Source organism: Eumetopias jubatus, unplaced genomic scaffold, assembly GCF_037043125.1.
Source record: "Eumetopias jubatus isolate StellerSeaLion01/CBP00866 unplaced genomic scaffold, mEumJub1_p1.0 scaffold_6, whole genome shotgun sequence".
NCBI lineage: Eukaryota > Metazoa > Chordata > Mammalia > Carnivora > Otariidae > Eumetopias > Eumetopias jubatus.
In genome coordinates this window covers 118,545,214-118,684,961 of record NW_028274812.1, presented here as the reverse complement: position 1 = coordinate 118,684,961, position 139,748 = coordinate 118,545,214, and the positions used below count along the sequence as shown (strand labels likewise).

The window sequence follows — 139,748 nt, the reverse complement described above, 5'->3', positions numbered from 1 at the left end:
CTGTAGGGTATCAGTCGTAGTAACAGCAAAGCTTCCTTAGCAGCTTTGAAACTATGAGTATTGAACCAGAATAGGAGAGGAGGAACATGGCAGATACTTCATGGTGGCTACAGCTGATGTTTACACATACACATACTGCCTCTTGTGGGCTCATCTAAAAACACCAAGGGAGGGAAATTTCTGCCAGACTGGCTGACATAGGTTGAGACCTATGGTGGTCTGCTGCACTGGTGACCCCTAAAGGATGCCTCCCAATATTCACAACATTGTGTGGTCCCCTCTCCTTGAATCTGTGCTGGCCCTGTCACATGATGTGACCAATAAGGTACAGTGGATGTGACTATGACCCAGTTCTGAGCCTAAGCCTAAAGAAACCTTGGTAGTTTCCTTTTTTCCTCTCTTGGGAACTTTGAGTCTCTAGATAAGAAGTCTGGCTACTATGCTGGAGTGACTGTGTGGAAAGGCTGCACAGAGAGGGAGGGACCCTGAGATTTCACAATAAAGAACTGAGGAAGCCAGCAACAATGAGAATTGAGGCCTCAGATGTATGACCCCACTTGAGCAATTTCATCCCCTGGCCACTCAAGCCCTCCAAGCTGAGGCTCAAAGCATGTGAGTGAAGAAGCCCTCATGGACATTCCAGTCCCAGCAGACATCACATGAATCAGAAACAAGCTATGACCTGCCAGAATTCCTGACCCACTGCATTGTGAGAAACAATAAAACAATTACTATTTTAAGACACCAAGTTTTGGTGCAGTTTGTTATGCATCAATAGATAACCAAACTGAACCAGAACTCTGGGTTCTTGGTGTTTGAGGGACTTCCTCTACTCACCAAGGAGTTCTGATGACATTTAGACTGTGTTCAAAAAGAGCTAAACATGCAGGGCAGCTAAAAGCATAGACTGGTCTGGAAGAAAATATGCATTTTAGAATTTTTTAAAATCTCTAAAACAATGTGAACCTATGCATTGTTTTCTTTACTTACTGTTAGGCTTCAAAAGCCTAACAAGAGTGGGAAATATCCCAAACATTACCGCCAGATTGGGTAGCTTTTTGACCCATCCCAGTATGAGCTCCCTCTAATACAAGGCAAGGGAGCTAGGACCTTCCTCTCCATTTGTGATATTTTTTAACAGTGGCTTCAATCTGATGCCTTTAGTTTAAAGCCAGGTTAAGTAAACTCACTTTCATACTTGTTTTAAAAATAAACTCTTACAAGAAAGAAAATGCTCATTTTTATAGAATCCTCCCCATGTGGTACTGGCACATTCTCTCAAGAGGTACCTTAATATAAGGAAAGGATGATGAGGTTAGAAATCATAGGGGATAGGGTTTGAATCCCACCTCTTTCATGTTTTAGCTGTGAGGCTTTGGAGATGTTATTCAACTTCTTTCAGTCTGTTCTCTCATCATTAAAAAGTGAGAATGCTAATATCTACTTTGAAGGATGCTTTGAGAATAAAATGAGGTAATGTATATGAAAGTACATAACATACTGCTGGGCATATGGTTAAGACTCAGAAATATCTTGACTTCATTTTGTTACATTTAGAGGTTACTGGATCCAGGATTATGGCTTAAGGAAGTTGAAAGAGGAGCCAGAGGGCTAGACAGCTCAGTGGCAGTTTGGTTGGGTCACCATTACTGCCTTCTCTTCTTTCTATTGCCATTGACATAGATCCTAGAGATAAAAGATCTTCAAAATATTAACCAATTATCCTATCTTTCCTGTAACCCCTGTCCCTAGTCTTATCACAGAAGACAAGGGTTCTGGTTTTATCTCAAGAAAAGAATGATAATAGTTAACATCAATTATAAATTAGTCAAATTTTTTGCCTTGGGGTTTTAAAAGCCAGACTTCTGCCATAAGAACAGTTTTGAAAGAATAATTGGAGGGGTGCCTGGGTGGCACAGTCTGTTAAGCGTCTGCCTTTGGCTCAGGTCATGATCTCAAGGTCTTGGGATCTAGCCCTGTGTCTGGCTCCCTGCTCAGCAGGGAGTCTGCTTCGTCCTCTCCTTCTGCCCCTCCTCCCTGCTTATGTGCTCTCTCTTTCTCAAATAAATAAATAAAATCTTAAAAAAAGAAAGAATAATTGGAGAGTTGATTTTTCTCAACATTGTCACACATAAGCAAACACACACACTGACACATATGATCATGTCCACACTCAAAGAGCTGGACAAAACTTCACTGGACTTCAGAGTAGGGAAGTCAAGTAGAGCAGGGAACTGGAATGAGTTTCCCACTTTTGGCTTAGATCCTTAGAAACTATTAATGTGTTTTTCTCTTTGCCCTTAGCAATGAAATGACCTTCTCCTTATTTGGTTATGGCATCAATCTGCTTGTGAGGAGGTTCAGATTGTTTTAGAAGGAATACTGAGAGAGGAAAAGAGGGGCATCTGGGTGGCTCCGTCGGTTAGGCATCCAGCTCTTGATTTCAGCTCAGGTCATGATCTCAGGGTTTTGGGATCGAGCCCCATGTGTCTTGGGCTCTGTGCTCATCAGGGACCCTGCCTCTTCCCTCGCTCTATCTCTCTAAGATAAACAAATACATCTTTTTTAAAAAGAAAGGAAAAGAGGGGCACCTGGGTGGCTCAGTTTGTTAAGTGTCTGACTCTTGGTTTTGGCCCAGGTCATGATCTCATGGTCATGGGATTGAGCCCTACATTGGGCTCAGCGCTCAGTGTGGAGTCTGCGTCAGATTCTTTCTCCCTCTCCCTCTGACCCTCCCTGCTTCTTAAAAAAGAAAAGAAAAGAAAAAACTAATATGCATTGAAATTCAAAATAGGATTTTTCAGCAAGACAATAGGTTTGAAAACTGGACTCTGTGAGAGACAAATAATTTTCTATATTCACTTAGTTCCTATTTAAGATCAAGATCCAAACCTAGATTCAAATTTCTACCAAAGGAGGGGCTAATTTTGTCTATTGTCTTTGATTTCCTCATCTACCCATGATGATGATGACCACACCTACATCAAAGGATTGTTTCCAAAAAGGAACTTCTGTCTTCTGAAGTGGCAACTAGAGTCAGGAAGCCAAGGATATATGAAAGGAAAAAAGAGAAGCCTGCCATTTCCTGTCTTGGACATTGAAGAAGATAGCTGGGAGGTGAGAGTGAGATAAGAATCAAAAAGTTTAACTTAGAATTGGGAAGAATTGGGAAAATGGCTTCAGAAATATCCAGAAAATAGAAGAAATCATTGAAATTGGCACAAACTGGTGCCCAATTTAATAAGTGGGCAAAGCAGGGTGAACTGTCAGAGAGATAAGGTCTAGTTTGTACTTCCAGCCCTTCCCCAGTGACGAGTATTCGGTTGAGAGCCATGGGCCTGTCATGGGGCCATGGTGTGGCAGGAAGATGGCAAACGGGAATGGAAGCATGTAGTTTGGATTGCTTGGGTCAGGGGCTGGATGGGGGACAGAAGTTCAAGGGGTCCCCTGGGCTTTGCAGAGCTACGGGAGGTTAAGTCAGCTAGAGAGTACCAATGAAATCAGACCTAAACAAGAGAGATGTGACTTTAGCCAAAGGCCAGCAGGGTGAACATGACCATGGCCCATAAAGCAGAGAAACCACAGGACTCACTGAGAGCATGAGGATCCCAGTTCTTCTCTCATACCCTTCTTGAGGATATCACTTAAGCTTCATCTCTCTTTCCATGCACCCCCAACAGCTACTTGGCAAGAAGCCTGAGAGGATGGAAGGCCTCTGAGAGATCTGAGATTCTGAGCATTTTCACCTATAGAGACTAAAAAGTATCTGGACAGCCTGTTTATTCTATGGTATTGCACTGAAACAACTCCAGCTTTTAATGCTACCCAGTAGGTGAAGTCTGTAAGAAAGACCACATTACTTACAGATAAACTATTTCTCCACATCTCTGAGTTCTGGTGTAAGATCATTGATTCTATTAAATGGCTTAGATATTGGTGGAGTCCTCAGAATGGCCTGCAATAGTCAGTTTTTGCTGTGCAACAAACTGCTCCAAGATCTCAATGGTTTACAACAGAAACGATCTATTTTCATGCTTTTGGTAGTAGAAATTGACTATGGTTTGGCTTTTCCAAGCTGGGCTTAACAGGGAGTGGTAGAACTTCAGGCTCCTGGTTATGTTCAGTTATTTAATCTGGGACCCAAGCTGAAGGGGCAGTGGATATCTGGAATTTGCTTTTCTCTTGACACATCACAGGGGTGTAAGAGGCCAAGTCAAATCATAAAAGCACATTTTTAAAAAAGATTTTGTTTATTTATTTGTCAGAGAGGGAGAGAGAGCACAAACAGGGGGAGCGGCAGGCAGAGGGAGAAGCAGGCTCCCCACTGAGCAAGGAGCCTGATGCGAGACTCGATTCCAGGACCCTGGGATCATGACCTGAGCCAAAGGCAGATGCTTAACTAACTTAGCCACCCAGTCATCCCAACACAAAAGCACGTTTAAAGTATCTACTTTTATCATGTCTTATGACATTCTATTGGCCCAAGAAAGTCACATAGCAAAGGGCATGAGTGTATACTTAAATAAAGAGGAAGGAAAGAATGGGGAATAACAGTGTAAACCACCACAGGACCACTGTCCCCTGCCCATTCCTCACCCCTTCCCCAAACAGCAATATTCCCAAATTGATTTAGGAAGTTTAGGAGCAAAGTTTCCCCTGTGCGAAGAGTATCAGTGGAACATCACAGAGGATCCAAAAAGCCAGCATACCAAGCATGATGGAGGATGAGGAAAGCCTAGGTCTTGGATGATATAGTTGAAGGTCTTTAGCAGACACCTACTTCTAGATCTTTTTGTAATATGAAACAATTTAATGTCTTTATTGTTAGCTGAGTTTTCTGTTTATTGCAGCTGAGTGCATCCAAACTGATACTGGACTCTTATTAGCCCTATTTCTCCATGACGCCTAGAGAAGTACGTGCTGGAGATTGGATTTGAACCCAAGCTTTGTCTAAAGAGCACATGCTTTTACTTTACTATGATACCTTGCCTTTCAAGTCTTGTGTGAGTCTGAAATCTCTAACATACATGTCAGCTGACTCAAAGGATAATGCAGTTAAATGCCTCCATGGTGAAAAAGCAGAAAGTCTGGGCACAGCAGTAAAAAATACCAACATGGCTTTGGCCATACAATTCAGAGAAGAGTCAGGACCAGGCATCAGAGGCTACTCAGATGGAGGACTAGTCCTGGGGTTTCCCTGGGTTTTATGCAAGGAGAGATGTTATGTGATGGTGACCCCATGCAACGACTTAATCAACCTACACACTTAAAACAAGCCTTCTCAAGCACCTGCTCCCTTCACCCCCCTGTTCTTCTTTGAAACGATGAAAAGGAAATTTGGTAAATAGCAGGCCTAAACCATCAATCTTCAAATCTATTCTATAGATCAAGATTTCTGGGTCACACGGAAATAGCTGCCTAGGTAGATACTGGACACTGACCAACAATTATATCCCACACAGGAGGTGTTCAGGCAGGTTTACTGAATGAATGAACAAACCACAATCTAGGATCAGAGCATGATGATTCTCACTGCAAGTCTAGAGGTCTGTTGGTCAGTGTATTTAGAGTAACTGGAGCTCAAAGGGCTAACTAAGCTAGTCAAAGTCATATGAGACAGATCAGCCTGGATACCCAGGATATCATGTCTTCCCAGTGAGTAGATTTCTCATACCTCTGTCCAAGGCACTTCCTAGTACTGACATATAAATGCAGAATAAACATGATAGTCACTGAGCATGAGTCAGATGGGTGAGGACATGGTGAGTGAGGTTTCCCTAGCTCCCCACAGAAGACAGTGAGCCATCTCTGCCTTGAGAGGATTTGGGAATTTTGAAAGTGTAATCTAATTTCTCAGGTTTGGATGCAATTTTGTCACACAGTGAAATATATATATATATATAAATTTAAACTGATATTTTGAAGGACTCCTCCTCCTAGTAAGAGAAATCTACCCCTGTCCAATCCCCAATGTCTTGTCTGTGAGAGTATCTCCCCATGACCCTACATAGCACTTGGCTCTCAAGTGGCATGATGAATGCCCAGGGTTGTGTTTTTTGTTTGTTTGTTTGTTTGTTATTTGTCAGAGAGAGAGAGAGAGTATAGCAGGGGGAACAGCAGACAGAGGGAGAAGCAGGCTCCTGCTGAACAAGGAGCCCAATGTGGGACTCAATCCCAGGACCCCAAGATCATGACCCAAGCCAAAGGTAGACGCTTAACCAACTGAGCCACCCAGGCGCCCCGAATGCCCAGGGTTTTGACAGACCTCCAGTGATGATGGGGTCCTTGGTGCTGACACATCTGTGCTATCACTATCTTTTTATACTGGGCTTCTGCACAGAGAGTCCGGGATGGGTCATCCGCCTCCATCCACAGACCTCTACTTCCACAGCTGGGGCTGTATGGTCTTTCTTAGTTCTTATCTTTTACTTGCTCTGGAGCAGAAGGCCTTCATAGGGAGCTCAAATTTGCCCATATCTAAGGATAACTTGACTCATGTCCCATTTTGAGGCTATTTCTTTTATTCATTCACATAACTAGTCAACAAATATTGAGGCCAACTTTGTGCCATCAGTGTGCTAACAACTGGAGTAGGGGACCCGTGGGTGGCTCAGTCGTTAAGCATCAGCCTTCGGCTCAGGTCATGATCCCAGGGTCCTGGGATGGAGCCCCACATCGGGCTCCCTGCTCCTCCCTCTCACACTCCCCCTGCTTGTGTTCCCTCTCTCGCTGTGTCTCTGTCAAATAAATAAATAAAATCTTAAAAAAAAACCAACAACTGGAGTAGTGGTTAACAAAAAATTAGGTCCCTGCCTTCATGCAGCTTGTGGCCCAGCTGAAAATATTAACATTTATTAAGACATTACAATGAAATATGAAGTGAGTTATGATAGAGGAAATAAAATGTGCTATGAGAAGTATGGAACAGGGAGAGCTAATCTAGGGTGATACAGTAAAGAGCTTCCTAAGGATGAGAACTGAAGGATGAGTGGAAATTAGCCCAGTAAAAAAGTGGGGGGCCTTAAAAAACATTTTTTTTAAATTAGGGGCACCTGGTTGGCTCAGTCAGTAGAGCATGTAACTCTTGATCTCCAGGTCATGAGCATAAGCCCCACCTTGGGCATAGAGCTTACTTAAAAAAAAATTAAAGAGTGGGGGGCTGAGGGGTTCACTGTTTGGTGTAAATTGTTTCTGATGGTAGAAAAAAATGCTCCAGAGGTGCCTGGGTGGCTCAGTCAGTGAAGCATCTGCCTTCGGCTCAGGTCATGATCCCAGGGTCCTGGGATGGAGCCCTGCATTGGGCTCCCTGCTAGATGGGGAGCCTGCTTCTCCCTCTGCCCCTCACCTGGCTCATGCTCTCTCTCAAATAAATAATAAAATCTTAAAAAAGAAAAAGAAAAAGTGTCCCATGAAACTGCTATTTGGATACAGAATTATAACCAACATTAAAACAAAAACAACATACACTTCTCCAGAGGAGAGAAAGAGTATATGAGTATATTTTCAAACTATTTTATAATACTTAATATAACTTGGTTAACAACATTAGACAAAGACAGTCTAAAACAGAAGAACTATAGACTAATCTCAGTGACAAACACAGTTGGGAAAATCCTAAACAAGACTTTCATAAATCAGGGCACCTGGGTGGCTCAATCGGTTAAGTGTCTGCCTTTGGCTCAGGTCGCAATCCCAGGGTCCTGGGATCGAGCCCCACATTGGGCTCCCTGCTCCGAGGGGAAGCCTGCTTTTCCTTCTCCCTCTGTCCCTCCCCCTGCTCATGCTCTCTATCTCTCTCAAATAAGTAAAATCTTTTTAAAAAGGAAAAGATTTTCATAAATCTAACCAAGCTGTGTGTGTATGTGTGTATGTGTGTGTGTGTGTGTGCGCGTATGTATGCACGTGTGTGCATGGTGTGTGTGCGTGTATGTGTGCGTGCATGTGTGTGTGCGTGTGTGTCTATGTGCGTGTATGTGTGTGTGTGCGTGTGTGTGTGTGTGTGTGTGTGTACTACTAATCTGACAATAAAAAAGGTGGGGGAAACCCATAAATAATTATTGTATTGTTTATAGGGATTTTATTGTCTACTAGAAAACCCAACACATTATTAGAATTGATTAATAAGCAAAATAATTGGTTTTCTTTAAATGAGCAGCAGATAGTAAGAAAATATAATTTTATAAAAGCCCTTTTATAATTACAATAAAGATTTTAAGATAACTAGGAATAAATTGAAAAAAATGTTCAAGAAATTTCTGAGAAAAACTATAGCGTTTTATTGAAAGGTGCTAAAGAAGACCTAAATAAACAGAGAGACGCACCATGTTTATGGATGAGAAGATTTAATGTTACAATGGTGTCAACTGTCCCCAGATTAATCTGTAAATCTAATGCAATTCTAATAAAAATCCTTACTAACAGTTTTTCTGGATTTCACGAGCTGATTCTAAAATTTATATGGATGAATAAAGGGCCAAGAACAACTAAGATAAGTTTGAAGATTTGTCTTACCATCTATCAAGAATTACAGAAATTATTTAGTAATTAAGACAGTCTGGTATTGATACAGGGATAAACTCAGAGCAGTGGAGCAGAATAGAAAACTTAAAGATGATAATTATGCATAGATACGGATAATCATGCATATATACTGACACAGGTACGCTGTCCTTGTTCTGTGGATAGAATTGGGTATTCGGTAAATTGCACTGAGACAATTGGTTATCCATATGAAAAATAAAATAAAACTAGGTTTCTTCCTCATTCCATACAGAAAAAGGAAGCCCAGCTGGATTAAATTCCTAAATGTGAAAAGCAAAACTTTTAAGCTTTCAGAGAAAAATATAGGACATTACATTATTGGGATAAAATAGAATTTCTGAAGTAAAATACTTGAAAAACACAAGCCCAAAAGGAAAAGGTTGATAAATTTGTCTGTGTTAAAATTGAAATCTTCTGGGGCACCTGGCTGGCTCAGTTGGAAGAGCATGCAACTCCTGATTTGGGGGTCATAAGTTTGAGCCTCATGTAGGGTGTAGAGATTACTTAAAATTAAATCTTTTGGGGCGCCTAGGTGGCTCAGTCATTAAGCGTCTGCCTCCGGCTCAGGTCATGATCCCAGGGTCCTGGGATGGAGCCCCGCATCGGGCTCCCTGCTCTGAGGGAAGCCTGCTTCTCCCTCTCCCACTCCCCCTGTTTGTGTTCCCTCTCTCTCTACAAAATAAATAAATAAAATCTTTAAAAAATAAAATAAAATAAAAAAAAAATCTTTAAAAATAAGTAAATAAATAGGGTGGCCTTTGGCTCAGGTCATGATCCTGGGGTCCTGGGATCGAGCCCCGCATCGGGCTCCCTGCTTGGGGCGAGTCTGCTTCTCCCTCTGCCTGCTGCTCCCCCTGTTGTGTTCTCTCTCTCTGTCAAATAAAATAAAATAAAATAAAATAAAATAAAATAAAATAAAATAAAATAAAATAAAATAAAAGTCATTATAAATTAACAACAAAGCATTTATTACCCCTGAGAAGGGATAACAGAGTAGCCAAACAATAGGATTATGAGGGAGACTTTTTATTGGTTACTTTTTTTTTAAAGATTTTATTTATTTATTTGACAGAGAGCACGAGAGAGCACAAGCAGGGGGAGCAGCACAGAGAGAGAGAGAGAAGCAGGCTCCCCGATGAACAGGGAGCCTTGCAAGGGGCTCAATCCCAGGACTCTGGGATCATGACCCGAGCTGAAGGCAGACGCTTAACCAACTGAGCCACCCAGGCGCCCCATGGTTACCTTTTTTTTTAAAAGGTAAAATTCACATAGCATACAGTTAACCATTTTAAAATGTACAGTTAGAGGTATTTAGCATATTCACAATGTTATGTAACCATTACCTTTCTCTAGTTTCCAAAGCTTTTTCATCACCCCATAAAACCACTCCATATCCATTAAGTAATCACTCCACATTCCCCGTGACTTCATCCCCTGGTAACCTCTAATCTGCTTTCTATCTCTGTAGAGTTGCCTATTTGCCTATAGACTGTATGTATCTTATGAAAAGGAATCACACATAGGCCCCTGGGTGGCTCAGCAGGGTTTGACTTTGGCTCAGGTCATGATCTCAGCGGGGTGTCTGCTTGTCCCTCTCCCTCTGCCTCCCCCCTGCTCATGCACGTGCTCTCTCTCTCTCCCAAATAAATACATAAAATCTTAAAAAAAAAAAAAAAAGGAACCATACAGGGGCACCTGGATGGCTCAGTCGGTTAAGCCTCCCACTCTTGGTTTTGGCTCAGGTCATGATCTCAGGGTCTTGAGATCGCCCAGCATTGAGATCCCTGCTCACTGGGAAGTCAGCTTCCCTTCTCTCTCTCCCTCTGCTCCTCCCCCTGCTCATGCTCTCTCTCTCTCTCTCTAAGATAAATAAATAAATCTTAAAAAAAAAAAAGGAATCACACAATACATGATCTTTTGTGTCTGGCTTCTTACATTTAGCATAATGTTTTCGGAGTTCATCAAAGTAGCATGTATCAGTACTACATTCCTTTTTATGGCTGAATCCTTACTATTCCATTCTATGTATATATCGTAATTTGTTTATCCATTCATCAGTTGATGGACACTTGGGCTGTTTCTACCTTTTGACTACTATAGTGCTGCTATAAACATTCTTGTACAATTTTCTATGTGGACATATGCTTTTATTTCTCAGGTAAAATTGCTGTTGCATACACAAAACTGGACCCTACTTAAAGTGGTAAGGACAAAGTCTAGTCCGCAGGATACTGTTGCAGTAAGGAAAAGAGGCCAGCATGAACGAATCTCAATTCTGATTTGGACAGAGGTAACGGGGCATTTAAAAGGGAGAATGAGGGAACAGGGAGGAGAGGTGAGTGGCGACTTTGTAGAGTGGAAGTGAAGAATTACAAAAAGCAGGAAGTGGGGTGGTTGGTCCACGTGACATCCATTTGGATTTATTAACTGGTGCTGATCCAAGTTAGGCTCCTACCCTCCCACAGAGGCTAGGAGGCAGGGGCATACCTTCAGGCATTGGCTGGAACAAACAGTAAGTTCTTTGGCAACCTTGAGTTTTCTCAGGCAGGCACTTTAAGCGGGGCAAGGGTCATCCTCGGATGTGGCTTTGAGCTGTTAGAAACGATGCTGGTATTTAAGTCTTTATAGGGCTAGATGGAAAGGGCTCAGAGGAACCTGGCTGGAGTTTGGTCAGTCATATGGTAATTCTGTATTTAACTTTTGAAAGAACCCTGGTTATCTTTGTGTGCCTTTTGAAATACAGGTGAATATATTGCTATTCCAAAAATTAAAGTAATAACAAAAGGCATGTTATAGGAGACATCATATGTAGGCATATAACTAAGAATTACTATCCAGAATTTATGGAGAATCTCCTCAAATCAATATGAAAAAGACAATAAACTCAACAGAAAAAGTGAAAATAGTACAAAAGACAACGCCTCAAAGAAGAAACAAAAACTGCCAATTAAAGTAACAATGAGATAACATTTTACATCCATCAATTTAGCAAAGATGAGTCTGGTATAGCAAATGTTGGTGCCCCTGTGGGGCAATAGGGACCCCCTTTTCTTTTTAAGATTTTATTTATTTATTTGAGAGAAAGAGAGAGAGCAGGAGAGAGAGAGAGCACATGCGGGGTTGGGGGAGTGGGAGAGGGAGAAGCCGGCTTCCCGCTGAGCAGGGAGCCTGACATGGGGCTCGATCCTAGGACCCTGGGATCATGACCTGAGCGGAAGGCAGACTTAACCGACTGACTCACCCAGGAGCCCCGCAGTTTTGAGGAATTTAAAAAAGCTTTGTAGCTGGGTTTGCCCTGGAGAAGTCTGGCCATATGGACATGGGCAGCACACTGGACCGTTTAAGCCATAGTGACAGAAAAACATATGTAAGGTCTGGTCTCCCGGGCAACAGCCCCTCCCTCCCGCGCCCCTTCTGTCTCCTCACAGGAAATAGGCCCCTGCTCGCCCACTACCCGAGATCCGCGAGCAACGAGCCCACGAGCTCTGCCATCCCATTAGGAGGAAAGCTGCTGTTCAGTCCATGAAGACGTGTGCCGCAAGAGTAGGAGACACTCCCAAAGAGTTTCAGTGCCCATTTGGACGTCCACAATCAGAGATCGCAGCAGGGGTGGCATCCTGGAAAGCTACTGAGCCTTGGTCTTTTCATCCAGTATATGCAAGATACTGGCGACATTATCATCAGGCGATGGCCCGGATGCGAAGCCACCATAGTGCCCACAGGAAGGCCGTGGAATCGTATTTCAGTTGCCAGTGGTCCTTCCCTCCCGCAGCTCTTCCCCAGAGCTCTTACACTAACAAGGCCAAATCTCCTCGGCCCTCTCGTGACCATCTCGCGGCTTCCACGGACTCGCACTGCGGTTCTGCACATTCCAGAAGGTCTGGGCAGCATCCACCAGCCCGCCCAAGAGAACGCCGAGCTCGGCCCGCCACGGAGGAGGCGGAGTCCGAGTCAGACCGCGGCATGGATTGCGACCTGAGCAACCTGGGGATCACGGAGGGGCGGCGCCAGTACTTCGCCGAGACCGAGAGGCACAGGGAAGCGCGCCGGCGGCAGCAGCAGCTGGACGCCCAGCGCCTGGACGACAACGTGAACGCCCACCACGACCTGTACCACAGCACCCGCCGCTCGGTGGAGCCCCCGTCCGAGAGGCCTGGCGAGCGGCGCGAGGCCGAGATGAAGCGCTTGTACGGGGACAGTGCCGCGAAGATCCAGGCCATAGAGGCCGCCGTGCAGCTGAGCTTCGACAAGCACTGTGACAGGAAGCAGCCCAAGTACTGGCCGGTCGTTCCGCTCAAGTTCTGAGCCCGCGGCGCAGGGTACCCAGCCATCACCCCCTTCCTCCTGGATTCACTCAATCTCTCCTGTGCATTTTCTCAGGGAAATTTCTCTTATACTGAGAAATAAGCATGTCACCAAAGTCCCAGGGGGCCCATCTCAGGGCTGGATATAATACATTGGCCGCTTGAAGTCGGCAAGACATGTACTGTTGCCAACATGAAAGATTTTCTTTTGACCTAAAATGATAATTTCATATATATTATGCTTGGTTTTGATGTCACTAATAATGTTCAGTTCATTAAAGTCCTCACAGGAAAAAATAAAACATGTAAGGACTTCTCTCTCTCTCTCTTTTTTTAAGATTTTATTTTTAAGTAATCTCTACACCCACCCTGGGGCTTGAACTCACAATCCCAAGATCGACAGTCATTTAATCTACTAACTGAGCCAGCCAGGTACCTCTTTAAAGGCCTTCTTTATTAAAGAAAATATAATGGGCACCTGACTGGCTCAGCTGGTGTAGCTAGCTACTGCTTGATGTCGGCGTCGTGAGTTGGGTGTAGCGATTACTTAAAAATAAAGTCTTAAAAAAGAAAATATAAGATCAGATATGAACTTTTCTTTGAAGAATGGAAGCCTGTTTTTAATTAGCGAAGGGCTCACTAACTTGATTTGGAAAACTTCAAAAAGCTAAATACAAATCTCAAAGTGAATGCACTTTTACATTGCACTTACTGCAAGAATCTATCCTTTAGATAAAGGGAAGAGAATGCATACTACTGTACATGCTGTGATGAGGATGTCACATCCATGATCTCTTAGTTCTTGTCATTGCCTCTCTATCTGCTCATCTATCTGCACTCCTCACCAGGTGAGAACTTCCAAAAAGGCAGGGACTGGGGCACCTGGGTGCCTCAGTTGGTTAAGCGTCTGCCTTCAGCTCTGGTCATGATCCTGGGGTCCTGGGATTGAGCCCTGAGTTGGGCTCTCCTCTCCCTCAGCCCTTCCCCCTGCTCATGCTCGCGCTCGCTCTCTCTCTCAAATAAAGAAATAAAATCTTAAAAAACAAACAAAAAGGCAGGGACCATGTCTGTCCTGTCTCCGCTGTGTGCCCAGCATCCAGCACAGTGTGGCACGTGCACAGCTGTGCCCCTGGCTCCGTGCTGCAACTGGCCTGCAATAAAGTCTTCTTTTTTTGTGTTTTAATGGCTGTGTCGACAGCTTTCTTCTTGGTCACTTGTTTTATACTTATTAGATAAACCAAAAGAACTGTTCAGTTTGTTATATGAACATGTGTAGAGGCATATATGACTGAAATTAACCATCTAACAATAGAAAATGTCTATGTTCAGAGTGCATCAACACTTCGGGATTCTGAGCTATTTTCTAGAATGGAAAACTGACTTAGCATCTCCATCTCCAGCGGATGCATGTTGTTCCCTGTGATAATTAAGGAGTGTGATGGTCCTCCCAAGTCCATAGTACATGTTTGCCCCAAGTGCCGGCTGCAATTTTCTGGTCCTCAGTTCCAACCCTGGCTAAGCTAACACAGCATCTCCTTGGTGACTACTGGTTCTTCTCATATTCTTAGATTCTGAACAATCTCTAGAAGTTCTTGCCCTGCTTGGTTGTCATTCATATACCAAGGAGGTTCATAGGTCTTCCTTTGATGAGATTTTCCAAAGACTACTCCTTTATTTCGATGTCTAGTGAGGACAGTGTGTGTGTGCTCTTCTGTCTGTTCTTCATTTTGTCAAAGAAGCTTTCTGGTCTGTGAGTGTCCAAAAAACAATAGAAATTGTCTCTACAAATTTATACATCTGTAAACTACAGCAGCCTATCGCATTTATTATGGAAGCGTTTTGAATAACTCGATAAGAGATTCCCAGTTTTGTTGCTCTCAGAATAAGAGCACTGTGTGTTGTCGCCCCAAATGGATCATCAACCACAACCGTTGATATCAGCATCCTTCAGAATATTATCTGCTTCTTGTGCCACTTCTTCTCTAGGAGCGAGAATCAATTTTCTTCCATAAAACTCTTCTAGGACTTCCTTCCCTACTAGATACACTTGAGTGCAGTGTCTTACAACTTCCAGACCCTTGGATGTTGATGTTCTTGGCATCACCCAGGCCCAAGTTGACCAGGTAATGCATTTCAAAGTCCAGGGGGAGGGAGACCACTTACTGCTGCCTTTCTGAAGAAGCAGTTACTGATCAGAGTGCTTCTTACACTGAATTTGCATCCTGCATAAAAATGAAGCAAGATATTATTAAGTGTAGTGACACTTTTTTATTTCTTTTATGACTAATTTTTTCTGAGGCGCACTGACCAAAGAAAGAAAGATGGTTTCTTAGACCTACTTTAAAGGGTGTATCTTCCCTGGACTTTTGACATTGCTTTTCAGAGCGATAATGAACCTTACTCAGGGAGAGGCTGTCTCCCGGGAGGCATATCTGTGCAGATGGAGGGAGTGGTGGTGGTGAGTGATGCCTCCTTGGCAACTGGGACTGGAGACTGGAGAGGAAAGTCTTCCCCTCTCAAGACAGGGACCACATGCATTCACCCCCTTTTTATTTAACACCTTTCAATTCCCATCAAAGAAATGACATTAAAAATAGAAAGCCACAATTCCTTCTTCTAGCCCAATCTCTAGCCTACTTACATGACCAGTTATTTCCCAGTCTGGATATGAAAATTTCCATTATGAGAAATTCCAGGACGTTCATTCGATATGGTTTGTAGTAGTGGAATTTTGTGATCTGGACACATGGTGAAAAAGAACATTCCTGTAGCAGTTTGAGATGGAGCCTTGATGGTGCCTGGCCTCTGAAAGTGCCCTCAGGCCCAGTGTCACGGGGGCATTCTCATCCCCCATATTGCTTCCCTTGCTATTCCAAATCTGTGCTGTTAGCTGTGTTTGGATAGTCTGGAAGAGCAGGGAGAAGAAGAGATGGCAAAAGAGAATCCAGCCATCTGTTTGTAGTTAATGTCAGGAGCTCTCTTATCTGAGAACTGGAAAGTCACTGGGGGAATAATTACCACATGGACTAAAATCTCTATTAGTCCTTGAGTAAAATAATGCAAACAGGAATTTTCCAATGTTCCCCATCCAATCTTTGTGTCTTCAAAAACATCGCAACGGATATCATGGGGGGCGGGGCAAGGTTTAATCCTCCATCTCGGGGTAACTAGGTATCATAACCATGTAACATGACATTTGAAAATAGTGAAAAGTTTTGCATTTTGATTACTTTTCCCTACTCTTTTTCCCAAACACAATTCTGAATGTAGTATATATGCAAGGGGGTGGACTATTCATGTACCTTACATCCTACATGCTTTCCTTTGTGGAGGATCCAGAAGCAGTGATGTGTTTTTGAAAGCAAATGTGCGATAATACCATTTTTTTTTTTTACTTGAATAACTCACAAGGAGGGAAACTCTAGATTTGGAATCTAACCTGGCAAGATAATATGCAGATATGATTATAATTAAATCGGCAAGGTCTCCAACAGGGGGCTATCAATATAAGGTTGATGTGCAAGTGTAACTTCATATAACAAATATAATTTTAACTTGAACCATAACAAATAGTCTGACAAATGCAATTTCCTATAATAAAAAAAAAGCCTTAAATTTTAGGTTATAATTTCTGGAGTTAGAAGTAGCCTATCACAAAGGCTACCTGATTTTATCCCACTTTTATTTATTTATTTATTACGTATTTATTTTTATTTTATTTTATTTAAATTAAATTAATTAACATATAGTGTATCATTAGTTTCAGAAGTAGTGTTCAGTTATTCATCAGTTGCGTATAACACCCAATGCTCATTACATCACGTGCCCTCCTTCATGTCCCTCACCCCCCACTTCTCCAGCAACCCTCAGTTTGTTTCCTATTGTTAAGAGTCTCTTAGGGTTTGTCTCCCTCTCTGATTTCATCTTATTTTATTTTCCCCTCCTTTCCCCTATGATCCTCTCTTTTGTTTCTTAAATTCCACATTTATCCCACTTTTTAAAATGAAATGGAAAAAAAACAAATAAAAAATAAAATAATAGTTACTCTTTGACTAGAGACAGAGCATGCCTAAAACTAATTTCAAAAAAGCTTCTTCCTGGGTGCCTGGGTGGCTCAGTTGGTTAAGCAACTGCCTTCGGCTCAGGTCATGATCCTGGAGTCCCAGGATTGAGTCCCGCATCGGGCTCCCTGCTCAGCGAGGGGCCTACTTCTCCCTCTAACCCTCCCCGCTCTCATGTACTCTCTCTCTCTCATTCGCACTCTCTCAAAATAAATAAATAAATCTTAAAAAAAAAAAAAAGCTTCTTCCCCTTGGCCAGATGTTGGTCTGTTGTAACCTGGAGTCTACCTTGATACCTACTGTCTGTATGTATGTCTGTACCTGTCCTTAAGCTGCACTGAAAGACCTCATGTACACGAAGTTCTTTTCTTGCAACACTTCCCATTAGATATCACTGTCACTTGTAACTGATTTGAACCAAGGTTGAATTACAGTCTTTTAAAATTTATAATTTATTTTTATGCCACACCTGTTACTGTAGAGTCTTCAAATGGTATGGCCCTGTGTTTAAGGTCTGTCTCTTCAATTGACTCTAAGTTCCCTGAGGGCGGTGCTAGATCTGTTTGGGCCCAAACAGCACACATAGAAGATGCACGGTCCCAGTACGTATACTGTATGTAATATATACATGTTATTAGAAGTATATGTAAATGATATTTGCATCATGTAATATAGTTTTGTCATCTTCTATTTAATAATCATCCAGGTGGTGGGGCCTGGCTGGGAGGGGCCAGGGGCCCACCAGGGAGGTGCCTGGCTGGCTCAGTTGGTGGGGCATGTGACTCTTTTTTTTTTTTAAGTGTTTATTTATTTATTCGACAGAGAGAGACAGTGAGACAGAGAACACACGCAGGGGGGTGGGAGAGGGAGAAGCAGGCTTCCAGCTGAGCAGGGAGCCAGATACGGGGCTCGATCCCAGGACTCTGGGATCATGACCTGAGCCGAAGGCAGCCGCTTAACGACTGAGCCACTCAGGTGCCCCGGGGTTTTTTAATTTTTTAAAAATAGGTAGTTAAGGGGTCAAAACTATATAACTCTTGTAACTCATGTAACTCTTGATTTCAGGGTTGTGAATTCAAGCCTCACATTGGGTGTAGAGCCTACTTAAAATTAAAAAAGAAATTTAAAAAAAATAATCCACTGGTGGAAATTTTGTTTGTTGGCACACTTTATTTTTGTAAATTTTTGTGCGCATTTCCGATTATTTCCTTAAACTAAATTCTTAAATTAGAGTGTTACTTTAAGAGGTGTCAGTATTTTGGAGTTTCCTAAACTTCTAGGAAAGAAGTACCAATTTATACTCCCCGCAATTATGTATGGGGGTGCCATTTTGACACGTATTTCATTCATTTTCTTTTCATTCTTTTTATCTAATTGTGGAAGGTATTTGTATGGTACAAAATGTAAAAGTACTCTCCCCTGCCCTGGCACGCTTTGAATTGCCTGGTCTTCACTTCCTGCTCAGCCCAGACAATATGGACGTTTTTCTCCGACTCCAAATACTTCTTTCCTTGGAGGACAAAAGGCTGATAGCACACCTCAGACCTAATGGTAGTTATGTTCTTCTACCACGGGCTACTCAAATCTCTGTGCCTGAAGAAACACCCATAATTGTCACTTGTGGATTTGGGGCAAGTGGCCTGGAATATGGCTCCTCCTCCGCTGTGTTTTCAGGAGGTGAGTGTGTAAGGGTCCCTGGAGAGCTCCTCTGCACCCTTTCCCCGAGAGCCTATAGACAAGGCCCCGGGAGCCACCGCAGTGCTGGAATGCTCTGGGAAAAACTGGAGGCCTTCCTCTCCAGAATAAACCACAAAACCTACTCCTCCCCATGACTTCCTGTGGAAATGAGTGGGTCTCCCCCTCACAGAACTGGTAACTATCTATGCCTTGGTTGTGTTACCAAATAACACTCTGGGATAAAGGGAGAACAATTTTGGGGGAAATCAACCACCTCTGGCTGGGTCCTCTCAGACCCACAGAACTAGACCCATCCTTTGGGACCTCAGCTCCTGGCCTGTAACCACATCTCCACTCCTGTCAAGATGGAAGCTGCTCTTTCCACATGCTTACTTATCTCATTGCTCACAGCCGAGATGAGCTCTTCCTCTGGAAATCTTTCTTCAACTCCTCACTTCTGAGAAAGGTGATCTAACAGCACTTGTCTTCCTTTTGCCACACGGTAATATTTTATTGTCTGTCTCCCCTTCACTCCCAAACTGGAAGCTCTGAGAGGAAAGAGATTATGTTTGTCTTCATCAAAGCCTAGCACAGGCTATGACATGAGTGGGCACTTCAGAAATGTTGAATGAATTGTACTTGAAAACTGAAGGACCTATTAAAGCTTTTCATAATAGTTTTAAGAAATGAAATTCATCTTTTAAAGTGTACAAATCGGTGGTTTTTAGTATAGTCACAGAATTGTTCAATCATCACCCTACTCTGAGAACAAGGGGTCTGAGGATCAAGGTAGTGACAACCAATTTTGTGGGCGAAGGTAACAGAGGCAAAATACCTGCAAGGGTCAGGGCCCAAGTAACACACCTTCCAGGAGAGTGAACACAAGAATTTGCTAGGGTAGGATGGGGGGATGAGGGTTGACATCTTTTAGACAATCCAGGTAACTTTACTGTACACCTTTCCATCTGTGGAGAGGTTTGCAAGGGGCTGGGCAAGAAAAAAGGAGCCTGCCAGACAAGCCAGAAAGAGAAGCAGGGGGAGGAAGGGATGAGGGTTTCAGGAATGTGATTTCAAAGGTAAGAAATCCTCCCCAGCTTGCAGGAGGAAATCTCAGAGGAGGAGTAGAGGACTACCAAAGGCGGTTCCACTCAGCCTGCTCCTGAGATGAGCAGATGGGTGAGACTCTACCAAGACTAGGCATGGAGAACTCTTATTGTCCCCCTTGGCCCAACATCAAGGTCGTGGAGAGAACTGACATCTTTATAATATCAAGTCTTTCTCTGTAAGCACATAGTATGCCTTTCCATTAATTTATTTTTTAAAATTTTTAAGGATTTTATTTATTCGAAACACAGAGATAGAGAGAGAGAGAGAGAGAGAGACAGCATGAACAGGGGGAGGGGCAGGCTCCCCGCCAAGCCAGGAGCCCGATGTGGGCCTTGATCCCAGGACCCTGGGATCATGACCTGAATTGAAGGCAGACGCTTAACCATTTGAGCCACCCAGGCGCCCTCTTTCCATTAATTTAAATTTTCATCAATATCCTTCAATAAAGCTTTATCATTTTATCTACAAAGGCCTGCACACCTATTGTTAAATTTATTCTCAAGTACTTTATATTTTTGTTGCTATTGCAAATGGTATATTTTTATTAAAATGTTTATCACAACCTAACATAAAGTGCACACATCAAGTGTACACCTTGACTTTTATATATGTATATGTTGATGTAACCAAATGGCAAATATTTTTAAAGATTTATTTAGGGGCACCTGGGTGGCTCAGTCCGTTAAACATCTATCTTCAGCTCAGGTCATGATCCCAGGGTCCTGGGATCGAGCCCCACATCGGGCTCCCTGCAGGAGCCTGCTTCTCCCTCTCCCTCTGCCTCTCCCCCTGCTGTGCTCTCTATCAAATAAATAAAGTTTTTCATAAAATGTTTTAAAGTAAATCAAAAAGATTTACTTATTTGATAGAGAGAGAGAGAAGGCATGTGTGTGGGGAGGGGGGCAGAGGGAGAGGAAGAGAGAAAATCTCAAGCAGACTCCCCAGTGAGTGCAGAGCCCAACGCAGGGCTCGACCTTACAACCCTGAGATCATGACTTGAGCTGAAATCAAGTGTGGGGCGCTTGGGGCATCTGGGCGGCTCAGTCGTTGGGCGTCTGCCTTCTGCTTGGGTTGTGGTCCTGGGATCCTGGGATCGAGCCCCGTGTCCAGCTCCCTGCTCAGCGGGAGGCCTGCTTCTCCCTCTCCCACTCCCCCTGCTTGTGTTCCCTCTCTCGCTGTGTCTCTCTCTGTCACATAAATAAATAAAATCTTTAAAAGAAAAGAAAAAGAGTGGGACGATTAACTGATTGAGCCACCCAGGTGCCCCTCAAATGGCAAATATTTTTAAAAATTATGCTGACGATTGCTGATGATAGAAATGCAATAGGTTTTGTATATTGATTTTTGTTATATTGATTTTGTACCCAGCAACCTTGCTAAATTCACTTACCAATTCTATCTCAGTTTTCTTTTGGGGTTGCTACACACACAATAATTTCATCCACAAATACTGATATTCTTGTTTTTTTCCAATCCTTATATATTTGTTGCTGTTGTTTATTGGACTGGCTAAACTTCCATTATTGCACTGACTGCGGTTATTGAGAGCAAGCAGCCTTGGCTTGTTTCTCATCTTAAGAGAAATGCTTTCAACACTTCACCATTATTGTGATGTGTGCTGCAGGATTTTTGAGGATGTCCTTTATCAGGTTATAGGGTGTTCTTTAATATCAACAGATGAATATTTCGAGTAGTTTTTATGTATCAATTGACATGAATGAACTGTTTCCCCTTGAATGTACTGATGGGTCCATATTTCCCCTAGTCTAACATTCGTTTATAACTTTGAGAAATGTCTTTTGCTGTTATGTTTCTTCTCAGTTCTCCCTCTTTACCCATCCATTAAGTGTTGGTCTTCTTGTTTCCTCCCTCACTCCTCTTCTCTCTCTCTTCTTTTCAAGCTCCTGCTTTTTGTAAGTTTCCTAAGCTATCAAAGTTTGGGGGATGACCCCCAGTTTTCAGACTCTGTGTCTCCCCACAGTCTGCTCCCTCCCCAAGCAGGTTTGAATTCAAGTTAAAGCACTGGATTGGAAGATAGGTGGCTTGAGTTCCAATTCTGTCAATCTCCAAAAATGCACCAAGACAGATTTCCCCCTGCCTTTCAGTCTCATCAATAAAATCCCTGTCCCATCTCCAGGTTGGTTGGAAACTCCCACGAATAAATGGGTAGAACCACTCTGCAAATTACTCACAGGTAAGGGTTTGATGTCTTTGACACTAAGATTGTTGGAGGTAGTGTGAGGTAACATATAGTTTGGATTTCGAAGCTAAGAGAATCTAGATCCACTCCCAATCAGCAGTGTGACCTTGTGCTTGTTACTTAACCTTTCTAAACCTGCCTCCTTTGTCCAGCTTGCAGATAAAAGATGCAAAACGCTCGACACATAGTAAGAGTTCAGTGAATTTAGCGATTATTAAAAGAGATAATGCACATGCAGACAGCCTGAAAAGCATAAAATATTCCATAAATGTAAGCAGTATACCGTCCGTGGGTTCGAGGCCCCGTAGGCCCTAAGCCAGCTTCCCACCACCATTATCAGCGCCCAGGTACCTAGTAGGTAGGCTGATGAGGGGGACTGCAGAGAAAACTCCTCTGAGCCTCGAATCCCCACTGTCGGGCTTCCAGGAGCGCCAAGCTGTACCCAACATCCCTAAGTCTGGTGAAAAATGCCAAAATGACTGGGGAAGGGGCAGACGCGGCCACTCCCACATTCGCTGGAGGGCTCCTCCTACCACTTTGCCGGAGCTTTACCCGGAGTTCAACTCCGCGGAGAGGCGCCGCGCCACCAACCGCAATCACAACGATCCAGTCGGCGGTAAAGAGTGCGCTCCCTGCTGCAGTCGCTAGGTTGCGGGGCGGGGGGGGGGGGGGGGGGGGGGGCTCGTCGCGTCCCTGTTTGCGCACGCGTGATTACTTTCCTCCAGCGCTCCCGCCCCCATTCTAGCTACGTTCGTGCGGCGCGTTACAGGCATTTTCTGACGTAAGGCGCTGCAGCTAGGAGCCGAGCGGAAGTGCAGCGCGACGACGGCTACGGGAGGGGAGGGTGAGAGAGGTGGAAGTGGAGCCGGAAGTGTGACTGACTAGCCAGCCTCCCGGTCGCCAGCTAAGCAGGAAGGAGAAGGTGCCGGCCTGGCGGGGTGTGGCCTCGGGAGGCGGAGGGCGCTTCGATTGGCCCTCGGCTGTGGCGCCGGCGACGATTGGCCCTTGCTTGCGGAGGGAGGTGAGAACGGTGGCGGCGGTTGGAATTCAAAAGTGGCGGGTGTGGCACCGGGCTGGTAGCCCCCGGAGCCCGGAGGGCGCGTGCTTTGTGTCGCGAGCCGGCGAGAGAACGCGGGTCCCGGGGGTCCCGGGAACCCCGGCGCCGTGTCCTCTTCCATTGTGCTCCCCTGGCGCGTGTGGCAGGGAACTGGACATGGAGCCGCAGGTGAGTAGAAGCCGCGTTGGGTCTCCTGCCCACGATGCTGACGAGCCCCCGGATCCCGGCCGGCCTTGGTCGTGCCTGCTCGGAGGGTGAAAGTCCGTGCGTCCCCGCACAGTGGACAGGAGGGAGGGAGAGGGCGGGGAGCAGCCCCAGGAAGTCGGAGTGCATGTCTGCCTGCCCTCCCCCAATTTCAGGGAGTACCATACACCCTCACTTACATGTCTCCAGGATTTCCCATCTCGATTTCTCAGGCTTGTCTGACTCGTACCTATTTCTCCATTCCTACCGACGATTGCAGTGTGTGATCGAGAAGGGGGAGTTCTGAAATTCCGTCTACCGCTGGGGTAATGGTGCCTGAGGCCAAATTCCCGCTGATGATCTTTCCAGTTCTCTCTTGTTCCTGTCGCTTTGGAGTGCTGGAAGGGGATAAAGGAATTGGGGTAACCTGAACGGAAGGACTCCTCATTCTCTCTCCTCCAGGTTTTACAGAGATCTCTGCCTCCTGAGACTGGTTTGACTTAAGTTTCTTCTCTTATCAGCGCCCTGCTGCACCCCACAACCATCTGCAGCCTCCCCTCTCCAGTGGAGAGAGAGATGTGACAGCGAGAGTGTATTGACTTTTGGTGCCAGAAAAAGGCTCCTGTCTGGATCATCTGTTTACTAGTATTTCACATTCAAATTTACCCAAAACAAATTTCAACCTGAAGAGATGTTCTCTGTATCCTGTCAGCTAAAGAGCAGAGCAGTATGATTGTGACAGTGAAAAACAGTAGGCTTCATATTTATTGAGCACCTACTATGTACCAGGCACAGTTGTAGATAACTTGGGATGCAACAATAAACAAGACTAATCCCTGTCATCTCTATAGATGTCATTCTATGAGAAGCTGCCATTCTATGGGGAGATGGGAAATGTGTCATAAGTTATATAACTCTATTCTTTGTGCACATTTCTGCAGGCAGCAGGGAAAATAATGCCAACTCCTTTCTTTTTTCTTTTTTTTTTTTAATTTGTATAGAAGCCAGTGGTCTGGATATATCACAGTTTATTTAAGTATTCCCCCACCGGTGGACATCCAATTTCATTCCTTTAAAAATGTATTGAGTCCTGCCATGTAGCAGACATTATACTGGTTATAGAGTTGTGAACAAAACAGATATGTTCTTATGATGCTCACAATCTAAAGTAAGGAAAGACAATAAACCAATAAACTAAAATTTAAAAAATCTGGGCATCAAATTGTTCCAGAGTTTTCTCTATAGGGATACACTGTAAACATCCTTAAATATATCTCGTTGTATTTGGAATCTCTCCATGTTGTTTCTTAACAACTTCATATGGATCTGCAATGAGTTTTAAATAAAAAGTTTAATAAAAAAAAACAAAAGAATAAGGGCACCTGGGTGGCTCAGTCAGTTAAGCGGCCAACTCTTGGTTTTGGCTGGGGTCATGATCTCATGGATCATGAGATCAAGCCCCATTGTAGGGCTCTGCACTCAGCAGGGAGTCAGCTTGAAGATTCTCTCCCTCTGCCTCTCTCCCTACTCGAGTGCACTCTCTCTCTCAAAATACATTTTTAAAAAATATTTATTTATTTGACAGAGCACACAAGCAGGAGGTGGTGGAGCAGCAGAGGGAGAGAGAGAAGTAGGCTGAGCAGGGAGCTCAATGTGGGGCTGGATCCCAGGACTCCAGGATCATGACCTGAGCCAAAGGCGGACGCTCAACTGACTGAGTCACCCAGGCGCCCCTAATAAATTTTTTCAAAAAGGAAAAACCAGCCCCTCCTCCTGTTCTCCTGGTTGTTGGAACTGTGGCAGGCATCTTGGAATCAGCCTGGACTCCTCCATCTCCCTCACTGCCTGCCCTTTACCTCCCCTCACCAGGCCAGCTCCTAGTTAGATCAATACTTGGTTTCTAGTAATCCAGCCCCTCCTCTTCATTCCCACTGCCCGCCCTCTCTCAGATGGATTTCTACTTAGCCCTCAAGCTTCTAAAACAGCCCCTCTCGGCTGAGTTCCATGAAAATTAAGCTCTATGCATCTTATCTAATGAATTTAACTTCTCTCTTATGCATCTAGAATGGAGAATTGAGAAAGTGGATCATTTTTTGTAGAGTTTAATTCTTCTGTGGTACTCCAGTTTGGAAAGAATGCCCTATAAAGTTACCTCTGGGAGGGCAGGGATTTTATTCATTACTCTCACCCCAGCTTCTAGAACAGTGTCTGGGACAGAGCAGTCTTGCAACAAATCTTAGTGCAACAAATCCTTGTTGGATGAAGGAAGAAAGGAATGATGCATTCTTTCTGCCTGTCATACCCCTCATCTACCTCCATTCATTCTTCACCTTGTTTCACGTTGCTTCTTTGGTACAAATCTTGTCTTACTATTCTGACAAAATCATCATGGTCCCTCTTGCCTTCAGTAAACGCTAGACTCCTTATCATGGCATGCTGATTGCCACAATCCTTTCCCTTCATCTCCCTACTTTCCGTGCACACTCCGTGTGTCAGCTAAACAGAACAACTTGACATTCCTTGCATGCACCCCTCCTTGCTTTCTGCCTGGGATGTTCTTCCTTGGCCTAAGCCCCTTGGCTAACTCTTTCTCATCATCAAGGTTTTGCCTTAAAAGACATTTTAGAAGTGTTCTCTAACACTCTTCCCATCTGAACTACATGCTCATCCCCTCCTTGGGGCACTTTTTATGATAGCACTCAGTAAAGTTTTAATAATCTCTTTAAATGCTTCTCTTCCCCATTTTTTTTAAAGATTTTATTTATTCATGAGAGAGGGCGAGAGGGAGGGAGGGAGAGAGAGAGACAGAAAAGCAGAGGGAGAAGCAGGCTCCCAAGGAGCAGGGAGCCCAATGCGGGACTCGATCCCAGGACCCTGGGATCATGACCTGAGCCGAAGGCAGACGCTTAACCATCTGAGTCACCCAGGCGCCCCCCCCCCCATTTTTTCATGAGTATTTTGCAGGCAGGGATCACATCTATTACTCCCAAACCCAGATCATTTTCTGGCACATAACAAGCACTAAGTAAATATTGAATGAATGAAGGAAGGAAGGAAGCCAAAGGGCAGAGACACTGGCTTTGGAATTAAAAGTTAATTATAGTGAAGATCAGAAGTTGATCAATCTACATAGTGCTCTCTTGATGGTGGGATCAGAGTAGGGTTTGCATAGGAAGGACCTGGCTTTAGCACGGAGAAGTTCTGTGTCCTCAGAAACCCGTTAGTTCTGCGCAAACTAGAATGGTTGGTCACCCTAGACAGGAGTAGCCGTGGAGTGGACGTAATCTCCAGGCACCGAATTGAGGTGCTTAGGAGAGGATCTCTCTTTCACACTGCCCCCACCCCGCATCTGTACTTTGGTGGTCTCCAAACTGGGTCATGCTGCTTCTTAGTCTTCTCCATGCAAGTCTGCCTACTTACAACTCATTATTTTTTATAAATAGGCTCTTTTGTATATTTTTCACATGCCTGATCAGAAACTGTATCTGGTTTTCCACATACACAAAGCTAAAGTCTAAACTCCTTCTTAGCCTGGCATCAAAGTCCTACGGGTCACTATACTCTAGCAGTTAAACGCATGGCCTCCAGAACCAGACTGTCTAGATTGTAACTGCGGCTCTGCCTTTTACTCACTGATGACCTTAGACAAGCCATTGTACCTCTCAGTGCCTTCCTTTCCCTCATCTGCGAAATGAGGCTAATAATAGCACCTCCTCAGTGGGCTGCTGTAAGGATTAAGTTGATACAGAGGAAGCATTTAAAACAAAAAAATATTTTTAAGATTTTATTTATTTATTTGAGAGTGAGAGAGAGAGCCCAAGAGGGGGTAGAGTCAGAGGGAGAAGCAGACTCCCCGCTGAGCAGGGAGCCCGATGCGGGACTCGATCCCAGGACTCTGGGATCATGACCTGAGCCGAAGGCAGTCGCTCAACCAACTGAGCCACCCAGGTGCCCTTAAAACAAATTCTAAAATGTTACCCACTTGAGGCGACTGGGTGGCTCAGTCATTTGAGCATCACACTCTTGATTTCGGCTCAGGTCATGATCTCAGGGTCATGAGATCGAGCCCCACATGGTGCTTGGGCTGGGTGTGGAGCCTGTGTAAGATTCTCTCTCTCCCTCTCTAAAAAAAATTTGTTTTTTAAATAAGTAAAATATTACCTGCTCCTCCTATCTAGTCTTCAGCCTTATCTATCTTCCACTCTCTCTCTTATTTATGATTCTCCATTCTAGCTGAAAGAGCCTATTGGTTTCCCAGCCATATTATGTGTATGTTTGAGGTTTTGCCTTCTGAAGAAAGTATCCATTTCTCTGTGCTTGTTTAAGTACTACCCCTGGGATGCCTGGGTGGCTCAGCTGGTTGAGTGTCTGCCTTTGGCTCAGGTCAGGATCCGGGGGTCCTGGGATCGAGCTTGGTATCAGGCTCCTTGCTTAGCGGGGAGCCTGCTTCTCCCTCTCCCTCTGCCTGCCACTTCCCCTCTCTTGTGCATGCTCTCTCTGTCAAATAAATAAAGAAAATCTTAAAAAAAAAAAGTACTACCCTTAAACTTTGCTGAAGTTCAGCATCTGTCCAGCTTTTCCCTTAGAGCTTTGTCCCACTTTTGCATTATGTCCCACTCCTCTCTGTGCCTTTTGGCTGGCACATCATCTGTGGGCCCCGGTTTGTGCACAAGAGGTACTCAATCAGTGCTTGGTGGTGGTTGAGAGGCTAGGGGAATAAGAAGGGGAGTTCTTGGGACATTTGCGCTCCAGGGTCTGTCTGAAGGGTCTCTCTTTTCCCAGCAGAGGTCCCCCTTGTTGGAAGTGAGGGGGAACGTAGAGCTGAAGAGGCCCCTGGTCAAGGCTCCTTCTCGGCTGCCTCTCCCGGGAACCAGATTTAAGAGGAGGCCTGACCAGATGGAGGATGCCTTAGAGCCTGAGAAGGTAAGCTGGGTTTGGAAAAGCTTTGCGTGTGTGTGTGTGTGTGTGTGTGTGTGTGTGTGCGCGCGCGCGCGTGTGTGTGTGTGCGCGCGCGCGTGTGTGTGTGTGTGTGTGTGTGTGTGTGTGTAAGAGAGAGAGAGTGCATCTAAGCCAATCAGAGAGAGTAAATGTACCCCATTCTTGTCTGTCTCCAGAAAAGGACGCGAGGACTGGACACAGTGACCAAAATGGCCACGTCCCACCCCAGAGCACCAGCCCTCACTGCAAGACCACAGATGCAAGGCCAGACCACAGGTGGGTTCTAGCAGTGGGCAGAAACCAGGGGAATAGAAGTCCAGTGCTCTTCAACTCACTTATTTCTTGTCTTTCAATTTTAGCTTATTTTGAATAGGTAATAGGTTTCACTTGTTTTAAAATTCCAAAGGCACAAGCGGTGCCTGGGTGGCTCGGTGGATTAAGCATCTGACTCTTCATTTTGCCTCAAGTCATGATCTCAGGATCATGAGATCCAGCCCCGAGTCAGGCTCCACTATGGGCGTGGAGCCTGCTTGGGATTCTTTCTCTCCCTCTCCCTCTCCCCACCCCCTCCAAATTCCAAAGGCATAAAAGTCATTTTACAGAGGAAAGTCTCCCTCCTACCCCTGTCCCCTAGCCACCCAGTTCCCCTCCCCAGGGGAGTTCTGTGGGCGTTCTGTCCCTTCCAGGGCATTCTGTGGGCGTTCAAGCACATCTGGACATGTTCTCCAACATTTTTTTTTTTTTTTATATAGATGGTAGCGCTCTTGACACATGGCTCTGCCCCCTGCTCTTTTTGCTTATCTTGGTCCAACTTATTTCTTGGTGTCTTGAGTAATTTCTGGTCCTGGGAAGGATATCTTTAGAACTGGCCAGATTTCAGGGAAGAGGGAAGTTATCTTATTTCTAATCCTCAGAAAAAGCAATGACTCTGCGCCTGGCCCAGCCAGAGTTCATGCCACCCTGAGATTGATTGTGCTACTTTTTCCTCTCCCATCTCCCGACAGCTCCAAAAGTTCCCAAGAAGACAGGACCCCGATGTTCCACAGCTATTGCCACAGGTAATAGTGCTTCAGAGCTGGGGCTGAGGAGAGATTTGGGGGTATGTGTAAAAGAAGATGATGGAGGTGGAAAGACATTGGTGCTGTGGTTTCTTATGTTAACTCCGGATTCTCTAGTGTTGAAGAATCAGAAACCAGGCCCTGCCGTTCCTGCCCAGAAGCCTGCAGGTAGATGCCAAGCGTAACCATTGGGTGAGAGGCTGGGATAGGGAAGAGAGGAGGTGGTGAGTACCCCCAAAAAAATCCATTTGGTTCCCTCCCTGTCTGGAGGGGAGAGAGATGTAGCAGTGGGTGTGGAGGCCTTAAAGGCTAGGAGGGACGAAAGATAGAAAGCCACGACCTCCCTGACCTTTGTCCTTTCCGTGTCCATCTTAGCGGCTGCCCCTCCCCTGCTGGGAGGGAAGAAACCCACCAAACGTCCGGCCTGGGACTTAAAGGGTCAGTTATGTGACCTGAATGCCCAGCTGCAGTGCTTCCGTGAGAGGACTCAGACATTGAACCAGGAGAACCAACAACTGCAGGACCAACTCCAGGAGGCCCAGCAACAGGCCCGGGCCCTGGGGGCAGAGTGCAGGACACTGGAAGGGGAGTTGGCCAGGGTACAGGCCCAGGCTGAGCAGAGCCAGCAGGAGTTGGGGAACCTCAGGGCCCATGTCCTGGAGCTGGAAGAGCAGTTGGGCACACAGGAGGGCTTGGTGCAAGAGCTCCAGAAAGAACGATTGGGATTGCAGGAGGAGCGAAGGGGACTGGCCACCCGGCTGGAGGAGCAGGAGGTAAGGGCCACCTTCTCACCAAATGCCACCCCTCCTTTCTGGGTTACCCTGAGGACTCTCTGGGCTTGGGAGTCCCTGGCCGCCTCTCTCCAGCAGTACCCCTCTGTCCTTCTCCACCCCTGCCCACTCCTGACTGCGTCTTGCTTTCTGCCCCCCTTCCCCCTACCCTGACTGCTCTCATAGCCCCCCACCCCACCCCGGATCTGTGTCTCCCGTCGTCCTCCATCTTCTCTGTCTCTTTCTTCCCTGGTCAGAAATCCCCGTGGCGTTCTCTCTTCTTCTCATGTCCGTTTGACTCCGTGGTGAGCACCAACTAGATGGTATTACTTGCAGTTTCTCAAATGATTCAGTCTTCTCTTCAGGGCATTTTGCACATGCACTTCCCTCTTTGTGGAACGTTCTTTCTGTTCTCCGTCTTTTCCTTGGTTTATTCTGATACTTTTGGGTGTCGGCTTAGCTATCATTGTCCTTGTGCGCCTTTTGGCTGTTCCCAGAGCACTCCCTCATCTGGTACCATGACTCTTATTTTCTTACCTCTTTCCTTAGCAGACTGTGAAGTCCTCGGGGACAGGGACCACCCTCCCTCCACCCCCCACCTCGTCATGACTTGTCCTTATTCTTCCACTGGGCCTCACCCTCTGTGTCCATTCCGTTCCGAACAGAGGAGGCTGCAGGCCTCAGAAGCAGCTCTGTCAGGCAGCCAAGCGGAGGTGGCATCTCTGCGTCAGGAGGCTGCAGCGCAGGCGGCCGCACTGGTGGAGCAAGGAGAACGTCTGCATGGGCTAGAGATGGAGCGCCGGCGACTCCACAACCAGCTACAGGAACTCAAAGGCAATATCCGTGTGTTCTGCCGGGTCCGCCCTGTCCTTGCAGGGGAGCCCACACCGTCCCCAGGCTTCCTCCTGTTTCCCTCTGGCCCCGGCGGGCCCTCCGATCCTCCAACCCGCCTCAGTGTCTCCCGGTCTGACGATCGTCGTGGGACGCTGAGTGGGGCGCCAGCCCCCACCACCCGCCACGACTTCTCCTTCGACCGGGTGTTCCCACCAGGGAGTGGACAGGACCAAGTGTTTGAGGAGATTGCCATGCTTGTCCAGTCAGCCCTGGATGGCTACCCAGTATGCATCTTTGCCTACGGCCAGACAGGCAGTGGCAAGACCTTCACCATGGAGGGTGGGCCTGGGGGAGACCCCCAGGTGGAGGGCCTGATCCCCCGGGCCCTGCGGCACCTCTTCTCTGTGGCCCAGGAGCTGGGCGGCCAGGGCTGGACCTACAGCTTTGTGGCAAGCTACGTAGAGATCTATAATGAGACTGTCCGAGACCTGCTGGCCACGGGGACCCGGAAGGGCCAGGGCGGTGAGTGTGAGATTCGCCGGGCAGGGCCGGGGAGTGAGGAGCTTACTGTCACCAATGCCCGCTATGTTCCTGTGTCCTGTGAGAAAGAGGTAAGCACCAAGGGGCACTGGGCCTGGAGAATGGGGAGGAGCGGGCAGGGTGGCACAAGATGTAGGTGGACGGAGGAGGGACCAGGAGAGAGCGGAAGGATGGGGGAAGGGTAGGTTGCGTCTGTGGGTCGCCATGTCAGTTTTGGCCGGGGGTGGGGGACAGCTGGGGGGACTGTAAGGTAGATCTGTCTGCCTTAGGGAGCGAGGGGGTGGAGTGACGCATATGCCGAGGGCTTCCTGGCCCCTGCCCGCTGCATCTCAGGTCCCGTTTCCGACTACTCCCCTTGCTCAGCTCGCTCCAGCCATGCTGGCCTCCTGGCTGTTCCCCAGCCAGCTTGTCACATTCTCGATTCAGGGCCTTTGCCTGAATGTTCCTCTCCTCGAATGGCTTGCTCCCTCGCTGCCTTCAGAGTTGAAGGCACTGAAGCCGTCCCTGGCCATCCTGTCTCAAATTGCAGCCCTCACCCTACCTTCACGCGCTCCTCATGGTTCTGTTCTAGTTTCCCCCTCAGCACTCTCGGGCCGTAGCTGTGCATTTTACTTAGTCATTCTGTCTCTTCACTGGCTAGAAAGAAATCTTCGAGAGGGCAGGCACTGACTCTGGGTCATTGCTCCCGACGTGGCTGCGTGCTGAGCCCCTCCCTGCCCACTCTTGCCCCTTGCTCCTCCTGTCCCCAGGTGGAGGCCCTGCTCCACGTGGCCCGCCAGAACCGGGCGGTGGCCCGCACGTCACAGAACGAGCGCTCATCACGCAGTCACAGCGTGTTCCAGCTCCAGATCTCTGGGGAGCACGCTGGGCGGGGCCTGCAGTGTGGGGCCCCCCTCAGCCTTGTGGACCTGGCTGGGAGCGAGCGGCTGGACCCTGGCTTAGCCCTTGGCCCTGGGGAACGGGAACGCCTTCGGGAAACACAAGCCATTAACAGCAGCCTGTCTACCCTGGGGCTGGTCATCATGGCCCTGAGCAATAAGGTGGGAATGGGGATGGGGGCCGGTGGGACCTGGGGTGGGTTGAGGCTGCTCACGCTGAACCCTGTCCTGTCCTAACCACCTGTCTCCCTCAACCGTGCAGGAGTCCCACGTTCCTTACCGGAACAGCAAGCTCACCTACCTGCTGCAGAACTCTCTGGGTGGCAGCGCTAAGATGTGAGTGAAAGCGACAGACAGACAGGAGGGGTTGAATGGAGACTGTGAGGCTGGGGTCAGGGGCGGGAAAGGGGCAACAGTGGGAACCTGGTGCAGGCTCCACCCAGACACTGATGCTGGGGTTTGGCCCCCTCTCCTCTCTCCACAGGCTCATGTTCGTGAACATTTCCCCCCTAGAAGAGAACGTCTCTGAGTCCCTCAACTCTCTACGCTTTGCCTCCAAGGTGCAGTTACCACCAAGCCCAGGCCCTGTCAGGACCCCTGGGTGATTGTAGGCTTCTCCATTCTGACCCTTTAGGGTCCCCTTCAGTCCTTTAGGCCAAGGGCACATTCATCTGGAAAGGATTTGCATTTGCCGGGCATCTGGGGCACTATCTCTCTGGATCCATTTTTAGCTATTGGGTCTTGGGGTTTTTTAATTTTTTTTTTTTTTTAAGATTTTATTTATTTATTTGACAGAGAGAGACACAGCGAGAGAGGGAACACAAGCAGGGCGAGTGGGAGAGGGAAAAGCAGGCTTCCCGCTGAGCAGGGAGCCCGATGCGGGGCTCATTCCCAGGACCCTGGGATCATGACCTGGGCTGAAGGCAGACGCTTAACAACTGAGCCACTCAGGTGCCCTGGGGTTTTTTAATTTTTTAAAAATAGGTAGTTAAGGGGTCAAAACTATATAAAAGCTATACACAACAAATGAAGTTTTACCACCGCCCCTGTGCACCCCATTCTCCCCACCAGCCCTGGTAGAGGTAATCATTTTTAACATTTAGCATTTTACTTACCCTTTCAGTGTTTCTTCTTGCAAATATAAGCAATATGCTTGTGCTTATTCCTTTCCTTCTTATATAGAAGACATCTCTCTTTTCATATATATATGTATGTTGTTCTGTACTTTGTTCTGCTTAACAAGATATCCCTAAGATTACTCCCCCCCCCCCCCAGCCCCCAGCACACAGAGATCATCCCATTATTTTTATGTCTGCATGGGACTCTGCTGTGTGGCCGCACCAAAGTTTATCCACCAGTTCCCTCTGCTGGACACTTGGATTGTTTCCACCCTTGTTTCTATTACAAACAAGAGCATGTTGGCTAACCTTGTAGCAAGATATATGTCATTTTGTGTTTGTTTAGTCATATCTAACTATGTAGGGAGAGATTCCTGGCATTGGGATTGCCAGATCAAAGGAGACTTAGATGCAGGCGCCTGGGTGGCTCAGTCGGTTAAGCGTCCGACTCTTGATACCGGTTCATGTCATGATCTCAGGGTCGTGAGGTCAAGTCCCACGTCGCGTGGAACCCACTTCAGATTCTTTCTCTCCCTCCCCCTCTGCCCCCCTGCCCCATGTGCGCACACGCTCTCTCTCTCAAAAAAAAAAAAAAAAAAAAAAAGAGAGACTTACATGGTTTTCAGACCATTCCAAGTAGTGTGAAGTCAGGCTCCAAAAGCCACTTAAACATTAAGGGAAGGCCATGCCATGAATTCTCTAGGAGATTTATGCTCTTTCCGCTAAAGTTTTAGGGGCTTATTAGATTTGAATCAGGCTTATATTTCTTGACAAGAAAACTTAGATGGTACAGTATACTTTCTGTTGCATCAGGAGCACCTAATATCCAGTTGTTTTACTTTTAATGAAATAAAAATCAATCATGGAATTTGGGTGTTAACATTTGAAAACTCCCTATTGACCTAGTGATTTCACTTAGTGATTTTATCGAACAGTGATCGTACCTAGATCATTATTTCATTAGAGAGTTTAATTTTCTCAGTCACTTTACATTTGTTAGTCTTGTCTCTTCTATAAAGAACTTCCCTTTGCCATGTATTTGGTTACTCTGAAATCCAGTCTATATAGGAAAGGCAGAGTCCCCAGAGTTCCCAGGGTCCTGGGAACGAGCCCCACATTGGGCTCCCTGCTCAGCGAGAACCCTGCTTTTCCCTCTCCCACTTTATCAGTTTTCAGTATTAGAAGTTGGTATCTTGGCAACTTCCAAAGGTGACCAAGTGGGTTTTTATCTGGGTGGGTGTCATCTTACAGATGCTTATGGATTTGATACATACCCTTTGTAGTCATTTTTTCTGATGCTCAAATTGCCCCATCTTTGGCCAGTGGGTGCTCCTTTTGGCTTCTGTGTCCTTTAGACAGGAACCAGTAGTTTTTATTCTAGATTCATCTTGTACATATCCTTCCTAAACTTGGCATCATTTATTTTCCAAGGAGCCTTGGTTCTTAAATGAGTGTTGTTCATGTTTTATCTAATTTATTAACCAGTAAATGGTGGGAGGGCTTGGGGTCTCTGGGCCACGGTATTGCTGAAAATGGACGTTCCATCTCTCTCTGCTCCTGTGTGTGGCTTCCATCCCTTCTCAGTCAGGCCTCTTCACCTCCTCCAGACCTGGTGTGGTTAGTGGGCATAGACCTAACCTTAACTGAGACCAGCCTAAACCCTCCTTCAGAGCCCTTGTTTCAGTATTTTCTTTCCTTTTTTTTTTTTTTTAAAGATTTTATTTATTTATTTGACAGAGAGAGACACAGGGAGAGAGGGAACACAAGCAGGGGGAGTGGGAGAGGGAGAAGCAGGCTTCCCCAGGAGCAGGGAGTTGGATGCGGGGCTAGATCCCAGGACCCTGGGATCATGACCTGAGCTGAAGGCAGACGCTTAACGACTGAGCCACCCAGGCGCCCCTGTTTCAATATTTTCTGAGGGCAGCCCCAATATTGGGGGTGGGAGGCAATCCAGAAAAACAGAGAAAACTGTTATTTTGGTTACTTAGAAAACGTTTTTCTCCTGTCTAAACCCTCTGCCCGCAGGTGAACCAGTGTGTTATTGGTACGGCCCAGGCCAACAGGAAATGAAGACAGATCCAGATCTGTGTGTTGGGGGGGGGGGGGCGGCTGAGGGATGCTTTATTGGGGGGGAGGGGCGCTGTGTGACCTGGGTCTATCAAATAAAGAACAGTTTTTTGGGTTTTTTTCTTTAAATAAAGGTTTTATTAGCGATGGGCCATATCTGTAAAAATGGGAGCCGCGGATCTGCAAAGTAATTGTGTTTTGCAGAGCAAGGGCGTCACCTGTCTCCCTATCAGGCCATCACCTCGAGCCTAGGTGGCCTAAGCCTCCCATACCACCCCCTTCCCCGTTGTCCGCCTCTAGAAGATGTGCCCACCAGCCAACCACCGTCACTAGTTTGCCGCAGGCCACCCAGCCCCGTTCGGGAACGCTCCTCCGGCGGATGTGGGAGGGAGGAGCGGGTGTGGGAGGGTGGGAACCCGAGCCCAGGGGCGGGGCCGGCGCGCCCTCCCACAAACTGCTGGCTCTTCCTCCCGCCCTTTCCCTGCCTTGCCGTTCGAACCGCCAGGGCCGGCCCGCCCGCTGCCCATTGGCTGGCTCTCCGCGGCGTTACCGCCTCGCTACTAGCTCTCCGGGCCAGTGCACCCGCCCTGGAAGCGCTGGGCGGGACGCACGCCCGCTGACTCGCTCGCGCCAACCGCTAACGGCCACCGCCCCACAAAGGAGGGGCTCAATCCTCCCAGGTGCCGCGCGCGGGAGGGGTCACGCGTGCGCAGAAGCGCGGCGGCGGTGGGGGGGGTACTTGCCACGGGGAGGGCGGGGCCGGGGGCAAAGGCGGGAGGAGGGCGTGGCGGGGGCGATGGGAAGGGTGAATGGAGGGCGGGGTCGTGAACTGGGGCCGGGAGGCGGGACTTAGAGTGACCATGGAGGTTGGGGGGGCAGTTAACGGATGTGGCATGGGGCGGAGGCCAGGCTGGAGGCCGGCTGCCGGGAAGGGGGGGGATTCCCTCCTGCCCCGAGGGCGGGTCTCCCTCCGAGGAAGGGGCTGCGGGGATTCCCTCTCCCTCCGGGTCTTGACTTAACACCCGCCCCAGCCGCGGAGAAGCCACCTCTCGCTCGGCGCCCTCCAGGCCCTTTGGAGGTGAGGGAGGTGGGGTGAGGTGGTGCCCGCCCCCCCCACCGGCTCCTCCTTCCCCCCAGTCCTCCCCTCCCACCACCCTCCCCCCGAGCCGGTTTGTCCCTCCCCTCCCCTCCCCTCCTTCCCCCCGCCGCCTCCTCCTGCCGCTGCCGCTGCTTTGGCTGCTGCGTCATACGCCCCAGAGCTGCCGGGACGGAGGGGCTGGGCCTGGGGACCCCCCGGCCCTTGCCTGCCCGCCCTCCGACGCCCAGACGTGCCCTCCCCGCGCGGGGGGTTCGCCTCGGTCTCCCACGTCTGCCTCTGCCCGGCTCCCGGCGGCCCCAGCTGTCACTGGTAAGGAGGCGGCGGGAGGCGCCCGTGGGGGGGGCAGGGAGCCGGGGGTCGGCGCGCAGGGCGCGGGCGGGAGAGCCTCGCCGCCCAGGCATCGGTTCGGGCTGGGCCGACTCAAGTCCCCTCTCGGACTCACCGTCATGGGGAGTAGAGACCGGGACTGGGACACGCCCCCCTCCCCGAGCACTCAGGGAAGTTATCTAACCCGGGGGCAGGGAGCCCCGTATTTGAGGGTGACCTGACATAACCTGGCGTCAGGATGATTGTTCTGAATGAGACACGCGGGCCCGGGGAGGCAGCCGTTTCTATTCTGGAAAACATTTCCAGAAAAGCTCCCAAAACACAGAGCACCCCAATTGTGATACCTCTAAACACGAGAAGGTGACAGCAGAAACTGAATGGTAACCTTTGCTTCTGCAACCATCATTTCTCCTAAAATCTCAAGGCCAGGATATAGTATCCCAGGGGAGCTCTGGAAGCTGGGAAACTAGAGAACTAGATTGGGGGGGGTGGGGGGTGTTAGGGAGAGGAGAGCCAGTCGCTAGAGTTGGAAAAGCTGGAGTCAAGAAGCTTGGGAGGGGTGCTGTGTGATTTCCTATCCAGGTGTCTCGGATTTGGAGACTGGGAGCACAGCTGCTTGAATCCTTGAGGCAAAGAAAAATGGGGAGTTTCTCAACATTCATAATCTTCTCCCATCCCACTTCTGGCTAGGCCCCCCCCAGGATGCAATGGCACAGCCCCCCCGGCTGAGCCGCTCTGGTGCCCCCCCACTTTGGGACCCAGCCTCCCCTGCTCCCACCTCAGGCCCCAGGCCTCGACTTTGGGAGGGTCAAGATGTGCTGGCCAGGTGGACGGATGGGCTGCTATACTTGGGGACCATCAAGAAGGTAAGACATTTGATCTCTGACCTTTTGCGTTTTCCCCATTCTCCTTATGTAGTTCTGATTCCTGTTTCATCCCCTGTGCTCATCCATTCCAGGTGGACAGTGCTCGGGAGGTGTGTCTGGTCCAGTTTGAGGATGATTCCCAGTTTCTGGTTCTATGGAAAGACATCAGCCCCGGTGAGACCCTAGAGGCCCAAGTGTGTGCATGCCATGGAAAGCAGAAACCTGGCGTGGGGGATGGGAAGGGGCCTTAAGCATAGGCCCTGTAACACTGTGTTCCCTCATAGCTGCCCTCCCCGGGGAGGAACTTCTCTGCTGTGTCTGTCGATCTGAGACTGTGGTCCCTGGGAACCGGCTGGTCAGCTGTGAGAAGTGTCGCCACGGTGAGAGGGCAGGACACCTGAATGGTCCACCTTGCCCTGAGCCTTCTAGGCTGCCTCTCAACTCTTCCCTCCACCACTGGTCCTTATGCCACCTGTCCTGAGTCCCCAAGCCACTGCTCCGGCCAGTTTCAACTCTGTAATCTCACTCCCTTCCAGCACAGGGAGAAACAGCCATGAAATGTGGAGGTGTGAGCTTTGTAGACAGAGGGTGGTTCAGATACACCCTTTTCTAACCGTAAGGCCTTGGGCAAATCCCCAAACCCCTAGGAGCCTGTCCCCTCACCTGTAAAATAAGGGTAATTCACCCACTACAGCTGGATCATGGTAAAGGATGAAGTGAGGTGGCCGAGACTCCTCCTATCCCAGTTGCTAGCACACACAGGTATGCAGTGCAGTAAGTGGCCTACCGTCAATATTATTGTTATTCAGCTTACCACCAGGACTGCCACGTTCCAAGGGCCCCAGCCCCTGGAGAAGGAGAGGGCACATCCTGGGTCTGCCGCCAGTGCGTCTTCGCCATTGCCACCAAGGTAAGTCACTTTCCTGTGGGAACCTCCCATCCATAGCTTCTCCCAAGCCTTTCCGCACCCCCCCCACCCCTCTGAGGCAGCCTGCCTGTTCCCTTTCTGCAGAGGGGGGGTGCACTGAAGAAGGGCCCCTATGCCCGGGCCATGCTGGGCATGAAGCTGTCACTGCCATATGGACTAAAGGGGCTAGACTGGGATGCTGGACATCTGAGCAACCGGCAGCAGAGCTACTGTTACTGTGGTGGCCCCGGGGAGTGAGTAACGGGGGAGGGGGGGGGGGCGGAGGGCGGTTGGGAATGAGTGATGGAGTGGGGTGGGAGGAATTCCAGGGAGTGGAGGAGAAAGGACGAGGGGAGTGCTGAAGAGGACAGAAGTAGGTGGTGAGTAGGGTGTGGGGCCGTTCAGGTGGGGGCAGGGTCTGGGGGTCACGAGTCCTGTGCTGCTCCTCAGGTGGAACCTGAAGATGCTGCAGTGCCGGAGCTGCCTGCAGTGGTTCCATGAGGCCTGCACCCAGTGTCTGAGCAAGCCCCTCCTCTACGGGGACAGGTGAGACCGGAGCCCTCCAGCTCCGCTCCGCTCACTCAGCGGAGCCGTGCCCCACGATGCCTCAGCTCCATTCTCTCCCCAGCCTCTGAAGCTTGCCTCCCCTGTGCGCCCTGTCCTTGTTTGTGAGTCCTCCGTAGCCTGGTATTGTTTTCTTGTGTAAGGTGTGTTCTCTCCCTCCCTTTTGCCCACTTCCAGGTTCTATGAGTTCGAATGCTGTGTGTGTCGGGGGGGCCCTGAGAAGGTCAGGAGGCTACAGCTTCGCTGGTGAGCTAGCATGACCTCAGCGTAGGTCCTTTCTCAGCACCCCCAGGATTTCACCCTATGTGCCCCAATCTCCCACCTTGGGACTCTAGGTTTTTGCAAGGCTGCCACCACCTTGATAACTCAATATTTCTCCAGGGTGGACGTGGCCCATCTTGTCCTCTATCACCTCAGCGTTTGCTGTAAGAAAAAATACTTTGATTTTGACCGTGAGATCCTCCCCTTCACCTCTGAGAATTGGGACAGTTTGCTTCTCGGGGAGGTAAGGGGTGGTGAAGCTTTGGGGGTGAGGGTGGAACAGAGGAGTATAAAGAATGGGGGAAGGGAGAGGGACCACTGTTCCCCTGATCTCCTTTTCTTTCCCCTTCCCCAGCTCTCAGACACTCCCAAGGGAGAACGTTCTTCCAAACTCCTCTCTGCTCTCAACAGCCACAAGGACCGGTGAGTTGGAGGGAGGCTCAGAAAGAGATGCGGCTATGGAAGCCTGGGAGGAAAGGGGCTGCAGCCCACCTGGAAGTTCATCTCTGAAAAGGATAGAGTAATGGCATCAGAGGGGCCCTTTATTACTGCACTGACCCTGTATCATTTCTCTCCTCACCCCAGTTTCATTTCAGGGAGGGAGATTAAGAAGAGGAAATGCTTGTTTGGTCTCCATGCTCGGATCCCTCCCCCTGTGGAGCCCCTTACTGGAGATGGAGCCCCCACCAGGTCACTGGTCCAGGGAGGATGGGGAAATTCTCAGGGTATTAATGGGGGAGGCATATGTATGGAGATGGGGAGGTCTTTGGGGTGTCCGGGAGGGGGCTGGGGGGATAAGGAGGCCTCTTACAGCTTCCCTTCAGGGCAGGGCCCTGGGGGAGGGGTCTCACGTCCCCTGGGGAAGCGCCGGAGGCCGGAGCCAGAGCCCCTGAGGAGGAGGCAGAAGGGGAAAATGGAGGAGCTGGGGCCACCCTCAGCAGTGCGCAATCAGCCCGAGCCCCAGGAGCAAAGGGAGCGGGCTCGTCTGCAGAGGGCACTGCAGGTACAGGGGCAGGGGGAACCCCGTGGAGCTAAATGGTGGTGTGGGAAGGAATCAAGGATTATCTCTCAGTCCTTTGCTCCTTCTTCTAGGCCTCAGTGTCTCCATCACCCCCCAGCCCTAACCAGAGTTACCAGGGCAGCAGCGGCTACAACTTCCGGCCCACAGACGCCCGCTGCCTGCCCAGGTCAGTGCTCCTTCACCCTCCAGTTATGTACCCCTAGAATCTCTCCTCCAATTGTCTACATCCTCTGGACTTTCTTACCCAGAATTATTTTCCATCTCCCCCCCTTGGCTACCCACTTCTTATCCTAGAGAGACTTCCAGAACCAGTGTCTGATCCCTAGTATTCTGGGGATGGGGATTCCTTGGGGCTGTTTGAGCTCTATTCTTCTCCGTGGGAGAGGGTCCTAGTTCCCTGCTTCAGGTCCTGACTTTCCCCCTCCCCAACCCCAGCAGTCCCATCCGGATGTTCGCTTCCTTCCACCCCTCTGCCAGCACCGCAGGGACCTCTGGGGATGGTGAACCCCCAGACAGGTGAGATTCTTCTCCTTTACCTGTGCTACCCCTCTTCACATCTGTGCTCTTAAGTGCCTCGGTCTCTAACCTGATTTCTTTGTGCCTCTGATCCACATGTGAGCTCCATTTTTAGTCAGTCCTTATCTGCATCTGGACTCACAATTGCCTTCTCTCCCTAGGTCACCCCTGGAACTTCACATTGGTTTCCCCACAGACATCCCTAAAAGTGCCCCCCACTCGATGACTGCCTCATCTTCCTCAGTCCCAGCCCCCTCCCCAGGTCTTCCTAGACGCTCAGCACCCCCTTCTTCCCTGTGCCGCAGTTTGTCTCCTGGGACTGGGGGAGGAGTCCGAGGTGGGGTTGGCTACCTGTCCCGAGGGGACCCTGTCCGGGTCCTTGCTCGCAGAGTACGGCCTGATGGTTCTGTGCAGTACCTGGTTGAGTGGGGAGGTGGGGGCATCTTCTGAACAGCCTGCCTCTGCCTACCTCCCCATTCACACACACCGGCACTTTCATACCCTGACCTCTGACCTCACCTACAGCTGGGATGTACCTGGGGAGGTAGGGGGGTAGTTCTCCCTACTCCCCAGGCTGGAATCCAGGTGGGGGGTTGGGGAAGAGGCTCTCTTCTCTACTCCCTTCCTGATTCCTGACCCTTCCCCCATCCCTCTTCCCATTTCCTTTGATGTTATTTTGTTACAGCTTTTTAAATATTTTTTAAAATTATTTAACCCCTGGGGATGGAAACTGAGGAGGGGGGGAATGATAAAGGATCCCAGACTCTGTATGATTGAAATAAAGGTAAATAAACAAATCTAGCAGCCCTGGGTCATTCTGGAAGATGAGAACACAGGGACTGGCAGCAATTCCACTCTTCCCAACCAAAATTCACATACATGACAAGGAAAAAGGCAAAAGGCAGAGAAAACCAAGGATAGGATTTATTTGGGGCCCGGTCATCACCTGGAAGTCAAAGGGCATGGAAGTATACAAGGGGAACATGGCAGAGAAACGGGGCTCATCACGGTAGGACTGTGCTGGAGTCGGAAACTGACTCTGTAACCTGGTGCACCCAATGCAGGTATGGGGCGTTCCCCTGCTCCACAGGCAATGCAATCACCTCAGCCACTTCGTAAGGGTGCACAGAACTGTGAAAATATGGGGGATCACTCAAAGATCTACCTTAAATGAGCCGACCACCCCCCTCAGACTGCCCAGCAAGTGCCACCCTCACTGCTACCCACGTCAGAGTTCTCACCGAACAAAATCTGTCAAAGCTGGAACCATGGAACTTCGGGTTTTAATCATCTAAGAGGCAAAGACAAACATGACTGAATCAAGGAGTGGGGTTGATTTCAGGATCTCAGAAGAGGGAACGGGGTCAGGGAATTGAGGTTTCATTGGACGGGGAAATGTTTCTCACCATCAGCACCTCATTGTCCTCCTCAATCTTTCCTTTCCACTCATAGCTGAAAAGGTCAGGGAGAAAGTGTTGAAGGAGCAAAGATTGCCCTCAAGGAAAAGCACTGCCAATCAGCCCCTAGAGTTAGGCTAACCCCCCAACTCCTATGACTCACATGGATGTAATCTGAGGGATGAGGTTAACGCAGGCTGCCAGGCGCTTCTCCACCACAGCCCTGAAGGTGAAGAGAAAGCCCCATTCAGAACGCCCCATGACCCGGATTTTTTGCACTGGCTGCCCAGAGACAAGGTTCCAAAGCCGGGGGTCAGGCAGGAAGCTGCGGGAGTGCACTCTTCTCTCCCACCCCCACCTCTCTCCCGTCATGATCCTCCTTCCTCGCTCCACACTGAGGTCCCCACCTGGCGATCTCCTTGGCGACCTTCTCGTTGGGGCAGGTGACAAAGGCTGCAGAGACCGAGCCGGGAACATAGCCGGAGCTCGAGGCAGGCGAGGGCTGGGACGGGGGGCTTCCTGAAGCCATGGACAGCAGAGCTCGGGGTAGCAAGAGAAGGCGGGAGGCCACGGGCAACAGCGCCGGCATCCAAAGGAGCGACAGAAGCAGAGCGGCCTGAGAGCACGAAATGAATAGGGTGTTACCCAACAAATAGCCGAGGAAATTGCATCTCGGGAACACTTCACTTGGATAGACAGGCTCTGCCCTCCCTCTCCTGCACCCCGAAGGAAAAGGTCCCTGAAGCTGAGAGAGAAACTTGGGAAAGTAAGGCAGACTCGGTTTTCACTCCCTCCTCAGAAGCCAATCCCTAGGATTTTGAGCGCGGGCGGTGGTCGAGGCTTCGAGGACCGGAAGGGGCGGGGCCGGTCACTCACCCCTCCGCCGAGCAGGATTGCGGGAACCTGCTCCCCCCTCATGCAGCCTATGCTGGTAGAGGATGGTTGAATATCAAAAACCGCACGTAATGCAGAGACGGGACCCCAAACCCAGAAAGGGCGGCCTCTTCTTACCTGGGCAGCACCCACGTGATAAGAAAACAGCATACACCACGTGACCATAGAAGCCGGACCCGGACCTCCAGAGCCAGCCAATCCTGGCCCTCACGTGGCCCAGTTTGCCCCGCCTCCTGTCGGGGGAGGAGCGAAAGGGAATTTGGCCAATCGACAGCCGGATCTGCAGACGTGCACGGAAATGGCACGCTCGTTTCCGTGTAAACCGGAAACGGCCGATTGCAGGCTTGAGAGCCGCAGCGGCGTTCCGCTGTCACGTGAGGGGGCCGGTGTCCCTCAGGCGGCTGTACCTCAATGAGCTGCGCGAAGAGGCCAATCCCAGGCCAGCACCGCAGGCCACGTGACGAGAGAGCTGGTGCTAGAAAGGGGGGATGGAGACCCCGCCGACTCGATGCGTCAGCTTGTGGAGTGGGGAATCATCTTTAAACCCCAGAATGTGCCCAGTTGCAGCCCCTACACTGTTCCCGAGGCCTTAAGGAGTGAGAGGGTCTGAGAAGATTGAACCTTAGGGGGTAAAGAGAGCGCCCCCTGCCTCTTTGGTTAGGACTGACATATGCCTAGGTTGGGTAATGAACAACGATAATCTGAGAAGCCCGCTGTCCCTGAGCAGGGAATAGTGATTAGGCAGGGATGGGGCACGGCAAGACGATGGCTAGGTGGGAAAAGATGCATTTTAAGAGGACAGTGAGACCCTGTACATGGGATAGAGGGTGATGAAAATGGGGCTGAGGGCAATTCAGCCTTAATTGAAACCCCAAAGCTCAAGACAGACTGGTGGTGAATGGGGGCGGGGAGCGAGCTTTAGGTTGGGGATATGGAGACACCAGGAAGTAGTGATGGTGCTTTTGTCCCTTACCCGCCCCCCCCCCCCCCATTTAACTCTCCCGGACTGGTATACCTCTGAGTCTTGGGTCTCCTTGCCTTAACCCATCCCCCTAGGAGCCAAGACCTGTCCTACATAACTTCCCTGGGGCCCAAGCACATCCAGTGACCCAAAAATGGAGAGAGGGGCCAATGAGAGGAGAGAGGTGGGAGGAGGCAGCAGAGAAAAGGCTCTTGCCACTCCCCCTACCCAGTATTCCCCCTTTTTTAAAGGTTTGGGGGTCTCCGGAGTCTGCGTGACTGGGCGTTTATCAGAGTTCTCTCATACCTGTGTCTCTGGGGATGGGGTCTCCCTGAGATCTGTCTTTGGGTTTGGAGTTCGTTTCTGAGCTAGATCTCTGCAGGGCCTTTCAGTATTTGCAGTGGGATATTTCTCGGGACCGAGTTTCCATTTTGTTTTGGGAGTTTCTGTGTTTCCAGGACCTCATCACTCTGTGAGGTCTTTCAAACTCTTCTTTATGAGTTTGGGGTCTCTGCATTCTACATCTCTGAGCTACATGAGTGTCTCTCCCTGTCCCTCTCCCTTCTCCCCATCCTCAATCCCCAGGTCTGGAGTTTATCTCTTGAATTATCATTCTCTGAGTCTGCAGTTTCTTTTCTCTGAGATATAAGTCTGGGGTCTGGTATCTCTGGATAGGAGTCCTCTAATTCTAGGTCTGGGTTTTTTCTGAATCTGGATCTCATCTTTTTCTTTAACTCCAGGTCTCTGATCTTGGTTCCTGAAATCATCTGATTCTGGAGTCTAAGATTTCTGTGGCTGTGGAGAACCTTTTTTGAAACTGGACACTCACATTTTGACCTCTGACCCTTCTCTCAATGGGGGATCTGGGGTCTTTTTTTCTCTGAGATTGGGGTCTCTGTTCCTCTAGATTTTGGGTTTGTGCCTCAGATTACCCCCCCCCCGCCCCCGGGGTGGGCAGCAAGGTATCTTTCTCTGTGGGTCTGGGGTCTCTCAGTCTCAGGATCTGAGGTCTACATCTTTAGAACTGCACTCTCAGTCTGGTGTGTTTTTGAGTCAGGGGTCTCTCTCCCTGGTTCTCACTGAGTAGGGGTGGGGGCTGCAGATTCTCTCTCTCCTCCTCCTCCTGCTCTCTCCTCTCTCGCTCGCTCCCCCGCCCCCCCCCCTCTCTCTCTCCCGGCTGCCGCTGCTGCCGTTGGCTCCTATTCTCCTCCTCCTCCTCCTCTCTCCTCCTCTCTGCTCCTCTCTGCTCCTCTCTCCTCCTCTCTCCTCCTCCTCCTCCTCCACCTCCTCCTCCTTCTCCCCCTCTCTCTCCCCCTCTTTCTCTCTTCTCTTTCTCCCCCGTCCCCCCCGCCCCTCCCCCCCAGGCCTGATGAGCAGGTCTCGCGCCTCCATCCATCGGGGGAGCATCCCCGCGATGTCCTATGCCCCCTTCAGAGGTACGGTGGGGAGGGGAGGGGGGGAGGGCCAGTTGGGGGGGGGCAAGAGGGGGAGGGGCAGGGGCGGGGGGGGGGGGAAGCAGAGCCGGGGCCAGGGAGGGGAGCAGCTGAAATGGAGGGAGAGAGAGGAGGACCGGGAAGGCAGGGATGGGAGCAACGGGGAAGGAGGGATTGGAGGCCAGAGGATAAGGGTAGATAGGGCCCGGAGGGGACAGGAAACAGGCTATGAAGGGGGCTGAGGGGAACATGATGAAGGGGAAAGAGATTGCCAGAAAGGGTGGGAAGATAGAGGGATAGGGTTGGGGGAAGAGCTGCAGAAATAATTTGGAGGTGGGAGCTGAGAGATGAGGAAAATATTAAGGAAACAGAAGGAAGTCTTAGGAGAGGGGCTGGGGGGGGAAATGAAAACATAGGGGTGAAAAGAGAAGCAAAGAAGATGGGGGTAGAATACGGTGAAGGGGCTCAGAGAATGGTAGGGGGTTGGAAAAGAGAGGAGGATGGAGGGAGAGAAGAAGGGGCCAGATGGAGAGAGAGGGAGGCAGTGGGGGGTGGGGGGAATGGAGGGTCCAGATGGAGGGAAGAGAGGAGAGAGGGAATGGGCTGGGGGAGGAGAGACCAGGGCAGGGGGAGGGCCAAATTATGTGTGTGTTTATTGAGGGGGGAGGGGGCAAGAGAAGTAAGATTGAGTGATGGAAGTAGAGGGCAGGTTAGGACCCTGCCCCAGACTCTGACCCTCCTTAAGGCCTTTGACCAGTGAAATGTAACCCCAGGGGTCCTATCCGCCTCTTCACTTCACCACTTTTTATCCCCCTCCCCCACCTCCAATCCCTATTACCATTCCCCCTCCCTCCTCTGGTGTCCATCACCTATATCTTTCCCCCCATATGGTGTCCGTTCCTTATATGAGTCCCCCTTCTGTCCTTCCCTTATATCAGTCCTTTCTCTGGTCCATTCTCTCTCCCTCTCTTCTATCTGGTAGCTCCCTTATATTTCTACCACCTCTTCAGCTGTCCTTCATGACCCACTTGTCTTAGTACCCCGTTAGGTGCACCTCATTTCCTCTGCCCCGTGTCCACTTGGGCTCTTCTGGTATATTCCCTTGTCTTTAGGGATTTACTCTCATTTCTGCCTTCTTTTCTCTTGATCCATCCCTATGATTTGTCCCCCAGCCCATCCTCTATCTCTACCCCATTCCCCGGCTGGCTTGTCCCTGCAAGTCTGTGCCTACCCACTTTCCCCTAATACCTCAGCTCTTACCACCCATTCCTCTTTTCTTGTCTCCTCTACTTCCTGGGGTGTTGGAGATTTGGGTGCAAAGATGCAGGTTTTGATGGCTGGAACAGGACCTAGAAGACGTCCCCATCTGAGCCCTGTGGGACTTATCCTAGTAAAATTTTCCCTTTTCTCAGCTGTGTTACTCTGTCTCTTGCATCTGCCTCCCAGAATCATCCTTACTTAAGTCTAGACAATATGTGTGTGTGGAGTGTGTGTTTTCAGAGTTGCTTCTAAGCTAAGTTCCCTGTGGCCTTCCCTGCTCCCAGGAGGAAGGTATCCCCTGAACTCTAACCTGCCTCCCTGGGGCTGCAGCCTGAACCAACCCCTCCCAGAATGATTAGATGTATCAACAGATTTCTCCTCTGGGAGTCCTCAGAGTCTGAGCGCAGTGGGCATGTTGCCTGCAGTGTGTGCAGGCTCAGAGCCTAAGGACTGGTGATCTCTGTAGCTAGAGGGTCTCGGACAGAATCTCTGGAATGGCATTGCGATAGTGAGTCTCAGAGGATTGGGGTTTCTAAATATCTATTCTAGGGGTTCATCTCTGACTCTGATCTGCAGGTTGGGTAAATTTGAAGAATATGTTTGTAGACAGAAAGGGGTAGATTTTTCAAAAGTTCCTACTCAGGGTATTCAGTTAGAATGAAGCTTAACGACCAGTTCTTTTCCTGAACTATACCAATGATTATTTTGTAAAGGTGACAGAATTTGATTTTGCTTCCTCTAAATTGTTTCTCACTGTGATACCTTAAACCTGTTTTCTATCACTTTGATGTCACCAATTTGATTTCTTTCTTACTTCCACAGTGCCTGTTCCCTGTGTCCCTTTGATGGTGTGTGGCATTGGGATTTAAAGGAGAGACAGGGGGCGCCTGGGTGGCTCAGTCGGTTAAGCAGCTGCCTTCGGCTCAGGTCATGATCCCAGAGTCCTGGGATCGAGCCCCACATCAGGCTCCCTGCTCAGTGGAGAGCCTGCTTCTCCCTCTCCCTCCGCCTGCCTCTCTGCCTACTTGTGCTCTCTCTCTCTCTGTCAAATAAATAAATAAAATCTTAAAAAAATAAGTAAATAAAGGAGAGACAGTTTACAGGGATGGGGCGAGGGAAGAACAGCTAAGTCGGGTAAGATGCCCCTGCGGGCATCTCCAAGCACGGGCAACGCTTAGTCTACTGTTTGTCCCCATCCCCAGCTTGAGCTTTCAGAGGCCCCCTTCTCTGTCCCAGGCCTGGATCTTCCATTCTTCCTTCCCCTCTTTCTTCCTCAAGCTCCTCACTGTACCTTGGAGAGGTTTCTCACCTGTGGAGTTGTCTTCCATCCTGTCCATGGAGACTAGGTAAAGAGAGGGGGCAGTAGCGAATCTTTGATCTCTGGGCATGGAGTGGGAGAAGAGATCAGTTCAGTCTCTGTTCATTCAAACAAAGGCATATTTCCTACCTCCTCACTCTCCAGCCCTTCCCATAGCCAGCTGTTGACAAGACATATCCTCCCCCTACCACCAGAAGAACCATTTCCCCAGATTTGAGCAGGGTTGGGCTAGAGGAGGAGGGAGCTGAGAATAGAGGAGAGGCAGGAGGAGAGGCCCTCTCCGGTCTCTGACTTTGTGAACAGGTAAGCTCTGTCATGTCCTCTCTTTTCCAGATGTTTAGCTCTCAGCATTTCATGCTCAAATGTTCCTATACCCCCTGGCCCCATCCTTTCCCACGGCTCTGTAGCTTTTTCCTCTCACTCTCTTACAGCTGGGGGAGCCACCTTCCCTCCAAGTGCTTGACTTCTGCAGTTATTTGAATGCCCTCCCTCTTCCCAGTCCCCTGCCACCACCATCTCTGTGTACTTCTCTTCTGCCAGTTCTGCTGCGCCCTCCGTCTTTTCATTTTTTGGATATGGATGGAGAGCACCGCCACTTTTCTCTGCCTCTGAATGTGTACCCTCTCTGTCATGATATAATCCCCCTCCCTGAACCACTCCTCTGTATTTCTTTCCTGCAGTCTACAGAGCCCCCATGTGATGTGATTTCCCCTCCCCTCTTTCCTCCCAGATATACAGGCTTATCTTCCGTTCCTTTAATTAAGTTACCATGTGCCTCATCCCCATCTGTAATCTCCAAGGTGGGTGGGGTCTCATTCTCCCACTCTGTGGACTCTCTTCTTGCCATTTTGGGCCTCTGTCTCCTAAGTGCATAGAACCTCCCTTACCATTTCTGTGTGTCTCTGTCCCCCAGATGTACGGGGACCCCCTATGCACCGAACCCAATACGTTCATTCCCCATATGATCGTCCTGGTTGGAACCCACGGTTCTGCATCATCTCGGGGAACCAGCTTCTCATGCTGGATGAGGACGAGGTGAGCCGAGTGGGAAGGCTGGGGAGAGACCTCTGGGTAGCACGGGAGAACGTGGAGAGAAAGATGAGGAGAATCCTCATTAGTGAAGTGGTGAGAGACACAGAGAAGGCAAAGAAGAGGGAAACATTTGCAAGCGGTCTGAGGAGGGTGGTCATTGAGATTTGGACTGGGGTGTGCAAAAGGGCAAGCATCCTCTCACCTTGGCCAGGGGATGTTCCTGTGCAGTGTTGGAGAGGAGATGTGGTTCTGAAGAGTTGGGGGTGGCTCCTGTTGTGGCCCTGCCCATATTGTGGGATAGGTTAGGATGGGAAAGGGAAACTGAAGGGCTTGGAGAAGGGGTGGCAAGAAATGGGCATTGCTTTGGAGGGATCACCTCCTAAGTGGTCCTCGGGAACTCTCTCCTGTTCTTCCCCCATCTCAGCAAGACCCATCACTCACCACGCCCAGGCCTGACTCTATCACGTGAGGAGTGGGAACTGAGGGAAACCGGGACCAGGAGGGGGCCGGAGGGTACTAGGAGAGATGACAGAAGTCAGTGGATCTTGGTGTGGATGGTGGTGAAGACTGGGAAGGTGCCCAACCAAGGTCAGGGTTTAGAGAGACCAGGAGGGCTTTCACCAGGGACATCAATCAGGAAAGAATATAAGGGGGGAGATGCCTGGGCAATGAGGGGAACTGGGAGCAGGGGACATTTTCTAGAGAAGTAGCAGTGGGAGAGGGATAGGGACTAGCCAGAGTGTGGGACGTGGGGGCCATGCTGGCTCATTAGAGCCAAGGGAGTATGGGTTCTGACTGGGCACTGGGTCAGCAGTGGAGGACCCATCAGAGGAAACAGAGGGTGCAGATATGAAAGGTGGGTGCCCAGAGGTGTGATTCAGGGAGTTGGGGGTGATTTGGGGGACCAGCTTTAGAGAGTGATAGGTAGCCTTGGAGCCCAGTGAAGTGGTGAGAGGCGCTCCTGCCGCTGTTGGGGAGGATGTGGTGAGGCAGGGCTAGAACTGGTTGGGGTTAACCAGGGTTTGGAGGGACCTGAGGGGCAAGGGAGAGTGTGCAAGGGCTGGCTAGAGCTTCCAGGTCACAGAATGAAGTCCAGGTGTCTAGGGGGGGACGTGGTGACTTTAAAGGAAGAGGCGGTCCAGGAGTCCAAGTTTTAGGCCTTGGGGGGTATTTGAGTGATTCACTAGTGGTCTTGACCAGGTTGTAGGGGGTCTGTAGGATCAGTTGGGGGAACTGGAACCAATAAGAGTGGGGACTGTTGTGAGGATTGAGAGGGTGGGATAACGAAGGAATGACAGAGCTGGGCACAAGGCCAGGGGACCAGTGGCCAGCAAGCTAAGGGGCAACCTGAGCGGAGGGGCCGGAGTCTGGAGGGGGAAGCCTGTGGGGGTGGGACGGGTAGGTGAGCAGTGAGTGTGTAGGGCCACAGGGGGTTGGAAGTAGGTGGGTTGTGGACCTGGAGCTAGGGTTGGAAGTAGGTGGGTTGTGGACCTGGAGCTAGGGACTAGCAAAGTGGGGTGGTTCTTGGAGGGGTGAAGATTGGAGGCTTGGAGCTGGGAATGAGGCTCAGGGAGAGGGAATGGCTCAAGAGAAGGAGGCACGTGAAAGAGGTTGAGTGGGGGGGCAAGGGAAGGAGATGAAGGGTGGGGGGAGGTGACCAGGCCCTTTGAGGGGGGCGGGGAGGTTGAGTCCCAGTCTGGCCGAAAGCCGGGCCGTGGGAGGGAGACAAGCTGTAGATCCTGATTATAAATGCAGCTTCTGCTACCCCCGTGACAGGCACGGAGGGAGGGAAGGTGGTGAGGGAGGTGGGAGGTTGGGAGGAAAGCGGGGAGAATGGAGGAACTGAAGGTCAAGGGGAAAGGGGATTACCAGAGTAGCAGACTCCTGCGGGGTTGCCGGAAGAGCTGAGTCGGGTTTGGGAGAATTTCCCGGAGGGTGTTTCAAAAGAAATGGAGGGAGGAAAAAGGAGGGTGGGACGGGAGGGAAAGGAGGGAGAGAGACTTGAAGAGAGAGGGGAAAGAGAAACCGACTCATCCCAAGACACTTGAAGAGTGTGCAGGAGTAGGGGCCGAAGGTGGGCAGGCCCGGTGGAGAGGGAGGTTCATCCTTCCTTGGTGGGGGGGAGGGAAAGAGGAGGGACGGCCTGGGCCAGTGAGGTCTGACACACCCCCGCATCCCCTAGATACACCCCCTTCTGATCCGGGACCGGAGGAGCGAGTCCAGTCGCAACAAACTGCTGAGACGCACGGTCTCCGTGCCGGTGGAGGGGCGGCCCCACGGCGAGCATGGTACGGCGGCCGAGCAGGCTCTCGTGCCCCGGACAGTGGCGGGGACAGGGCTGAAGGTGGCCGGGGCTGCAGGGGAGGGGGGAAGTCGGGGAAATGAGGGAGCTGTCAGGGGGTGGGAGGAGGAGGAGACACAGTCTTTCATCCTGCGAGTGGGAGCCTGGAAGGAGAAGGCGCCCTCCTCTGGGATCTGGAGCGGGACTGGGGCTGTGGGTGAGAGGCCCCAGTGGTCTTTGCTCTGTTTCGCTCCCTTTTTCCTCTCCAGCAGCGAAGTTTGCCTGTTTTCCTGGTGCTTGTAAAAATAGTCTCCTTAGATCTTTAGCTTCCTGTCCGAGCGTTCCTGCCCCTGCCCCTCTCCCAGCCCTTGGTCTGGGATCGTGGAGAGAATGACCTAGTTCCTGCCCTCCCCCCAGACCTCTGCCCCACCCCCACGCTCCTGATTCTTCTTCCAGACCTTCTGGCCTGTGGGCCCTCCCTCTTCTTGCCCCCTTTTCTCTTCAGCTGCTTCTATTTTCTGCAATTCTGTCACCCCCTTTCTCTTTCCTCTCCGATTTCTCTTATTTTCCCCACCCCTCTTGATTCCTCTGTCGTTCCCCTTTGCTCCCGGTGGAACATCATCAGACCCCCCCCCCATCATCTCCTTTCTGTCTGTCTGTAGAGCTATCTGCTCAGTCTGTCTCTCCAACTCTCTCCCTCTCTCCATCTGTCTCTTCCCCTCCCTCCCTCTTTCTGCCCCCCCTCCACCCCCCTCTTTAGTCATTTAAAAAAAGATTTTTGTCTTCCTGAGAAGTTCGCTTAAAAGGTTTCCATGGGAACAGTGAGGGGAGATGAAGGCAGAGAACAGAGATCTGCAGCCAAGGTGCAGAGAGACGCCCTCAGCCCCCAGAAACCCCCTTGTCACTGCCCCCTACCACTGCATTCCCCTTCCAAGAGTAGGGATCCAGTTCCTCCATCCCCCAACCCCTAGTTACCCCTTTCTTCCACCAGCAGACCCTTCCCTCAGGTATCCAGGCTCCCAGTTTCTCTTCCTCCAAGAGATCCAGTGGCCTGTCTCCATCCCTTAGCTCCCTATATATGGTCCTCTTCTGATAGGCCCAGGTCTCACTGCCCTTGGGGGCCAGCTCTGGGACCCTGGGTGGGTGGGTGGGCAGGGATGTGTGTCATTGTCATGGAAACCTCTGACCATGGGGGTGTGTGGATAGCACATTTCTGTGAGGCAAAGCCAGGTGGTGGTGGTGGTGGTGGTGGTGGTGGTGGTGGTGGTGGTGGTAGTGGTGTGTACAGAGAATGTGTGTGATGTCTGTCACATCTGTGTGTGTGTGTGTGTGTGTGTGTCATGTCCGTGTCTGGGAAAGATTTGTGTGTGTGCACATGTGCATACCTGTGTGTCCAGGCCAGAATGGTCACATGCTCACGGAGCATGTTTATCATATGTAGGATGGTTGATACCTCTGCCCACATAATCCCCATCTTTCTCCTTATCCTGAGTCCTCAGGGTCTGGGGTCTCTGGTGTGGGTCTCCGTTGTGTTTTGGGTGGGGGCATCCCTGTGTGTTTGGAGTTGGGGATGGTATATGGAGGTTGTTGTGTTGGGGGTTCAATAGGGGTTGGAAGAAGGTCCTGGAGTATATCTAGTTGGGGGGAGGATCTAGTGAAAGAGTTGATAGCTGGTGAACGTTTGGGGTTTTCAGGGGGACATGGAATGTGTAAAGGGCATGGAGAATATGCAGGGACATAGGGATCTTTAGGGGCTTGGGGGCCTGGGTCCGCGAAGGTGTGTGCTGAAGCTGTGGACGCTGGAGCCCAGGAGAGGTCGCCGGACCTTTGAGGGGCATTGGAATCCAGGGCTCCTCCTCTGCTGGGTGGAGCCGCCGCCCCTCGTTCCCTCCGCGGTTTTGGTGGGGGGTCCTGCTCGGGAGGGGATGGTGGGAGGCCCGGTTGGTTTTGGGGGTCCCCTCGCCCCCCTCCCCCGTCTCTCTCGCGCTGTCTCCGGGCGACGGGGCTCGTGACAGAGGCGGCCACGGCAGCAGCGGTCGCCTAGCAACGGCGGCGGGGCCCGGGCAACGGCGGCAGCGGCGGGAGCGGCGGCGGAGGGAGCCGTTCCCGCGGCCGTCACCGCGCGGCCGTCCCGGCCGTCCTGGGCCCCGCCGCCGCCCCCAACGCGCCGGGCGGCGCGAGCCGGGCCGCGCCGCCCCCTCTCCCGCCGCACCCCGCCCCTCCCCCGCGCAGGGGCGGGGCCCCTCCCCCACCGGGGACACCCCCGACCCCCCCCAGGGGGCGGTGCGAGGTAAGGGCGGGGCCGGGCGGACGAAGAGCGCGCGTGGGGGCGGGGGCGCGCGTGTGCGTGGGCGCGGAGAGGGGGGTGGGGAAGCCGCGGCGGCGGCGGCGGCGGCAGCTGCTCCCTCCGCATGTTCTCGCTGCATCTTCCGAGTGGGGGGAGTTATGGTAACTGGAGGGGGGCAGCGGAGGTGGGGGATCGGGGACAGGCCTACGGGGGGCCAGGGTCGCGAGCACGCGGGGGAGGCCGGTGAGGGGTGGTCTCGGAGACCCTTGGTGGAGACGGCAGCCTGTGTGTCCGTGTGTGTGTTCGTGTCCATGCTCGTGTCCCCCGTGTGTCGATGCTATGTGTACTCGGGGCCCAGTTACTCATGCACCGTGTGCAAGCCTGTCCTGTCTCATCGTGCCTCTGTCCGGTTCCTGCCTAGGAGGCCGCTGGGCCGGCCACTGGCCATACTGGTACATGTCACCTCTGACCCTGAGCTTGCATGTCCCTGGCTGGGGCTCACCTCCAGTCAGTCTCCTGTGTGTAGGGATGTGTGGCAGGATGAGCAAGATTTTCTCTGTCCCTGGTGGCAGGTGTGTGTCTTTGCATGTGTTCCATCATTGGCCTGGGTATCTGTGTCAATCCCAGCACGGGTGTCCAGGGCGTGTCTGGATGTGGGTGGTGTGCAAGTGGGGGAAGGAAGTGAGAGTGTGTGAGTGGGCTTCTTGGAATCCTGCTATGTGTGAAACACCTTTGGGCTGGGCAGGTGTGAGCCCTTGGTCTGTCTGGGAGTGGGGACAGAAAAGGTGTAAAGGAAAGGAGTGGAGAGAAAGTGGAAAAGTGGGGAGAAAGGAGGTGAAGAGGAATGAGGGAGGTTTGGCTAGGAGAAAAGGAATAGCTGGAGAATGGGAATGTAGGAGATATTTGAGCCAGAATAAGGAGAAAAGAGAATAAGAGAGCTTAAGATGGGGAACTGGTTGGAGATGGAGGGAGACAGGGTCTGGGAGCTGGGGAGGAGGGGTGGGGAGAGCAGAGAGGCCCGTTAGTAAAGCTATCTGAGAGAAGTAAGGGGCAAGATGAGAGAGGGCATCAGTTCATGTAGGCTGTATAGGCTCAGGCTTAGTTGGATGAGGGATAGCCACTCAGGCATGGAGGCTGGCTCATGGTGAGGCCTGTCACCACAGGGACTGTCATGAGAGCTTCCTGTCCCCAGCACAGAGTTTTGCCCCCCATTTCTCTGCTCTCTCCAACTCTGTTCCTCATCCTGCTCTGGCAACCTCCCTCCTTGGCTCCCCTCAAGAGCTGCCAGCTGGGTATGAAAAGGAAGAAGGGCCAAAGGGAAGGTTAGGGATTTGGCGGATTGGAGGGCAGGGGGAGATTCTGTGGGTGATGGCAAGATTAGAGGGGTTGGAGAGGCGGGAGTCCAAGCCTTTGCGGTTTGTGTGTGAGAGTGCAATTGTGTGTGTACATGGGGTGTGTACATGTGTGGGTGTGTGCACAATGCCTGTGTTACGGGTGCGTGTAGGTGGCCGTTATGTGTGTGCATGCGTGTGTACATCGTGCAGGGATGGGACACGGAGACCCACGATTGCAGTGTACGCTGACCAGGTTTGCTGTGTGTGTACACGGGTATATGCCGTGTTTTCTGTACGTGCCACTGCATGCAGCTTTCATAACAGAATGTCCTGTATTTCTGTCACTCTCTTTTCTCTATGTGTTTTTCTTTTTTGTGGTAGTGAAAGTCTCTGTAAGCATTTGTGTATGTGGCCTCCATGTACGTGTGACTTACGTGTGAGTTCATGGATCTTAGTTCCTGGTAACACGTGTAAGGTTATATTACTTCCAAGAGCCAAGTAAACCAGTTAGCAAATTTGTTCTCTTTCTGCCAATTCTTTAGTTCCAAAGCAAAATTTTAGTGGATTTAAAGTTAGTCTTTGTGCCTTTATTAGAGGAGCTTGCAATTGAAAGTAGTGCCTGAGTTTGGTTCTTTGGAACGAGAGTGAGGCAACCATACCTAAGAAATGCAGAGACTAAGAAAAAAATATCCTGACCCCTTAGATGCATTGTTGAATGTGTCCTAGAAGGGTAATTGATGCATTTGCTCCTCGTTTTTTCCTCTTTGGGAGAGCAATCATGGATGCCTGCGTCGGAGTCAGACAAGGACTGAGGGAGAAGAAGGTTGTCCTGAGATGGAGTGGATGTGGTCATACTTCCCATGTGAATGAATGATGTTTGTGCTTTTGAGGTACCAGGGTACCTTGCTGTGGTTGGCATCACAGTATACTCAAGCATCTATCTTGAGGTTAAACCGACTTCCTGTGTGTGTGTGTGTGTGTGTGTGTGTGTGTGTGTTAGGGTTAAACGTCCATTTCTGTAATGTGCTGCCCACATGATTGCCCAAGGGACTGGGGCCACACGTCTACACCAGCAGCTCTCATGTGGGTGTCTGGGTCGAAATGTGTACTCCCCTGTTGCAGTGTTCACATATGTTTAAGCATGTATCCCATGGAGTATGTGGGCCTCAAGGTCTCAGAATGTGGATCTGTGGCACCCCCGTGCTCACAGTTGTCTGTATGTCTCATAAGCACCTAGATCCCTATTTTTTGTATTGTGGTTATATACACGTACCCCCACAGTTCAGTGTATGTTTCTGTGCTCTACACATTGTTTCCAAGGGTCTGGCAAGGGTCCCTCTGTCATGGGGTCCACATTTTTGTGGGCAGACCTTCTAACACCTGGGTTTTAGAGGCAAAGGGAAGCTGGAGACTGATTCTAGGGCACGTTGCTGGTGATTTGCAATTCTGGAAGCAGACAGTGAAAATGTAGCTGTGGTCCTCCCTTGTTCTGGAACCTAGAGAGTTAACAGGCAGCTCTTCCGGTCCCCCCCCCCACAGCCTGTAGCTTCTTGTTGCCGTGGAGATGGTAGCCCCGCCCCTGATGCAGCACCTGCCCCCCCATTGGCTGCAGTGGTGACTGTGGGGCTGAGGGGGGAGCCCAGGCCTGGGCAGCCATTCTGGAGCTGGAGCCGGAGCTTGGCATCCCCCCACTTTCATTCTCCTCTAGCCCCTTGGCCCCTCTAAATTCCCCGGCAGCAGAGCCTCAGCTTCCCTCCTCGAGCTGCCACCCCTCTGGACTCTTGGCAGTCTGAGCTTCATCCGCATTCTCTTCCCCTCCTCCTCCTCTCCCTGCCCTCACTTGGGAGTCCCCTGAACCTCCACTGCTCATCCTCCCCACTCCCTGCCCACTCCCCCACTCCCCTGCATTCTTTTATTTTCCTCTCCCTCCTCCTTCCTTTCTGAGTCCCTGCCACTGCAGTGCACGTGGAACCGGCCCCTTTTCCCCTCCCCCCCCATCTGCCCCTTCCTTGGATTTTCTGTCCCCAGGCTTCTTCTCCTGCCACTCCTCACAGGTCCCTTCTAAGACTTCCCCCTCCAGACCAGGGAGGGGGTCATGGGAGGCAGCCCTGGCTCTTCAGACGGTCAGGGGTTCCAGGAGAGGGGAGCAGGTGGAAGATGTGCCCAGCTGAGGGGAGAGGAAAGCCTGCCTATGGGCAATGACCTTTAACCCAACTTTCCCCCCCAGCTAGCCCCTTCCTGGGGGGGTGGGCACCAAGGACCTAGCTTCCGTGGATCTTTGGTGTCCTTTAATCACCAGGGTTTTACTGACCCTCTCAGCCATGCCCTTCTGCTGACTGCCAGTCCCAGTCATGGGCCTAAGGCCTCCCACCCCGTCCCCCTCGGGGGGCTCCGGCTCGGGTTCTTTACCCCCTCCTTCCCGCCGCCAGCCTCTCAGCCGCCGCTGCTCTTCCTGCTGCTTTCCGGGGGGTAGGTGAGGCTGGAGCTGAGGGGCAGAGGGAGGTGGGCGAATGGGCTGGGGTCAGAAGTGGACACCTGGGCTAACAGCGACCCCTCCCAACCTCCCTTCTGGCTCTTTTCCCCTCTCCAGAATACCACTTGGGTCGCTCGAGGAGGAAGAGCGTCCCAGGGGGGAAGCAGTACAGCATGGAGGCCGCCCCCGCTGCGCCCTTCCGGCCCTCGGTGAGTGAAGGGTTAGGCCAGATGTGGCTCAGCTGGGCCCCCTCCCCTCCAGCCCCAGCTGGAGCCCCAGCATTCTGAGAAAGGGGGCAGGAGGGAGAGAGAGAGAGAGAGAGAGAGAGAGAGAGAGAAAGAGAGCGCGCACTTGCCTCTCCCCACCTCTTTGGTTTCCCCCTCCTTGGCTCTGTCCCCCTGCTTCTCAGACCAGCCCTCCCACCTTCTCTGAGCTGGGGTGTGTGTGTGTGTGTGTGTGTGTGTGTGTGTGTGTGTGTGCGCCCGCTAGCACCCTTTGGGAGCAAAGGAAGACAAATTGGTAGCAGGACTCCAATCTCCATTTCCTCACCTCTAGAGACTTCCCTTTTCCCCCATCCCACTTTCATCCAGGGACTCTTTACCAGCTGAGGGCTGAGTAGGTAGAACTTACCCTGCCCCAACCCACCCATATCCCCATCTCCCCCAACCCCAGCAAGGCTTCCTGAGCCGGAGGTTAAAAAGCTCCATCAAACGCACGAAGTCACAACCCAAACTTGACCGGACCAGCAGCTTTCGCCAGATCCTGCCTCGCTTCCGAAGTGCTGACCATGACAGGTACAGGGGCTGGGGTGGGTGGGGTGAGTTGGATGCAATATACGGCAATATAGGGGGTTCTTGGGTGAGATTAGAGGGAAGGGGGTTATCTGGGTGCAGAGAGTGAAGGCCCTGGATTGGCTGAGGGATGTTTTGGGCCAGGGGACAGAATGGAGAAGAGGCAGCAGCAGGAGAGGGGCAGGGTGCAGGGAGAGGACAAGCAGAGAGGCAGGAAGGGAAATGAAGGTGAGGCCAAGGAGGGACTCTTCTGGCCAACAGAAGGATGGGCTCCAGCCCAGGACTGAAGGAAATGTACAGGACAGAGAAGGAGTAGAGGAGCCTGGAGGGAACATTGAAGGAATCCAGGGCAGGGGACAGTGGGCTGGTAGGAGCGGGAGCAGTGTGACCTAGGGAGAAGGGGTGAGAGGGGATGGCAGCAGGTTGGAGTGGGGCTGGGGCTGGCAGATCCCACTGGAGGAGGGAAGGGGAGGCTGGGACAGGTATACAGGTTGGCAGAACAGGGAGGGGAAGCTCTAGGGTTAATCATGGACTGAAGTATGAGGAAGAAGCCCTCCGAGAATTTCGGAGGGTACTGTCTCTGAGGCTGGCGTTGCAGGAGATCCGATATTTGCTTCTCTTGTCTGCTTCTTGGGGTCCCTCTTTGGGTTTCCCCTCACGTAGTCACTCCCCGGGGAGAACCCTGTCCTTCCTTTTCCCCCATGTCTGGCCGCCCCCAGGATTGGGCAGGTAGGGAGGTTGGGATAGGTGAGTCACACCTTCCCCTGCCCCCTCCCATGTCACCAGAGCTGGATTTGGGCCTGGCGGGGGGTGGGGGGTGAGGGCATGGTATTCCTGGCCGCGGGGGCGGGGGGGGGGGCCGGGGGAGCGTCGTGCTGACGGCAAAGGAGCCCAAGATGACGGGGCTGCTATAAATAGCTTCATGGAGGCTCCCACACCCGAGCTCCCCCTCCCGCTTTCCTACTGCTCTCCATTCTTCCTCCCCTAGCCACCTCCCGGCCGCTCACTGTCCCATCGCTCTGTGTTGTGTGGCCCGTCATCCGTTCCCTCAGCCCCCTTTACCTTCTGCTGTCTGGTGCAGTCCCTGCTTGTCCCCCCATCTCTGTTCCCACGCCCATCTTTCCCGCTGCTCCTCCTCATCTTCTCCCAGCCTCTGTCTTTATGCACTGGCTTTGCCCCCACCTGCTCCCTCCTGCCCTACCTCCCCCTCTTCCCCAGGCCCCATTTTCCAGCTCTTCCTTCTCGCTTGGCTGCCCACAGCTTTCGCTATTTCTTGTGTGATTTACCCTCTTTCTTTCTCCTGATTTTGAGAAAACTTGTTCTCTTCTTGGATTCGTTCATTCTTTGAATCATTAAATGTTTCTTAGGTACTAGCTGTGTGCCAGGCCCAGACCAACATCCTTGTACTTCTGGTTCTTTACTTCCACTTTCCCCCCTTATGTTGAGGCTCTGGTTTCAGCTAGAAGTCCCACCTAGAAGTGCCCCAGGCCCACCTCTTCTCTTTTTTTTTCCCTACCATGATCTGTTTCTGGGTTGAGATATTTCCAGGTGTCCCCAGTCCTCACAACCCCTTAGGTGTGAATTGGTGGGGTAGGGGCTTCTTAAAGGGTTCTGGCTTCTCTCACTTTGCTCATGTCTTTCCCCAAGGATAGGCCGGCTTTCTTTCTGTCTGTGTCTGTATGGGAAGGGGGTTCAGGAGGCTCTTTCCCCAGGTATCTATCCTAGACCCGGCCCCTGGGTGTGTAAGAAGAGTGAGGCCCTGACCCTGTGGTCTGACCCTTCCCTGCCAGGGCCCGGCTGATGCAGAGCTTCAAGGAGTCACACTCGCATGAGTCCTTGCTGAGCCCTAGCAGTGCGGCCGAGGCCTTGGAGCTCAACTTGGATGAAGATTCCATTATCAAGCCAGTGCATAGCTCCATCCTGGGCCAGGAGTTCTGTTTTGAGGTACTGAGTCTAGTGGGCTGGGGAGGGCAGGAATGATGGAGGGTGAGGGCACGGAGGCCTGGAGAAAGTGGCACAGGTGGGGATGGTAAGGAAACAGAAACCTCTGGGGCTGGGAGAGAGGAGGGTAGGCCAGGGAGGAAGACATGGCGATGGGGTGTCAGGTGCTTAGGAGTCACCTCTCCTCTGGAGCCCCATCTCAACCCCCCACCCCTCTCAGGTAACAACGTCTTCAGGAACAAAATGTTTTGCCTGTCGTTCTGCGGCCGAAAGGGACAAATGGATCGAGAATCTACAACGGGCAGTCAAACCCAACAAGGTATCGGGAGTAAAGGAGACACAGACAGCATGGGCAAGGCAAAGGTCAAGCCACAGGGGAAGCTGGGGGCCTAGGGGGCAAGGTGAGCTAAAGGGAAGGGAGGCTTGGGGAGGAGGGGACCTGGATGAGCAGGAGGTGACCCCCACTTTTCTCGGAGTCCCCATTTCTTTTACCATTCTCTCTGCCTCATGGTCTGTTACCATAGAAGTCATAGATTTGGCGCATTGATCCGCCTTCCCTGTAGGCAAGCAGTGCCCCACCAACACCCTGACAGCTGGACACCTAGCCCCTGCTTGCCATGGGAATGGGGTTTATATGGCAATTAGATGATCTCTAAAGTCCTTCTGGCTCAGAAATTCTACAAGTCTGTGTTCTTCCCAAGGCTTCTCTTTCCTAGGAGAAATGCTCCCAGTTCCGTCAGCTCTTCTCGAATCCCAGGTTCCAGTGAGCTCAGAGTCCTGGCAACCCTCCTCTGGGGGAACCCCTTGTTTTTCATTGTCCGGAACTAGGCCCAAGAGGCTGGATGCAGTCTGACCCATGCAGAGTCCAAACACTGTGTTCTCTTTACGCAGCAGCATCCCCTGAGCTTGGCTAGGACCTTGTGGGCCGCTGCATCCCCCAGGCCCTTTTGCACTAACTCTGCATATAGCCTCACCCATCCCATATTTGTGCAGCTTGCCTTTTCTGTTTTTGCTGTCAATCTCTGATTGTCTTTGGAGGACTCCCCAGTTCTCCTCCTTCAAATTCCATCTTATTATTTTTGGTTTATTCTTTGAGCTTTTGAAATTTTTCCTGATGCTGATTCTATACATGAGCCACCATCTGTATTAGTTGTCTACGGCTGCTATAACAAATTACTACAAATTAGGTCACTTAAAGTGAAAGAACTTTATTCTTCCACAGTTTAGGAGACCAAAAGTCCAAAATGAAGGTGCTGGCAGAACCTTGCTCCCTCTGAAGCTCTAGGAAGAATCCTTCCCTGCCTCTTTTTGTTTTTTTCGTTTTTTCTTCCTTGCCTCTTGATAGCTCCTTGACTTATAGCTGCATCTGTCCAATTTCTGCCTCTGTGTGCCTCCGGTTTCTAAATCTCCCTCTGCATAGAGAAATGAGGCATTGGATTTTCTAATCCAGGATGAATATATCTTAATATGAGTAGATCAGCAAAGACCCTTTTCTCAATGAAGGCTACATTCATAGTTTCCGAGTGGACATGAATTTTGGAGGTGGGGGGACACTATTCAACCCGGTACACATCTTCTCGGCCTTATGATTGCTGTCTTAGAGACCCTGTCTCGTTTTCTCACTGCCTCTCCCCTTTTGGTGTCTCTGTCTCTCTCTCCCTTCCCCTTTATCCACTGTGCCCACCCCACCACCCCAGGACAACAGCCGCCGGGTGGACAACGTGTTGAAGCTGTGGATCATAGAGGCTCGGGAGCTGCCCCCCAAGAAGCGGTACTACTGTGAGCTCTGCCTGGACGACATGCTGTATGCACGCACCACCTCCAAGCCCCGCTCGGCCTCAGGGGACACCGTCTTCTGGGGCGAGCACTTCGAGTTTAACAACCTGCCGGCTGTCCGCGCCCTGCGGCTACATCTGTACCGTGACTCAGACAAAAAGCGCAAGAAGGACAAGGCGGGCTATGTCGGCCTGGTGACTGTGCCTGTGGCCACCCTTGCTGGGCGCCACTTCACAGAGCAGTGGTACCCTGTCACCCTGCCGACGGGCAGCGGGGGCTCCGGGGGCATGGGGGGCTCAGGAGGGGGCGGGGGCTCGGGGAGTGGCTCAGGGGGCAAGGGCAAAGGAGGCTGCCCAGCTGTGCGGCTGAAGGCGCGTTACCAGACAATGAGTATCCTGCCCATGGAGCTGTATAAGGAGTTTGCAGAGTATGTCACCAACCATTATCGGATGCTGTGTGCAGTACTGGAGCCCGCCCTGAATGTGAAGGGCAAGGAGGAGGTCGCCAGTGCACTGGTTCACATTCTGCAGAGTACGGGCAAGGCCAAGGTGAGCGCTGTGCCCTCAGGAACAGGTGACTGGGAGTGGGTACTTGCTGGGGAGGGGGAGATAGCAAGGGTAGGGCACTCTGTCTTCAGAACGAGCTTGGGTTGTACAGAGGCTGACCCTTGGATTTTCCCGGGCCTCAGGACTTCCTTTCAGACATGGCCATGTCTGAGGTGGACCGGTTCATGGAACGGGAGCACCTCATATTCCGCGAGAACACGCTCGCCACTAAAGCCATAGAAGAGTACATGAGACTGATTGGTCAGAAATACCTCAAGGATGCCATTGGTATGGCCCACCCTCAGGTCTTCTTCCCAAACCTACCAGATGTGCATCCCAACCCTAAACCTGGCTACTCCAGACCCCAAGTCACCCTTCCTCAGCTTGATGCTTCCAAGCCTAGAGTCCCCGGACTCCAGCCTCCAACCATGGGATTCCGAGATTCCCCAACCCAGGCAGCCCCCCTCCTTGCTCTTGGCAAGTGTGACCACCCTCTGTTGTGCCCCCACCCCAGGGGAATTCATCCGTGCTCTGTATGAGTCTGAGGAGAACTGCGAGGTGGACCCCATCAAGTGCACGGCGTCCAGCCTGGCAGAGCACCAGGCCAACCTGCGGATGTGCTGTGAGTTGGCCCTGTGCAAGGTGGTCAACTCCCACTGGTGAGACTGGGAACGCTGGGTGGGGGCCAGGGCTGGGGTCGTGTGTTCATCTGTTCATCCATCTGTCCATCCGCAAAGAGGACTGAGTACTGGTTATGGGCAAAGTGGTGTGCTGGGGGCTGTAAAGCAGAGAAGAATGAGGCCTGGCTCTGCCCTGAGAGGGCCTCACCCAGAATGAATAGGGACAGAGTAGATAACACGGAAAGCCACAGGACAGCTGTAGTGTGTGTGAAGTGCCAAGTGAGGGTTCCCCCAGGAAACATGAGGTCAGAGAAGGCAGAGCTTTGATTGGGATAAGCAGGGAAGGCTTCATGGAGGAGGTGTCCCCTGGGGCTGGGCTTTGAAGACTGGGTTGGGTTCTGATACGTGGATATGGTGGGCAAAGGAGACGTTGCAGGAGAAGGCTGTGGGATGGGCACATGTGTGAAGGTGAGCGGCCCGGGAGCTTTCCGGGGCCAGCAGTTAGCTCAGGTTTAATGGAACCCGTGGCTCATAATGGAGAGTGGAAGAAGAGGTCCGGACAGGGGGTTTGGAGTTAGAATCTGGAAGTCCTCAGCTGCCAGGCTAAGGAGATTGAGTTCGCCGGTAGGTCATGGGATGCCATTAGTGGTGCTGGTGCCAAGAGGTATCATGATTGAGATTAATCCTTAAGTGGTGTGGAGTGTGGGGAGTGACTGGAGTAGGGAGAGCAAAGTGCAGGCTAGTTGGAGGTGATTGCTGTTGGATGACATGTGGATCAGGACGGTGGCAGGGAGGGGAACGGGGGCCCACTGTGAAGGCCCCTCTGAGGAAGGGATCAGCTGGAGTTGTCAACTGACTGGGAAGAAGGGAGCTTGTCTGTGGGGAGTCAAGGATGATTCAAGAGGCCATGAGGCTGGTGTTTGAGACCTGTGGCCTCATTGACAGAACCAGGGAAGTCAGGAGGAGGAGCTCGTTGGAGGTGTGGGGGCGATGGTGAGCTCTGTTTTACACTACACGAGTCAGAGTTTAAGGTGTCAATGGGACACTGAAGTGGAACGGGGAGGTGGGGGAGTGAGCGCTGAGCCATTGCAGGGAGTGGGGATCACGCAGGGGCACCTCCATCCCCATTTCCCTGGAATCCAGAAGAGTTGGGGGGTCCGAGCTCCCTGTACCTCAAGTGACCCTCCATCTCTCTCCCATCTCTGTCTCTCCCTGGTGTCTGTTTTTCTTCTACTCCTCTCCTTGTCTCTCTCATACACCCTCCATTCCTCTCCCGCATGTCTCTCTCCCCTCACCCTCTCTCCCCCTCCATTTCTCTCTCCCTGATCTGTCTGTTCCCTCGGCCATAGGCCTCTTCTTCCAGCAGCCTCCTGTCTTCTTGCTGCAGTCCCTCCCTCCCTGTCTCTCCCCGACTCTGTTTCCACACCCTCACCTCCTACCACCCCCCTCAGCATGTTCCCTGGAAGCTGAGGGTCTCTGGGGCTCAGTCCCGGTCTCTCTCTTTCTTTCTCTCTCTCTCTGTCTCCCCACCCCTTCCCCTCAGCGTGTTCCCGAGGGAGCTGAAGGAGGTGTTTGCATCTTGGCGACTGCGCTGCGCAGAGCGGGGCCGGGAGGACATCGCTGACAGGCTGATCAGCGCCTCGCTCTTCTTGCGCTTCCTCTGCCCAGCCATTATGTCGCCCAGTCTCTTTGGGCTCATGCAGGAGTACCCAGATGAGCAGACCTCACGAACCCTAACCCTCATCGCCAAGGTCATCCAAAACCTGGCCAACTTTTCCAAGTGAGGGAAGCCTCAGGCAGGGGTAGAGTCGGGCTGGGGGTGGGCAGGAAGGGTCTCCTGAATCCCCCAGAGACCCTGAGACGGGTGGGAGTGAGGCCTTCTTGTGTGTAACCTCTACCTTCTGGATGCCTTGGCCAGGTTTACCTCAAAGGAGGACTTTCTGGGATTCATGAATGAGTTTCTGGAGCTGGAGTGGGGTTCCATGCAGCAGTTCCTGTATGAGATCTCCAACCTGGACACGCTGACCAACAGTAGTAGCTTTGAGGGTTACATCGACTTGGGCCGAGAGCTCTCCACACTCCATGCCCTGCTCTGGGAGGTGCTGCCCCAGCTCAGTAAGGTCAGCAGATGCCCCTCTGCCCCCTCCCCAGATGTCTCCAGAGGCTCTCTCAGACCACCCCCTGCACAGATTTTTCTCCCCTCCCTGTCCCCAGATGTGTCTCTACCACTCCCCCAGTTCAGACATCCTTCCCCCCACCCCGCACCCTCTGGGGCCCTCTTAGAGCTGGGTGCTTAGCCCCCAGGTAACAGCCTCATCCTTCCAGGAAGCCCTCCTGAAGCTGGGCCCACTGCCCCGGCTCCTCAATGACATCAGCACAGCTCTGAGGAACCCCAACATCCAAAGGCAGCCAAGCCGTCAGAGTGAGCGGCCCCGGCCTCAGCCTGTGGTGCTGCGGGGCCCATCGGCCGAGATGCAGGGCTACATGATGCGGGACCTCAACAGGTGAGTACCTGGGACCCCCACACCTGTGCCCCAGGAGCCCCTACTTTTCTGTTCTGGATACGCTTCACTGGGCCCCAGTGCATCTCTCTAGGGCTTGAAAAAAGGAAAAAGAGTCAGGCTCTCAGAGAAAATGGTAAGGAGACAGGTTAGGCGGAGAGCCCTTTAAGGCCAGAGGGAGCAGGAATCTCCCAGCCCTGGGAAGAGTGCGGGGGCTCCTCTGGCTCCAGCTTGTTGTAAGCCTGGGGCTTCCTGCTGCTAGCTCTGATTTGCCTAGTCCCCCTGCCTGCCCATGCCTGTCCCAGAGCCGAGGTGCCGCCAGACATGTTGGATCAGCCGTGTAGTATCCAAACATTGAACCGTCTGTACGGGTTGGTAAATAAGCACAATTCCAGCCCCCCACCAGAACTGAGCAGACCTCAGTCACGATTCAGCACTGGAGAAGTAACATGGGGACCCTGGCAGGGCCTCCTGAGCCCCAACATCCATTCCAATGTGGCGGCCTCAGCTGCTGCTTGTTCTGCTGACCGCCCTGCTTGTCCCTCCGCCCCGGTCTCCCTCCATGATGCCATACCCATTCCACCATTCCCGCCTCTCGTTCCATGCGTCCACGCCTTCTGCCCACCTCTCTCCTTCTGTCTGTCTGTGCTCGCCCCTCTTCCCATCTCTCTCCAGCTCCATCGACCTACAGTCCTTCATGGCTCGAGGCCTCAACAGGTGAGGGGCTCTCCCCTCCCCCGCCCCCCTCTCCTCTCCTCTCTGCTCCCCCCACCCCACTCCAGTGGCCTTCACCTTCCTCCTCGCCTCTTCTCCTCCATGCACCCTCATCTCCTCCATATCTGCCCGGACCTGCCCCTCATCCCTCCTCTTGGTGCCCCCATTTCCCCTCCTGTAGGCCTCACTCCCTTCCTGGAGGGGCCTTTTCCTTTCCTTTTTCCCATGTACCCCCTCCCATGCTCCCTGCCGGCCCTCTCCAGAGCTGCCACCGCTGGCTCCCGCCCTTCCCTGCGGGTCCCACTTCTCACCCCAAGGCCTGTGCCAGACCACAGCAGGCTCAGTTGCCAGTGGCCGTGGCCTCACCTCCTGCTCGTATGCCCCTTTCCCTTCCTGCAGCTCTATGGACATGGCTCGCCTCCCCTCCCCAACCAAGGAAAAGCCACCCCCGCCACCCCCTGGTGGGGGTAAAGACCTGTTCTATGTAAGCCGTCCACCCCTGGCCCGTTCCTCGCCAGCATACTGCACAAGCAGCTCGGACATCACAGAGCCAGAGCAGAAGATGCTGAGTGTCAACAAGAGCGTCTCCATGCTGGATTTGCAGGGCGACGGGCCCGGCGGCCGCCTCAACAGTAGCAGTGTGTCCAACCTGGCGGCCGTTGGGGACCTGCTGCACTCAAGCCAGGCTTCCCTGACTGCAGCCTTGGGGCTGCGGCCTGCGCCCGCTGGACGCCTCTCCCAGGGGAGTGGCTCGTCCATTACAGCGGCTGGCATGCGCCTCAGCCAGATGGGTGTCACCACGGATGGTGTCCCTGCCCAGCAACTGCGCATCCCCCTCTCCTTCCAGAACCCTCTCTTCCACATGGCTGCTGATGGGCCAGGCCCCCCAGGGGGCCACGGAGGGGGTGGTGGTCACGGCCCACCTTCCTCCCATCACCACCATCACCACCATCACCACCACCGAGGTGGAGAGCCTCCCGGGGACACCTTTGCCCCATTCCATGGCTATAGCAAGAGCGAGGACCTCTCCTCAGGGGTCCCCAAGCCCCCTGCCGCTTCCATCCTTCACAGCCACAGCTACAGTGATGAGTTTGGACCCTCTGGCACTGACTTCACCCGTCGGCAGCTCTCACTCCAGGACAACCTGCAGCACATGCTGTCCCCTCCCCAGATCACCATTGGTCCCCAGAGGCCTGCCCCCTCAGGGCCTGGAGGTGGGAGCGGCGGTGGGGGCAGTGGTGGGGGTGGCGGGGGCCAGCCGCCTCCATTGCAGAGGGGCAAGTCTCAGCAGTTGACGGTCAGCGCTGCCCAGAAACCCCGGCCATCCAGTGGGAATCTGTTGCAGTCACCGGAGCCAAGCTATGGCCCTGCCCGTCCGCGGCAACAGAGCCTCAGCAAAGAGGGCAGCATTGGGGGCAGCGGGGGCAGCGGTGGCGGAGGGGGTGGGGGGCTCAAGCCCTCCATCACCAAGCAGGTACGTGAGGGTGGGAGGAAGGCCAAATGGGTGAGGAACAGGGAGGGAAGGAAGAAGTGGGTTGGGGAGGTGGGGGCAGCATAGTCGGGGGTCTGAAGTTACAGTGTTCTCACCTCCTTTCATTCATTAAACAAATTGTATAGAGTCCCTGCTACGGGCCATGTCCTGTTGTAGGCACTGTGGGGTTGACAGTGAACGCCACACAAACCCTGCCCTGGTGGAGCTCGCCTCTCCAGAGGGGAGACATGACGAATAAACAGCATTCACAAGGGCATCAACACTAGAGCAGGGGAACAAGACTGGGATGGTCATCTCCTTTGGCAGCACTCTCTCCTCCTAAATGCATCCTGCCTTTTCCCACCTTTCCTCTCTCTTCACCTCCACCCTGCCCCATCCCAGCATTCTCAGGCGCCATCCACGCTGAACCCCACCATGCCAGCCTCCGAGCGGACGGTGGCCTGGGTCTCCAACATGCCTCACCTGTCAGCTGACATCGAGAGTGCCCACATCGAGCGAGAAGAGTACAAGCTCAAGGAGTACTCTAAGTCGATGGATGAGAGCCGACTGGACAGGGTACGCCGGGCCCCTGACCTTCCTGTTACCCACAGGGGAAGCCTCTAGACGCTTTTCAGGGAAGCACTGGGGGTCAGGTAGTTACAGTAGAAAGAAGAAGAGACAAAGACCTGATCCCCTTTCTTGAGAAGGCTTCAATTTTCTAGGGGAGGCTGGGCACACAGTCTGTTGGAAAGCCAACTTCCAACTTTATTTTGTGGCTTCTATGCATCATAGACAGTTTGTGGAGAAATATTCTATGTTAAAGCTTATTTCCGTGTTCCTCCCCAGGGAGAACATAAGCCCTGGCTCCTATGACTACTCAGGAAAGGGAGGGCTGCCCTACCAGCAGTGTGAGCTGCTACATTGGGTGGTGGGCAGAGGGGTTGCAGTTGTACTACAAATTATGTCTAGCTTACCCAGTCATCGTCCCACCGGCATAGGTGACAGAGGGTCGGTGTTGGAAAAGTGGTGTGTATTGGCCCGTGTGTGGAAAGACCAGACTCTCAGCTGGTGGTGACCCAGAGCAAAAGACAGCAAGAGCTCAGGGGCACACACAGATAACTTAGCAGAAAGCTCCTTGGGGAAGCTGTCGCTCCAAGGACTCTGAAGAAGAGGGTGGCTGTAGGATTAGCTTAATGTAAAGACTGTAGGACCCCAACTTGGGGGGAGCAGAGACAGGTTTCTTGGGAGCTGTGGTCTTTGGGCATAGAAAAATGTTGGGACTGACCTAGGTGGACTTGGTTTAGCAAGTTCCCTGAGAGAATTAGGCCCTAATGCCCCAAGATAGCCAGCTTAGGTAATAAATAACATCTCTCTTTTGTGTCTAGAATGGGGTTGATTATGTATGTATTCTCTTTGGAGAATGAGCAAATACTCTCTCAAATCATTTTTTCTGTTCTATGGCTCAGATGAGCTATTTTTGTTGAGGAAAGCTCTAGACTAGGACCGTCCAGTAGAATTTTCTGCAGTAATGAGAAATGTTCTATGATCTACATTGTCCGGTATGATAACCACTGGCCACATGTGGCTGATGCAATTGAGGAATTAAATGTTTAGTTTTATTTACATTTTAAATAGCCACACATAGCTAGTGGCTACTGTATTGGATAGCACACAGCTCTAGACTCTAGAGCCAATAGGCAGGTAAAATGACTCTCTTGTGCCCTTCTAGCCCCAGAATTCCGGGATCATTATCAACAGAGAGGCAGTCTGACATTCTTAGCCTGGACTAGTTTGAAGCCCAGACCCGTGATCCCACGGAGCCTCTCCTTATCCAATGTCTTTTCTTGCTGGGTCTTCCCCAGGTGATCTGGTTGGATTGAGGAATCACCTTAATCTTTCATTTCTGGGTACAGTCACTCAAGGTGTGTCCTTGAGTCTGTCTAGGTTCTTATGTGGGTCCTCATGTGTCCAGATTTACATGTGAGGGCAGGTATATACTTCTCAGGGTATGGGAGCATATGACCTTGGTCCATTTTAAAGGAGCCTTAGTTAGCTCCAGAGAACGTCAAATGCCACCGTGTCTGGTATGATCAGCAGGCAGGGAAAGGGCTGCAGAAGGCAGTTGGGATGTCCCTCACCATGCAGTGGCTGCATGGTAGTCAAGGACAGAGACTGGGTGGTGCGGTTGGGGTGAGGCACCCCTCACAGTGCGGGGTCGTGTGCCCGGCGGGCAGGTGAAGGAGTATGAGGAGGAGATCCACTCACTGAAGGAGCGGCTGCACATGTCCAACCGGAAGCTAGAAGAGTATGAGCGGAGGCTGCTGTCCCAGGAAGAGCAGACCAGCAAAATCTTGATGCAGTATCAGGCCCGACTGGAGCAGAGTGAGAAGAGGCTAAGGCAGCAACAGGTGGAGAAGGATTCGCAGATCAAAAGCATCATTGGCAGGTGAGGGGCGGCCTGGGGAGGGGCAGCAAGGGAGAGCCTGAGGCTGAAGAGAGCCAGTGAGCTTCCCCTCCAGCCTCCAGCCCCAAACTCAGGACACCATGAGGAAAGCCCATGACCCTGCTCCCAGAGATTGCCACTCACTCACCAATCACCAAATGGGGAGAAACTTCTTGCTTAGTGCATAAATGTTCTCTCCTGATAGAGTAACTTCTGAAGCCCTTGGAAAATGTGCCTGTTACTGTCCATCACTATGTGTCTGGCCCCAGCCTAGGCTGGGACTCCCCACTGGTTATTCTCAATCCAGCCTGTGATGTTCTCCCCAAACCCAAGCAGAGATTCCCTAGCCAGAGTAGCCCCTGGCCATCCCTATCCTCGGTAAACCCTCTCCAGCCCTCAAAAGATGTTCTGTTAGAAAGTGAATGACCCTTCTTTTAGCGTGTGAACATTTTCACCTGCTCTGCCAAGCCTTGGCCTCCAAAGAAGGTGTCTCAGCAAGGGGGTCAGCTGTCCTGAGAAGTGGATGGGACCCCAGGCCCCACTCTAACCAGAGCCAGTCCCGTTTTGGTCCACTCTGAATGTAGCTTTGAGTAAGATTAATTAGAAGAAAAAGGCTTGACTTGAAACTTATTTTGAAACCCTGCTCTAATGGATATCCTTGCTGAGAAATTCACCTTGAGAATTTTCATCAAAGGCAGGGACGTGGTGGGAATGACGACTGTAGAGACCCCTCTTGGGCTAGGGGGCATCCCACTGGAGGCACTGGAGGTATCCTAGGTTCAGTCAGGTAGAATGGGACGTGGAAGCCAGGCCTTAAGCCACAGAGGGGCTGTGGGAGGGCACAGTCCTGAATGGGAAGATGTAGGGCTTAGGGGGTGTCTGGGCGGTAGAGGTCTTTGAGGCCCAGAAAGTGGTCCTTAGCAGGGAAATGTGAGGGTCCCTGAGAGGAAGGTTAACACAGGGAGTCTTTTGGGTCGTAACAATGGAAGGATTCTGAGGGCAGAGGAGAAGGATGCCTGAGGCTTTTCCAGAGAGCTACAGGGGTTCCCCAGGGTCAGGAGTTCCACTGGCAGGCTCCAAGCCCGTGCCCGCCACTAACCCCACTGAAGCCCGTCCCTTCAGGCTGATGCTGGTGGAGGAGGAGCTGCGCCGGGACCACCCCGCCATGCCTGAGCCGCTGCCCGAACCCAAGAAGAGGCTGCTCGACGCTCAGGTGGAAATTACAATGTCATTTATCTTCTCCGTGTCCCATCCCCATCCATCCCACTGTCCTTCGTGCACTCACTGCACCAGCCACCCAGCCCCATCTCCATCTGTCTCCCACTGTCCTCCGTTTGTCCACTGGCTGCTCCTGGCAGCCCCCCCAGTGACCCCATCTTCATCCCATCGTCTGTGCCTTTGTCACTCCTGGCAGTGTCAGCCCCACCCCTGTGCCTTCCTGCCCCGTCTTTCCCACTCCTGTCTGGGTCTTGGAACATCCACCAGAACCTCAGTCTCTCTGCCCCCGGACCCCACCCAGTTCCCAGCACCCCTGCCCCATCTTGTGCCTGCTCCTGTTCACATCAGGGAGTTCAGCTTCCTCTGAGCTCTCCTTGAGCCAGAAGGGCTAGAGGCTGTAGTTTGCTGGAATAGAGTATGAGTTCCGCTTCTCAGGCTCTGGATGGCCCCCATCACCTCTATTCTCTTGGCTTCCCAATTTTCCTGTTTCCTGGGCAGCTTCTGAATAGCTTCCTCTTCTGACTCTTTAGCTCTTGAAGGCCCCTCCCACCCCATAAACTCTCCTTCCCTCAGTATTTAAATCCAGTGAAGGCCTCTGGCCTGTGCCTCTGTTCTTCACACCTGTCCAGCTCTCCAGCTCCCTGCTGCCCTCCCTCTCTTCTCAGCCAGCTTTTGAGACCTCCCTCCTGCACCCTTACCCCTTGCTCTCCCCAATTCTGCTCACTTTCCCACCCACGCTCCTCCTTCCTCTGCTCTGACCGCCAGGCTTCCCCACCACTACTGCTAAGGCTCCTGACCCCATGACCCCACTCTCTCCCCCTGCAGCTCCTCATCAGGTAATTCTCCTGGTTCCGCTTTGACTACGGGCGGAGGACACAGGGGGAGGTGACTCCGGACCACTGCAGGTTGGTCGTGAAGCCCACTCCCCTCCGACTCTCTGGAGCCTCTCCCCACCGCCCCCCCCATTGCTTCTCTCCACACCCAAGAACCTCCACAGACCCTACCCTCCTGACACCTCCTGCACAGACCCATTTCCAAGCCGCTGCCCAGAGAGAGCACTTCCTGCTGCTCCCGGAACTGTTCAGTGACACCCTGCCAACACCAAGCATTTTACCCTGGACAGGCCCAGCACATCCCCACATCTCCTTCGATAGAACCCACTGCCCAGCCTCCTCTCAGTCCTCTTCCTCTGCCTCTCCAGTGTATGTCTGTCACCCCCCATTTCACCAGAGCGTCCTTGGGAGTTGGGACGTTGGGGGTGGGCCTTGTTAAGGGGTGGCCATGATGATGGGTTGGGGGACCCTGGCTAGAGGGACTGTGCTGACTGCAGCAGGTAGGTGGGGGTTTCCTCTTCCTTCCCTAACCTTGGTTCTCCACGCCTCCTTCCACCCCTCACCTGTTCCTCTCTTCCTCTTCCCTTACATCTGAAGTAGAAGGCATCTGCAGCTCCTATTGGGCCCCACTGGGTGGGAATTATGGGTAAGCTAACTCAGGAAGACTTTGGGAAGGGGCACTGGAAAGAAGCTGTTCAGGATGTCAGGACATTAGGCAGGGTGAGTGGAACAAGAAGAAACAAAAAAAAGAGCCTTGACAGATGTTAGGATGCAGACTGGCCCATGTGGCGTGGGAGTTGGAAGTGGGGTGAGCTGTCTTCCTAGATAAGATCATGGGCTCAGTAGCCATGTGGATTCCCAGGCAGAGATGCCAGGAACAGCATGTTAAATAATCTCTCTATTCTTCTTGTCAGAGCTCACTCCCCCTCTCCTGCCACCCAGTGGCCTTGCCGGACGCACAGTCCTACCCAAAAACCAGTAAATGGGAACCTGTCAGCCACTGACATCATTTCTGAGGTGCTTTTCTGTGGGACTGATCTGCAGTGGGCAGTGGCTCCTCACACTGTAATTTTAACTCTCTGCTTGCCCAGCCTCTCTGTCAAAGTAGTTAGTGATCTGTAAACAGATGCTAAAAGGCACCAGGGGACCTCACCATTTAAAGGACTCCTGCAGTGAATTCTTTTGTGAAATGAATAATGGTACCCTCATTTATCTACTTTCTAAATTTGGGTCCATGGGGGTGTAGGGGGCATGCCTATGTTCTGTTGCCAGCAGACAAGCAGAGAGGAGGGAATCTGAGGTTCCCTTCCCCTGCTCTCCTGCCATACTCAGGATCCCCTACCATACGTAATTTCCTCTCTCTCACTGACTTGGGGAAAGTGTGCGAGATGCTCAGCAAGCTAAGGGGGAGGCTTTGCTTAAGGCTGGGGTTTTGGTGACCTTCTGAGAGGTGAGCTCTTCGATTTGGAAGGGAGAACTGATCCGGGAGCCTCTACTTGGAATGTTTTTGTATCCCACAGAGATATGGTTACACATAATGGGCCTAAATGCCCAGTGGCCTGAGAAATAATTTGGACACTTTCTAAATCACTTTTAGGTATTGGTCCCTCTGCAATGCAGTCATTCATCGGCTTAAAAAATTAATTTTGTGCCTGTATTTTAAAACACCAAGTGAGCGACCAGAAGTGTAGTACAGGTGGCTTCCTTCTCTCCCAGCAGAGGAACAGAAGCCAGAGTTGAGGGCAGGAGGCAGGAGCTAGCTGGTCCAGGGGTGGGAGTAGGGTCTGGTACCCCTCTCCATCTAACAGGGATCCCAAGGCGAGGGATTGAAAGGAACATGGGGGTGGAAAGGAATGAAGCAGTTCTGCTTCCTGGGGACACAGAGATGGGGGCATGCTGTGCCTCTGCAGACGCTCCTAGTCATTTCTGCCCTTAGCACGAGAGAGGCAGCCCTCCCCCAATGTTTTTACCGTCCCCCATCACTTCCCTGAATCTCTCGCCCCCCACGCCCCAGTACAGTTAAACCTCTCGAATTTGGAAAGTTATATTCGAGAAGATGACCACTCTGAACAAGTGACAAAACTGAACGGCAGTGTCTATTTAATGAAATGCATGTCTTCAAAATACATACAGTAAGTAGGACTCGATGAACAAGGCTTTTCCACTGGAGGCCCTCAGGGAGCACGCGTTAATGAACAGATAGGATTCCAAAGTCTGTTGGCTGGTACCCTCCTACAGACACGTTTCCACTATTAATTTGCTTAGCACACCCTTTCTTCAGAGCTAAAGGAAAATGCAAGCCCAGTTTTTGTTCAAATTATGAAAAAAGTCCAAATCCATGGGGGTTTGGATTAATGAGGTTTTGCTGTACTGCCTCCCCTTGTTCCCTCAACACAAAGTTCCTACCTTGGATTGGGGGTGGGCTGGGAGGGGGTTCCACGAGGAGGAGGGCGGCTGGGTAGGGGAAGGTACAGGGGGTTAGGCGGGGGGTGAGATAGGAACTTGTTTCTTTTGAACTGGTTTCCTGGTATGGCTCCCTGGGTTGAAGGCCTGTTAGGAGTCAGGGGGTGAGATTCTCTTCTCCCTGATCCCAGAAGATGTAACTTCTACTGCAGGTGAGAAAAAAATAGGAGGATGGGGGTGGGGGGTTGTCCTGGGGGCAGGGAGGGGGACATGGTTTATGGAGTGGGCTGGTTATGGTGGGGGGGCCATGGCTAAGGGGGCTAACACCCAGGCCCCCGCGAAGCGTCTCAATAAGTCCGCGCTCTCCTCTTTGGTGTCTTGCAGGAGAGGCAGCTTCCCCCCTTGGGTCCAACAAACCCGCGTGTGACGCTGGCCCCACCTTGGAACGGCCTGGCCCCCCCAGCACCGCCCCCCCCACCCCGGCTGCAGATCACCGAGAACGGCGAGTTCCGAAACACCGCAGACCACTAGCCCACCCAGCCTCACAGACCTTCTCCCTCCCCATGCACCCCACCCTGGAATAGCACCCACCACCAGGACTGGATGTCGCCGAGGGACAGCGGGATTGCCTCCCTGAATGCCTCCTTGGGGGGCACCAATCCCCCACCCCCACTGCACCATTTCCAGGGGGGAAGAGTGCGGACCCTTAGCTGTCCCCTTTTCCTTCCTGTTGGGGTGCTGCCCCCTGTGGCCCCCAGGGACCCTTGCCCCAGGACACCACCTACCCCACACAGACCCCTTCACTCTGGGGTGCTATCCCCATCCTCTGCCTCATCGTTCCCCTGAGCACTGGGGGACAGACCCTCACCCCCACCCTGGGGGTGTGGCACCTCCAAACTTTCAACTTCAGGGTGATTTTTTAGCAGTAACCAGAGCTGACAATCTAACTCCCCTCCACCGCCCCATTTGACCTCCCCTGTCCCCCTTGTTATGGGGAGGGGACCCCAGGTGAGGGGGCCCTGTTACCCCTTGATTTCTCAGGAGCGTCTGGGGGGGCTCAGCACGCACAAACTCCTTCTCCTACTACTCTTAAATTTACTCCCTCCCCACCCAGAACCCAGATGGGGTGGAGGGGCCACCGGGGCAGGGAGGGGGCGGCAAGGGGGGAACGGGAGTCGTCTCCCCTTCCTCCCACACCTGATCTGCTCTTGGCTGGTCCCAGAGCGGGGTGAGGGGGCTTATGCCCCCCCCTCCCCCAGTGTGTTGGGTGGGGTGGAATTGAGGTTAGGGTGAGGGGTTAGGGTCTAGGAGGGTGTGTGTGTTAGGGAGGACAGACCAGTTGATCTGCCCTACCCTGACACACACAGTCCCCTTCGCCCCTCCCCTCTCTCTTCTTGGTCTCTACTCCCAGGGGGAGGGGGGAACTTACTCTAGGAAAAGCCATGTCTCTCTCCCCCAGGGTGGGGGGACCTGTGTTGGAGGAGGGGTGTTGGGGGCCCCCTTCCATGACTCTGTCCCCCCGGGGGAGGTAGGACAGGGCTGGGCTTCCCTCTCATCCTCCCCCCTCCCCAATCTCCCTCCACCTCCCTCCCTCCCGCCAGCTCCACAATTTTTCGGTGTTTCTCTGTACATAGCTCTCTGGCGGGATAGGGGAGGTAGGATGGATGGGGTTTAGGGTGGGTAGGTCATGGGAGGGGAGAAGCCCCTCCTTGGCACCCCCTTTTCCCTGACTGCTGTCCCCTACCCAGCCTTGCCCCCTCATCCCTTCTTGCGTTTGGTATTGAGACTCTTTCCAGACTTCACCCTTCTTTCTTTTGTATGGACAGTTCCTCTTCAGTCTCATCCCCCTACACACATACACCCAGCCGGGGCCAAATTTATACTTATATAAAAGTTGTAAATATGTGAAATTTTATCCCTGTGCCCTTTCCTTGCTTTCCCAACCTCAGACCCTGCCCCTGGACCCCCTTTCCTCCTCTCTTTGGCTGTTGTAATTATCTGGGGTTTGTACTGTACATATCGGGGGTGTGTGTGTGTGGGCTGGGGGCAACCCCTCTGTACAGAGCTTCCTGGCCCCCTCCCCCCCCACGCTTCCCTCCCCCTCCACCACCCTAAGGGTAGGGAGATGCTCTTCCTACCTGTTTTATTTTGTTTTCTCGTTATCCCTCCCTACCCTATCCCACCCTACTCCCGGCCTTCTCTGTCCTCCACCACTATCCCTTTTTCTCCACTCCCAGCCCCATTTCCTTTTTTTCTGGAGTGTGTGGTGAAACAGAAAAATCATGTTTAATAAACGGAGATTGTTCTTTTATCGCTGTGCTGACTTTCCTAAGCTGGGACCTCCAGGCGGACAAGCAGGGTCCTGCTTTTTGACAGGAAGCTGACAGCCTGGGAGAAACTATATCCCTGCCTGAAGCCAGAGTCTCCTCCAGAGTATCATTCTCCCACCCAGAGATGAGATTTATTCTGTTTTTGAGCAGGGGTTGTGCACTGGCCAAGCTTACCCAATCTCGCTCTCCCCTCACCACTGCTCCCCTTAATCCGAATGAGTAAAGAGGCCAGGGAACAGGAACATTATCTGATAAAAAAATTACAAGTGTATATCTGCAGACACACATATACATATATATTTAGTAATTACCCAGAAATAAGGTTTATTTAATTGCTGGTTAAAATGCTCCCGTAGGGAATGGAGGAAAGAACTTGGTTCCTCAGCAAATCTTGAGTTCTAATCTCAGGCCCGTCACTTGCCAGCCTCGATTTCCCTCAGGAAACAGCACAGCAACACCTACCTTGCAGGGCTGGGGTTGGAAACAAGGTGATGTGGACCATGGCTGGCCCACACAACAGGTGCCCACTTAACCTCGCCTTCACAGCACCCAGCAGGGGGCGGGCGCTATATTTAATCACCCGCAGGGCTTACGGGTCGCTCCCTCCTTCCGGGCTACGGTCTCTCGAGCCCTGGCTCGCCGTCCTCCCACAGGTGCCGCCACCGGGTCCGCCGCCGCTCGGGGGTCAGACACCTCCTGCCAGCACCGCCTTCTCGCCCGCGCAACCAATCAACACGAGGCTTGTAGGCCACCGCCTTCCCATTGGCTGCGGCTCTGGCACCGCCCACCGTACCTGGCGTTGGCGTCCGGTGGGAAGGCGGTGGCTTCCGGCCCGGGACTGAGCGGTGTCCGCGGACGCGCTCCGGCCCCGTGCCGCTTGTGTACCGGCGGGGGCGTGGCGGCGGGAAGGGCCTCCCTGCTGGCGCCCACGGTCTCCCGGCGGCCGCGGCCTCCCCGGAGTCGGGCCCTCTGGGCACCGTGAGAAGGAGTGGAGCGGCGGGCGGGAGCCGTCCGGGGCCGGCGAGGTCAGGCGCGTGGCTGGAAGGACCTCCTCAGCTTCCTCCGCAGGCCCTGGAAGTGAAACCCCGGTTGGTCTTTTGTTGTGGTCGTTTAGTTTTTCTTTTCTTGGTGGGGGAGTGCGCGGGACTGATCTGCGGAAACCACCACTGGCTGAAAAGTTTCCCCGGGTTCGGTTGGGGAGGCGGGTGTTGTGTGAGGAGACGTGGTTGCCCTTATCCAGAGCTTCTGTGACCCCCGTCTCTTTCCTCCACAGCCTTCATCCCGCGGGGGGTCCGCCCCCAGCCCCTCATCTCCTGTATTTGATCCTCTGGGATCCCTCTCTTTCTGAGGCGGCCATATGGATACCTCGACGCCCATGCCCCCCGTTCCCCCCTCCCCGACGTGCAACCCCGCCCCACGGACAATCCAGATCGAGTTCCCGCAGCACAGCTCAGTGCTGCTGGAAGCCCTGAACCGCCACAGGCTAGAGGGAAAGTTCTGTGATGTGTCCCTCTTGGTGCAGGGCCGGGAACTTAGGGCGCACAAAGCAGTGTTGGCTGCTGCCTCTCCTTACTTCCATGACAAACTTCTTCTGGGGGATGCGCCGCGTCTCACTCTGCCCAGCGTCATTGAAGCCGATGCCTTCGAGGGGCTGCTCCAGCTCATTTATTCAGGGCGCCTCCGTCTGCCACTGGATGCTCTCCCTGCCCACCTCCTTGTGGCCAGTGGCCTCCAGATGTGGCAAGTAGTAGATCAGTGCTCAGAGATTCTTAGAGAACTAGAAACCTCCGGTGGTGGAATTTCAACCCGTGGGGCCACCTCTTACCACACACTTCTTTCCACCACATCCTCTCCAGGAGGCTGGTGCATTCGCTCTTCCCCTTTCCAGACCCCAGTGCAGTCTTCCACCTCCGCCGAGAGCCCCGTTTTAGGGGAGGGGAGTGAACTGGGAGATGTGTTACAGATTCAAGTTGAAGAAGAGGAGGAGGAGGAGGAGGAGGAGGAGGAAGATGAGGAGGAGGACCAGGGGTCAGCAGCACCCTCTCAGACACCTCAGCCTCAGAGAGTATCAGGGGCTTTTCCCTGTCCTCATGGATCACACCCACTACCTATATCCACTACTCCCCGCAGGGTTTCAGAGGGTGAGAGTGCACCACTTGAGCCACCTACCCCTCATACTGCACTGCCCCCGAAAGTCTTCTACATTAAGCAGGAACCCTCTGAGCCTAAAGAAGAGATATCAGGAGGTGGAACTCAGTCTGGAGGAACAAAGGAGGAGACCAAAGTGTTTCCTGGAGGGGACACTGAAGGGAATGGAGAGCTAGGGTTCTCGCTGCCCTCAGGAGCAGGGGCAGCATATGGAGGAGGAGGAGGAGGTCCATCCTGGAAACCAGTGGATCTTCATGGGAATGAAATCCTGTCAGGGGGTGGGGGACCTGGGGGGGCAGGACAGGCTGTGCATGGGCCTGTCAAGTTAGGAGGTACACCCCCTGCCGATGGAAAACGCTTTGGTTGCTTGTGTGGGAAGCGGTTTGCAGTGAAGCCAAAGCGTGACCGGCACATCATGCTGACCTTCAGCCTTCGGCCCTTTGGCTGTGGCATCTGCAATAAGCGCTTCAAGCTGAAGCACCATCTGACAGAACATATGAAGACCCATGCTGGAGCCCTGCATGCCTGCCCCCATTGTGGCCGTCGGTTCCGAGTCCATGCCTGTTTCCTTCGCCATCGGGACCTATGCAAGGGCCAGGGTTGGGCCACTGCTCACTGGACTTACAACTGACTGCTGAGGCCGTACACTGATTTCTAGGATAAGAGAGCCACTGCTGCTGATGGATACTTTGCCCTCACAACCATCACATCCCTCTTCTGGATCTTGTAATCATGCCAAGAAAATCTATATACTCTGGATATCTTGTTCTTAAGTGTAGGCATCAACCTGGCAGATTTGGGAACTCAGATTTCTCATCTCCAGGTTTTTGCAAACCACCCCATAGGAAGGTGGTTTACAGGGCGTACATAAATTGATCACTTGCCCATAATAGACCTTTCATAAAGGAAACCAGATTTCAGATTAGAAGTTTGTTTGGTGAGAGAAAAGTTACAGCAAAAAGATGTAAAAATGTTTCATTTGGTCTCCATGAGCTGTTAAAGGAGCTGGTGTCCATGTAGGGATGTTTGATTCCAAGGTCTAATAATTCAGGAACTAATAAGGTTCTCCTCTCCCTTGTCATTGCTGAAATGATTTAGGCAGAGTTCTTTTTAAGTACTCTTAAAAAGAAAGAGTACTTTCTTTTGTTCGGTCTTTCCAGAAGCCTCTCAGATCATAATTTACTCTGCACCTTCCCAACACTTCTGTTTTTAATTTTGTAGTTAAGCACTTTAACAAATTGAGCATTCCATGTTTCATTCTTAGAACCCTCTTTTTAATAGAGGATATTCCCTCAACAGCCTGTGCCTCTTGTTTATCTTTGTCCACCACTGATCACCCATATACTGATCACAGTGATTGGAATGTGACCAGTGAACTCAGGAGATGGCCACTGACCTAAAATGCTCTCAGGGTAGCACCACTGTTGAACAAGTGGCTGTTGTCAGAGGCTGAGACAGCACGTAACAGAAGGCTGAAGAGTATCTGCACAGTAGGACCACACCCCCTTCCTTTCCATCCCACTCACATGATAGGACCTTTGTTGAGAGATAGAAGAGTAGATATTGGAATGGGGAGATTGTGACAGTTTACTTAATTTCTTCAAATAAACTTTGCCCTGAAACCTAAGCTGACAATGGACTGGATTGAGTAATTTACGTGGGAGAGACAGCATGAAAACTGTTGCAAAGACTTGGATGTGTTCCTTATGTGGCAGGGTTATGTTGATGGGGGAAGAATGGGATGGTTTCACACTGGTGCAGAGAACACTGTCCTGGGTGTCAGTGCGCCAGATTCTAGGCCCTGACCTGCCACTAAATGATATCAGATAAGTTATCTTTCGGAGTATGAACTGGGGGTTTTTGTGGGGTGGTATATATCTCCTCATTGGTTCTCTTGTCTTTTTATTTTTAAAGGAGTTGGTTCACATGATCTTTACCTATAATCTTACCTGACTTTATGTATAATGTATATTTGGTTGTGGTTTGGTTTGTTCTAAAAACATTTAGTGCAGTGCACTATGCTAGACCCTTATACTCTGACCTCAAAAAGTTCACAGCTACTATCAAAGTTAGACAAATAATGACAATGTGGTATGATAAGTCTGTCTTAGTGGGCAGTACAGGCTACTGTAGTGTCACAAAGGAAGCCAGGAGAAGGTCTTAAATGTCAGCAAAGGTTTCATAAAGATCTTGGTGTACCAGAGTACGGCAACAATGTTGGTGGCCTAGTTGAAGTTATAACTAGGGCCAGGATTGATACCTTTCCCCAAAGCATGTTCCTTAAAAGTTATTATGGCACCCAGATGAGGCTGAAAATGTGACTTTATGGCTGAGAAGGTGGATTCTCGCTGTGATCTGTCAGCCTTTCTAAAGAGCCATGCCATGGTACCATCCCCATGGTAAGGACTGTGAACACATTGGGAAAGGGGTCAGGGAGAGAGCTACCAAATCACACCCACCTGCCATTCTTTTAGCACACTTCTGCAGGTGGCTACAGACATACCTCAGAGTTATTACAGGTTAAGTTCCAGACCACTACAACAGAGCAAGTCAAATGAATTTTTTAGTTTCTCAGTGCATATAAAAGTTATGTTTTTACAGTAGCCTATTAAGTGTGCAGTAGCATTATGTCTAAAGAAAATGTGTATACCACAGGGCACCTGGGTGGTTCAGTCGGTTAAGCATCTGACTCTTGATCTCAGCTTAGGGCTTGATCTCATCTTAGGTCTTGATCTCAGGGTCATGAGTTCAAGCCCTGTGTTGAGCTCCACAAGGCATGGAGCCTACTTAAAAAAAAAAAATGTACCTACCTTAAAAAAATACTTTATTGCTAAAAAATACTAACGATCATCTGAGCTTTCAACAAGTAGTAATCACAGATCACCATAACAAATATATTAATAATGAAAAAGTTTGAAATATTTCAAGATTTACCAAATGTGACACAGACACAAAGTGAGCAAATACTGTTGGAGAAATGGTGCCAACAGACTTGCTTCAAACCTTCAATTGCAGACCTCCAAAGACTTTCTGTAAACCTTTAGTTTGTTACAAAAAGAAACCCCTGCAATATCTGCAAAGTGCATTAAAGGGAAGCACGATAAAATGAGGTGTGCCTATCTATCCTCTGAGCAGGATCCTTTGGTTGCAAGCAAGGGAAGCTGGCTCTGACTAACATCATCAAAACAGGAATCTATGAAGTATGTGGAGTGGCTCCTGAAATGGAAGGGGTGAAGGGCCAGCCTTTGGAAGGTTAAGACCTGGGTAAGGATGAGCTCTGGGGGTCCAGGGAACAGGAACTCCTGGGGAATCTTTTCCTGTCATATGTTTTGTCATGATGATCCAGTCATTCTTATTTCTTGTGTTACTTATCTCAAGATAAAATTTCCCAGGAGAGAGGGGCACCTGGGTGTCTCGGTCAGTTGAGAGTCAGACTCTTGGTTTCAGCTCAGGTCATGATCTCAGGGTCATGAGATCAAGTCCCACATTGGGCTCAGCATGTAGTCTGCTTGAGATTCTCTCCCTCTCTGTCTGTCCCAGGTCTACCCTCTGGCCAGAGCACCCTAGTCATTATTCCATCAAGGGAACAAAGTGGGCATGTAATCCTAAAGGGGAAATTGAATTCCTGGAATAGAAGAGTGGGGGAATGGTGCTAGCCATCCCACAGGAACGGAGAGGCCCACCCAGACAATCTCCACATGTTGCCCTTCTTGGGATCCTTAAAGCCTCAGATATACCTGGCACTTAATAGGTGCTCAAGAAATGGTGAACCTGCCCAACCTCCACCTCTGCCCTCTGAACTTAAGGCAGAATTGCTTCTTCCCTCACCTTAATCCCCATAGCACTTTGTTGTTTCTACTGTGAGCCAATTAAAATACCATGTTAGAGTTTTGGTTTTGTTTTGAAGTTAATTAGGAATTACACAGAAAACAATTTCCATTATGAAAGATCTGGATTTATACCTGATGCCCCACCTCAGTCGTGGAGCAGCCTTCCGCAGTCTCCTCTGCAAGTGGGCTCCGTGACCTAGGGTTCCATACACCTAGGCCTGTGAGGGGTCGTGCAGAGGTTCCCACAAGCCCAAAAACAACAGTATGGCAGCCATCCCCTCCAGTGGCTTGCTTATGGCCACCCACACTATTACCCATGCCGCCCAGGTTCCACTTCCAGTAACAGCTTCTGCGGAAATGCAGAGTATCCTGGGGAAGCCGTCCCTCACCACCCCAGTCTCCGCAGGTCCAACCCGGGTCACTGGTGGGCAAACTTATTTTTTGGGAAGTCCATTTTCCCATTCCTGGCTACAGCGTTGGGAGTCCCCAGATTGCTTGGAATCTCCCAGGCCTCCAGCAACACGATCACCTGTGACTTGGCTCTGGAAGCAGCCTGGTGGCCAGCCTGTCAAAGCCAACACCCAGCCCCAGTCTTGAGTGGCCATCACCAGCTACCAGGCTTCAGGAGGTGCTAGGCTTATCAGAGCCCCACCCCTCCCCATAGACTAGGCAGGCCACAGCAAGCAGAAGCAGTTGGGTTCTTTTATAACAAAACAGCAAAACACCAAAAAGGAAGTTGAGAGAACCCCACTTTATTATCCAAGCCACACACAAGCCTTCCTGACACCTGTAACCATATGCCTTGCATGAAGTGGAAAATAAACTCCAAGCAGCCAGTTAGGGAAAAAAAAAAAAAGATACTTTATGTGGAAAACCCAAAAGACTCCACCCCAAAACTGCTAGAACTCATACAGGAATTCAGTAAAGTGGCAGGATATAAAATCAATGCACAGAAATCAGTGGCATTCCTATATACCAACAATAAGACAGAAGAGAGAAATTAAGGAGTCGATCCCATTTACAATGGCACCCAAAACCATAAGATACCTAGGAATAAATCTAACCAAAGAGGCAAAGGATCTGTACTCAGGGGGTGCCTGGGTGGCTCAGTCGTTAAGCGTCTGCCTTCGGCTCAGGTCATGATCCCAGGGTCCTGGGATCGAGCCCCGCGTTGGGGTCGCTGCTTGGCGGGAAGCCTGCTTCTCCCTCTCTCACTCCCCATTTGTGTTCCCTCTCTTGCTATGTCTCTGTCTGTCAAATAAATAAATAAAATCTTAAAAAAAAAGGATCTGTACTCAGAAAACTATAAAATACTCATGAAAGAAATTGAGGAAGACACAAAGAAATGGAAAAACATTCCATGCTCATGGATTGGAAGAACAAATATTGTGAAGATGTCAATGCTACCTAGAGCAACCTACACATTCAGTGCAATCCCCATCAAAATACCATCCACTTTTTTCAAAGAAATGGAATAATCCTAAAATTTGTATGGAACCGGAAAAGACCCTGAATAACCAGAGGAATGTTGAAAAAGAAAAGCAAAGCTGGCGCATCACAATTCCAGACTTCCAGCTCTATTACAAAGCTGTCATCATCAAGACAGTATGGTACTGGCACAAAAACAGACACATAGGGGCACCTGGGTGGCTCAGTCGTTGGGCGTCTGCCTTCGGCTCAGGTCATGATCCCAGGGTCCTGGGATCGAGCCCCGCATGGGGCTCCCTGCTCCGCGGGGAGCCTGGTTCTCCCTCCCCCGCTCCTCCTGCTTGTGTTCCCTCTCTCGCTGTGTCTCTGTCAAATAAATAAACAAAATCTTAAAAAAAAACAAACAGACACATAGATCAATGGAACGGAATAGAGAACCCAGAAATGGACCCTCAACTCTATGGTCAACTAATCTTTGACAAAGCAGGAAAGAATGTCCAATGGAAAAAAGACAGTCTCTTCAACAAATGGCGTTGGGAAAATTGGACAGCCACATGCAGAAGAATGAAACTGGACTATTTCCTAACACCACACACAAAAATAGACTCCAAATGGTTGAAAGACCTAAATGTGAGACAGGAGTCCATCAAAATCCTAAAGGAGAACACAGGCAGCAACCTCTTCAACCTCGGCCGCAGCAACTTCTTCCTAGAAACATCGCCAAAGGCAAGGGAAGCAAGGGCAAAAATGAACTATTGGGATTTCATCAAGATAAAAAGTTTTTGCACAGCAAAAGAAACAGTCCACAAAACCAAAAGACAACCGACAGAATGGGAGAAGATATTTGCAAATGACATATCAGATAAAGGGCTCGTGTCCAAAATCTATAAAGAACTTATCAAACTCAACACCCAAAGAATAATCCAATCAAGAAATGGGCAGAAGACATGAACAGACATTTTTCCAAAGAAGACATCCAAATGGCCAACAGACACATGAAATAGTGCTCAACATCGCTCGGCATCAGGGAAATCCAAATCAAAACCTCAATGAGATACCACCTCACACCAGTCAGAATGGCTAAAATTAACAAGTCAGGAAACAACAGATGTTGGCAGGAATGCGGAGAAAGGGGAACCCTCCTCCACTGTTGGTGGGAATGCAAGCTGGTGCAGCCACTGTGGAGAACAGTATGGAGGTTCCTCAAAAAGTTGAAAATAGTGCTACCATACGACCCAGCAATTGCACTACTGGGTATTTACCACAAAGATACAAATGTAGTGATCTGAAGGGGTACATGCACCCTGACGTTTATAGCAGCAATGTCCACAATAGCCAAACTGTGGAAAGAGCCAAGATGTCCATCGACAGATGAATGGATAAAGAAGATGTGGTATATATATATACAATGGAATATTATGCAGCCATCAAAAGGAATGAGATCTTGACATTTGCAACGACGTGGATGGAACTGGAGGGTGTTATGCTGAGTGAAATAAGTCAATCAGAGAAAGACATGTATCATATGACCTCACTGATATGAGGAATTCTTAATCTCAGGAAACAAACTGAGGGTTGCTGGAGTGGGACTGAGGTGGGAGGGATGGGGTGGCTGGGTGATAGACATTGGGGAGGGTATGTGCTCTGGTGAGCGCTGTGAATTGTGCAAGACTGTTGACACACAGATCTGTACTTCTGAAACAAATAATGCAACATATGTTAAGAAAAAAAAAAGCAGGAGGGGAAGAACGAACGGGGGGAACTGGAGGGGGAGACGGACCATGAGAGATGATGGACTCTGAAAAACAAACTGAGGGTTCTAGAGGGGAGGGGGGTGGGGGATGAGTTAGCCTTGTGATGGGTATTAAAGAGGGCACGTTCTGCATGGAGCACTGGGTGTTATGCACAAACAATGAATCACGGAACACTACATCAAAAACTAATGATGTAATGCATGGTGATTAACATAACAATAAAAAATTTAAAGAGAAAAAAGAAGATTTAGGGGCACCTGGGTGGCTCAGTCATCAAGTGTCTGCCTTCGGCTCAAGTCATGATCCCAGGTTCCTGGGATCGAGCCCCGCATCGGGCTCCCTGCTCTGAGGGAAGCCTCCTTCTCCCTCTCCCACTCCCCCTGCTTGTGTCCCCTCTCTCTCTTTGTCTGTCTCTGTCAAATAAATAAAATCTTAAAAAAAAAAAGATTTAAACAAATTTAAAAATGTACTTTTCTGCCTCTGTTCTTTCCTCCTTATAGTGGAAGAGATGTCACTCCTGATCAAGGCTAGTCCCCTTCCCAGAGCCCTTGCTCTTTTAATTATCCCCTCTGTCCAGCCATCTTCACTCTGTCTGGAGTTCCTCATTCACACTTAATCGTGCTCACAGGTCTGTAAGAATTAATACATGTAAAATGCTTAGAGCAGTGCCTTGCCCTCAGTAAACTCGATAAATGTTAGCTGTTATATTATGAGTGAGACCATTAGTTCCCCACACCTTTACTGGGATCAGTGTTCTCGGGGAGGGTCACATATATAAATGGAAAAATATTTTCAACTAAAGGGGAAATGAGGCATACTCATTGTTATTACCTTTCTCATAAATGCTAGAGTTCTTCAGGGGTCTTTTCACCCTCTTTTTTTTTTTAAGATTTTATTTGTCAGAGGGAGAGAGAGCGAGAGTGTGAGAATAAGCAGGGAGAGCAGCAGGCAGAGGGAGAAGCAGGCTCTCTGCTGAGCAAGGAGCCCAATGCGGGACTTGATCCCAGGACCCTGGGATCATGACCTGAGCCGAAGGCAGACACTTAATGACTGAGCCACCCAGGCATCCCTTTTAACCCTCTTCTAAATTTATACACTCCTGCCCATTTCTTGATTGGATTATTTGACCTCGGCCGCAGCAACTTCTTCCTAGTAACATCGCCAAAGGCAAGGGAAGCAAGGGCAAAAATGAACTATTGGTGATTTTTATCCACTCTGAGTTAAACCACTTAAATACTGATGACCCTTAATTTTATATCTCCAGTTTTCCTGATCCCCAGACCCACTTAGATTTCCTTCCTTCAACAATAGGGCTTGCTGGGGCGCCTTAGTGGCTCAGTTGCTTAAGGGTTCGACTTTCGATCTCAGCTCAGGTCTTGATCTCAGGGTCATGAGTTCAAACCCCACATTGGGCTCCATGCTGGGCATGGAACTACTTAAAAACAAAAAACCCAATAGGGCCTGCTATGTACCCGGCACTGATGAGAAAAGCATGATTGTCACTTTAAGAGACGGATGTATAAACCAGCTATGTAGGTACTTCATAGGTATCTCAAGCTCAATATGTCTAAAATACTGCACCCCATCTCTAGCCAGCTGTTCCATTGTTTCCAGATTTAGTAAAACTTCCACCATCCACCCAAATATGGAAGCTGGGAGTGTTCCTGGGCACGAATCTCACCTCCCATACCTGTCCTACCAATGCTGTCTCCTAAATATTTCAAATTGATGCATTCTTTCATTTCTAGTACTGCTACTGCAACCTCCTAACTGGTTGTCTTCTGTCTTGCTTCCCTCTATATCTCACTCCACACACTGTGGCCAGAGTGATCTTTCTAAAGCATAAAGTACTGTTTGACTAGCTCTCCAGCTTAAACCTTTCATTTACACCCTCCTGCTCTTTGGTAAGTCCAATGATCTGCTCCCAATTACTGCACTTTTGCTGCTCATGTCTCCCTCGGGCCTCTGCTTTTTTTTTTTTTTTTTGCTCCTCATGCTCATCTCTCTGCCTAGAATAGTTACCTTCCTAGAAATAGGCTTCAGTGAGCTAATACCTACTCTCTTCAGATATCAGCTGAAGCATCACTTCCTTTAGAAATCTGACCATTAGGCCAAGCTAGGACCTCTGCTCTGTGCTCTAGTATCTCTAGTAGCTCTTATTTCGCTGTGTCATGAAACTTTCTTGGCATTTCCTTTACTCAGTATTTGCCAACTATCCACTATTACCCATTATATGTGGGTGCTGTTTTAGGCATGCCAGACAATGCTTGCCTTACAAGATTTCATTCCAGTGCTGTAAGGAAAATATAACTGGTCATAAGGTGGAGCATAATAGAAAAGGAAGCATACTGTACATATTGATTTAGTATCGAAAGGAGAAGACCCAGACATGCAAAGTAGGGCAGGGGAGATGGTTCCAGTACAGTGTTTAGCAGATGCAAAGGCCAAGAAAATGAGAATGGTATGTGTGACAAAGAAACCAGTGGACTTGGGGAGGAATGAGATGTTGTTTTAGTCTATTGGAGCTGCTATAACAATACCATAGACTAGGTGGCTTATAAACAATGGAAATTTATTTCTCACAGTTCTGGAGACTGAGAAGTCCAAGATCAAGCATGACAGACGAGTATTGTGAGGACCTGCTTTCTGGTCCATAGATGGTTATCTTCTTACCATGTCCTCACATGGTAGAAAGAGAAAGGAAGCTCTCTGGGGTCTCTATAAGGGCACTAATCCCATTCATGGGGCTCTATCTTCATGACCTAATCACCTCCCTAAAGCCACACCTCCTAATACTATCACACTGAGGGTTAGGATTTCAATGTATGAATTTTGGGGGAACACAAACATTCAGTCCATTGCAGATGTATTTGAAGAGGTAGGCTGGGCTGGGTTATATAGAGCCTTTCAGAGCATGTTAGTTAAGGCATTTGGAGTTCATTTGAAATGCAATGGGAAGGCGATAAAGAGTTTAAAATTGGGGAGCAAATGATCTTTTAACATTTTAAAGAGATTCCTCTAGCTACAGAGGGAATATTGGATCATTAGGGGGCAAGAGTGGAAACAGGGAGACAAATTAGACTATTTCAAGTAGGACAGACAAGAGGTGGATAAAAGCAGCAGATATGGAGAGAAGTAGATGGATTAAAGCTATTACATTTGAAGGTAGGACTGACACAGGACATTCTAACAGATTAATATAGAGATTGCGGCAAAGTAAAAAGTCAAGGAAGACCGCTAGAGTTTTGGCTTGAGTAATTGAATAAGAGGCCATTTACTGAGTGGAAGACAGGAGTAGAAGAACTTGAGAGTGGATCAAGGGTTTTATTCAAATGGCTAGAAGCAGCTGGCTGTACTTGTAAAGTGTTTTTCTACACCAGAGGTTAGCAAACTTATGTCATAAAAGATCAGATAGTAATATTAGGCTTTGCATGTCAAGAAGCAAAATCAAGGATATTATATAAGTACATAAAAATTAAAACAAATTTCTACAATTTTTTATTGACAAAACCCAAAGTATAATGATTGAGTACTTTTTTTTTTTTTTTTTGGTAATACAGGTCTGCTACTTAATTGGGGTATAAAGTTAGTGTTCCCTGTCATCAAAATCAGTTGCAAATGTTTATTTGTTAATGCTGATCTGTAATGAGATTTTATGTATTTTGTCTTTGAAAACATCTTCATACAGATAGTACTGCCAAATACTGATATTAATCTAATACCATGCAATTTTAATTGAGCATATTCATCACCTGAAAGGCATTTACAGAATTCTTTTATATTCTTCCCTTGATACTTGCCTTTTATCATGTCATTACACTGTGGATTAGTCACATCCAAATGAAGGTTAGGTGGAAACTCCTCAACTGCACAATTAAATGAAATACAGAAATTTTCTTTGCACTTGTATTGAGGTTTGAAAAATACTGCTGGAACTGTAGTTTGAGCTCAGAAAATATATATGCTGCAAATCCATGTGGGGATGGAGATCTTGCTTTTTGTTTTAACTTTTGATAGCACAGGAAGTATATACAGCAGCTTGACATTACCCACGATTCAACAACTTTGATGATTTTGCTGCAGTATTTGTATATTGGCACTGCTTTGCCTTGTAATTTTAAATTGAATTCATTAGGAAGCATCACCATGTCTGTAGCAAGTGTCCACTGATGGATGAATGGATAAACAAAATGTGATATTTACATACAATGGAATGTTAGCCTTATAAAGTTAGGAGATCTTGACGTGTGCTACAACATGGATGAATCTTGAAGACATTGTGCTAAGTGAAATAAGCCAGTCACAAAAGGAAAAATACTGTTTGATTCCATTTATATGAGGGATTTAGAACAGCCAAGTACATTGAGACAGGAAGTGGAATGGTGGTGGCCAGGAGCTGAGGAGAGGGGCAAATGGAGAGTTATTGTTCATGGGTACTGAGTTTCAATTTGGGAAGATGATAAAAGTTCTGCAGATGGATGGTGGTGATGGTTGTGCAGCAGTGTGAACATACTTATCACCTCTGAGCTCTACAACTGAAAATGGTTTAAATGGTAAACTTTATGTTATATATATTTTACCACAACAACAAATAAATGAACCATGAATGAACTAATGGATCTAGGCATTGGGCATCAGTGGCTGCAAACACCACAAAAAAGAAACAACCAGGGCGCCTGGGTGGCTCAGATGGTTAAGCGTCTGCCTTTGGCTCAGGTCATGATCCCAGGGTCCTGGGATCGAGTCCCACATGGGGCTCCCCGCTCAGCAGGGAGCCTGCTTCTCCCTCTGCCTCTCTCTGTCTCTTAGGAATAAATAAAAAAATCTTAATAAAAAAAAAAAAAACAACCAGACTATATGTGCTTCTTATGGAAAACACCACCACCATCTATGAATTAGTCTGGCCCAAAATATTGAACTTGAATGTGCTCAAGCCTCAAAATACAACTACCAATTCACAGAAAATGCAGAGGGCAGGGAAACCACAGCACAGTGAGGTAATCAGCAAAGTTGAGACTGCAAGAAATTCTAAGAAACAAACACACCCCATTTTCTTCACCAAAATAATTGTAAAGGGACAAAGGGGAAGGAGGGAAACCTATAGTTTAAAAGATTTTTTAAGTTTGTTTGTTTATTTTTTTAGTAATCTCTACACCCAACATGGGGCTCAAACTCAAGACCACAAGGTCAAGAGTCTCACACTTCCAATGCAGCCAGGAAGACACCCCCAAAAGATTTTAAAAGACATATTAACTGGGGCGCCTGGGTGGCTAAGTTGGTTAAGCGGCCAACTCTTGATTTTGGCTCAGGTCATGATCTCAGGGTCATGAGAACAAGCCCTGCATCCGCTCTGTGCTCAGCAGGGAGTCTACTTGATATTCTCTCTCTCCCTCTCCCTCTGCCCCTCCCCACCCCGTGCGTGGGCACTCGCGCTTTCTCGCTCTCTCTCAAATAAATAAATAATAAAATAAAACACATATTAACCACAGTGTGCAGAGCTTATTTGGATCATAATTTTTTTAAAAGATTAAAAAAACAAAACAATTATGGCCCCTATGAGACAACTGGGGACTCAACCACCGACTGGACATATGATTATATTAAGAGTTACTGTTAAAGTTTTTAGTTGTGATAAGGGTATTGTAGTTAAGGTTAAAAAGAAGGGCCCTTGTCTTTTGATGGCATTGGTTATTTATGGGTAAATTTATCCATAGTTATGGAATGAATAAAAATATGAAATATACACATATATGAGTTCTAGATAATTGTATAAATTAAATTATATAGTCAATTTTTTAAAAGATTGAAAAATAAATTTGGGAATAGCTATACACTTTAAGGGTATCTGATCAGAAATTTTATAAAGACTTTTTTTTTAAAGATTTTATTTATTAATTTATTTGAGAGAGAGAGCATGAGCAGGGTAAGGAGCAGAGGGGGAGGAAGAGGGTGGAGTGGAAAGAATCTCAAGCAGACTCCATGTTGAGCTAGTGTGGGACTCGATCTCACCACCCTGAGATCATGACCTGAGCCAAAACCAAGAGTCGGACACCCAACTGACTGAGCCACCTAGGCACCCCCAGAAATTTTATATTATAAACACATTCTGGTTTGTGTGCTGGTCCAAGTTAATAAAACATTCTGCTTGACTCTTAAAATCTACAGTTGCTCTATGTATTGATGTAGAAAGATCTCCAGTATATTTTGTTAAGTGAAAAAAAGCAAAGTGCAGAACAGTTATACATAATATGCTATGTTTTGTATGAGAGACAGTGAGGGTGGTGAGCAAGTAAGAAAGGTGTATTTGCTTATATTTACAAAAAGAAGCACTAATAGAATAAACAAAAAAAACAATAAAAATGGGAAAGAAGTTGAGGGAAGGACAGAAAGAAGTTATGTGTACTTTAAGATTCCTCTCTGTGTACTTTGAATCATGTAATTCCACTACCTAATCAAAAAATTAAAGAAATTTTTGGGACACCTGGGTGTTTCAGTCAGCTGAGCATCTGCCTTCAGCTCAGGTGATGATCCCAGGGTCCTGGGATTGAATCTGGCATCAACAGGACTCCTTGCTCAGCAGGGAGCCTGCTTCTTCCTCTGCCTGCCGCGCCCCGCACCCCCGCCTTGGGCTCTCTCTCTCTGACAAATAAATAAAATCTTTAAAAAAGAAATTTTAAAAATTCTTTTAATTTGACTAAATAAATTGAACCATGTCACCTTGGTAGCATAATCACAGGAAGAAAGAATTCTGAAGACTACAACCTTAAAGGGGATGTACACCAAGGACAAAAAAACTCCAGCTATAATTTTAAAATTTTATTTTTCTTTATTTATTTTTAAAGATTTTAATGTTTATTTTTTTTTAAGTAGGCACCATGCCCAACGTGGGGCTTGAACCCACAACCCTGAGATTAAGAGTCGCATGCTCTACCGACTGAGCCAGCCAGGCACCCCTACAATTTAAACTTTAAATCCTTAAATATTAAATTCTCTTAAATTTTAATCTTCTAGTAAAAATTTATTTTAAGATAACTGAATAGTTCTAGATAATGAAGAGAACCTTCACAAAATGCTAGTTAAACAATGTAAAAGAAACAAAAGAATTAGGAAAAACAATTTCACAAACTCCAACAAAACTCTTGACTCAGGAAGGATTATCAATTGGTGTTAAAACCAAAAGATGATCGGTTACTGTAAACATGCACATAGAGTCAAAGTAACACCAGGCAGATTACTTTCTAGGTTCAAGAGGGAAAGCATTAACTCATTAACTGTAAATCGGGGGATCATATGTCACCACCTTAATCTAGGGGTTCAATCTCAGCATCACTAATGGTTAATCATAGGTGTCTTCTAAGGGGATGCAGCATTAACTATACAACAATATAACTATATGACTTTATTCTTCCTCGTACCTTTTATCCTCATTCAGGCATCCCTCAGGATTTTTAGGAATCCATTCCTAAAAACATGTTGGATCGTGAATTTTTAGGTAGTGGGAGTCTGTAAGTCATTATTTTATTTTATTTTTGTATGTCATTATTTTTTTTAAATCAATTAATTAACATACAGTGTATTATTAGTTTTGGAGGTAGAGTTCAGTGATTCATCAGTTGTATATAACACCCAGTGCTCATTACATCCGGTGCCCTCCTTAATGCCCATCACCCAGTTACCCTAACCTCCCACCCACCTCCCCTCCAGCAACACTCGGTTTGTTCTCTATGGTTGAGTCTCCCTCTCGGGGCGCCTGGGTGGCTCAGTCGTTAAGCGTCTGCCTTCGACTCAGGTCATGATCCCAGAGTCCTGGGATCGAGCCTCACATCGGGCTCCCTGCTCCACATCGGGCTCCCTGCTCCGCAGGCAAGCCTGCTTCTCCCTCTCCCACTCCCTGTGCTTGTGTTCCCTCTCTCGCTGTGTCTCTCTGTCAAATAAATACATAAAATCTTAAAAAAAAAAATAGTTTAAGAGTCTCCCTCCCTGATTTTGTCTTGTTTTATTTTTCCCTCCCTGTATGTCATTATTTTATTTTTTATTTTTTTAAATATTTTTTTTATTTATTCATGAGAGACAGAGACAGAGAGAGAGAGACAGAGAGAGAGAGAGAGACGCAGAGGGAGAAGCAGACTCCCTGCTGAGCAGAGAGCCCCATGCGGGACTCGATCCCAGGATCCTGGGATCATGACCTGAGCCGAAGGCAGACGCTCAACCATCTGAGCCACCCAGGCGCCCGTATGTCATTATTTTAAATGAAAACAAATAATGATGTATTTCCAGCATGTCTAAAAACCCCAATTTCCCTCAGTGCTTGAAACACTCTAGAAAAAATATATAACAATTAACAATGTAAAGCCTTTAAAACACCTGTTACTTAATTGTTTAACACTTAATTAACTCATTAACGAATTTATTTGTGTAGTAACATAGGATACGAATGTTTTCCTCTTAACTTCAACAATTGCATACTGTAATGTAAATGAACAGTGAAATGATATGTTAAAGACACATAATGAAGGCAAATAACACTCAGCAATAGTGAAATAAACAAGGCAAGTTTCTAAATGTGGTTACTGAAATTGCAGTGTCTCCTGAGTGAGGCTGGAGATAAGAAGGGAGATATGGAGGTTGTAGTCACTGTTGTTTAGCGGTGGATGAAGGTGAACAAGAATGAGCTTGAGAAGGAGTGAAACAGTAAATGTCTAATGTTCATCCATGTCCGGATCCAAGAAGCTGATAATCAACTTTCCTTGGCAATGAGTCTCAGAAGTGAATGGTCATGAATTGTCCTCTGAAAGTATTGACAAAGCATAAAAAGAAACTAAAAATGGACAATGTTACATTCCCTTTGCTTGTGTTATACAGCTTCCGATAATCCTAGGCTGTGCTGGAAATTGCATTTCAAAAAAAGATGTATTTATTTATTTTAGAGAGGAGAGGGGAGAGAAGGAGAGTCGGGGGAGGGGGAGCAGAGGGAGAGGGAGAGAGAATGCCAAGCAGACTCCCCCTGAGAGTGGAGCCTGATGTGGCACTTGATCTCACAACCCTGAGATCATGACCCAAGCCAAAATCAAGAGTTGGCTGCTTAACTGACCAAGTCACCCAGGTGCCCCAGAAATTGCATTTTTGAATGTGATTTTTCTGCTCTTGTCATGATCATGATCTCTTATTAGCAACAGTGATCATTCTGTCTCCATGATCTAAAATTTCCTTTAGTGTTGCCTGCCTAGCTCAGTTGGAAAAACATGTGACTCTTGACCTCAGGGTTGTGAGTTTGAGCCCCACACTGGGTGTAGGGATTAAATAAATAAAAACTTTAAAAAATAAGTAAATAAAATTTCCTTCAAACATCTGTTGTCAAGTATTAGTCTGCTAGGGCTTCCATTACAAAATACCACAGGCTGTGGGGCTTAAATGACAGGTATTTCTTTTCTCACAGTTCTGGAAACTGGAAGTTCAAGATCAAGATGCCGGCAGGTTTGGTTTTTCCTGAGGACTTTCTCCTCGGCGGGCAGCCTGCCACCATCCTCATTGGTTTCCTCACATGGTCTTTCTTGTGCAAGGGCACTCCTGGTGTCTCTATTCTGATAAGGACAACGGTCATATTGGGTTAGGCCTTCACTCTTATGACTTCATTTAGCCTTACTTACCTCTTTAAAGACCTTATTTCCAAATACAGTCACATTGAGCATTAGGCTGTCAACCTAAGAAGGGCGGGGGGCACAGTTTAGTCCGTAACACTGCTCTTCCTCCAACTTAGTTCCTTCCAGCATTATTCTCTCCAGTGGAATGTGTTTCTTGGAAGGAGCATGGTAAAGCTCTCCAGAATGAAAAACACTTTAATCATTTGTCTTTATTTTCTCTCACATGGGAAATAAGGTATTCACAACAAATGGAAGCATGTACATGGCCATGCATATATCTTCTTATGCTTTCAGCTCTCAATACACTCTGTCACTTCCAATATACATGTTTCTCTAGTCCCTCTTTTTTTTTTTTAATTTTTATTTATTTATTTGAGAGAATGAGAGAGAGAGAGAGAGAAAGAGAGAGAGAGCGAGCGAGCATGAGAGGGGGTTGGGTCAGAGGGAGAAGCAGACTCCCTGCTGAGCAGGGAGCCCGATGCGGGACTCGATCCCGGGACTCCAGGATCATGACCTGAGCCGAAGGCAGTCGCTTAACCGACTGAGCCACCCAGGCACCCTAGTCCCTCTTTTGTTTAATTAAAAATTTTTAAGATTTTATTTTTAAGTAATCTCTACACCCAACGTGGGGCTCAAACTCACGACCTGGAGATCAAGAGTCCCACGCTCTACTGACTGAGCCAGCCAGGTGCCCCTCTCTTGTCTCTTAAGTTCACCTGCTTTCTTCACAGTTTTTCCACTTGAGTCATTTTCATTTTCTAATGTGGTGAATGGACACAGAAAATGCATATATAACATTAGACTGTCCATCCTTGCCCCAACGCCACACTGTCTTAAAGAGTGTTATATCTTCACACTGTCTTGATATCAATTAGTGTAGGATCTCCGACTTCGTTCTTTTACTTCAAGATTGCACACTTTGGCCATGTACAAAAGTGCACTGTACCTTTTGACAAAGAGACTGGATTTCACAGAGGTATGGATTGGATTCCGTTTTCCTCAGAAGAACTTCAGAATGCACTACAACAAGAAAATTGTATTATTGATGGAGTAAAGCTCCACATTCAAGCTCAAAGACCAAAAGTTTTACAAGGCTATCAAACATCTGATGAAAGATTTTTGAGACTATTACTACCTACTAAATAAACAAGATTGAAAAAAATACACATAATACTTAGCATTTTAACTATTTTAAAGGAATGTAGTGGTATGAAGTACATCCAGGATGCTGGGAAACCGTCACCACTATCTAGTTCCAGAAATTTTTTTAATTGTTTTTTTAATTTTTATTTAAATTCAATTAGCCAACACATAGTACATCATTAGTTTCAGATGTAGAGTTCAGTAATTCATCAGTTGCATATAACACCCAGTGCTCATCACATCACGTGCCCTCCTTAATGCCTGTCACCCAGTTACCCCATCACCCCACCGACCTCCCCTCCAGCAACCTTCAGTTTATTTCCTATAGTTGAGAGTCTCTCATGGTTTGTCTCCCTCTCTGATTTCTTCCCATTTAGTTCCAGACCTTTTTTATCACCCCAAGCAAAAACCTTGTACCGATTAAGCAGTTACTCTCCATTCTCCACACAGCTCCTTCAATCTGCTTTCTGTCTATGGATTTGCCTGGTCTAAATATTTCATATAAATGGAATCGTACAATATATAGCCTTTTGTGTCTGACTTCTTCCACTTAGGATGTTTTCAAGGGTCATCCATGTTGTAGAATGTGTTGGTATTTCATACATTTTTATGTCTGAATAATATTTCATCATATGAATATATTATACTTTGTATATCCATTCATCCATTGATACACATTTGGGTGACTTCCCCCTTTTGGCTATTGTGAATAATGTTACTAGGAACACTGGTGAACAAAGATCTGTTTGAATCCTTGTTTTCAGTTCTTTTGACGGTATACTCAGAAGTGGAATTGCTGGATCCTATGGTAATGTTGTTTAACTTCTTGAGGAATTGCTCTTCTGTTTTCACAACAGCTGCACCATTTTACATTTCCACCAACACTTTGCCCATTTTTAAGTTGGGTTGTTTGTCTTTTGGTTGTTGAGTTGTAAGAGTTCTTTACATATTCTGGATAGTAGACCCTTTATATATATATTTGGCAAATATTTTCTCCCATTCTATTATATATATATATCTTTATATATTATATATCTTATATACCTATTATATATTAAATATATATTTAAAGATGTATAATAATCTTTAAATATATATATATATTTAAAGATTTTATTTATTTATTCATGAGAGACAAAGAGAGAGAGAGGCAGAGGCAGAGGGAGAAGCAAGCTCCCAGTGGAGCAGGGAGCCCAATGCAGGACTCAATCCCAGAACCCTGGAATCATGACGTGAGCTGAAGGCAGATGCTTAACCGACTGAGACACCTAGGCGCCCTGATCATGGTTTTTAGAACTATTTTCCTTTCATAATAGGAAAATGTGGAGGTGGGTTTATAGTTACCTTCAAAGAGTTTGAGAGACTTTGAGTTTCTTATTCTTGTAGTCCTGACAAAGATACTCAGTTAAGGAGGAAGTAATGGCTGTGACAAAGTATTCTGAGTACGTTTTGGGCCTCCGTTGGACATGCCATACTCTTTTTGTTTTGTTTTGTTTTATAGTTTTAGGTCTTTGGTCCGTTTTGAGTTAATGTTTGTGTACTGTATGGGGTAAGGTTCCAGATTCAGTATTTTGCATGTAGATTGTCTAATGTCCTTTCATTTCAGCCTGAAGAGGTCCCTTTAGCATTTCTTATAGAGCAGATCTGCTAGCAATGAACTCCATCACCTTTTATCTGGGAATGTCTTAATTTCTTCCATATTCTTTTTTTATTTTTTAAAAAGATTTTATTTATTTATGAGAGACAGAGAGAGAGAGAAGCAGAGGGAGAAGCAGGCTCCCAAGGAGCAGGGAGCCCGATGCGGGACTCGATCCCAGGACCCCGGGATCATGACCTGAGCCCAAGGCAGTCGCTTAACCAGCTGAGCCACCCAGGCGCCCAATTTCTTCCATATTCTTAAAGGATTCATGTTGCTGTATGTAAAATTCGTGGGTGACAGGTTTTTTTTTTCCAGCTCTTTAATTATGTCATCCCACTGCTTCTGACCTCCATGGTTTCTGATTAAAAATCAGCTATTAATAGTTATTGATTATCCCTTGCACATTATGATTCGCTTTTCTCTTGCTGCTTTCAAGATGCTTTCTTTATCTTTGGCTTTCAGCAGTTTGATTATGTGTCTCAATGTGGATCTCTTTGAGTTTATCCTACTTGAAGTTTGTTGAGCTTCTTGGATGTGTAGTGTCATGTCTTTTTTCAAATTTGAGGAGTCAGCCATTAATTCTTCAAATATTCTTTTTTTTCTTTTTTTTAAAGATTTTATTTATTTATTTGAGAGAGAGAGAATGAGAGATAGCACGAGAGGGAAGAGGGTCAGAGGGAGAAGCAGACTCCCCGCCGAGCAGGGAGCCCGATGCGGGACTCGATCCCGGGACTCCAGGATCATGACCTGAGCCAAAGGCAGTCGCTTAACCGACTGAGCCACCCAGGCGCCCAATTCTTCAAATATTCTTTCTGCCCCTTTCTCTCCTCTACTTTTTGGGACTCCCATTGTGTGTATGTTAATATGCTTGATGGTGTCTCACAGGTCTCTTAGGCTCTGTTCATTTTTCCTCATATTTTTTTCTTCTGCCTTCAGACTGGATAATTTCATTTGACCTATTCTTTTTTTTTAAAGATTTTTTAAAATTTATTTATTTGACAGAGAGAGACACAGCAAGAGAGGGACACATGCAGGGGGAGTGGGAGAGGGAGAAGCAGGCTTCCCGCTGAGCAGGGAGCCCGATGTGGGGTCCTGAGGATCATGACCTGAGCCGAAGGCAGACGCTTAACGACTGAGCCACCCAGGCACCCTCATTTGACCTATTCTTGATTCTTTTCTCTGTCTGCTCAAATCAGCAGTTGAAACCTCTAATGGATTTTTCATTTCACTTATCATACATTTCAGCTCCGGAATTCCTGTTTGGTTCCTTTTTATCATTTCTATCTTTTTATTGATGTCCATCTTTTCTACCACTGTGAATGGGCCATACTTTCTTGTTTCTTTGCATGCTTCATAATTTTTTTTGTTGAAAACTGGCCATCTTGAATATTATGAAAAAAAAAAAGGAAAGGAAAATTACTCTCTAGGTCTCTCCAGATTGGCTCTGGGTTGCAATAACTCCGTCAGTGCTTAACTAGGACATTTACAACTCTTTCTTAACCTTCACTTCCTACTCGCACTGAGCATAAGGACCAGCCAGAGATGAATGCCTATGCTCTTCTCAGGTCTTTTCTGAGCATACATTCTGCCCTGGACATGTGTGTGGATTTTAAGGTTCCCCAGTATACATGAGAGCTTTTCAAGACCCCTGTTCCCCCCAAAATCTCCCTGGCTTTTCCTCCCAGGTTTTTATTGTGTCTATTGTTTGCTCCAACAGCTATATTTGCCCCAGGGGGCAGCAGCTTGTTCATTTGTCTTTCAGTATTCTCAAAGAATGTTCTCTGCATAAGCTGCTCTGCCCCGATAGAATTCTGAAATAGAGAAACAAAGGTAAGACCTTACATCAGTCCTTCAGGAAAACTCCAGTCAGGTCGAAACAGACAAACATAATTCCTTGGTAACAAAGTCCATTCTGTTCCCTCTAGAACAAGGTACACATACTGGGAATACAGTATGCCATCTCTGAGACTGCTGCCATGCCAGAGAGAAGAGTGGTCAGAACTAAGTGAAAACACCTCAAAGCTCTCTTGCCTTGTCACAGTGGTCTTTCTCCTCGTTAAGCATTCACTTGTTTGCTGTAAGCCTTTCACTACCTTCCAGAGTTCTTTAAGGTTGATTCTGACCAGGTTTTTTGGTGTTTCTGGGGAGAGCTTGCCCCAGAGGTTCCCACTCCATTTTTACCTGTATCACTTTCAGTGATGTTTTGAACTTTTAATTGTAGAGATCGTGTACATCTTTTGTTAGATATTTTTCTGCGTATTTTATGTAATTATAAATGTTTTTTAAAAAATCTTTTTTTTGGGGGGGGTGGCTCAGTTGATTAAGTGTCCAACTCTTGGTTTTGGCTCAGGTCATGATCTCAGGGTCCTGAGATGGAGTCCCAGGTCAGGCTTCATGCACAGGGAGGAGTCTGCTGGAGATTCTCTCCTTCTCCCTCTGACCCTCCTGCTGCTTGTGCTTTTTCTTTCTCTTTTTCTCTAAAATAATAAATAAATCTGTAAAAAATACATCTCAGTTTCTGATTAGGTGTTACTATTATATAAAAGTGCAATTTATTTTTAAATATTTATTCAGGGATCATACTAAATTTACTTATTATTCTAATAGTTTCTATGTGGATTCTTTTGGATTTCCTATGTCATCTGTGAATAATGACAGGGTTTTCTTCTTTCCGATCCTTTAATTTATTTTTTCTTGCCTTATTTTAAAGGTTAGAACCTCTAATACAATGTTACATTGATGTGATGATAGTGAGCAATCTAGTCTCAAATCTGATCCTATGGCGAAAACTTTCAATATTTCACTATTGACTATGATGTTTGCTGAAAATTTTTTTACGACCCTCATTTTTACGTTCTTGTAAGTCCCATTGATATGCTGAATGAAGAAAATGACAGGCTTAAGCTAACTAACCACAAACTCAGGAAGGGTATGAGAGCCAGAACGTCGCTATGACAGTATTGTAAAAGACATGCATATACTGCAGCTAGAGGGAAGATTGAGCTGAGAACTAAGCACAGGACTTGATTGCAACAATAGCAGAATTACAGAGAAGGCTTAATTCACAACCCTGTTAAGACTCTTGTATCAGGAGCACCTGGGTGGCTCAGTCGGTTAAGAGTCCAACTCTTGATTTCAGCTCAGGTCATGATCTTAGTTAGGGTTGTGAGATCGAGCCCTGCATCAAACCCTGCCCCGGCTTCCACACTGGGCATAGAACATGACTGAGATTCTCTCTCTTCCTCTCTTTCTGCCCTCCCTTCCCACTCACACATGCTCTCTCTCTCTCAGAAGAAAGAAGAAGAAGAAGAAGAAGAAGAAGAAGAAGAAGAAGAAGAAGAAGAAGAAGAAGAAGAAGAAGAAGAAGAAAAGGAGACTCCCACATCAAAATCAGTGCCCTGATAAGAAGAGAATGACACTCTTATACCTGAAATGGGGATATTGTGTGGACATACTTGAGCCCCAGATTCCCCTGAACTTGCTAGACCTAAAGAAATGTCTCATTTCCCTTTTTTGGAGGATAACAGCTTCCACTTATTCAGAAACATGAAACATGTGGAGGCAAAGGCCTTGTAAGATGATAGCTGCTATCCTCAAGATTTGCCCCCAACCTCCCTCTTCTTTTTTTTTTCTAGATTTGCTTGTATGTAAACACGATAGCAAAGTGATTGAGAGCATTCTGCCAGTTATCAATTTATTAACTCTCAGCTCCAAATTCATTCTTCAGTACTTGCTCTGCAGTAATGGACTGGACTATTTAAGCATTTCTTCTGTACAGTGAGCATGATGTAGAGGGCAGAGGAGGACGGAAGGAAGAAAGGAGTTTTTCTTCCTAGTTCCAAGGTGCTGCATTTTGCTTTTGTTGCCCCTGCTACATGGTCTATCAGCAATGTGTGTATGTGTGTGTTTATGTTGACCGAGGCAGGGACCATCCAGGAGTGCTCCGCTCCAGTCATGTGCCCAGAGAATGCAGCCCTTCAGCTATCATGAAGCCCCAGTGGGCCCAGTGACTGCTTTGTGGCTGTCCTCCCAGTGTAGATAAGGTACATTCCAGGCCTCATGGCCATAGCAGTGCCCTGACTCCCTCTACACGCCCACCCACCAGCCTCAGCTTGCTTCAACCCAATTATTTCCCACTTGTGGTGAATACCACATACTCCACATGCCTCAACTGTCTCTGCATGCCTGACCACCAGCCTCCGTTCACTCGTGCTCCGGAGGATTGTTTCTTGCTTGCCTGGTGATTGCTGACTAGTTCTGGCCTGGGCAACCCAGCAAACGTCTCTGCCATCCAGTGAGTTGCAACCATACCTTCTCCAACAAGGCCTGAACCATAGGCTTGGACAGTTTCCCTCAGCTTTAGGATACTTCTTAATCTCTTTATAGTTATTAACCTATCATTTAATAATTCTTTATATTAAGCTACCCTGTTTAAATTACTGTGTGGTTTCTGTCTCTTGATTGAACACAAAATAATAAAGAATTGGTACCAGGAATGGTCCCAGGAATTAGACCCATAGGGGTGGCATTTGGGCATTGGTTTGGCCACACCCTTGGGCTTCAGCACAGTGCCGATCTCTTTGTTGATGAGAAATGGGCGGCTAGTAACCCATAGCATGCAGTGGCATCACAACTAATTGGACTATCATCTGTGGTTGATTGTGATAAAGTGCCAACTGAAGCACATGCCTTGGGAGCCCACGTGGCTATGGCCTTTCACTGTTATGGCATTTACAACAACTATAAGGGGGTGCCTGTCTGGCTAAGTTGGTGGAGCATGCGACTCTTGATCTTGGAGTTGTGAGTTTGAGCCTCATGTTGGGTGGTGTAGGGATTATTTGAAAAATAAAATCTTTAAAAAAATAATGACTGTAAGGACTATGGTGTGAGGCAGTTTTGTTTTGTTTTGTTTTAGTATACTTGAGCACTTATAGAGAGAAAATAATAGCTCAAGACTGTTAAGTCTCAGCTGAAGTCATAGAATGAGAACCAGAGAGCTTCCATGATAACCCTAAAAGAATTTCTTATTTCTTACAGTTCCAGGGCTGATATTGCTAAAAAATCAAAACCAAAATTTAATTGTGTAGGCTGCTGAATTATAATGACTGTTGAATTAACAGTCTTGCCAAGTTTGTCGTGTAAAAGTTAGGGCATTGATCTGGAAAGAATGGGATTCTGAACCTTGAGATTGAGACATCCAAATAAAACCAATAATCTTGAACTCCCAGGTCATTCTGAATCCCCAGAGTTTGCCTTCTGGCATCTGAAGATACTAGTTTTCCTCTACTTGAAAAACTTGTGACAACCTGACCTGAGGCAGGTGCCTTGAAAGAGGATCCTCATTTCCCTCAGGATCCACCACAGCCATCCCCTTTTGCCACTAGGCCCATAAATAGTGTAAGCCTTAGCATGCTATGGAGGTACAGGAGCACAGCGCAACCCAGAAGAAAGTAGCTTAGGCATCAAAAGAATTGCGGGACTTTTCTAACATATATTGGTAGTAAACTGAGGAATACATGTGGGAATGGGTTCTTAGGTTGGTAAATCAAAGAGGAAAAGATATTTAACACCAGATCAGAAAAAAAAACCCACTATATCAAATTTTTAAAAAATTGTTTTTTATTAATTTTTTACTTACATAAAATAATTTATGTAAGTAATCTCTTCACCCATTGTGGGGCTCAAACTCATAACCCTGAGATCGAGTCGCATGCTTTTCCAACTGAGCCAGCCAGACACTCCCACTATATCAAATTTTTTATATGAATATGTTTACTAGAATTCCATATGTAGTTTGTTAGTTTGTGTAGTTAGAGGTGGCTCTAACTTCTTATTTGGTTGGTTGACTGAAATTTGAACTTAATATTCCGGTGTAATGAGGTCTAATTTAATGAGGTCAAGATGCCAGAGCTTTTCTGGTATGATGTGAAGAAGGAAATCCAGATGTTCAGGGAGATTGCCATGTTGGATTGGATTTATCACGTGTGACCTATCCCCTAACTATATTCTATGTGAAGGGCCAAGAAGACACCCCCTTTACTAAGGCATTGTGAAATATATTAGTGAGGGGAGCACCTTTATCCTTGAAAAGTTCTGTGGTTTCTCTCCCTTGTAGGCCAGTTATGACTGTAGGGGATGGCACTCTTAAACTGCACTTCTGATTTCAATGAGGATGATGGTACTAGTCCACTGTAGCAGAGGTCAAGTGGAAGCACTTAACCATCAACCACACAGTGGGTACCTCAACCGTAAAGGGCATCAGAGATGTTTCAGTGATCAGAATGCCTTGGCCTGCAGCGATCTTTATGGTGACTAATTGATCATGGTGTTCCTAGGAATGAAATAGATAATAAGCCTACCAGAATTGCTTGATCCATGTAACAGGAAAAACTCTAGGTCTGGTAGCCGAACACCTATCTTGAGTCACCATAATGGAGAAGGATGCTCAGTTTCCAGACTTAAGTCAGTGCACAGACCCAAAGCGCTTTCAAAAAGCCAGGTTCCCTTGAGAAAGTACCCTGCTCCACTACCACAGATAAACACCTTAATCTTCCTGCAAGCATTCCCAAAGGCACCCACAACTATTTACTAGAGTGACCACGCACTGAGGAAAAGGAAATATCCAGACCTTTCAGAGATTACCAGACACTGGCTCTGAATCGATGCCAATTCCTTGGGATTTAAAAATGCCACTGTGGCCCACCACTCAAAGTAGGGGTATATGATGGACAGGTGATAGAATCTCAACTCAAGTGTGACTCACAACTGGCCCAGTTGACCCATGAATTCACCCTGTGGCTAGTTCCCTGGTTCCTGAGAGTATAATTGGAATAGATATATTTGGCAACTGACAGAATCCCCACATTGGCTCTATGGGATCGTTATGGGGTCATTATGGTAGGCAGGGCTAAGTGGAAGCCTCTGGAACCTCCACCCCCTGCCAAGATAGTAAACCAGAAGCAACACTGCATCTCTGAGGGAAATGAAGACATTGACACTCCCATCAAAGACTCGAAAGAAGCAGGGCTAGTGATTCCTAACCCTTCCCATTTAATTCACCAGTTTGGCCTGTGCAAAAGTCAAGTGTAATCTTAGAAAAATGACTGTGGAATACTGTCAACTTAATCTGGTGGGACTCCTACTGCAGGTGCTGTCCAGGTGCGAGATGTGATCCCTTTAGGGTAGTATCTTTTACTAGACCTATGACTCATCTAGAGGGTGTGTGTGTGTGTGTGTGTGTGTGTGTGTGTGTGTGTGTGTGTTTAAGTAGGCTCCACATGGGGCTCAAACTTATGACCCTGAGAATAAGAACTGAGCTGAAATGTAGTCAGACACTTAGCCGACTGAGCCACCTAAACACCCCATGTGTGTTTTAAATTTATAAAACAATAGATCTTAAAAGTATTTTCTTAAAATATTGATTTTTAACTTGATTGCATTGTGGTCTAAGCATATCGTCTTATATGATAATAACCTTTGCAAGTTGCTAAGACTTACTTTGTACCCTAGTACACAGTCAATTTTTGCCATTTTTGTAAGTGTCCCATATGTACTTGACAGGAATGTGAATTCTCTAATTGTATGCAAGATTGCTTATCTATATAGTTCTCACTTTGCCTACCTAATCTAGATACTTCTGAGATACATGTTAAAATCACCCATTGTCATTGGGAATTATAAATTTCTCTTTAGAATTTTGGTTTTGCTTCTTATGTTTATATTATTTTGTGCATACAATTAAGAATTTTTAATTCTTCTTTGTGAATTAAATCATTTATGATTATATAGAGATCCTCTTCATTTTTTTTTCTTAAATCATCAGGCATTTTTATTCTATGTTTATTGAAGTATGGTTTACACACAATGTTACATAGTTTCAGGTGTACAGTGGTGATTTGAAAAACTTATATGTTATGTTATGCTCACTACAAGTGCTGCTCCCATCTGTCACCGTACAACATTATTACAATGCCATTGACTGTATTCCCTATGCTGTACCTTTCATTCCTGTGACTTATTCATTCCATACTGAAAGGCTGTTTCTCCCATTCCTCTTCACCCACTTTGCCCAGCGCCCTGCCTTCCTCCCCTCTGGCAACCTTCAGTCTGTTCTCTGTATTTATGGGTCTGTTTCAGCTTTTTGTTAGTTTATTCATTTGTTTTTTTAGATTCCACATATGAGTGAAATCATATGCTATTTGTCTTTCTCTGACTTATTTCACTTAATATCCTACTGTCTGGGTCCATCCATATTGTTGCAAATGGCAAGATGTCATTCTTTTTTATGGCTGAGTAATATTTCACTGTGTATATACACCACTTCTTTATCCGTTCATCTCTCAGTGGACACTTGGGCTACTTCTGTATCTTGGCTATTGTAAATTAAGCTGCAATAAACATAGGGGTCTATATGTCTTTTCAATTTAGTGTTTTACTTCCTTTTTTTTAAGAATTATTTATATATTTTAGAGAGAGAGAGAAAGAGAAAGCACACAGAGGGGAGGGGCAGAGGGAGAGAGAGAGTCTTAAGCAGACTCAATGCTGAGTGTGGAGCCCGATACGGGGCTTGAACCCACGACCCATGAGATCAGGACCCCTAGCCAAAATCAAGAGTCAGATGCTTAACTGACTGAGCCACCCAGACACTCCTGTGCTCCACTTTAGATAGTTTTGTCAGATTTATCTTCCATTGCCCAATTCTTTTTTTTTTTAAAGATTTTATTTATTTTTTTGATAGAGAGAAAGAGAGAGCACAAGTAGGGGGAGTAGTAGAGGGAGAGGGAAAAGCAGGCTCTCCGATAAGTAGGGAGCCTGACGTGGAGCTTGATCCGAGGACTCTGGGATCATGACCTGAGTGGAAGGCAGACGCTTAACTGACTAAGCCACCCAGGCGCCCCTTTCAGTGCCCAATTCTAACCTCAGCTACTTCTAATCATCTGTTTAATTCATCCATTGAGTTTATAATAATCATTTATAGTCATTGATGTGTAACATTTTTATAGCATTCTGTTATTTCTCATGCTTTTGATTCTTTGTTTTATGACTTCAACAATTTTTAACATACTTGTAGCTTGAAGCTTATAATACCATTGTCTGAAGTGATCGAAAGTCTAATCCTGCTCTTCATTATGTAGGTAACACTCATTCATGGTGGATTATTTCCTTGTGGGTTTTCCAATTTTGGAGTGTGAGCTAACGTTGATGGCCTTGAGGAGCAACCTCCGGAGGCTTTTGTGATCAGATCAATGAACTCATATGAAGATATGTCTCAAGTTCAGGTGAAAATAAAAATCACATTGAAAAGAATAAATAGAAGGGCAAGAACAGTCCACCAGGTCATGCTATGTGTAAAAACAAACAACACAAAAACCCCACAAGACAGACAGGCTTAAACCATCAAACTGTGGCCAGAATCACACCAGGGAATAATATTAAACACTCTATCTCATGTGCCAGGCATTTTATTCATATCTTTAACCTTCATAACAACTGCAAGGGAGGTGATATTCCCATTTGACAGAACAGAAACTGCAACAGAGCCATGAATTTATAGCTAATTGAGGGACCCCAGTTAAAAGCCAGGTCTGAATGACTGTAAAGTTCATGTTTTTCAAAATCACCCCATTGTTCCTCAGAACTATTATTGGAAAAAAAACACCATCATTTGGACTACATACATATTTTTTCCCAGTTCCAATTTTAATTCAGGCCAGTTAACCCCACGGATCATAAAAATGTGTTGAATAATTAATGAAAAAGGAAAAAGAATGCATACAGCTACAAAAGAATTTTCGTTCTTAATTTTCTTTCATTTTTCCAATTTGGGATTTTGTTTATGTACAAAAAAGGCAATTAACAAGAATCTTACTTATGAGAAACCCCTGGAGCTCCCCAAAGCTAATAAAAATGTATCTGAGCATTCTGAGTATAACAAAGCAAGCCAGTGTAAATTTAATCTCTTAATAAGGAGTTTGCGAATGTAACTTCAATATTAACAATTCTACATCAATAAGCCAGGACACGTTAAAGTCAATTGGTGGCAATACATTTCAGTCATCGATCCTTAGTTGCCCAGGTCCAGAGAGGCCATGGCAAGTGCCCCCTCAGAATGTGGGTTCAGGGTGGGCTCCCCTTGCCTGTCCAGCTCTTCTGAGGATCATCATCCAGGAACCAACTGGGGTGTTTGGGAATTACAAACTGTCTTAAATATTATCAACATAAATTGCACCTAGTATTTGGAGTTAGGGAGTCTGATTTTAATCAGGTTGATTCAATTCACGACTTACTTAAAATGCTGGTCTGGGTTTCTTGATTTAACCAACTTTCAACCAAAAGTTAGTGCTTGTCATTTGATAGAAATTTTATACATGATCTTCACCCCTCAGATTTGGCTCTAGGTTACATTTTACTATGGGGACTTTAAAAAATGTTAATACCATTAAATAACTAATTAAAATTAATCATTAACTTTACAAATATATCCAAAGGGATATGGAAAGGTGATTTTGTTAATAAATTTAGCAAAAATAGAGGATGTAAATAATTGTGGAGTCACTGGGAGATGAACTCTGTCCAGCTAATTCATTAGTTTTGCATTCTGACATGCATTTATTTTTGTCAAGACTATGAAAAATACAAAAATTACAAAAAAATACTGACATTATAAAAGTATTTTATTTTCCTAAAAGAGCTATGTCATATAATCTGGACGATTTCTTTCTTTTTTTAAGATTGTATTTATTTATTTGACAGAGAGAGGCACAGCAAGAGAGGGAACACAAGCAGGGAGAGTGGGAGAGGGAGAAGCAGTCTTCCCGCTGAGCCGGGAGCCTGATGCGGGTCTCGATCCCAGGACCCTGGGACCATGACCTGAGCCAAAAGCAGATGCTTAACAACTGAGCCACCCAGGCACCCCTGGATGATTTCATCTATGTGTTTGACTTTAACAAGACTGATTAAGTGATTTTAATACTATGAAGCAATACAAATAAAATATTGTTAAAATTGAATTTTGTGATCATCTCAACATGAAAAATCACCTTGCCTTCCTATTTAGAGCCCCTTAAAGATAAGCTTTCTTCCTCTTTTAGTTTCCACAGGCTACAGAGTGAATTATTTCCGATGAAAATGTTCTTTCCACATCTGCCTTAAGAAAGCCACTGCTGGGGTGTGTGGGTGGCTCAGCCAGTTAAGTGTCAGATTCTTGTTTCAGCTCAGGTCATGGTCTCAGGGTCATGAGATGGAGCCCCGCATCGGGCTCTGCGCACAGAACGGAGTCTGCTTGAGATTCTCTCTCCCTCTGCCCCTTCCCCATTGTGCTTTCTCTCTCTCTCTCTCTCTCTCTCTCTCTCTCTCTCTCTAACTAAAATAAATAAGAAATAAATCTTTACAAAAAAAGAAAGCAAGCCACTGCAAACTGCATGAAGGCTTTCATCCCAGCTGCTTGCAGTCTTGCACGAGGCTGGGATGAAGGGTCCTTACTGCACTCGTCTCTGCACGGGCCTGGGCAAGGGTTTCTCTGAGCTCTGAATCCAGGTGACAGTACGCACATGTGCCAATTTTGCAAAGCACTACAGCTGCCTTTCCAGAGGGCTGTGTTCTCTACGTATCCACTAATGTTGCCCACGGATCCCAGCTCCCCAGATCTTGGCCAGTGTTGCTTATTTCCCACCTTTCTGTCTTTGGTCTCTCTAACTGGGATAAAGTGGTTGTCTCATTGCCATGACTTTTTCATTTCATTTTTGTTTTTTTTTTTGACAGATCCCGCCGCAGGTTTATTTGTTCAAATAGCACAGGAGGACACTAGCCCCATGCAGACAGAAGCCCGGGGGTCGCATCGGTCCTTCTGTCCTCACACTGGCAGAGGTCTCTGCACCGGAGCCTTTGTGGGGGCTGGGTGCCTCTGGGAGCCTGAGCCGCAGCAGGAGCTGGAGCTGGGGTCACAGCTGCAGCCTGGGCCTTGGTTTGAGCCTTGGTCTTGGACTTCGGGCTGCAGAGCCCTGAGACCCTTGGCAAAGTGGACGGGAGCAGGTTTCCTGAGCTTGGGGTGAGCGATGCAGGCAAGTCGATTGAGCTTGCGGCTGCCGCCCTTTGGGACCTTGGGCTTGACCTCCATGGGCTTGATGAGGTCCTTGATAGTCTCGGCACGTGCATGCACAACCTTGGTGTTGTTGGCCTACATCTAATTCACGCCCTTCTTGTGCTTCTTGGCAAAGCACATGTTCCTCAGGAACTCGGAGTCTGCCCTCTTAAGAGATTCATATCTTTTTTAAAAGATTTCTTTATTATTTGAGAGAGTAAGAGAGAGAATCTCAAGCAGACTCTGGGCTGAGTGCAGAGCCCCACACGGGGCTCGATCTCACGACCCTGAGATCATGACCTGAGTGGAAACCAAGAGTTGGATGCTTAACTGATTGAGCCACCCAGGCACCCGAGATTCATATCTTTGTGATCAGGGTTTCTTGATGCCTTTTCTGTGCCATTTTTGTGACTGGCGGTCACGGTGTGGTTCTTGGACTTGTCCATGCCTGAACCGAAGCCTCCCATTTCATTTACTGCATTTATTATTTCTAGAAGTCCAACTTGGTTCCGTTTAAGATGTACCATATCACTTTTCTACTTTCCTATTCCCTGCAGAGATATTCAACCTATTTCTTTACAACAGTAAACTTAGTTTATCATCTGTTTCATGTAGTTCCATTATCTAGAGTTTTTACATGGGGTGGCCCCTAGGCCAGAGGGCATCTTTATACAAATTAGAAAAAGTGGCCCTTCTTCAACCATGTGTCTTTGTTTTTGTTTTGTTTTGTTTTAAGATTTTATCCATTTATTTGCCAGAGAGAGAGAGAGCACAAGCAGGGGGAGGGACAGAGGGAGAGGGAGAAGCAGGTTCCCCGTGGAGCAGGGAGCCCGATGTGGGGCTCTATCCCAGGACCCTGAGATCATGACCTGTGCCGAAGGCAGACACTTAACTGACTGAGCCACCCAGGTGCCCCCAACCATGTGTTTTTTTAAAAGTTAGAAGATTATCACAAAACCTGACCAGCTCAGCCAGGGAGAACATTCCAGCATGTTGGGGGCACACACGCATGCGCACACACTGTCACACACTCACACAACCCCCGGGTGCTGGGTCACACAGCTGCTGACGACCACACACTCCCTCGGTCCCCAGTGGTCAGAGGTGGAGTCTGGCAGCTGCAGAAATTGGGCTTCTAGGGCAGCAGGCTGGAGCCTGATTTCCTTGTTTCCTGAGTTATCTTTGATGACATGCTGGTTGTTGTATTATTCGTAGGAATAATTCAGAAGGAAGGTAATCTCCTCCACAGAGCATTTGTGTTTGCTGCTTCCAAGAGCCTGGGGGCATTGCCAGCGCTGAGCTTCTCAAAGTTGAGGCTTGGGATACCCTGGGTCACCTGCACCAACAGAGCCAGGCTATAATCTCCCCAGGCTGGTCCACTTCCGGTTTACCCTTAACCTGGCTTATTGGGGGGAATGGGTTCTCCCATTAGACTTCCCACCTGCGGGGCTGTGGTGGAGACATACTCATCTCAAGAGGCCATCAGGAGGAGAGCTCAACCCCCTGCTAGTGGGCAGAGGTCCTCAGGAAGAGAGCAGCTTCTCCTTGATCCCCGTGTCCGACACAGTGATGCTGTCCCATCTTGTCAGCTCTTTACAGAGGCTCCTTTCAACACTCTATCCAGCTTTTTTAGTCGTTTCAGCAGGAGGGTTGCGGGAGAGAGTTCTCCTGCTATTACCAGAGAGTCCTGTTGTTTTAATTTGCAATCCTTTGATTAGAGGTGAATCGCAGGCTCCCCTGGGATTGGCAATATTTCCAATTTCCTCTCCAGCCAAGTGCCCGCTCATTCCCTGTGCCCTCTTTTCTCACTCTTTCCTGCCTTTCTCTTGCTGATGTGAAGGTGTTCCTTAAACACTCTAGATGTTAATTCTGTGTTAATTGCATATAACATCTTTTCCTGCTGAGTTATCTAGCCAGTCAATACCTTTCTGGCGGGCTTTACGCAACAGATATCCTTGATTTTGTTGCAGGCAAATTCAACACAGTCACCTCTGGAAGGTTTGCAGTGTGTCACTATGACCCTTCATCATTCAAAGCCAGGTCTCCCAGTGTCATTTGACCTGCATGAAGTAGAGGGGCTCCGACCTCCCTCTACAGTTCACTGAACTTGTATTTGCACAGGTTAAGTCTGCAGCGTTGGTGACCTTGCCACATCGCTGCCTCATTTGTTAGCTTCCAATAAAAGTCACGAGTCCCTGATGCGTGTTGCTGTGAGGCCCTAGCCCCCCTCATCCTGGGCTCACCAAGCTAAGTCTGAGACCTACAGGCAGAACACAGATCGTCATTATTTTTCATCTTGAGTCAGCCCACCATTCCAGGCTGCTAAGTTATTTTTGGACCCCGATTCTGTCATCCAGTGCTTTGGCTGTCCCAGTTTTGGGGGCCACCTGAAACTTTGGTAAATATGTCATCCATGCCTCCCCCCGTGTCACCCATGAGAAGGTGGACCGCGGGAGGACAAAGGCCTGAACCCTGGCGCATGTCCCTGGAGTCCTCTTTCAGGCAGATATTGATTAATTAATGATAACATTCCCTGAGAGTCCTTGAGGAGCCACTAAATGCCTGAGCGTGGGCTAAGTGCTGGGGACGCAAGGCGGCTGGGGAAACAAGTCCTCCACCCTCTCAGGGCTCACACTGCCATGGAGGAGGCAGAGGCAATTAAATCTATAAATGATCATTTCCTCTTGTTCTGCGCTTTTTTAAAAAAAATTTATTTATTCATTTGAGACACAGAGAGAATGAGCATGAGCAGTGGGAGAGGCAGAGGGAGAAGGAGAAGCAGACTCCCCGCTGAGCCAGGAGCCCGATGTGGGGCTCAATCCCAGGACCCTGGGTTCATGACCTGAGCCGAAAGCAGACGCTTAACCATCTGAGCCACCCAGGTGCCCCTGAGTGCTTTTGTTTTTACAAAGAACTCGCTCATGGATTGTCTCTTTTGAGCCCTGTTTGGGACAGGCAGTCCGCCAGGAATACATGTACTTAGCCACAGACCATCCTACAGTTCCCCAGTCATCCTGCGGGCTTTCAGGAAATTAGCCAAGCGCTTTGCTGAAATTCCCACGCACCGTGTCTGCAGCGCTGGACAAGGACTGCAAACAGGACAGAGATCTGGCGTGCAGGCTTCCTCACGAAGGCACGCCGTACCCCTTTATAACTGCTTACGAATTATTTGTTCATAATTCACTGCCAGTCTCATTTGCAGCACTTCCTGCAAGGTCTATGAGGCTCGTTCTCGCATGGTGCTGGGGTGTAATTCATCAGGACCAGAAGATTCCAGAAGATCCTACAGCTGCACTGTTTATCCGGGGAGGTATTTACCCTCCAGCCCAGCAATTCGGGGTGGGGGGGGCTGGTAAAGCCTTCTTCTGGGTCCAGTGTACCCCCCTCCACTGGCGGGAGGGGGTAATGCAGTGCTTCTCCAAGTCTGGGGGCCACTGGGGGTCCTGTCCCATTATTAATGGGATGAGGAAATGCATTTACTAGGTCTTGACTAGCATTTCCTTATAGATAAAACAACGAATAGAAAATATCAGAGAGCGCTGTGGCTGGTAAGGGTACATGCTGTTTTATGAAATTCTCCTTTCAGTTATATATTAGATGTATGTGCGCTGGGCTCAGATCTAAAATCTGTCTCTTACTGTGGGTCTTCGTGGAAAAGTTTCCAAAGCTACGGGCACAGTGATTAAATCCATCCTCTTGAGTCCGCTAGAACATGGTTCAGCTCTGTGACTTTGGAGCCAGTTACCCAACCTAAGAGAATTTCATCGATAACACAAGATTGTAGTACTTATCTCCTCAGGCTTTTATGAGGATTAAATGAAATAATAAGTGGAAATGGCTTGGTTCAGCACCTGGAATGTAATGTGCTCTGAAGATGGGGTTGTTTTCTCGCTTTGAAGATATGCACACATGGCCTGGTTTCCTTCTCTTCCCGAGCGCTATTAATTTCACTTCCTACTTTCTATTTTCAGCAGTTTGAAGAAGCAAGTCTGTGGCTTTCTAGCAATCCTGGATTTTATGGATATTATCTCACATCTCAGAGGGTTTCAAGGCTCATAAACCTGCTTCTCCCAAGGCTTGAGGCTCAATGCCTGTGTTGCCTGCGATTTGGGGGCGGCTCCGTGCGCCCCAGCCGTCCCCTCTCCGTCGGAGGCCGGGAGGTATTTTAAAACCAGGCTCTCTCCTTCCTTTTCCTCTGAGGAATGGAAACCTTTTCCTGCCTGTCCTCCCAGCGCCGTAAACTCTCTCCCATTCCCTGGGCCAGGCCTCTTTTCTGGCCTCCCTGCAAACCTGCTTCTTGGTCAGGGGGCAGGGGTGCTCTCAGCTCCCCCCACCCCCTGCATCCCGGGCGCCCTCACTGTTCCCCAACCCGACCCGGGGCGCTGGAGCCAGCTGCCGCCCAGGTTTGTGGGGCCGGCCACCTCCCCTCCCTCCCTGAGACAGAGTTCAAGAGCAGAGTGGGTAGACTGCAAAGCTGCCCCCAGCTCCCCCCAGAAGCAGGCCCAGGGTTGAGTGCCACATGAAAGCCCCACAGGCCTCTCGTTGGTTCACACCCAGTGCCGGAGTCACCCAGATGGATGTTCTCTGCGCTCCAAGGCTCAGTCTAGGCCTAGGTCTTTAATGCCACCCCTCAAAAAGGCTTGTTATCAAGCAGCAGGTGCAGGGGGTGGGGGCCCCTGTAAGAAGTTCCCACATAAGGGCACCTCTACCAGGGGAAATTGCCTTTCTTAACAATAAAGTTTGAATTCAAATATGTCATGTTTGAATTCAAATATGTCATTCAGTTTATAGCACAATAGAATCGGGATCAAAGAAATTGGAAGGGCGAGGCAGAGTTTGCTTTTGAAAAAGCATTTCAGGGATTTTCCTCCTTGGTTGTCTATGGAATAGGAACTGTCCTGGTTTTTCTTTTCAGATTACACATTGAGTGCCAGGTGTCAGGAGGGGAGCAGGGTGCCAGAGCATCCCTCCTGGGCCATGCTGAACCCCGGGTCATGAAGTCCACTCCACTCCTGGAGACGGGTCCCCAAGGGACTGTGGGACACTCCCCTCTGTTCACAACTCGCAAATAAACATCACTTAGAAAAAACTTTTGCCATCAGTACACCAGCGGGAAACAAAATGGATACTTCTCAAATATTCCAAGATCATACACCCTTTTCAGCAATCCCATTAGAACTAGGCTTTAATTTTAAAAAATGCCAATTTGATTGGATAGAAACTACTTTTCTACAACTTTCCTTTAGCCAAAAATGTTATAAATTGTTTTTATTCTGTGCTTTATATACCATGTGGACTTGGTGTGTCCAAATTAAATTTCAAGAGAAATAAATGTATAGAAAGATCAGCTGAGCCGAGCCCTCATCCTGAAAACATTGCATACAAAAAATACTAGTAACTAGTGGTTAGTAAACAACCGCACACATATTTTTCGGTATTTTAATTTCTCATTCTGATGGCAGAATACATTAGAGGCACACGACATAGAAAGTGGGCTTCTCCAGTAATTCCATTTCCAACGTCAAACCTCAGAGGCAGTGTGTGTCTGGCCCACCTTCTCGTAGAGAGTAGAGCGATGCCTGTGTGTGGACATGCCCAGGAGCGTATGCAGAAGTAGAAATATTTGGGGCGCCTGGGTGGTTCAGTCATTTAAGCGTCCGACCCTTGATTTCAGCTCAGGTCATGATCTCAGGGTTGTGAGATCGAGCCCCGAGTCGGGCTCCACGCTCAGTGTGGCGTCTACTTAAGATTCTCTCTCCTTCTCAAATAAAATAAATCTTAAAAAAAAAAATAGAAATGTTTGCTTCCAACAGACAGTTTCAAGTACTTCTGCCCGGTGGACAAGGCAAGGGGCAGAGGGCCTTATGCTGGTGCTGGGGTAGCACACTGCATGGTCTCTCAGCTAGGACTGGCTGCGAGAGGAGGAGGGTACCTGGGGGGGGTGGCTCAAAGGAAACACTTCAGGGTGGCATTCCTCAGTCTGGGAATAAGGACAGGGAAGGGGAAGAGCTGGGAGGTAGCAAGCAATCGCCAAGGTGCCAAGAGGCTGCTGAGAGGCAGCGGTGCAGAGGGAGGGTTGCATATACCCCGCCCTCAGTGACTGTGGGAGACTCCCCTGCACACCCTGCCACGGCGGGGGGGGGGGGGGGGGGCTGTGCGCAGGGCAGAGCTCACAGATAGGCTCCTGCAGGGGGGAGGCGGCAGTGGTCCCCCCCAGGCAGCACTGAGCGACTGCTCAGGACAAAGCCCTCTCCAAGAGATGCGGGAGCCAGCGGGTTCTGCCTCCCCTTCTGCAGTCCATGAGGTCCGTGGGGGCGACGCTGGGCCAGGCCTCACCATGGTACAGCTACGCTCCCAGGCCGACGACACAGGACAGGTGAGTTGAAACAGGGACCCCAACTTACTCAGGGCTGTCTTTCTGAAACGGGTTTCAGCTGAGACTTGAAATACATCCTCCCCGCCTCCACACACACCCCGTCGTCCTCCCTGAACCCAGGTTTGTGGGGCCGGCCTCCAGGGAGTAATTTCCTCCGCCATCACCGTCTGTCTGCACATCGCAACGCGGCCTATCCTGGCCAAGGCCTCCACCTAAGATCTTCTGTTTAGTTCTCTTTTGTTCAAGGCTGAGATGACCTCAACTCACAATTCCCGAAAGTGCACCACTGTTGGTGTCCTGGTTTAAGATTTCCTAGGCAAAACAGCCGGGGTGAGCTATTCCCGTCGGAGATCTGGGTACCGGCCAGATGCCAAGCCTCACGTGGGTGCCCGGCATTCAAGAAGACTACCTTTTCCTCCTGAAAGTTTGGGGGCTGGGTTTAGTGAGTGAGGACAGGTTTCTTGTGGTTGGGGGAGGACATGCCATTTGTTTGGTGGAGAGTTGCCTCATGACTGCAGGTAGCCGGCTTCTGCCAGCCCCCGGCACCGCCTTCAGGCCTTCCAGAAGTGCCCACGGAAGTCGGGCCATTGCGAGTTTCATCTCTTTTACCTCCTGGCCACCCTCCCCCCCGGCCTTCGCAGGGCTATCCCCCCACCCCTGGGGGGAAGCTCATGTGGCCCCTAAAGACCCTGATACGATGCTCCCACTGCAATGGCTGATTCCAGAAAGGCCATGACACGTGTGTGTGTGGGGGGGTGCTACATCCAACAGGGAGAGCAGGGTATCAGAGGATTCCTCAGGCGAGCATGACTCAGTCTTACCCTCCAGCTCGACACTGGCTTGCAGCTGCACTCCCCTCTCCCCCGCCCCCCCCCCCCCCCCCCGCATGAATCTCTCCAGAACCAGCTCCCTTTGTTACTGGCTTTGTCACCATCGCTTCACCAGCAAGACCTGGAGCGGGCCGGAAGGTCCCCCTGCAAGATTACGACCACATCTTAACCCCTGGAACCCAGGAGTGCAAACGGATTTGGAAAAGGGGTGTTTGCCGATGTAATTAAGAATCTTGAGACTAGATCATCCGGGATTACGAGAGGAGCCCTACATCCACAGACAAGTGTCCTAGGAGCCACAGAAGAGACACGGACAGGATAGCGGGCCTTGAGAAGACACAGGTGGAGAATGGAGTTCCATAGCCACAAACCAAGGAGCATCGGGAGCCCCAGGAGCTGGCAGAGGCAAAGGATTGTCCCCCAGGGCCTGCAGAGGGAGCTCGGCCCCGCTGGTACCTTGATTTTGGACCTCTGGCCTCCAGAACCCTGAGAATTCCTATTGTTCTAAGCCGCTCGGCTGGTGCTAGGTGCTAGGTGCTAGGTGCTAGGTGCAGCCCCGGGGAGCTCAGACAGCGCCCTCAACAGAGCCAGTGTCCCTGCCCGGTCCTACGCCCGCCCGCCCAGCAGCAGCACCAGGAGGCGACTGTCCCATCCTCAGGCACTGCCTTCGGCTCCTCACCGCTGTTTTCCCACCTCACAGGACACTTTCACAATCTTCCAGGCTGAGTCCCTCGCTTCCCCTACTGCTAAATGTTGGAGGCCCCCAGCGCGACCCTCATGAATCCCCTCGGTGAAATCATACTGTCCCGTGGCTCTAAGCACCACCCACCCTCTCTGCTCCCGATTTCCCTCTGCAGGAACCTGGCGCGGTAGGGGGCTCAGAAACTATTTGGAGGATGAGTAACATCTTTTCACATAAATCACTATTTTAAATGTGTTTACCATAGCGGGGCACCTGGCTGGCTCTGTCGGAGGAGTGTGCAACTCTTCATCTTGGGGTTGTGAGCTCAAGCCCCACGGTGGGTGTAGAGATCACTTAAAAAATTAACATACGTGTTTATCATATTCACTTTGGAAGCACTCTCAGATATACTCTCTTGTTCTTCTCATAAAAGCCCTGTGGCTTTTGAGTGACTGCGTGCTGGTCCTTCGGCTATTTTGTGGCAAAACGCAGGTTTCTGGATCTTTCAGCCCTCTCCTACCGTCCTCTGACAGGCTGGAGCACTGCCCTGGAGGTTCTGTTCCACTGATCGTGCTGTTCCGAGGTTTCTCTGTATTAGGAATCCTGTCTCGTGACTCCATCCTCTGATTATCAAGGCTTCTCGAGAGGCTTTCTCTCTGGAACAGGGGTTGGCAAAATAGGACCTGCGGGCCAGACCCAGTAGGCTCTCTGTTTTCGTAAAGCAAATCGTACCGGAAGGCAGCCCCACTCCTCAGCGTACATAGTTCTGGCTGCTTCTGTGCTCCAGCAGCAGAGCTGGGGCCAATAGCCCACAGTCAAGCATTTTTACTCTCTGGCCCCTTTACAGAAATGGCTTGGAATTAGCCACAGGGAAGGCTCTCCCCTCCTTGCTGTGTTTGCACCCTCGGTCTCCTGCATCCATTCTGGGAGAAGGGAAGGGATGATCTTTTCCAGCTTTCCAACTAGTCAGACTCCAGGCTTGGAAATGGTATGAAACCTACTATGCTGATGACGGTCTTGGTGATTGTTAGCCACCTTTCGGCCCTCCTCCCTCCCCATCAAGGCCTCTCCCCGAAGTGGAGTCTCTGATGATCAATAAGGTTGGGATTCCTCCTAAAGGCCTTCCCACATCTGCAACAAAGAAAAGAAGCCTCCTGAGAAAAGGCCTCTCTGCACTCCTTACAGACACACATATACTCCCTCCCATCGCGAAGAAAAGGAGAAAGCGCCTCGTCCATCGTCTTGGAAGGTTCTTCCACACTCATTACATTCACGGAGCTTTTTCGATTATGAAGTGCCGAGGAGCAGCCTGAGTGACTGACTCCTGGAGCTTGTTCTCCACCCTCAGCACTCAGGAGACTTCTTCCCCTGTGTCGGAAGCTGGGAGCTAGAGCTAAAGGTTTTGCCACGCCGCTCACATCCACGGGCCTTCCGTCTGCTGCGGCTGGTCAGAGCCCTAGACACACAACTTCCCACACTTGCTGCGGGAGTGGGCTCTGGCGTGAGCACACCGACGCCCGAGAACGTGTATGTTTCTCGGTGCTTCCTCACGCTCCTTACCTCCATCAGACTGTTGGCGAGTGCAATTCCTGTGGGTGCAGGAACGGGAGGGCGCAAACCTCTCTCCAGCAGATTTTCTGCCAAGCAGTAGTAGGTTGTGACTTCCCAGGGGACCTCTTCCCGCACTCGCCATACTTGAAGGATATTTTTTCTAAGACCTCTTGTGGTTTCTCGGGACTCAGGAGATTCTACAAAATTAGATCTCTGGGGCCCAGCCTTTGGGAGTTCTCCCCACGCCTTCCCTCCCCACTGAGCGTCCTCAGAAATGCCCTGCTTCCCAGCCGACTCCACCTCCCTGCCTCCGCTCTCACCACCTGACAAATAAAAACCCGGCAGGACCTGATGGCCACTGTGCACCAAAACCAACCTGAGAACAGAACCACCGAAGAGAGAATGCTGGTGTGCAGCCCTCGTCCTCCCAAGCCTCCACGGTAAGGGAGGGAAGGGGGCTGGGACGGGGCCGAGAGCCAGCGGACAGAGAAGGCCGAGGGTGCTGGTAACACTGATAGAGTGAGAGGGAGGAACGAAGGGCCGGGCAAAACACCTAGGGAATGAACAGGGCAGTCAGCTGATGTGTAGAGATGAAGTCAACCCCCAGAAGGAAAGGGGTAAGAAAACAAAGCAGCAGGTAAAGGGGAGTGGCTGCAGGCGAAGCTCCTCGGGGTCCTCACTGCACGCAGATGGACCAGGCAGAGGCAGACGTCAGAGGCCGTCCTCTGGGTGCTGATGGCTAACCCAGGGGAGAGGAAATGCACACTGGGGTATTCCTGTAGAAGTTTCTATCCGATTTCCCCTAGTGGCGAAGAGACCAAGAGAAAATGAGGAATCATCTAACTCGGGCATTCTGCCCAATGTTTCAGAAGGCACACGGGAAGGAGTTGCCACAGGAGGGGAGCTAAGGGACTCCCCTCACTCACCGGTGTGAGCAAAGCCCTCCATCCTCCAGTGGCTGGCAGATCTGGTACCCATCATGCTTCCCCTTGTTCCAGGAAGATGATCAGATTGGGCTGGGAAAAAATAAAATTCTATTCATAGCACTGGAAACAGGAAGAGAAAGGGGAGATAATGAACCGAAAGCAGGCTTAGGCCTTCTGCCAACATGAAACAGACATGGCTGGGGCTGCTCTCTAAGGGGACGACCATCTTAGGCCAGAAGTAAAACTCCCAGGGTCAACATCTTCGATACAGACAGATCACCTGGGTGCTGGAGAGGGTAAACTCAGATCCCAGGAAATGTACCCATTTCCAGTAAGGGAAGTATCAGAACCCAACATTTATGGGAAGCAGAAATAGCCCACTTTTCATCAGGAGGGACCATGCAGCTTACAAGGATTCAGAAACTAAAACCAACTAAGCTGAAAGCTTCAGACCATGCCAACAAATGGATGGCAGCAATGACTTATTCAGCAATGGATTAACTGAGTCACGCAGAGAGTTCTTACCCAGTCAGGTCACATTCCCAAAATTCTCCATCACATCTTAATGAAGATTCCTCTTGGAAGGGCCAGGCAGCGCCAGTTCCTATGAGTGACATGTATGGCCAGGGCCTCACACATCTTCAAAAATCACCCAATCCCGAAACACAGGATTTCTGCTGCCACCAGAAGAATAATCCCTGAGGGATTTTTCGGCAGGGTAAAAGGGAGGCTCTGAGTCTCTGTTTATACCTGATGAGTAAGGAGAGCTATGGAACAAGGGTCTTCCAGCAGGGAAAGGGGTGGTTAGGGCTGCCGTGGTCAAGCAAATGCCACAGCAATGAAGGTGCAAGGGAAAACTGTATTTCCCTCCCCAACTCTCAACACTTTTGGTCACCAAATAGGTGTGTATTTGGGGGTCTTCCTACACCAAAATAGTTCTCTGACACCAGCTGGGTGTCCCGCAATTTTTTTTTAAGATTTTATTTTTTTAATCTTTTTTAAATTATGTATTTATTTTATTTTTTAAGTAATCTCTACACCCAACATGGGGCTTGAACTCACAATCCCAAGATCAAGAGTCACATGCTCCACTGACTGAGCCAGCCAGGACCCCCAAGGGAGTCCCATGATTTAACTCACTTCTGACACTGTCCACGTGGAGAGAGCATCAGATCCCACAGGTTAAGGGCTCGGTTCCACTGGACCACCCCCATTGCGGATGCCAATCACCAAGTCCAAGTGGTCACCTGCACTTCTGACTGACTGGCTCTAAATCAGGGGTTCCTACGAGCCCCTCCTCAAGTTCGATTAATTTGCTAGAGCCACTCTCAGAACTCAGGAAAACAGTTTACTTACTAGTACCAGTTTATTACAAAGGGTATTGAAAGATATGACTAAACAGCTAGATGCAGAGATCATAAGCAGAGTGTAGGTGCTTCTGTCCCCAGTGGACTTAGGCTGTGCCACCTGCTGGCAAACATGTGTTCTTGTTCATCAACCCGGAAGAACTCGTCAAATCTCACTGCCCAGCAGGTCTTACTGGGCTTCATACCCAGTCTTCTTCCTTTCTTATAGGTTGGCAGGTGGAGCTGAAAATTGCAACCCTCCAATTACTTGGTCTCTCTGGTGACGAGGCCCATCCTGAGGCTATCCGGGGACCCTACCTGCCCTAAGTCCCCTCGTCAGCAAAAACTCCTGTGTGCTTGGAAAGGGACTCCTTAAGAGTAACAAGAGACGATTCTATCACCCAGGAAATTCCAAGGGTTTTAGAAGCTCAGTGCCAGGAATCAGGGCCAAAGGCCAAATATATTTATTATACCACAGGAAGAAATGCAAACTTTAATTGATTATTAGGTGGCCAGGCAAGGTCTCGTGAAGCAGCGGAAGGAAGCAAAGCTTACCAGACTCAAGGGCTAGGGCTGCAGCTGCCATGACCACCATGACTGGGCCTCAGGACTTTCCTCTGCAGAGGGTGGGGGCTTCAGGGCCAAGACTGGCAGAGGCTGGGGGAAAAGTTTCTGAGGACCAAAAAAAAAAAAAGAGGCAGTCCTCTGCCTTGTACCCCGACCCATTCCCAATGCCCAGGAGAGACCAGACACACAAGGCAGGAATATTTCCAGAAGGGGGAGTGTGCACAGCCCTGTAGTTCTAACCCTGCATTCAAATCTGCTTCAGAAACCAGACTCTGAGGCAATAATGGACAGTAAGTACCGAGCATCCCTCCTGTGGAAGACAAGTGGGCTTCACTTTAGAATTTAAAAATCTTCCCACATATATACCCTAACCATCTCGACTTGGGCCACTAAATAAGTAAACGGCTAAAAGTGTAACAAATAATAAATCTCCACTGGTCAGGGAGACATGGCATGTCTCCACAGTGAAATACCATGAGCTACAGAAAGAATAAAGTAGACCTATATGGAAAGACCTGGAGATGTTTCATGATGCAGTAAGGTGCTGTAAGGGGAAATCCAAAGTTCAGCTCGATCCTTTAAAAAACATATATACTTGGTGGGGGGGGTGGGAGGGAGGGGGTGGCTGGGTGATAGACATTGGGGAGGGTATGTGCTATGGTGAGCGCTGTGAATTCTGTAAGACTGATGAGTCACAGACCTGTACCCCTGAAACAAATAATACATTATATGTTAAAAAAAGAAGAAGAAGAAGATAGCAGGAAGGGAAAAATGAAGGGGGGAAATCGGAGGGGGAGATGAACCATGAGAGACTATGGACTCTGAGAAACAAACCGAGGGTTCTAGAAGGGAGGGGGGTGGGGGAGGGGTTAGCCTGGTGATGGGTATTAAAGAGGGCACGTTCTGCGTGGAGCACTGGGTGTTATAAGAAGACAATGAATCATGGAACACTGCATCAAAAACTAATGATGTAATGTATGGTGATTAACGTAACATAATAAAACAAAATTGAAAAAATAAAAAAATAAAAAACATATACTTATATGAAATCTGGATGAATTTATTCTAAATCCTTGAAGGAAAGGATTAAGAGAGGTATCCATTCCACATTCTTTTTTACACGAAAAGCTTAATGAAAAACATTTTCTCTCGAATTTTTTTTATTACGCTCAGATATAAACGTAAAATGTATTTTACTTCTTGATTTTTTTAAACAATAGCAAAGACTTAATTTCTTACTCATGTCATAGCCAAGCTGTGGCTGGTTACGGCTTTGCTCCATGGCACTGAGGCTGAAAGAACAAGCCCAACCAACAACCACTCTTTTTTTTTCTTAAAGACTTATTTATTTGAGAGAGAGAGAGTCAGGGGAGGGGCAGAGGGAGAGAATCTTCAAGCAGACTCCCCACTGAGCGCAGAGCCCACGCAGAGCCGGACACAGGGCTCCATCCCACCACCCTGAGATCATGACCTGAGCCGAATCCAAGAGCCGGAAGCTTAACCACCTGAGCCACCCAGGCACCCTACAACCACACTTTTTTTAAAAAAGTTGTGGTACAGGGGCGCCTGGGTGGCTCAGTTGTTAAGCATCTGCCTCCGGCTCAGGTCATGATCCCAGGGTCCTGGGATCGAGCCCCGCATCGGGCTCCCTGCTCCGCAGGAAGTCTGCTTCTCCCTCTCCCACTCCCCCTGCTTGTGTTCCCTCTCTTGCTGTGTCTCTGTCAAATAAATAAATAAAATCTTTAAAAATAAAAAATAATAAAAAGTTGTGGTACAATGTATAGAACATAAAATTTATGTAGTAACTTTTAAGCTTAAGCTCAATGGCATTAAGCACATTCTAGCTGCAGTGCAACCATCTCCAGAACTTCTCTCATCTGCCCAAACTGACACTCCATACCCATTAAGCACTAACTTCCCCCCAGCCTCTGGCAATGACCGCTCCACTTTCTGTCTCTATGAATTTGGCTCCTCGAGGTACCTCCTATAAGTGGAGTCAAACTGTATTTGTCCTTTCGTGACTGCCTTACTGCACTAAATACAATGTCCTTGAGGTTCATCCATGTTGTAGCACGGGGCAGAATTTCCTTTGTTTGAGGGGCGCCTGGGTGGCTTAGTCAGTTAAGCGTCTGCCTTCGGGTCAGGTCATGATCCCAGGGTCCTGGGATCGAGCCCCGCATCGGGCTCCCTGCTCAGTGGGGAGTCTGCTTCTCCCTCTCCCACTGCCGCTCTCCCAGCTTGTGCCCTCTTGCATTCTCTCTCTCTCAAATAAATAAATAAAATCTTTAAAAGAAAGAATTTCCTTCGTTTGAAAGGCTGAGCAACATTCCATTGTACGATACCACGTTTCATTTCTCCAGTCCCCCAGGGGTGGATACCTGGGTTGCTTCCATCTTCTGTATTCTCACTAACGCTGCTATAGACATGGGTGTGCAAATAAATACCAGAGTCCCTGTTTCCAGTTCTTTTGGAAATATACCAAGAAGGAGAATTGCTGGGTCATATGGTAATTCTATTTGAATTATTTTGAGGAACTGCCATACCATTTTTCACAGTGGCCACACAAGGGTTGTGACTTCTCCATGGCCTCCCCAACACTTGTAGTTTCTGTTTTGCTCGTAATAGTCATGGTAACGGGTGTGAAGTGGTATCTCACTGTAGGTTTGATTTTCATTTCCCTGATGATTAGTGATGTTAAGCATCTTTTCCTGGAAATGTCTATTACTCAAGCCCTTGGCCCATTTTTTAATGTTGCTTGTTTTTTAATTGTAGGAGTACTTTATTTGAGAGAGTGTGTGAGAGTGAGAGCACAAGGGGGTTGGTGGGAGGAGAGGCAGAGGGAGAGCGAGAAGTAGACTCCCTGCTGGGTAGGGAGCCCGATGTGGGACTCGACCCTAGGATCCCGGGATCATGACCTGAGCTGAAGGCGGACACTTAACCGACTGCGCCACCCAGGCGCCCCTTATTGTAGGAGTACTTTATATATTTTGGATCTCTTTCAATTTTTAAAGACTTTCCAAAAAACTTTTTGCACGGAAAACGCCTATAATTCAAGAATGTCTCAAAAATACTGTTTACGGTTGGATCAGGATTTTGGAGATTTTTTAGCTTTTTGTTTTGAAATAATGACAGATCTCACAGGATCTTAGATACTTGCATCTGGAGTTAAAACAGCATCACAGGCTGAATGTAAAGGCAGAGTAAAGATACAAAGCTAAGCAGGAGAGCTAGTCTCTTAGCCCATCTCTTGCCCCCACCCCCCACCAAAGTCCACTTATTTCACAAATCAGAATGGGAAAACTATAGTAGAGGAAATTTGCACCTGGGAAGAGTGACAAGGGCCATCACTTCATATATATTACAAAGTTATTCTGGTTTCACTGAGAACATTCCCAGAAAAAAATTTCTATAAAGGGTAGGCAGTGGAAATCATACTTTCTACCAAAAATGAATTGTGACAATTAAGAGGACAGACTTTTCAAAAGCTTTTCCAATGTGATCTGAGCACTCTGTCAGAGGCTGCGAGTCACCTACCAACACCACTCTCCTTTCCTACTAACAGAAACACATTTGTTGTATCCAGGGTGACAAAGTGCCCAGCTAAAAAGGCCACATCTTCCAGCCTCTCCCACAGCCAGGGCTGGTTACATGATACAGTTCTGGCCAATGAAATGAAAGCCAGGAAGTCACCAGACAGGGCTTCCAGAAAGTTCTTTCAAGTCCTGTTATTTAAAAAAGTGTGATAGGGGCGCCTGGGTGGCTCAGTCGGTTAAGCATCTGCCTTCGGCTCAGGTCATGATCTCAGGGTCCTGAGATCGAGTCCCACATCAGGCTCCCTGCTTGGCTGTGAGTCTGCTTCTCCTTCTTCCACTGTGATCTCCCTCACTCTCACACCCTCTCAAATAAATAAATTTAAAAAATAAAAATAAAACATGTGATACTTTGTCAGAAATTCAGAATCTTGGGTATTTAGTCCAACCTATGGAATTGGGATCTGCATTTTAACAAGACCCCCTGTTGGCTCACATATGCGTTTAAAATTTTGAGAAGTGTTGCTTTAAGGGGCGTTTTTAGCTTCCTCTTTCTTCCTGCCTGGAATGAGAATGTGATTGCTGGGGCTTATAGTGGCCATCTTTTGACCACGATGTGACCTCAAAGAAGCCACGTGCTAAGAAGGATAGTGAAAAAAAAAACGGAAGGAGCCTGGGGGCACTGATGACATCATGGAGCCACCACACTGTCCGGAACTGCCTGCTCCGGACTTTTTGAACACAAAAGAACAGCCTCTACCATGTTCAACTACTATTGAGAAGGAACCACTCCAGATGTACAGACCAGAAGAAAAATCAGAAAGCCCTAAGCAAGAAAAGGCACAGTCAACTGTTACTGGATCGTAAACTATACATAATGATTCCATTTTAAGTTAACATAGGTAGGCACATGTAAGTATATAAAAATGCCCAGGAGTGACTGGGTGGCTCAGTCAGTTAAGCACCTGACCCTTGATCTCAGCTCAGGTCTCCATCTCAGGGTCATGAATTCAAGCCCTGTGTTGGGCTCCATGCTGGGCATGGAGCCTACAAATGTCCAGAAGATAGAAGTATATATATCAAAATGCTCATAGTGTAGGTGGTGGAATTATGAGTAAATTTAATTTTCTTCTTTATACCTTCCTTTTATTGACTGAATTTTTTACATTTTGCATGAATTTTATTTTACAATAAGAGAAATGGTTTTTAAAAGATAGAAAATACATGTACCCTACACAGAAGTACACCTTAAGATAATTTAAAAAAAAAAGTATAATATTGAACAGGATAAAGAATTGCTAGATTGCCTGGCTGGCTCAGTCAGAAAAGCATGTGGTTCTTGATCTTGAGGGTCGTGAGTTCAAGCCCCACGTTGTGGGTAGATATTATTTAAATAACTAAATAAACTTTTCAAAAAAAAAAAAAGAATTACCCACTTCTGGGGGTAGGAGTGGGCCGACGAGAAAATAGGGAATAAAGTGAAAGCAACCTTGCTTGACTAATGATGACAAGGGGCCTCAAATGGAGTAGAATTTGCACATCCTTGACTCCTAAGGTCCAAAAAACGTCCAGCTTACATCACAGACATTTTTGACTCAACATCTATTCACCGGCTTGAGGAATTCCTTGGTTTTCAGATTCCACTAAATAACTTTTGGCTAATTTCAAAATAAAATGATCCTCAAGAGGCAAAGACTAGTCACATTTGAGGCCCACATACATGTAACCACTTCAAAGGCAGCTCAAAAAACACTTGAACCAGCACAGCAAACCTAAATGAAGTGGGGCCCTCCAGGATCCTTCCTTTAAGGGGAAAATGTTCAAACACACACACACACACACACACACGTCTAAGGAAACAATGCAGCGCCCTGTTGTGTGCACTTCCTTCTCTCCCTGTCCTTCTTGCACGACTCTCTACACTCTGTATATAAGAACATTTCAAGAATTAAAACACACACACACAATTTAAGCTGTCTTTTGGATACAGCTAAGTTAAAATGTGTATACAGCAATCCAAACTGGCAAAACTCACACTAAACTAAAACTGTACCAAGAGAGTGGCTCAGCAGATTCTAGCATATTGATGCCACCCAGTGAAATTCAATAATGCCCACACCCGATTTGCTTGCACATACATTCATGAGGGAAAGAATTTTTATCTTTTTTGTTCATTGATGATCTCAAGCATCTAGAACAGGACCTGGCACATAGGAGGTGTGGGGAAAATTTTTTTTGAGTGACTGTATATAGCAATAAACAAAGTCTTTGCTTGAAGCAAAAAGATTACCCACAGACATGCATTAAATCAATCTGCAAATGTCTCCAAGAGAAAAGGATATTGAAGAGGTTCCCACTAATCTTTGCTTTCATCTAAGTGTATAAAGCAAATACACAGGGGCACCTGGGTGGCTCAGTCAGTGAAGCATCTGCCTTTGGCTCAGGTCATGATCCCGGAGTCCTGGGATGGAGCCCCACATCGGGCTCCCTATTCAGCAGGGAGTCTGCTGCTCCCTCTCTCTCTCACTCCACTCTCGTGCTCTCTCTCAAATAAATAAAATCTTAAAAAAAATTTAAATAAAGCAAATACACATTTTGTCAATCAACTACTTAGATGTTACAAACACATGGATTCTCTCCACACAAGGCAATGAGATGTAAACTATGGGGGACAAAGATGACAAGGTAGTATGTATAGATGATGGACCACCATGTAAAATGTTCAGGTGCCAGACCATGGAGATGAGATGGCAGGTACTTAGGACTCTAAGAGTGGCAGGAGAGACAAGATTAATCACCTGCAGAACCCACCCACGTCAGGCTAGCTCTGAAGGTGAGGATCAGAAGGCCCGGATGTGTGTGATTTGGGCTTTGTCTTTGATGTAACTTGGAAAGCTATGATGTAGACAATCTTATTTAAACATCTTCAAATGTGTATTAACAGGCTACCACATAGCTTGCTGATGCAGATTATTAAGATCAATGCCCTTTTTTTGAATTCTATGATATAATTTGACTTTCTATATCCTTTTTATAGGGAAAAGATGTGTGCCCAACTTGCAGAAATAGTCTTGTTCCCTTGCCAAATATATTTCTCATTGTAAATTCGCATGCTGGCTAATTATAACAGCTTGGAAGTTACATAAATGTCCAACAATAGAGAATCAGTTAAGAATAAAATTCATTATAGTGCATATGTATAAGATGATACAGCCATTAAAAAACATGATGTAAAAGTAGGTATTGCCACAGGAAAATGTCCACAAATAGAGGGCATATAAAAAATCAGGTTATAAAACAGATGTATCAAGTAATCCCAGCTATGTTTAAAAAACTACTCAAGAGGCAAAAAAACCTGGCAGAACATTACTAAGCATGGGGTTGTGTCTCAGGGTCCAAATAGAGATGACTTGTTTTATTCTGCAGTTTTGTGAATTTAGGTCTTATTTTTCTGTATTTTCCAAACTTTCTATACTGAACAAGAATTACTTCTATAATCAGCAAATAAGCAGCAATAATTTTTTTTTCAATTTTCATTCAGATGACCTTAGGCAAGTTAATCAATCTGTTTCTTTAACTGTAAATGGTAGAGGCAGAGAAACCTTTAGGTTACCAAGACATGTAAATGCTTAGAACAGGCCCTGGCAAGTGGGAACTAACTGCTCAGTAAAAGTTAGCTATTTGCTCCGAAATTCTTTCAAGTATGGTGATATGCACTTGAGGCGGGGCCTGTCTCACCTGTGGTGACCCTGCTTGTAAAGCAGGCCTGAGAAGCCGGTACGCTTCTCCATCTCTTTCCACTGTGAACAACAGCTAACAAAGGTAGAAAGGGAAATTCAGGACTGAGTTCACAAATTCCCAAGTCTTTAGGCACCATGGAAGAAATGGAAATGTGAGTGAAGTGGGGGTGGGGGTTGCTATGGCTCCCTGGACAGGGGGGACTCCCCAGAAGTACCTCAATTCAGCTTTTTAATTTTTTTAAGGATTATTTATTTATTTATTTGACAGAGAGAGACACAGCGAGAGAGGGAACACAAGCAGGGGGAGTGGGAGAGGGAGAAGCAGGCTTCCCGCGGAGCAGGGAGCCCGATGCGGGGCTCGATCCCAGGACCCTGGGACCATGACCTGAGCCGAAGGCAGCCGCTTAACGACTGAGCCACCCAGGCGCCCCTATTTATTTATTTTTAAAGATTATTTTAGAGAGAGAGCTTGGGCAGGGGAGAGGAACAGAGGGAGAGAGAGTCTTTTTTTTTTTTTTTTTTGAAGATTTTATTTGTCAGAGAGGAGAGAGCACAAGCAGGGGGAGTGGCAGGCAGAGGGAGAAGCAGGCTCCCCGATGAGCAGGGAGCCCATCGTGGGGCTCGATCCCAGGACCCTGGGATCCTGATCTGAGCCAAAGGCAGCTGCTTAACCTACTGAGCCATTCAGCTGTCCCATGAGAGAGTCTTAAGCAGTCTCTGTGCTGAGCACAGAGCCCAATGCGGGGCTCGATCCCACAACCGGAGCTGAAACCAAGAGTCAGGACGTTTAACTGACTGCACCACTGAGGCACCCAATTTTTTTTTTTAAGATTTTATTTTATTATTTCTTTTTTGATAGACAGAGAGAGGGAGAGAGTGCGAGCACACATGAGTGGGGGGAGGGGCAGAGGGAGAGGGAGAGAGAAAATCTCAGTCAGGTTCCATCCCACCACCCTGAGATCATGACCTGAGCTGAAATCAAGAGTCGGGCGTTTAACCGACTGCGCCACCCACACAGCCCTACACGTTTTATTTTGAAGTAATCTCCACACCCAATTTGGGTCTCAGACTCACAACCCAAGATCAAGAGTTGCATGCTTTACCGCCTGAGCCAGCCAGGCACCCCAATTCAGCTTATTTGAAAAGTGGGCACTGGCCTAACAGCCCACTTCTACCCTGGAGCTGTGTGACTTGTGCAGTCAAGTCTCCGCAGAAAAGAACAATTCAAAGTGATGGAACTTTACAGGTGGTTGACAGGCCACCCCCGTCAATGCTTCCTTCTCTTCAATGTGTTTACAACTGGGTCTCAAATAGCTGTCAGTGTCCCCTCAGGTAGGATGTTGTTAAAGCACACAGCAACGGTTTCTCTCCTCACACATCAGTGGCCGTATCAATGATGGAAACCGGCCAGATGACCAACCTGGGGTAAGAAAGGCAGTCCAGGGTTGCACAGCTGAGGGGCTCCTGGGCAAGCTGGTCTGACTGGTTCCAGTCCGAATGCGGAGGGAACTCAGAGGGCAGGAACCAATCCTGCAGCAAATGTGAGCTGTCCGAGAAAACTAGGGACCATATGATTTATTGTCACGATGGGGGTACTTCTTACTTCTCACAGTGGAAAGGAAGGCTATTAACAGTCACACCAGGACATCGGGTCTTGACTGGAAATCCTCAAACACATTGGGATACACGGCTACCCTTAAAATCAACATGTCCCTAAGGCCTCGGGTAAATTCCAGCTCTTCACCGACAACTACCTACTTCCGTGGCAGGAAGAAACCACTCTTTTCAAACCACGGCGTATTAGTAAATAACCCAGGAGGCCTATATCAAGGGCTTACTCCCCACAAAAGCTGGGGATCTTCCTCTCCAGAATCCTTGGACTGAAAGTAGAGAGGCTCTACAGGCAGGATGAGGGCCCGGTTCCCGGAGCTGAGACAGTGAGAAGTGTTGCAGAAGGAAAGGCAGAGAGCAGTGGATCTCTCAGTCCCCGGGCCCTCCCTAGATCCCTGATTCCACACCGGCCTCAGGGAGGAGGGAGTAAGGGGGCTATTCTGAGCGGCGGCTCCCCCTGGACTCAGCGGGGTCAGGAGCTGTGCCACCAGTGAACCTCTGTCCCCCTTTCCTCACTGGACTCCAGGGGTTACAGGTCAGCCACTGGCTCAGAAGCCACTGGTGCAGTAATGACGGAGGCCCAAGACCATGTCCGTGGCGGACACCAGCTGGGACTGAAATTTGATGTGCACTCTACCTAACGAGTATCTTCCAAATTCTATAGATGGAAAACAGGCCTCCATTACATTCCCATGATCTATCTGATAATTATCCCATTCAGCCCTCTTCCCATGTTATGAATTTTTAGCTTCTCAAATTTGTCTCTCTTTTCCCTCCTCCTATACTACTTAACAGAATTCCAATCTGGCTTTGAAACTACAGAACTCCCCAACTACTGGTGAAAAAAGTCTCAGCAAGATCAGGGGGAAAAAAATATTTCTCTGTTCTCCTAACCACTGCAGAAAAGCAAGCACTATTCAAATGTCCCAAAAGTGTTCTTGCTAAGGTTATTATTTTTTTAAAGATTTTATTTATTTGAGAGAGCGCAAGCATGCTCCAGCAAGGGGGAGGGGCAGAGGGAAAAGCAGACCCCACCCCCCCCCACTGAGCAGGGAGGCCGAAGTGGTGGGGGGAGTTGGTGGTGCTTGATCCCAGGACCCTGAGATCATGACCTGAGCCAAAGGCAGACACTTAACCAACTGAGCCACCCAGGCGCCCCCCTTATTAAGGTTATTTTTAAGGAGTCTTTCAAGACTCCCGGACGTCAGACATTGTTAATATATCCTGGGAAAGTGATCTTTAAAGTCTATAGATTTTAAAGACTTTAAAGTCTGTAATTCTGATAGCTTACTTAATAATTTGTAGTCCTGGGGGATGCCTGGGTGGTGCAGTTGCTTGAGCATCCCAACTCTTGATTTTGGCTCAGGTCATGATCTCAGGATCGTGAGATCGAGCCCCGAGACCAGCTCTGTGCTCAGCTCAGAGACTGCTTGAGAGTCTCTCTCCCTCTGCCCCTCCCCCCACTCACATGCACTCGCTCTAAATAAATAAAACCTTTAAAATAATAATAATAATTTGTAGTCCTGGTAGCACTATTTAAATAGATAGGCTAGGTTTTTTGGAAGGTGTGATTTTTCATTCCTAAGCCAGGACAGGATCATTATCAGCAACCCCGTCTACTCATTAGAGCATGGAGATAAAGATGAATAAAAACACTGGCTTTCTTGGATTTTGTTTTTAAACAGAATTTGACAATCAAATGTTTAGCGTGATCAGCAAGAAAGCTCCAACTGTTTCAATGTCTGGTGGCTGAAGTTATTCTTTTTGCCTTTAGCAAATCTGTAAGAGAACTGAGCCAAGCTGTCTGGATCATAGGGAGTGCATCAATCCTGCACTGGGGCCAGGGCCCAACCCCCAGCAACCAGGAGAGAACAGGAATGAGCTCTTGGCCCTTTGAGCAACCAGGGAAGGTCTTGACCTTAGGCAAACCTGTAATCATGGCCTTTTGGGTCAAGATAACTTTCCGGTTCTCTTCCTGTTCCCCAGGATGAGAAGTCCCATTGACTTCACTAAGGGGACAGAGTTGAGGAAGGTGGGTTGGAGGTCCCATTGCCATCACCCAGAGACACCTTTTCTCAGTCCAATGTCAGAAGAGGGGCCACTGGATTCAGACTGGTGTTTATTTGAACATGAGGGTTCTGAGAATTTGAGGGGGTCCAGATCCAAAGTCCTATTCTCTACTCCGCCTCCATTTCCGAAGAAAAATGAAAATGCAGATTCTAAATAGAACACACAAAAACTGTAAGTGCTATGGGCACCTGGCTGGCTCAGTCAATAGAGCATGTGACTCTTGATCTCGGGGTCATGAGTTTGAGCCCCACGTTAGGCACAGAGATCACTTTAAAAATAAAAATTAATTAATTAATAACAGGAGGAAAAAAAAAAACCTGTAAATGCTGCTACACTCTGCTCACTTAAAAATCCTAAGTTCATTGGGAACTGAGGAGGGTGGGAAGAAATCCATCTTAAGCCTTCCTTCACGGTAACTCTGAACCACAGTTCAGACCTGAGAGAAAAGGCTTGGATAGTCATTGATAATAGTAAAAGAAACCAAAAATAAATAAATAAAATAAAATAAACCAGGAGGAGAAAACTAATTAGAATGAACCTATATTCTGAACAAAAGAATTCACAAGCCTTTAGAATTTCTACGATAATAGGTACAAGTTGAAGGCAGAGCAGGACAGGGGTCTCAAAGGCCTTCCTGCACTCACCTGGCTATGGTTCTTTGTCCAGCCCAGATACACAAGGCTTCCCCACTTTCCAAGTGGCTGATCACTTCAGTTTTATAGACCGAAAATCCTATTCGTGGGCAAGAAAAAGGATCAGCATGTTAAGGAATCAGGGTATGAGGGCAACTCTCTGCTGATGAGCCCCCTATCTCATGGCTTCAGACAGGCCAACTGTCCTCCTCATTCCTGCCCCTTGGCTCCTACCCACTGGCTCTAGATATTCCATTTACTTCCTTCTTTCCTCTTTTCCCATGACCAACTGTAGACTTCCCAGCTTCCCACTATCTTGCTGTCCACTCTAACCTAAAAAAAGCTTCTCAGATAAAGGTTTTTCTGCCAATCACCACAGAATTACAGAAAATGGGTAGAAAGTCTGGTCTGTGTTTCTGGTTTTCCAGGTACCCTAGGAATCTCTTTTTCTACCATCCTTTTGTAATCAAGGGTGGATTTCAACTCCATCCCATTTGTACATACTTTCTCCAACACTTACACTGCAGGACTCCTTTTCTAACTACAAAATAGGGGGTGGGGGGGCTGGCAAACTCCAGATGGGAAACTTCTACCTTAATGTCCCTCCAAATTTAATTTAATTAAAACATTCTGATACAGACTATAGTGACAAAAAGAACTAAAGACTCATTTCCTAAATTTGGGGGAAGTTGGAGAAATATGCTCTGAGGGGCAGAATATACTCTAAGGCCTGGATGGGCCTGGTGGCAAATCTTTTTTGTGTGTCTGGAACGAAAAGAAGACTGGCAGTGGGCAACCCCCCTAGAAAGCTACCAGTCAGTCCCAGGCCTGGGATCCTGCTGTGGGGAGGCTTACACAGAACTGTAGCTATGAGAAAGGCAAGAATTGAGAATGCTTACAAAACTGCCCACTTTTCACAACTCTTGATCTTGGGGTGAGTTTGAACCCGACATTGGAGGTAAGAGTTTATTTAGGAAAAAGAGAGAGAGAGAGAAAGAGAAGTATCTTGCCTCAAGGCCCAGCAGCACTTCAAGGCTCTCTGTCAAAATACCGGGAATTAGGATTTGTACAGCTCCATCCAGCAGCACTTGCACCAAAAGAGGGCTTGCCATACCAATAAGGGACATTTCAAGCCAAGGGACATGCAAATTCCAAGCCTTTCCTCTGGCATAAAAATATAGGGGCGCCTGCGTGGCTCAGTCGGTTAAGCATCTGACTCTGGATTAGGCTCAGGCCACGATCTCTGGGCTCAGGCGGACACCCACCGCGGGTCACAGGAGAGTTCTTAATTCAGTGCCATGGCGTTTCCGTAATTCTTTAATGTCACGTCCCTGTAAAGAGCCTTCTCAGGCCACTCCAGGCGAGTCCACTGTTTCTGAAGCCCACGTCCACATCATCGAAGGTCACCGAGCCCGGCAACAGGAGGTTTGTCCACTATGACCCGGGGTCGTCCCAGAACCTGCTCCTCGAGGGAGAAGTAGGGCTGGGAACTTGAGGAGTGGGGGATGGGCGCGCCTGAGAAGAGACGGTCGGGGGACACCGAGGGTGGCACTGCCCCGACCACCCGGGCACGAGGACAGACACTGCTGGCGTCGACCCTCGCCGGGGGACTCGGGACCCGCACCCACTCCCCTCGGGCGCTGGCGGCACCGCTAGGTGAGGTAAACGGGAGAACAGAGGGCAACACACAAGGCGACCACCCTCAGCGCCACACTACCACCGACCCTCACAGAACCGGTTAAGCTGCATCGCTGGGCAACCCGCAGGCGCCTCGGGCCCCGCCCCCAGCCCACTTCCGCGTCCTCTCTAGGCTGCGCGGAGGACCTTGCGTCTCGGCGGGCCGCTCCACAGGGCGCCTGGATAGCGCGGCGGGTCCGAGCTTCATCCGGAAACATGGCGCCCCGGGCCGCGGGGTAAGGCCTGGGAGAGCCTGTGAGGGTTGGCCCCTCACTCCTCACGTTTTACGCCAATCATCTTTAAAACGACTTTTCCCCCATTCTTGGACAACTAAAGGAAAAAAAAAAGCTAATGGTACTCCAAATATATGGAAATTTTATTTTATTTTTTAAAATTTTTTATTTTTTTAATTTGAAGATTCATTACAAGATTATTACAAGTACAATAATCACTACAATGTGATATCATAATAAAGGTAGACACTTACATAAATGGAACTAAGTAGACTCAAAGAATAGCAATAAGCACATAACAAGATATTTGGTCATCAGGGTGATACAACAGATATATGCAAATTAAAACCAGAATTAGGTACTATCATATACCTACTAGAATGACTGAAATTTTAAAATAGTAATGATATCAAGTAAGGTGAGAATATGGAGCATCTGGAAATCTCATTTTTACTGATGAGAGTGTAAAATGGTGTAACCACTTTGATTTTTTTGTTTGTAGTTTGTTTTAGTTTTGTTTTATTTTTACTGTTAATATTTTAGAGAATTTTACTCTGATAATTTTCTACATATAGTTTGATATTTTTGTGTTTTTGTCATCTCCAATTTTCCCACTTGATTTTGTCATATAAGTGCTCCCTCCCCCCAAACTTGACACCCATTATAATACTCTGTTAACTGGATTATCATCATGTATTTATTCATTCTATATCATATCACCCAGTCTGAGCCCAGGAAATCAGCCTTCCACTAGTAGTACCACCAAATTGGGTCTCATCCTGTCCTCAGGGAAGTGCTGTGAAGCTCATCACTGTTTTTGCTCTGAGGAGGACAGTACTTTTTTTACACAGCCCCTCTCTATAATTGCTCAAAGGAAGACATTTTTATGGTCTTGCTATCAAGAAAAGTTTAATAGAGCAACTGGTTAGTTTGGCCTATGGACCCAGGGAGTTGGCTATCAGAAAGCTAACAGAAATTAAGGAGTCGATCCCATTTATAATCGCACCCAAAACCATAAGTTACCTAGGAATAAACCTAACCAAAGAGGCAAAGGATCCGTACTCAGAAAACTATAGAACACTCATGAAAGAAATTGAGGAAGACACAAAGAAATGGAAAAATGTTCCATGCTCATGGATTGGAAGAACAAATATTGTTAAAATGTCTATGCTACCTAGAGCAATCTATACATTCAATACAATCCCTATCAAAATACCATCAACTTTTTTCACAGAGATGGAACAAATAATCCTAAAATTTGTATGGAACTGGAAAAGACCCTGAATAGCCAAAGGAATGTTGAAAAAGAAAACCAAAGCTGGTGACATCACAATCCCAGACTTCAAGCTCTATTATAAAGGTGTAATCATCAAGACAGTATGGTACTGGCACAAAAACAGACATATAGATCAATGAAACAGAATAGAGAGCCCAGAAATGGACCCTCAACTCTATGGTCAACTCATCTTCAACAAAGCAGGAAAGAATATCCAATGGAAAGAAGACAATCTCTTCAACAAATGGTGTTGGGAAAATTGGACAGCCACATGCAGAAGAATGAAACTGGACTATATCCGGGGCACCTGGGTGGCTCAATTGGTTAAGCGGCTGCCTTCGGCTCAGGTCATGATCCTGGGGTCCTGGGATCAAGCCTAACATCCGGCTCCCTGCTCAGCAGAGAGCCTGCTTCTCCCTCTCCCTCTGCCTGCCACTCTGCCTACTTGTGCTCTCTCTCTGTCAAATAAATAAAATAAAATAAAATAAACTGGACCATTTCCTTACACCATACACAAAAATAGACTCAAAATGGATGAAAGACCTCAGTGTGAGACAGAAATCCATCAAAATTCTTGAGGAGAACACAGGGAGCAACCTCTGTGACCTCGGCCACAGCAACTTCTTGCTAGACACATCTCCAAAGGCAGGGGAAACAAAGGCAAAAATGAACTATTGGGATTTCATCATGATAAAAAGCTTTTGCACAGCAAAAGAAACAATCAACCAAACCAAAAAACAACCGACATAATGGGAGAAGATATTTGCAAATGATATATCAGATAAAGGGCTAGTATCCAAGATCCATAAAGAATTTATCAAACTCAACACCAAAAAACAAATAATCCAGTCAAGAAATGGGAAGAAGACATGAACAGACATTTCTCCAAAGAAGATATACAAATGGCCTACAGACAAATGAAAAAATGCTCAGCCTCACTCAGCATCAGGGAAAAACAAATCAAAACCACAATGCAATACCACCTCACACCAATCAGAGTGGTTACAATTAATAAGTCAAGATGACAGATGTTGGCGAGGATGCAGAGAAAGGGGAACCCTCTTACACTGTTGGTGGGAATGGAAACTGGTGCAGCCTCTCTGGAAAACAGTATGGAGGTTCCTCAAAAGGTTGAAAATAGAGTTACCCTCCACCCAGCAATTGCACTACTGGGTATTTACCCCAAAGATACAAATATAGTGATCCAAAGGGGCACCTGAACCCCAATGTTTATAACAGCAATGTCCACAATAGCCAAACTATGGAAAGAGCCCAGATGTCCATCAACAGATGAATGGATAAAGAAAACGTGATATAGATAGATGATAGATAGATGATAGATAGATAGATAGATAGACAGACAGACAATGGAATACTACTCAGCCATAAAAAAATGAAATCTCCATTTGCAACAACGTGGATGGAATAAAGAATGTTACGCTACTTGAAATAAGCCAATCATTGAAAGACAATTATCATATGATCTCACTGATATGTGGAATTTAAGAAACAAAACAGAGGATCATAGGGGAAGAGAGGGAAAAAAATAAAACAAGATGAAATCAGAGAGGGAGACAAGCCATAAGAGACTCTTAAGCATAGGAAACAAACTGAGGGTTGCTGAAGGGGAGAGGGGTGGGGGATGGTGTAACTGGGTGATGGACGTTAAGAAGGGCACGTGATGTAATGAGCACTGGGTATCATATAAGACTGATGAATCACTGACCTCAACCTCTGAAACCGATAATACATTATATGTTAATTTAATTTAAATAAAAATTTAAAAAGAAAGAAAGAAAGAAAGCTAACAGCAAATCTTACCTAAGGGTTAAGGGGACCAGTAAGTGCGAGGGTAACTTTTTACCCAAATCTGTTTGTTCTCGGAATTC

General features: G+C 48.5%; 5 protein-coding genes, 1 non-coding gene and 4 pseudogenes across 10 annotated transcripts; 6 read left to right on the top strand and 4 right to left on the bottom strand.

The window, feature by feature from the left end:
* Positions 1–12,000: 12,000 nt before the first annotated feature.
* On the top strand, positions 12,001–12,846 carry LOC114222239 (gem-associated protein 8 pseudogene; annotated as a pseudogene).
* On the bottom strand, positions 12,636–15,063 carry LOC114222227 (diphthine methyl ester synthase pseudogene; annotated as a pseudogene).
* Positions 15,064–22,797: 7,734 nt separating this feature from the next.
* On the top strand, positions 22,798–35,369 carry KIFC1 (kinesin family member C1). Of its 2 annotated transcripts, none has more exons than XM_028120390.2 (11): positions 22,798–23,115; positions 27,916–28,053; positions 28,245–28,344; positions 29,073–29,126; positions 29,244–29,294; positions 29,502–29,899; positions 30,562–31,341; positions 32,020–32,310; positions 32,411–32,484; positions 32,633–32,708; positions 35,292–35,369. In XM_028120390.2, exons 1-11 carry the CDS (start codon positions 23,104–23,106, stop codon positions 35,334–35,336), a joined length of 2,019 nt encoding a protein of 672 aa, XP_027976191.1. In that variant the 5' UTR covers positions 22,798–23,103; the 3' UTR covers positions 35,337–35,369. The 2 variants fall into 2 exon arrangements, with proteins under 2 accessions (XP_027976191.1, XP_087880162.1); XM_088024036.1 differs by lacking the exon at positions 22,798–23,115 and adding an exon at positions 23,472–23,552.
* Positions 35,370–36,532: 1,163 nt separating this feature from the next.
* Positions 36,533–41,691, top strand: PHF1 (PHD finger protein 1). Of its 3 annotated transcripts, none has more exons than XM_028120614.2 (15): positions 36,533–36,741; positions 37,450–37,625; positions 37,718–37,799; positions 37,910–38,005; positions 38,435–38,535; positions 38,638–38,786; positions 38,983–39,078; positions 39,274–39,342; positions 39,478–39,601; positions 39,713–39,780; positions 39,943–40,047; positions 40,171–40,360; positions 40,450–40,544; positions 40,817–40,894; positions 41,056–41,691. In XM_028120614.2, the coding sequence occupies exons 2-15, from the start codon at positions 37,467–37,469 to the stop codon at positions 41,342–41,344; spliced, it is 1,701 nt and encodes a 566-aa protein (XP_027976415.2). In that variant the 5' UTR covers positions 36,533–36,741; positions 37,450–37,466; the 3' UTR covers positions 41,345–41,691. The 3 variants fall into 3 exon arrangements, with proteins under 3 accessions (XP_027976415.2, XP_027976413.2, XP_087880161.1); XM_028120612.2 differs by having other exon boundaries at positions 40,814–40,894; XM_088024035.1 differs by lacking the exon at positions 40,817–40,894.
* A 104-nt stretch (positions 41,692–41,795) lies between these two features.
* On the bottom strand, positions 41,796–43,403 carry CUTA (cutA divalent cation tolerance homolog). 2 transcript variants are annotated; one of them, XM_028120617.2, is made up of 6 exons: positions 43,303–43,403; positions 42,699–42,907; positions 42,455–42,514; positions 42,301–42,346; positions 42,136–42,185; positions 41,796–42,025 (listed from the first exon to the last, which is right to left on the bottom strand). In XM_028120617.2, exons 1-6 carry the CDS (start codon positions 43,348–43,350, stop codon positions 41,899–41,901), a joined length of 540 nt encoding a protein of 179 aa, XP_027976418.1. In that variant the 5' UTR covers positions 43,351–43,403; the 3' UTR covers positions 41,796–41,898. The 2 variants fall into 2 exon arrangements, with proteins under 2 accessions (XP_027976418.1, XP_027976417.1); XM_028120616.2 differs by lacking the exon at positions 43,303–43,403 and adding an exon at positions 43,168–43,296.
* A 2,157-nt stretch (positions 43,404–45,560) lies between these two features.
* Positions 45,561–77,131, top strand: SYNGAP1 (synaptic Ras GTPase activating protein 1). Its single transcript, XM_028120604.2, has 19 exons — positions 45,561–45,582; positions 49,071–49,192; positions 51,372–51,477; positions 57,682–57,773; positions 58,237–58,358; positions 60,146–60,299; positions 60,517–60,615; positions 61,994–62,620; positions 62,761–62,905; positions 63,132–63,276; positions 64,781–65,017; positions 65,156–65,357; positions 65,563–65,741; positions 66,414–66,455; positions 66,852–67,926; positions 68,326–68,499; positions 70,158–70,369; positions 71,489–71,579; positions 75,205–77,131. Exons 1-19 carry the CDS (start codon positions 45,561–45,563, stop codon positions 75,349–75,351), a joined length of 3,993 nt encoding a protein of 1,330 aa, XP_027976405.1. The 3' UTR covers positions 75,352–77,131.
* An 848-nt stretch (positions 77,132–77,979) lies between these two features.
* Positions 77,980–80,925, top strand: ZBTB9 (zinc finger and BTB domain containing 9). Its single transcript, XM_028120603.2, has 2 exons — positions 77,980–78,238; positions 78,424–80,925. The coding sequence occupies exon 2, from the start codon at positions 78,508–78,510 to the stop codon at positions 79,927–79,929; it is 1,422 nt and encodes a 473-aa protein (XP_027976404.1). The 5' UTR covers positions 77,980–78,238; positions 78,424–78,507; the 3' UTR covers positions 79,930–80,925.
* Positions 80,926–83,318: 2,393 nt separating this feature from the next.
* LOC148164136 (pancreatic progenitor cell differentiation and proliferation factor pseudogene) lies at positions 83,319–83,725 on the top strand (annotated as a pseudogene).
* A 9,461-nt stretch (positions 83,726–93,186) lies between these two features.
* TRNAK-CUU (transfer RNA lysine (anticodon CUU)) lies at positions 93,187–93,259 on the bottom strand. The gene has a single exon. It is a non-coding gene; the product is annotated as a tRNA-Lys (tRNA).
* A 17,276-nt stretch (positions 93,260–110,535) lies between these two features.
* Positions 110,536–111,258, bottom strand: LOC148164135 (large ribosomal subunit protein eL29-like; annotated as a pseudogene).
* Between the last annotated feature and the right edge of the window lie 28,490 nt (positions 111,259–139,748).

What these genes read in the sequence shown, in the direction of transcription:
- PHF1 (XM_028120612.2), top strand. Translation starts at nt 37,467, where the DNA reads ATGGCACAGCCCCCCCGGCTGAGCCGCTCTGGTGCCCCCCCACTTTGG. An exon ending in ATGGAAAGACATCAGCCCCG is followed by an intron (nt 37,800 to 37,909) that starts GTGAGACCCTAG and finishes GTTCCCTCATAG; the next exon opens with CTGCCCTCCCCGGGGAGGAA. An exon ending in GACGCCCGCTGCCTGCCCAG is followed by an intron (nt 40,545 to 40,813) that starts GTCAGTGCTCCT and finishes CCCCAACCCCAG; the next exon opens with CAGTCCCATCCGGATGTTCG.
- CUTA (XM_028120617.2), bottom strand. Translation starts at nt 43,350, where the DNA reads ATGGTCACGTGGTGTATGCTGTTTTCTTATCACGTGGGTGCTGCCCAG. An exon ending in ATCACGTGGGTGCTGCCCAG is followed by an intron (nt 42,908 to 43,302) that starts GTAAGAAGAGGC and finishes TCGTGCTCTCAG; the next exon opens with GCCGCTCTGCTTCTGTCGCT. An exon ending in GCTTTGACAGATTTTGTTCG is followed by an intron (nt 42,026 to 42,135) that starts GTGAGAACTCTG and finishes ATATTTTCACAG; the next exon opens with TTCTGTGCACCCTTACGAAG.
- KIFC1 (XM_088024036.1), top strand. Translation starts at nt 23,487, where the DNA reads ATGATCTTTCCAGTTCTCTCTTGTTCCTGTCGCTTTGGAGTGCTGGAA. An exon ending in ATGCCTTAGAGCCTGAGAAG is followed by an intron (nt 28,054 to 28,244) that starts GTAAGCTGGGTT and finishes GTCTGTCTCCAG; the next exon opens with AAAAGGACGCGAGGACTGGA. An exon ending in TCCTGCCCAGAAGCCTGCAG is followed by an intron (nt 29,295 to 29,501) that starts GTAGATGCCAAG and finishes TGTCCATCTTAG; the next exon opens with CGGCTGCCCCTCCCCTGCTG.
- SYNGAP1 (XM_028120604.2), top strand. Translation starts at nt 45,561, where the DNA reads ATGTCCTATGCCCCCTTCAGAG. An exon ending in ATGGCTCGAGGCCTCAACAG is followed by an intron (nt 66,456 to 66,851) that starts GTGAGGGGCTCT and finishes CCCTTCCTGCAG; the next exon opens with CTCTATGGACATGGCTCGCC. An exon ending in AGCCCTCCATCACCAAGCAG is followed by an intron (nt 67,927 to 68,325) that starts GTACGTGAGGGT and finishes GCCCCATCCCAG; the next exon opens with CATTCTCAGGCGCCATCCAC.
- ZBTB9 (XM_028120603.2), top strand. Translation starts at nt 78,508, where the DNA reads ATGGATACCTCGACGCCCATGCCCCCCGTTCCCCCCTCCCCGACGTGC.